The sequence below is a fragment of the Myotis yumanensis genome, unplaced genomic scaffold (genome assembly GCF_028538775.1).
Source record: "Myotis yumanensis isolate MYYU_CA2020_CCGP unplaced genomic scaffold, mMyoYum1.0.hap1 SCAF_3, whole genome shotgun sequence".
NCBI classification, from domain to species: Eukaryota; Metazoa; Chordata; class Mammalia; order Chiroptera; family Vespertilionidae; genus Myotis; species Myotis yumanensis.
The window spans coordinates 148021460-148165638 of NW_027223754.1; the positions used below are offsets into that span (position 1 = coordinate 148021460).

General features: G+C 41.1%; 2 protein-coding genes, 1 non-coding gene and 1 pseudogene across 6 annotated transcripts; 1 reads left to right on the forward strand and 3 right to left on the reverse strand.

The window, feature by feature from the left end:
* Window positions 1–9593: 9593 nt before the first annotated feature.
* Window positions 9594–9998, forward strand: LOC139006363 (signal recognition particle 19 kDa protein pseudogene; annotated as a pseudogene).
* A 17836-nt stretch (window positions 9999–27834) lies between these two features.
* Window positions 27835–66059, reverse strand: CPSF6 (cleavage and polyadenylation specific factor 6). 4 transcript variants are annotated; one of them, XM_070409761.1, is made up of 11 exons: window positions 65943–66059; window positions 54632–54841; window positions 51640–51743; window positions 47579–47724; window positions 46497–46670; window positions 46257–46367; window positions 45301–45805; window positions 44067–44182; window positions 43420–43573; window positions 39925–40114; window positions 27835–32651 (listed from the first exon to the last, which is right to left on the reverse strand). In XM_070409761.1, exons 1-10 carry the CDS (start codon window positions 66000–66002, stop codon window positions 39928–39930), a joined length of 1767 nt encoding a protein of 588 aa, XP_070265862.1. In that variant the 5' UTR covers window positions 66003–66059; the 3' UTR covers window positions 27835–32651; window positions 39925–39927. The 4 variants fall into 4 exon arrangements, with proteins under 4 accessions (XP_070265862.1, XP_070265861.1, XP_070265864.1 ...); XM_070409760.1 differs by having other exon boundaries at window positions 39925–40117; XM_070409763.1 differs by lacking the exon at window positions 46257–46367.
* A 43404-nt stretch (window positions 66060–109463) lies between these two features.
* LOC139007934 (small nucleolar RNA SNORA11) lies at window positions 109464–109591 on the reverse strand. The gene has a single exon (XR_011471059.1). It is a non-coding gene; the product is annotated as a small nucleolar RNA SNORA11 (small nucleolar RNA).
* A 6229-nt stretch (window positions 109592–115820) lies between these two features.
* LOC139006925 (KRR1 small subunit processome component homolog) lies at window positions 115821–132907 on the reverse strand. The gene is made up of 10 exons (XM_070409764.1): window positions 132657–132907; window positions 128056–128228; window positions 126378–126512; window positions 126026–126151; window positions 125847–125930; window positions 124522–124578; window positions 122025–122195; window positions 119503–119580; window positions 119303–119396; window positions 115821–118296 (listed from the first exon to the last, which is right to left on the reverse strand). The coding sequence occupies exons 1-10, from the start codon at window positions 132739–132741 to the stop codon at window positions 118154–118156; spliced, it is 1146 nt and encodes a 381-aa protein (XP_070265865.1). The 5' UTR covers window positions 132742–132907; the 3' UTR covers window positions 115821–118153.
* Window positions 132908–144179: the final 11272 nt, after the last annotated feature.

Consider the following 144179-nt stretch of genomic DNA (forward strand, 5'->3'; position numbering starts at 1 on the left):
AGATTAAACATAAAGCTAATGAAGTTTAAGCTTTGGAGCCCCTCACTTACATGGGCCTTTCATATGGCCCGAGGAGGGGCCCTAAGGATGTTTACATGGTCATATGTTTTTGTAAAAACTGCAAAAATGAGATATGTTAACTTCAAACCGCTAATCTTGCTGTTCCTTTGCATTCCAAATTCCCCTCCATTCGCTTCTCCTTTTGTGTGATGTGTGGGGGAGGCAGAAGGGGAACCTGGTTGTCAGCATTTTGGGGGGGATGGTTAAGGGAAAGCAGACTCCACAGAGTTATGTGGATGGCAATCCTTCCATGCAATTAAATGACTGCTAGTCAACCTGGTGCTAGAAATGAATTCCAGAGATACCCTTATTACCCACGGTGCCATGCATCAGGCATTGTAGTAAGAAGGTGCAGGGATGGAAGTTCTATTGCACAACATGTCCTACCACACTCAGCACCATAAGTACATGGGCATGGGAAGAAAAACGAGGTTTGAAGTGTAGAGTCACAAGACCTTTGGGGGAATTCTGTCCAGTTGTCGGGGGAATAAAACTGGAAGTAGAAGATTAGGTTCTCATCAATGCATAGTCAAAACAGAAGCTCTTTCCTGTTAGAAATTTACTTAATGCTGCAGATATCATTTGTTACTTATAAAACATTTTTTAAAAAGTGGTTTCTGGCCCTGGCGTCAAAGTTTCTAGTTGCTTCTCATCTGTAAAAGTTGAAGAAACATTTGCCTGTTTTCCTGTCAGTTTCATAAGTTTTCCATTTAATTATGTTTTGTCATTTTAAAGTAATACAGTATACAAAAAAAGCCATTTTGATTCCATTTCTGAGCCTCTCATCAGTACTGGTCCTCACGCCATCCTTCACTGCTCCCATTCCCCAAAGTAGCACACATCAGAGATATTTGTTGTATTAAATGTTTGGTAACAAAAACTGTTTTAATATCGTGGCACAAGCACGTCAATGGAAGCAGCACAATGTAAAGACATGACGACTTTAAACAGTTGAATTCTTTTCATAAAATGCAAGCAGTTTCCATGGACAAACTATGAATGCAAAGCGGGCACAGCCAGAGAAAACACTGGAAGTGTAGGAGGGTGAGATGATGAAGGGTTGAGCTAAGGAGTTTCAATTTTGTTGTTCTTTATAAAATAGCTATACTAATAAAAGGGTAATATGGTAATTAGGCCAGACATCTTCTGGATGTCCTTCGGACAAAGCCACTGTGGCGGGGCCGAGGCAGACGCGGTTAGGGGCAATTAGGCCGGCAAGGGAGAGCAGTTAGGGTGATCAAACCAGCAGGTGAGAGCAGTTAGGGGGATCAAACCAGCAGGCAGATGAGCAATTAGGAGCCAGGGGTCCCGGATTGAGAGAGGGTGCAGGCCGGGCTGAGGGACCGCCCCCCTCCCCCCAAACGGATTTCGTGCACCGGGCCTCTAGTGTGTGTGTGTGTGTGTGTGTGTATGTGTGTGCGTGTGTGTGTATTATTGATTTCAGAGAATAAGGGAGAGGGAAAGAGAGATAGAAACATCAATGATGAAAATCACTGATCCACTGTGTCCTGCATGTCCCCCACCAGGGACGGAGCTCGCAACCTGGGGATGTGTCCTGGCTAGGAACCAAACCATGACTTCCTGGTTCATAGGTCGCCGCTCAACCACTGAACCACACCAGCTAGGCCAATTTTGTTGTTCTTAATTATGTATGAGCATCAGGAGTTCCACGAACCACTTTGAAACTCTATACAAAATATTGTATATACATAATGTAATTTTTTCTAGGGAGAGAATCCATAATTTTCACTGATTATCTATGATTCCCAAAAGATTGGTATGGCCCCTGCTGCCACACATAACCATTGAAGAGGAAGTTACATTCACTCAAACACTTTTGTGTGGATTTACAATATGCCAGGTACTGTGCTTCTAAAGCATGGATGGGGGTTTGGAAAAGAGGTAGGGCTGGGAGGTAATCACAGGAGGGCGATTTATAGCCTGGTAATCAAGACAAGTGATAATAAGATGAAATAAGATCATAACAATGGGAATGCAAAGAGATACAGAAACTCTTGTATCTGGATTCAAGATCTATCCCTCCCTGTTCCTGAAATGCATTCATAGTTCATTATTTTTTATTGCTAAGCAATAATCCATCGTATGGATATACTATAATGTATCCATTCCCCTCTTGATGGACATTTGGATAGTTTCCATTTTTGAGTTATTGTGAATAAATCTGCTATGAAAATTCATGTTCAAGCCTGTGTATGTTTCCACCAGGATCATTGCTCGGTCATGTGGGAGTGTATATAACGGAGACAGAGTGCTAAACTGCTTATCAAAGTGGTAGCACCATGTTACACACCCAATGCCAGTTCCAGCTCCACAGTGCAGTATTGTCAGATGTTACAATGTTAGCCATTCTAGTCTGTATATTATTACTCTGTGGTTTTAATTTGCATTGCCCCAGTAACTAATGATGTTAAACATCTTTTCATATGCTTATGTGCCATTCATATATATTCTTTTGGGAAGCGCAAACTGTAAAATTTTGCCTACTGTAAAATTGGGGAAGTTACTACTGAATCCAGTCTTATAAAAAACTAGAGGCCCATTGCAGGAAGATTCCTGCAAGAATAGCGCTTCCTCGGGCCTATTCCTGCAAGAATAGGGCTTCCTGCGGGCTTCGCTCCCTCCTCCGCTGCCTCGTTCCCTCCCTTGTCCGCTGCCTCGGCTCCCTCCCTTCTCGACTGCTTCGCTCCCTTCTACGCCAGTGGTTCTCAACCTATGGGTCGCGACCCCTTTGGCAGTCGAACGACCCTTTCACAGGGGTCGCCTAAGACCATCCTGCATATCAGATATTTACATTACGATTCATAACAGTAGCAACATTACAGTTATGAAGTAGCAATGAAAATAATTTTATGGTTGGGTCACAACATGAGGAACTGTATTTAAAGGGCTAGAAGGTTGAGAACCACTGCTCTAAGGAGCCCTGATTCCTTTTAGTGAATATGACATGCAGAAGCCAAGATCTAGATGCTAGGTATCCCTCTTGATATTCAAGTGTCACTGTTCCCAGGCCTCTCAGTGGACAAACATAGGAAATATATTCATGCACATAAAACTCCAATCCAAAACCACAGGGCTCATTCGAGTCTTCACCCTTTCTGTATTTGGAACTGTCTTCTCAGACAATGAGAAACCCACCTATTTTCAGTCTCCCATATGTAATTAACCTCTCATCTCCATTGCTCCCCTCTTACCCACCCAGGTATCGCCTCTCCCTGCTTGGGCTCTGCCACCCCACACAAGGCCACCCCCCCACTCCCCGACCCCCCCCACTCCCGCATGGATGCCCTCCTCACCCAGGCTGTCACAACCCACAGCTGGCTTTCTTCACCTTTCTCAGGCTCTGATTCCCGTGCCAGCATGCAGCCATTAGAACCCCTTCCCTCATTCACCTGGGGTTCTAATACTCTACAAGGCTGTCCCTCCACATGGACACTGGGGTGTCTCTCTCTCTCTCTCTCTTTCTTTATCTCTGGGTTCTGACAGCCTATGTAAGGCTGCCCCCATGTGGGCAGCCTCATCACCTCCCGTGGGCTCTTTGCCACACACTGGGTCGGGACTGGCATGGATTCCCACCTCACCCTGCTCAGGTGAGGCCAGATTACCCTTTTTTATTTTCTAAAAAGTTTTTGTAATTGGTGTTACTTCTTCCTTGAACTTTAGAATGAATTCACCTCTTGTTTTCTTTGTGGAATTATGAAATCCAATTTCTTTAATAGACAGAGGACTACTCACTTTTCTTTCTCTTTTTAAATATACTGTTATTGATTTCAGAGAGGAAGGGAGAAGGGAGAGATAGAAACATCAATGATGAGAGAGAATCATTGATCGGCTGCTTCCTGCATGTCCCCTACTGGGGATCCAGCCCATAACCCAGGCATGTGCCCTTGACTGGAATCAAACCCGGAACCCTTCAGTCCACAGGTTGATGCTCTATCCACTGAGCCAAACCAGCTAGGGTTTGTCACTTTTGGTAAGTTGGTGTTTGCCCTAAAGAATTTTTCCAATGAGTGGTCTGGAGAGGGCCAGGGCCAATGGGGGAGAAACCAGGGACATCTATAAGACTTTTAACAGCAAAGATAAATAGTTTTTCAATGAACATAAATTTTTAAGTTTATTAGCATAATTTGTTTGTTAAATGCTCTTTATTTTTTCATTTATGCAGAATTTATGTTAATGTCCCCCTTCAACTCCTCAGACTGGTTAGTTGTACCTTCGCCTCAGTCCCTGTCCCTCTCTTCATGAGCCTCATTAGCGTTTATCTGTTTTATTATCTTTCCCAATTGTTGGCTATATTGATCCTCTGTTTACTATTCCACTATTATTGAAGTAGCTGCTTAGATTGGGGGGGTAATAAACTTTTTCTGTAAAGGGCCAGACAGTAAATACTTCAGGCTTTTGAGCTCAGGGTTCTTTTCCATCTTCCACAAATCTGTATATGGTCACTTTCCTAGCAATTTTTAACATTTTATTTTATTGATTAGGTATTAGCTTAAAGAAGGACTTTAGATAGAAGCATGAATAGATAGGACTTATCTGATTATAATAGATAATACTTATTTAGCCTATTTTGTTACTATGTTGTTAACAGTACAAAAGCAGCCACACACACACACACAAGGATGAGTGTGGCTGTGACTCCATGAGCCTTGATTTACAAAAACAGGTGGAGGGCTGGATTTGGCCTGTGGGCCATGTTTTGCTGACCCCTGGCTGAGAGCATCAGATCCCATACAGACCTGTTTCCATGGTCATTTCTCTTGACTTTTGTCCAGATCTTGTCTCCTGGCAAGTCCAGTTATTTTGAACTGAGCCGCAGAATCACCCTTGACGAACTGTAGACAGTTCAAAGCTCTGGACGATGTTGTTCTCCTAGATAACTTACTTTTGCTTCTGCCAGGCAGGTAGACATTAGTCACTTGTAGTCCCTTTAATCCAAACAGGATTGAGATCATTGGAATCTGGATGAACTGTTTCCCATTTCAAATTAAAACCTGAGGTGTATAATTTTTCCTTGCATCCTTCAACTCTAATTTTTGTCCCTTCAGCCCCATGCGTCTGTTAAAAACTGTGTTTAGCGTCTAGACCTCTTGGCCTCTAATTTCAGAATTGGCAGAGGCAGTCTCCAATGCCAAACTCATCTCTCCTTTCCTATGGACTCTTGGGACTCACACCCTTCCTCCCCCTGAGTGCTCTCTAATAGGCTCTGACAGCCTGTGTAAGGCTGCCCCCATGTGGCCAGCCTCATCACAGATTTTAACCCCATAAATCCTTACGCATTGCTTGCTATCTTATGCTTTCAAACAGATATACAGGGGTGGGCAAAAGTAGGTTAATAATAATAAATAATACAATAATAAATAGGTAAACAATACAGTAAAACATTTCACATACTCACAACTGTAAACCTACTTTTGCCCACTCCTGTGTAATTTCTCCAGCTTTTTTGGTTGTTTTCAATGAGAGAGCAGGCCCAAGTCATCTGCTCTGCCATTGCTGCAAACAGAGCTCTGTTTGTTCTCATCATTCTGGGTCAATATTTCCTAGTCCAAATGTGCCTTTTCAATGTATAGATTTGAGTCTTCAGTTCAGGAAATTGTTGATTTTCTACTTCAAACTTCAATTATGAATGTTAGCTTTTTTGCCCACCTTTCTCTTATTTCCGTAATTATTAATCCTGCTCCCCAATGAGGAAAAGAAACATAAGTATAAATAAAATGGCAATAACCATGTACCTATCAATAACCACTTTAAATGTAAATAGATTAAATGGTCCTCCAATCAAAAGACATAGGGTAGCTGAATGGATAAGGAAACAAGACCCATATGTATGCTGCCTACAAGAGACCCACCTCAAAATGAAAGACACACAGATTGAAAGGATGGGAAAGGATATGGCATGCAAATGGAAAGAAACAAATAACAAGAACAACAATACAAAACGAAAATGGAGGAGCAATACTTACCTCAGACAAAACAGACTTCAAAAGAGAGATTACTTAGGTGAACCTGACCTAATCCTCTTTACCAGCGGATTTAGAGGCTGACTATGGAAGAAGTCAGAGATTCTCTTGCTGGCCCCACAGAAACAAACTACAAGAGGAACTACCTATACAGAGAGTCGTGTGTCAGGCTACTGCAGGTGTCCTATTGCGGCTGAGGCTCAGTCCTATAACCACAAAGAATGAACTAATCAGCATAAAGATTCACTGAACTCTAGGAAATTGCCATTATTTTGCATGTCAAAGAGAGTCAAACATCAAAAGTTTCCTATGGCACAACCTCTATATACAATGTATTCTAAATAACACGGTTGGTGGTCTGTTATTAGTCCTTTGTTGCTGTATAGTAAGATATAACGTTCTTAGTGGCTTAATCTAGTACCCATGGATTATTTTGTTTCTGTAGGTCAGAAGTTGAGGCACATCCTAGATGGGTTTTCCACTCAGGGTCTCACAGGCTGAAATCAAGGTATTGAGGGGGCCCGAGTTCCTCACCTGGAGCTCAGGGTTCTCTTCCATCACCCATGAATTTGTAGATGATTACTATCCCAATGATTTTTTAAAATATATTTTTATTGATTTCAGAGAGAAAGGGAGAGGGAGAGAGAGATAGGAACATCAATGAAGAGAGAATCACTGATCAGCTGTCTTTTGCAGCCCTACATTGGGGATTAAGACCACAACCCAGGCATATGCCCTGACCAGAAATCGAACTGTGACCTCCTGATTCATAGCTCAACGCTCAACCACTGAGCCCCACTGGCTGGGCTATTCCAACTATTTTTAACATTTTTTCATTACGTATTAACTTAAAGGTCTTCATATGATTATAATAGATAATATCTTATTTAGTCTACATAGGCCAGATAAATAGCATTCAGTAATGAAAGATACCTTAAGATGTATTCCAGGAGAAACAAATTTTATTTGTCACTTAATAACATTGGATATGTAATAAAAATATTAGGGAAACTAAAATTAAAATAAAATTAAAATATTAAAAATCCCCAACCATTGGCATTGTCATGGTTCAATGATCCTCCTTCTGATGATCATCAGAAGGTCAATAGTAGCCTAACACTAAGTCACATGCCTGTCATTCACCTCCCTTCCTCTTATCATGTAGGCATTTTATCATCCCACATCATCACAAAAGGGTGAGTGCAGTGTAGGATTTGAGACCACATTCACATAACTTTTATTACAGGATATTGTTATAACTGTTCTATTTTATCATTGTTATTGTTAATCCCTTATTGTGCCTAATGTATAAATCAAACTTTATCATAGATATGTGTGTATAGGAAAAAACATAGTACATGGTTCGGTACCATCTGAGGTTTCAGGTGTCAACTGGGAGTCTTGGAATGTATCCCCCATGGATAAGGAGAGACAACTATAATTGCTGCTTTGTCTGTTGATTTTTAACTCATGTCAAATGTTTGGCAGGCCAACTCCTTACATATGCAGGGCCTTCCCTGCACCTAGACTTCTAGGCCCCAGAACTGTGAGTCAATACATTTGTTGTGTTTGTGGTTCTTTGTTACTGCAGCACTAGGAAACATACAGAGGGTGTGCCCCCCTCACCCCCGCACCCTCCGCCCCGTGCCCTCCCGCTTCCCATTGCTCTGGTTGGTTTCTAGGAAAAGATGGAAGGAACTTTGCATCTAAGTTGTTGCCAAGTTCACTGGGCACTATTCTCCACTTGTACAAAAGAACTCAGTCACTAGAATTGCCTACGTGGTGATCCCCCAAAAAGAATGGGTTCCTATTCCATATGCTAACCACAAATGATTCAGAATGAAAGGAGTATCTTCATACATGGAGATGAATGAACTTTCCCACAGTGTAAGTGTGACTACAATATGTCAGGCCTTCGAGTTATTGATTGTGTCCTTGCTAAGTACTCACAGTTACAAACGCTCTCTGGAAGTAGTTACACACCAAGTTCTGGTAAAAGTCCATTAAGCCCTCCAAGCCCCTATGAGAACACAGCCTTACTATGTGAGAAAAATTGGGAGTTCTACTGTCAGGGCTGTGGAAACCTCAATGAGGTCACTATCTCCTTGCCCTGGCCTATGTAGTTCAGCACTGTTGGAGCACTGTTTCCTACAGCAACGGGGAGCACATCCCTGGGTGTGGGTTTGATCCCTTGTCAGGGCCCATGTGGGAGGCAATCATTCGATATTATTCTCTCTCTCTCTCTCTCTCTCTCTCTCTCTCTCTCTCTTTCAAATCAGTAAAAATAAAATTTTTAAATTAAAAAATATTCTTCTTTCCTTCCATTCCATCCTGAACTCATTCCAATCATCCTTTATCCTCATTCCATTAAAATCATACTACTCAAACTCACCAATGAATTCCAGATTGTCAAGTCCAGTGGTCAATTCAGTCATCTTGACTCCCTTTTGTGAACCTTGGCTTCTGAGACACCCTCCTTCCTCCCCTTCCTTTCTTTCCTTCTCTGCTGCTGTCCCTCTCTTTCCTTCCTCCCTTCCTTTTCTCTTTCTCTCTTACCTAACAGGCTTCCTCCTCTTAGTCTTCCTTGTTGCATCATTCTATTTTCCTTATTTCTAGGCAGAGGAGCACTCTATGATTCAGTCTGCTGACCATTTCTCTTTATCCACCATCACTCTCTCTGGAATCTCACCTGGTCCCACTGCTTTAAATACTATTTAGACAGTGATTTCTCCCACAGTTATATCTCTGGCATTGACACTGTCCCTGAATTCTAGGTAAGTATATCCAAAGGATGACTTGATATCTCCACTTGGTCTACTAGTTTTCCAAAACTCAACATACCCAGTATAAAACTTTTGATTTCCACTCCCACCAAAAAATGTTTTCACCCCTCTCTCCTGTCTTCATTTGTCTCAGTAAAAGACAACTCCATTTGTTTGTTTCTTACGTCAAAAACTTTAGAAATACCCTTGACTTCTTTCTCTCATATTCACCTCTTGTTCCTCAACAAATGACGTTGGCTCGATCTTAAAAATACACTCAAAATGTTACTGCTTCTTCACAGCTATTTAATAATTTAATTTAAACCACTATAATTTCTTACCTACACTAATGCAAAATCATTCTAATGGGTCTGCCTGCTTCCACAATTGCTCCCTAACAGCCTATTCTTCGGATAGCAATCAGATGAAATGTAAAATGATGCTACTTCTTGGCTTATACCCTTCCAAGTTTCCTGTCACACCATGAGTAAAAGCTAATTGTTACCATTTGCTATAAAGCCCTACGTAATCATGCCCCCAAATGCCTTCCTAAATCCATTTCTGACCCTTCTCTTTCCTCATTCTGCCAGCCTTTGCTGCTACACTTACCCTTTAGGGCATTTGCACTTGACTATTCCCTCTACTAGAATGGTCTTCTTAATATCAACATAGCTGACTCCCTCACTGTCTTTAGATCTGTCTAAACTGCCCATTACAAAGGCCTTTCCTGATCAACTTAATAGAAAAATACCCTTCCCGGCGGGTCTCACCCCAGTGGGCACAGGCGGAGATGGCCGACCAGGACAGGTTTATTTGTATATACCCTGCTTATTTAAATAACAAGAAGACCACCGCGGAGGGCAGGCGAATCCCCATAAGTAAGGCTGTTGAAAATCCTACAGCTACAGAGATTCAAGATGTGTGCTCAGCATTTGGACTTAACGCATTTCTTGAGAAAAACAAAATGTACTCCAGAGAATGGAATCCTGATGCTCAGTACAGGAGCAGAGTCGGGGTTCAACTAAAACAGGAAGATGGCAGCCTCTGTCTTGTACAATTCCCATCACATAAGTCAGTAATGTTGTATGCAGCGGAAATGATTCCTAAACTAAAAACAAGGACACAAAAAACAGGAGGCAGTGACCAAACTCTTCAGCAAGGAGAGGGAGGTAAAAAAGGGAAAGGAAAGAAGTGACCTAGCAAGACAATCAAGTCTGACATACTACTGTAAGAGACGTGGATGGAGGTTTCTGATTTGCATCTGAGAGAAACTGAAGCTTTTTGTTTGTATCACTTAACTGAACTATGAACATTTGTGCCTCCCAGCTTTAGCATGAGAGTTGACAATGAAATAAATTTACATCAAAAGTTTGCATCTGCTGAAACCGGTTTAGCTCAGTGGATAGAGCATAGGCCTTCGAACTGAAAGGTCCCAGGTTCGATTCTGGTCAAGGGCATGTACCTGGGTTGCGGGCACATCCCCAGTGGGAGATTTGCAGAGGTAGCTGATTGATGTTTCTCTCTCATCGATGTTTCTAACTCTCTATCTCTCTCCCTTCCTCTCTGTAAAAAAAATCAATAAAATATATTTTTTTTTAAAAAGTTTGCATCTAACTCTTACGCAGTATAAAAGAAATTTTTTTTTTTTTTTTGCCTTTCAATGCAGTTTTTGTGGAAGAAAGAAGCTTATTTTTAAATGGACAATGGCCTCTACCATAAGTTACTTGAAATCCTGTATCTGTGCTCTATGTAAACATATTCAGATAAATGAATTTAATAAGATTTGAAACTCATATTGTTCACCTTTTAAGCTAATGAAATAAAATTCAAAACTGACTGTGTAGCTTTTGCTTATGAACTAATCAATGCCAGAGGAAGAGATCATTTAAAAGAATAAAATGGGAAGCCTGACTGGTGTGGCTCAGTGGTTGAGTGTCAACCTCTGAACCAGGAGGCCACAGTTTGATTCCTGGTCAGAACACATACCTGGATTTCGGGCTTGATCCCCAGTGTGGGTCATGCAGGAGGCAGTCAATCAATTATTCTTTCTCATCAATGATGTTTCTATCTCCCTCTCCCTTCCTCTCTAAAATCAATAAAAATACATTTTAGGAATAAAAAAAAAAGAATAAAATGGGTAGTGGATGTTTAGTATGACCCTGAAAGTAGAAGAAAGTAGTTAAATCCTCTTGGAGGTCTATGAACAGCCAGTCTAGATCATATTCTTTTTTTTCTTTTTTTTAACTGATTTTCTTTTTAGAGAGGAGGGAGGGAAAGAGAAATATTGAGGTGAGGAACATCAATCTGCCGCCTCCCATATGCACCCCAATTGGGGATCTAACCCGCAACCTAGGTATGTGCCCTGACCAGGAATCAATCACACAACCTTTTGGTGTATGAGATGATGCTCCAACGAACTGAGCCACCCAGCCAGGGCTAGATCATATTCTTTTAATTAGTTATTGTAATTGAGTAGTTCAATTACTAGTTTTTGACATGGAAAGTCCTGGAGTTTAAGCTTTAGATTTGCTTATTTTGTAGGCTTAAGGACACTATTTCATTGGAGTTCTAAAATTACCTCTGCGTTAGCACCTTGAGATACAACTTTTTCTTTTTCTTTTGTTTCTTTTTTAAAAATTCTTTATTAGTTAAGGTATTACAAATGTGTCCTCATCCCGCCCATTAAATCCCCATCCTCCCCTCATGCTCTCATCCCCCTGTTGTCCATGTCCATTGGTTTGGCTTATATGCATGCATACAAGTCCTTTGGTTGATCTCTTCCCCTTGCCCCCTCCCTCCCCTACTTTCCCTCTGGGGATTAATAGTCTGATCGCTGTTTCTCTGTCTTTGGATCTGTCGAGATACAACTTTTTCAATAAATTAAATTGGATTGCTGATTCTACCTTTATTACAAAGCAGTTTCTGAAAGTGGGAATTTTTTGTAAAATTGAAGAGAATCCCTATCTAGCCATATGTTTTTGTCCACTGAGAGTCTCTTGGGCAACTGCCTTCTCTGACTCCCTATGCTTCTGGAAGGGCTGTTGGTCATGCGCTGCGTAACAGTTTCAGTCAGTGATGGCCACATATACAACTGTGATCCCATAAGATTATAATGGAGCTAAAAAATTCCTATCCCCTAGTAACGTCGTAGCTGTTGTAAATTCGGAGCACAACATGCATTACTTGTGTTTATGTTGATGCTGATGTAAACAAACTTGCACTGACAGTCACATAAAAGTATTGCACACACAATTATATACAGTACATAATACTTGATGATAACAAATGACTGTTACTGGTTTATGTATTTACTATACTAAACTTTATTACTATTTTAGAATGTACTTTCTACTTATAAAAAAAAATTGCTATAAAACCATTGCCATGTTATATCATCAAAAAAAAAAAAAATACCCTGCTCACCCTAGCTGGTTTGGCTCAGTGAATAGAGTGTCGGCCTGCTGACTGAAGGGTCTCGTGTTCAATTTCAGTCAAAGGCACATGCCTGGGATGCAGGCTCCATCCCCAGTAGGTGGCGTGAAGGAGGCAGCGGATCAATGATCCTCTCTCATCACTGATGTTTCTATCCCTCTCTCCCTCTCCCTTCCTCTATGAAATCAATAAAAGTATATCTTTTTAAAAACATTGAAAAATAAAAATACTCTGCTCCATTTCACTGGATAACTTCAACACCAACTGGTGTATTTGACTATTGCATTTCCTCACTACAGCAAGCGCTGAAGGAGGGATGCTGTCTGTCACAGCCAGTGCTGCATTTCTAGCACCTACGTTAGTGGCATGTTTATTAAATGAATGAATGAATCCTACCTGATGCTAGCCAGGGTATCTGACCTCACATAAACCCCTGTTCTGAGACTTCCTGAATACTGCAGCGCCCTCTTTGGAGGCTAACCCTGGAATGTACATGTGCAAAAACACTCAAATAGCAAAATTTCTGAGCTACATCTTCAACGAATAATCTTCATAATATCCAACAAGAACTCATTCATAGATTAGGAGCCTTCCAAAGAGATGAAAATATATCCACTACTTCAAGGAAAAATTAACTTCTCATTTCTTCACTAATCACAAGATGAAGGAATTGTTTTTGTTTGTTTGGCACCAGAACAGTGCTTGGTATCTATTGGGCAACTCAGCAATTCCTGAAAGAGTGAATGCAGAGAACCCATTGGTAACTGGGGCCTTTCAAGTATTGGAAGACACTATTCACTGCCACCCCATTCTAACTTCTCTAACCAGCTTGGCCTGCCATCTAATGGTAGTTGCTTCCAACACTGTGCTAGGGTCCAATCTATCCCAATACAACTCAGGTTCTAGTGACCTCCATCTGAACCACTTTCTTCAGGACACAGGCTCCAACTGAGGTCATAATTCCAAGATTTGGAAAAGAGGCACACACCACCAAAAAAAGGGCATAAATGGTTTGGCACAGGTAGGTTACTACCTAAGTACAAAGGTGTTGGGCAGAATATTCCTGAATGGTCCATCCAGTGAGGGAGGGTGGCTGTTCAGTCTACATCCAAGCATTACTTGTAATGATCACTGCATCCCATCCAAGACAATAAATACTGGCACTTTTGAGTAGCCTCACATGCAGCTCAAAGTTTCGGGATGTTGATCCTGTCACTGACCATGGTTGGCAACGGCACTCCTCCCAACATCACTACCCAGTACTTTCCCAGAGAAGGAAGTATCATGAGCTCACTTCTAGTAAATATAAACCTTATGATCTCCTTTGGTGTTATTTAAAATTTTGAAATAAAATGTAACAATGGTAGCTTTAAAATATGCCTTTTCAAAACACACACACACCTTTCTTCCATGTTGAGAATCTGCTAAAGCAGGAGACTGTTTATAACATTACCTATTTGCTATCTCCATGCCCCAAAATGTGATCTCCCACTTCAAGTGAACTGTACTCAAAGAAAAATCTACACTAATATAAAATAGAAAGATGCAAATTGGCCTTACCTTTGCACCGCCCACAAGCCAATCAGGAGTAAGTATGCAAATTAGCCCAACAAAGATGGCAATGATGCAGGTGTTCTGCACCGCCCCAGCTGCTCCAGACTTCTGGGCAGCGTGGGAAGGCAGAAAGGCAGCTCCGGGCCAAAAAGAAGGCAGAAAGGTGGCTCCGGCTGGAGCAAAGGCGATGCCAGCAGCCAGGGGAAGGAAGGCCCATTCTTGCACAAATCTTTGTGCATCAGGCCTCTAGTTAAAATAAATAGAAGACTGGTGTATTTTTTTTAAGTAGCATTTATAATGTTTTGTAAGAAATGCCTTAAGTATTATTTTAAATACTTGTATCATTTTCTAGGTATGATGGAGCTTAAATGGTCTAGAATTCAGTTAGACATACAATAACAACCTACTCCTAGGCTTTTATTTTTTAAAGTGTATTAAAATGTATATTAATTTAAAGAGTAACAGCACATGGGTACCAAACATTCTGATAAACAAATACACTAGGACACGTTAGGAGCCCCCTGTGGAACGCTGCCTTGGCTGTATTCCTCTCCCTCCTGGCCTGCAGAACTACGACATTGGACTTTGTTAATGATTTCCTTGTATTTTCTCGTTTCCCCAACAAAGGAATTTCTCACACACATTCACAATTTTTCCTGTTTTGGAACTTTGTAAAAATGGAATAAAACTGTCTGAATTCTTCTATGACTTGCTTTTTCCAGTCAGCATACGTTTAACATTTATGTTGCTGTGTGCAGCTAGAATTCTTGTATTTTCAGACTATATATTTCATTGTACAAATGTTCCATTTATGTACTCTATGGTTGGTTGACATTAGAACTGTTTCCAGATTTTTGCTTTAGAAATTTTGCTATATTCTTTTAAATGCATCCTAGTGCAGAGATAGTTTCTCTAGTATATATATATATATACTTAATTTTGGCTGTACCAATATATATACCTTTCAGCAGTATTTTTCATTGTACCATATTCTAGCCAATACTTAGAACTGACTAATCAAACCTTTTTGTGTGTGCCAATTTTGTAGATGTGAAATGTCACTGGTGATTTTATAATGTTCTTTTTTTAAAAAATATATATATTCTTGCCCTAACTGGGTTGGCTCAGTGGATAGAGCATCGGCCTGCGGACTGAAAGGTCCCAGGTTCGATACCAGTCAAGGGCATGTACCTTGGTTGCAGGCACATCCCCAGTAGGGGGTGTGCAGGAGGCAGCTGGTCGATATTTCTCTCTCATCGATGTTTCTAACTCTCTATCCCTCTCCCTTCCTCTCTGTAAAATATCAATAAAATATATTTTAAAATATATATATATATTCTATTGATGAGAGAGAAACATCGATCAGCTGCCTCTTGCACACCTCCCACTGGGGATGTGCCTGCAACCAAGGTACATGCCCTTGACCGGAATCGAACCCGGGACCCTTCAGTCCACAGGCCGACGCTCCATTCACTGAGCCAAACCAGCCAGGGCTTGCTGGTGATTTTAATATGCAAGTCTTAGAGGTTATTAATGAAATTAAATATAATCTCATATATTTACTATTATTTTTTTGTGAAATGGCAGTTCATGTCTGTTGCCCATTTTTCTAATGGGATTCTGTCATTCTCTGTAGATTATTACATATTTTTGACATTCATCCCTTTTCAGTTTTTGTTGTGTTTTTTTTTTTTTTTTAAAGAGAGGAAGGGAGAAACACCAGATGTGAGAGAAACATCAATCAGTTGCCTCCCGACCATGATCAAACCTGCAACCTAGGTATGTGCCCTAACTGGGAACCAAACCCACAATCTCTTTGGTGTGTGGGACAACATTCCAACCAACTGAGCCACCCGACTAAAGCTCTTTTGATGTCTTTTAATGAACAGTTCTTAATTTAATGTATTCACATTTAGTGATATTTCCTTTTGTGTGTACTTTTAAGAAATCCTTCTGTAATCCAAGGTTATAAAATTAGTTCCTATAGTTCCTTCTTAAATCAGTCTACATTTGCCTTTCCCATTTAGTCCACATTTAATCCACCTGGAAATGATGCTCATGTGCAGCATTAGATAAAGATCCTGTTTCTATTCTAGCACAAATCTAGTTTTCTTATATGTAGATTTGCTCTCTCGATATTGTTCCAAGGTCTGTTTATCTATTTCTGCACCAAACCTGCCCTTGGTATCTGACAGGGCAAGTTTCCTCATCTCCTTCTTGGTTATCATTTGCCTTTAACTTTCACATAAAGTTTAGAACCAGACCATCAAGTTCAATAACAAAGAAACAAATCTCTTGGGACTTTAATTGGATTTGCATTAATGCTGCATCAAATTGTGTGGAACTGACATTTACAATACTGACTCTTATTTTCATGAGCATGATAGGTCCCTTGATTTGGAGATTATCTATATATATATACACACACACACTAGAGGCCTGGTGCACAAAAATTTGTGCACTTGGGGGAGAGGGGGGGTCCCTCAGCCCGGCCTGTGCCCTCTCACAGTCTGGGACCCCTCAGGGGATGACCACCTGCTGGCTTAGGCCCGCTCCCCGGGGTATTGGGCCTAAGATGGCAATCAGACATCTCTCTGGCAGCCCGGCAGCCCTCGGGGGATGTCCACTTGCCAGTGGGGAACAGGCCTAAGCTGCAATCGGACATCCTTAGCGCTGCTGAGGCAGGAGAGGCTCCCACCACCACCGCTGTACTGGCAGCTGTCAGCCTGGCTTGTGGCTGAGCAGAGCTCCTCCCATGTGAGAGCGCACTGACCACCAGGGGGCAGCTCCTGCATTGAGCATCTACCCCCTGGTGGTCAGTGTGTGTCATAGTGACCAGTCATTCCCAGTCCTTCTGCTGTTAGAGTCAGTTTGCATATTACCCTGTTACTATATAGGATAGAGGCCTGGTGCACGGGTGGGGGCCAGCTGGTTTGCTCTGAAGGGTGTCCCGGATCAGGGTGGGGGTCCCGCTTGGGTGCCTGGCCAGCCTGGATGAGGGGATGATGGCTGTTTGCAGCTGGTCACACCCCCTTCAGGGTAGGGGTCCCCACTGGGGTGCCTGGCCAGTCTGGCTGAGGGGCTGAGAGCTGTTTTCAGGCTGGCGGGTGACTGAAGCTCCCAACCTCTCCTTTTTTTCTTTTTTTTATTCTGGGATTTATTTACCTTCTATGGCTGTCACTGGAACTGAGAGCCGGCTTTAGCTCTGAGGCTCAGCTCCAGCTCTTGAGATCTCGGCTGCTGAAAGCAGGTATCTGGGTTTGTTTGACTTCTATAATTGAAACACTGTTGCAGCTCCAGCTCTGAGGCCGGGCTGGCTGAAAGCAGGTTTCTGGGGTTTGTTTAGCTTCTATAATTGCAACATTGTTTCTTAGAGTGCAGCTCAGAGGCCGGCAGCGGCAGGCGGGGAACCTTGGCTTCCTCCATCACTGGAGCAAGCAAGCCTCCTGTTCGCTTCAGCTGCCTGGCTGCCGGCCGCCATCTTGGTTGGCAGTTAATTTGCATATCGCCCTGATTAGCCAATGGGAAGCGTGTTGGAGGTATGGTTAATTACCATGTTTGTCTATTATAAGATAGGATATATACATATACATATATATATACACATATATATATATAATTGGTTTCATAGAGGATGGGAGAGGGAGAGATAGAAACATCAATGATGAGAATCATTGATGGGCTGCCTCTTACATGCCCCTCTCTGGGGACTGGGCCCACAACCCAGGCGCATGCCCCAACTGGGAATCAAACCGTGACCTCCTGGTTCACAGGTTGATGTTCAACCACTGAGCCATGCCAGCCAGGTGATTTGGGTCTATATTAATGTCTCCCAATAAAGATTTAAAACTTTCTCCAAAGAGGGCTTGCACATCTTTTTACTCAATACTAGCTACATTATATCTGATTTCAGAGCTTGCTTTTAATCTGTAGTCTTTCATACCATCTAAAATCATCTGTAAATACTGACCACTAAGAAGTCCTGCTGTCACATTCTCTCGGTTGGCTTCTCTGACTCCAAGACTAATGCTTTGCTACTGAATCTAAATGTTTCCTCACCTATAAAATAAGGAACCCCAGTAGGACTGTTTTGACACTTACATGAAATAACATGTGGGGAAATGGCCAGCGTGGTCTCTTCAATCCCTTTCTTCCAGACAGCACATTGTTTTGTCTTTGTGTGATCAGACAGTGGGGAAAACAGGAACAACTCCTTAAGATGCCAAAAAAGAAGGCCTTAAGAGGAAAACCAGCAAAATGGGTAAACTTGGAGCAGAGGCTTAAGACTTGGATTATGGAGCAGCATCAGAGTGGCTTATGTGTGTCAACCAAGCTTATTCAATGTCAGGCAAGAATGTTGGCAAGCGAAATGAACACTGTTGATTTTACAGGAAAGGCAAAATAGTGCTTCAATTTCAGGAGGAGGGTTGGCCATGAGAACACGAACAAAGTTAACTCAGAAAATGCCACCGGTTTGTAAGGATGATCTCACATATATAGACAGCGACTCAGAAGACAGCAGTGATACAATAGAAGTTGAAGAAATTGATATGTCCGGAACCAGCAGTGATGAAGAAGAGAGCAGTGATGCAACAGAGGCTGAATAAAGTGATGCTGCATATCATAGTAGTTATGTAAACATTACCTGCGGTAATTACTAAATAAAAATGTGTTCTGCTTTATGTTTAAAATATTGATTTCTTAATTTTGGTTTGGAAAAATGGAGGGCATCTTATACATGGAAAAATACGGTACTTTGGACTGAATAAATTATGACCTACCCGTTTCTTACATAAAGCTACCACTAGATGGCAGTATATAACACTTGAAAACATTGGTAATATTTAATCCACTGTAAACATCATAAAAATACCAGTTTTCACTTTCAAAATTGGTATTTTAAAAAACACCCATTATTGAAAAGGATGTGAGTAAATATCCATTTTCATAAACAGCTGAGATGAAGGTAAATCAGAGGGCAACTTCTTGTGTCAAAAACCTTAAATGTTCATACTCATTAAATCAAGCACTCTAACAAACTTTTGGAATACAGAGATGCACATTTAGATTAACTTATAAGGATATTCATTGCAATATCCTTTACATTAGTCAAAAAAGTCTAGTGAAATAACCTGAATACCCAATGACAAGAACTGATTAAAATCAAGGTAGAAGTTGAAATACCAGGTAGCCATTAAAAGCAGCTTAAAAACACAACTTGTTACTTTTTTAACATGCATATAAATCACTTGGGGATCTCGACCAACTGCATATTCTAATTCCTGAGGTGGGGCCCCAGATTCAGTATTTGTAACAAGTTCCAGCCCAGGTGATGCTGACATTAATAGTCTGTAGACCACACGTTTATTTTATTTTAAAAAATATTTTATTGATTTTTTACAGAGAGAAAGGGAGAGGGATAGAGAGAAACATCCATGAGAGAGAAACATCAATCAGTTGCCTCTTGCACACCTCCTACTGGGGATGTGCCCGCAACCAAGGTACATGCCCTTGACCGGAATTAAACCTTGGACCCTTCGGTCCACAGGCCAACGCTCCATCCACTGAGCCAAACCAGTTAGGGCCACACTTTTATTTTTTAAATATATTTTTATTGATTGCAGAAAGGAAGAACAGGGAGAGAGAAATAGAAACATCAATGATGAGAAAGAATCATTGATCGGCTGCCTCCTACACACCTCCCACTGGGGATCGAGCCCAAAACCCGGGCATGTGTCCTGACCGGGAATCGAACCGTGACCTCCTGGTTCATAGGTTGATGCTCAACTACTGAGCCACGCCAGCTGGGCTATAGACCACATTTTTAGTAGCAAGCTTTTGGGTCACTTAATGACACAAAATGTTAATACTGTAAAAGCACTCAAGTGAGCCTCACATAAACAAATTATACATACACACTTTCTAGACAACTGACTTATTCACACAACATAGATGTCCAAGAACCTACTCAATTATTTTAATGTGTCAGTTTGTTCCTAAACTATGTCAATAGTATGCTTTCCATAGTTTAGAATTACGTAAACCAATGAAATGTGAGTGTAAGTAATTGGTTCAATAAAAACTAAGTTTATATTTTGACATACCACTTCACACTCTTTAGGAAAGTAAGTGTTGGTCAGGATGTGGAGAAACTGAAACTCTCATGCATTGCTGGTAGGGATACAAAATGGTGCAACTGCTGTGGACAAGAACTGGGGCTCCTCAAAGTCTAAACAATTACCATATGATTCAGCAACTCCTAGGTATATACCCAAAGCATCACAAGTAGGAACTCATATGCTTACACACCAATGTTTATAGCAACATTACTCACCATAGCCAAAAGGTGAAAACCCAAATGTCCACTGGTAGATGGTGAAAACTTGATAATATACATACAATAGATTATTCTTCAGCCACAAAAAGGAATGAAATTGATACATGTTACATAGATGACCCTTGAAAACATGATGCTAAGTGAAATAAGCTGGTCATATAGGAACACATTGTATGCTTCTACTTATATGAGATACCTAGAATAGGCAAATTCAGATATAAAGTATAGTAAAGGTTGCCAGTAGTGGAGGGGAAAGGCAAGAATAGGGAAGTTACTGCTTAATGAGAACTTGAAAAACCCCTGGATATGGACAGTGGTGATGGCTGCACTCTGAATATACTTAATGCCACTGAAATACTAGTATACATTTAAAATAGTTAAAACAGCAATTTTTATTATATAATGTGAAAGATGCTGAATTCGTTCTTACAACTATAAACTTAAGCTAACAAGATAATGTGGTAGACCTACACTTATTTAAGTATTTATTTAACATCTATGTGCCACATGCTGATGTGGGCACTTGGGGCTTAACAGAAAACAAGATGTTTATATTCTAATGGATTACAAATGTAACATATTGTTAGTAATAAATACTTGGAAGAAGAATAAGGAAGAGAGTGGGTCCCATTCTTCAATATAAAGGTGAAAACAGCCCTAGCCAGGTGATCTGTTGAAGCATCGTCCCATAGACCTGTTGGAGATTGTATGGGAGACAACCAATTGGTTTCCCTCTTATGTCTATGTTTCTCTCTCCCTCTAAAATAAAAACATATCCTCGAGTGAGGACTAAAACAAATTTTAAAACTTTAATGTTTTTATTGATTTCAGAGAGGAAGGGAAAGGGATAGAAATATCAATGATAAGAATTATTGATCCGCTGCCTCCTGCATGTTCCCCACTGGGGATTGAGCCCACAACCTGGCCATGTGCCCTGACAGGGAATTGAACCATGACCTCCTGGTTCATAGGTCAATGCTCAACCATTGAGCCACACTGTCCAGGCTATCTACACACACACACACACACATAAACTTATTAGCAGTCATGCAGACATCCAAAGCATTCTAGGCAGAGTAACAGCCTATGCGAAGGCTAAGACAGCAGCAGGCCTGATCTGTTTGAAAAACAGAGGCCAGAGTGGCTGGAATGCAGTGAGCATGGAGGTACTGGGAGATCTCCTCAGAGAATTAGGGCCAAATCATGGAAGAACCTTTTAAGGACTGGAGCTTTAATCTTGACAGAAATGGGGAGCCACTGCAGGTTTCTGAACAGAGAATAAAAACTCTTGAAACATGTACTAAGAATGTAGGGGTATAAAAGCAGAAAAACCTATTAGGAATTACTGCAGTAATATAGGTAAAGAATGAAAGCAGTGGTCAGATTCTAGGTATTTTCTGATGGCAGACAAGAATATTTCCTGATGTATTGAATATGGAATCTAAAAAAGTCAAAAATGATTTCAACGTTTTGAGCCTAAGCAACAGAAATGATGGTGTTGATGTGTGCTGTTAGGGAAGCCTGGGCTGAACAGGTGGTGAGGAATGGTTGAGGGTGAAGTGTTGAGATACCTATTAAATATTCAAGTAGAGCCCAAGCCTGTTTGGTTCAGTGGATAGAGCATCGCCTGCAGACTGAAAAGTCTCGGGTTCGATTCTGATCAAGGGCACATATCCAGGGTTGCAGGCTCAGTCTCTAGTACGGGGCGTGCCAGAGGCAGCCGATCAATGATTCTTTCATCATTGATATTTCTCCCTCTCCCTTCCTCTCTGAAATGAATAAAAATATGTATTAAAAAAATTTTAAAAATGTATTTAAGTAGAGGTGTCCAGTAGGTACTTAAGTCTCCAGTTTGGGAAAAGGTCTGAATTGAAAATACTATCAACTTAGAAACTGGCAGAATATCCTATCTTATAAAGAGGGGATATGCTAACTGACCCTCACACCACTGAAAAAGATGGCGGCGACCACAGCCAATAAGGAGGGAATACACTAATTGACCACCACGCCCGCAAAGATGGTGGTGCCCAGTCCCCTCAGCCCCGCCATGGAAGCAGGCGTGCGGCAAGGCTGGGCCCATGGGCCCAGCAGTTCCGCGCACCTGCCTCTGGAGCCCCCCAGCCGCCCAGCGCCAGCCTGAAGCACAGGTAAGCCTTGGATGTTGGCTGCCCAGCCACCCAGGGCTGGCCTGAGGCACAGGCAAGCTTTGGATGGTGGCTGCCCAAACGCCCAGGGCTGCCCGAGGCTCAGGTAACCAGGGCCGGCTGAGGCTTGTGCTGCTGGCAGTGGCAGCAGCAGAGGTGTGATGGGCCATTGCCTTCTCCTGATCACTGGGTCGCCACCCGCCCCTGAGGGCTTCCGCACTGTGAGAGGAGGCAGGCCGGGCTGAGGGACCGCCCCCTCCAATCATGAATTTTCATGCACCAGCCTCTAGTCGATACATAAAGCTGTGGACAGGATAAGTGCCAGGAAATTCAGGAGACTAAACTTAAAAGGTTAGAGACGAGACACAGAAGAGGAGATTAAGGATGCATGAAATAATGAAAATTTAAACCTTCACTATTACTCCTAACTTTACCTGCCTATTTATGCTGATCAACTTCTGATAAGAGCGCATGTTCTATCCACAATATTCATGTAAGCAGGGGTTGAGGTAACAATTGGTGGAAGGTAACTTTAGGTAGATTACTGCCAGGTACTCTCAATAGGAATGAGACAAGTATTCACAACAGATACATTATTAACTGTAAAAACAGCCATCAGTGAATCACATTCTGCAAATCACTTTCTAATTAATTGAGCATATTCTTAGATGCTTAAAAATTGTTTATGTTTTCATCTAAGGTGATTTCTCCCCCTACTTGGGGAAAGCTGAAGATAGAGGTAATAATGTAAAATGACTTACCAGTTTTTTTGTTTTTGTTTTTGTTTGGGGGGGGGGAGGCGGGGGGAGTAGGGAGGGCAGAGAACTAAAGTGATACACAGTGGTATTCAAGTTTCTAAACCGTACGTGAGTGGGGCCCAATTCCTGAGTCAATGACAAATTTTTTTTTCACAAAGTTAAATACATCTTATAGGATAGCTATTATGTAAGTAGAACCTGTGCAAGTATCTATGAGACATTTTAAAAAGTAAAGCCCAACCCTAGCTGGTTTGACTCAATGGATATTGTGTCAGCCTGCAACTGAAGGGTCCGGGTTTGATTTCGGGAATATGCCCAGGTTGCAGGCTCAATCCCCAGTAGGGGGCATGCAGGAGGCAGCTGATCAATGATTCTCATCATTGATCTCTCATCTCTCTCCCTTCTTCCCGAAAATCAATAAAAGTATATTTCAAAAATAAAAATATAAAATAAAGACCAGCCACTGTGGCTCAGAGGTTGAGCATTATGAACAGATCACAGTTAGATTCCTGGTCAGGGCACATGCCCAGATTGCAGGCTCCATCCCCAACAGGGGGTGTGCAGTAGGCAGCAGATATATGGTTCTCTCATCAATGTTTCTGACTCTCCCTCTCATCTCTTCTCTGAAATCAATAAAAATATATTTTTAAAAGTAAAAAAAAATTAACAAGGTACCACTAAGTTGCAATGGCCTGTCTTATCTAGCACAGGATCTTGTACAGAAATAAACATTTTTATCATATTCTGAAATGCTTACAGTTCAGGAACCAATAAAGCCTTTAAAGTTAGCAGTGGGGGCCTAGTTTGCTAAAACACAGCCAAGTAACTGAAAAAAGCTGATTTGGAATCAAACACATTCTAACTTCAACTCACCTTTCTTCTAATCAGAACCTCTCAGATACCACTGGCTCACTTGTAAAAGAATACTATCTCTAAAATTATTACTTAAACTCTACTAAGTATGTATAAGAGCAATTTGAAAAATACTGATGGCAACACCCCCCTCCCCAAATGAGTCTTAGCTGGTTTGGCTCAGTGGATAGAGCATCGGACTGCAGACTGAAGGGTCTCAGGTTCAATTCCAGTCAATGGTATCTACCTCGGTTGTAGGCTCCTTCCCATCCCGGGCCCTGGTCAGGGTTCGTGCAGGAGGCAACCAATTGACATTTCTCTCACATTGGTATTTCTCTGTCTTCTCCTCTCCAAAAATCAATGGATAAATATCCTTGAGTGAGGAATAAAAAAACAAAATACAAACAAGGGCATGGGTGATTCTATTCTGCAACTTGGTTAACAACCACTGAATTGAACAGTGATGGAGACAATTTTCTTCCCCACCCATAGCTTGATCCAACTACCTACCTTCTCCGTGACTGAGTGTATTACCAAGTGGATTGCTGCCATAAACATGAGGCCCACTTTCAGCTAAGGCAATGACATCCCCACTATGCTTCTACAGATCAGCATCAGTTCATTCTCCCACACCTAAGCAATAACCCTTTGTACAATGCCCTCGAGCTTAGTCACTAGATATGTCTTAAACTTCTACCACCTACCTTCAGGCCACAAACTCCTGAAGGATATTATGTATCCTGAGGAGGGGGTTCCTTTCAATCCAAAGCTACTTGCTTCATATTACTGATCTCAATATCAGCTTGAAAGTTGTACCAGACTTCTCACTTTCCCTTTTTCCCAACTATTACCAAGTTATGACTTTAATCCATGTAAAACCATACGGCTACACAACTACTTGCTATTTCTTGGATTTCAAAGTACTAAATTCATACTGTCTCCACATCTTTTTCCAGTTTCCCTTTTCAGTTGATGACATACCATTATAAACTCTAAGTCATCCTTTGTGCCTTGTTGTATCCAAACTTCCACTAAGTGTTATCAATTGTGCTTAAGTTGTTCACTAAGTCAATTTTTCTATTATCCCCCTGAGGCCCAGTGCACCAATTTCGTGCACGGGTGGGGGAGGGGGGTGTCCCCCTCAGCCCAGCCTGCATGCTCTCCAATCCGGGACCCCTCAGGGGATGTCTGACTTGCCTCTTGCAATCTAGGACCGCTGGCTCCTAACCACTCACCTGCCTGCCTGATTGCCCCTAACTGTTCCCCTACCAGCCTGATCTCCTCTGCCTCTGCCTCGCCCTGCACCCGGGACCCAGGATTCCCTCCTTCTGGCCAGCTGCAGGCACCCAGGACACAGGTCATCTTTGCCCGGTCCACAGCTGCAGGTGCCCAGGATCACGGGGCAGGCGGCTTGTCCCTCCCCCGGGCTGCAGCCTTAGCTGGACCCCATTCCTCTCTCCCCAGTGTGTCTGAGCCATTAGTGTGTTGGTGTGAGGACCATTTGCATATTAGCTCTTTATTATATAAGATTGCCTGTAATTGGAGACTTAAGTTTTACTGGTTTACCTCATTTATTCTTTCCTTGCTTAAATATACAGTCAAGATTTCTGAAATGTTATTAAGACAATCTTTTTCTAAAAAATGTTATTGATTTCAGAGAGGATGAGAATGATGAATCATTAATTGGCTGCCTGCAAGCCCCCAACTGGGGATCGAGCCTGCAACCCAGGCATGTGCCCTTTACCAGCATCGAACCCGGGACCCTTCAGTCCATAGGCCAACACTCTGTCCACTGAGCCAAACCAGCTACAGTGAGACCATCTTGAAAGTGATTTACAAGCCCTGAAGAGTCCTGACTCTTGCCTTTTTCTTGAGCCCCATCACAGGCTAGGACAGTCACTCCCTACATCAGCCAAACTGGCATTCTTCTAATTCCAACTAATATACTAGTCCCTCCTATCAAGACTTCGACTTCTATTCAAACTTCTTGGTGAGGTAATTCGCTTCCATATGCACCAAGTCTTACTTTTCCTTTAGGTCTAAGTATAACATTAAGGACATAAACTCTAATTTCTGAATGTAGCTTTTTGAAAGCCAAAAAATGTCTATATCCTTTACCTGACACTGACAACTGATTAGAACGGATGTAACATGAAAATCTAAAAACTGTTAGTAATAGAAGACACTTGTCCTGTGTCCGTCTCTCTACATTTGGTAAACCATCTCTAGTACTATTTGTTTCATGATAATGGTTAGGAAAGAAAACTAGGAGACTGGAAAAAATTGTGTATAAATCCTTTATTCAAAAAAAAAAAACTTTCACTAAATCAGGCCTTGACTGACTCTTATGAAGTTTTGCATGTGGCATCTGGTTTGAAAGATGTTAGTAATAATCTTCTTTTTTATTAATCCCATTTTTAAGAGAGTGGAAGGGGGTGGGTGAGTGGCAGAAAAACATCAATGTAAGAGAGACACATCTATTTGGCTGCCTCCTGCACGGGCCCCCACCAGAGCCAGGATGGAGCCTGCAACTGAGGTACGTGTCCTTGACCAGAATCAAACTGGGGACCCTTCATGAAGTCTGCGGGCTTATGCTCTGAGCCAAACAGGCTAGGGCCCTAATCATCTTTTCTTTCAAATAGTCTTTGCAAGAGTTGCAATTAATTCAATTGCAAGTGAACATCAACGAATGGAATCTTCTTGAAAATGTAAACATATAACAAAAAGTATTAGAGAAACTAACAAAACCTGAACCATAATTTGAATTGGAATATGGAAAAGAATCCCTATAATGGTAACTTGTTGTTTCTCATATGGCCATTTCAACTGTTTGGAAATTACCTTGAACATAATTTGAAGCATACAGGTTCAAGAAATTTGGGTCCTGTATTATAATACACAGCACTGAAAAAAACCTCATTTAAATCTCAAATTTTCTAATCTTTGTTGTTCAAAGTATTACATATGCCCCCTTTTTTCCCCAGACTCTTTCCTCTTTCTAGCCTGCCCTGCCCTTTGCCCCGGGCCTTTACCACGCTATTGTCTGAATCCATGGGTGATGCACACTGAAATAAACATTTGTTAGTTTTTTAAAATATATTTTATTGATTTTTCAGAGAGGAAGGGAGAGGGATAGAGAAACATCGATGAGAGAGAAACATCAATCAACTGCCTCCTGCACACTCCCTACTGGGGATGTGCCCGCAACCAAGGTACATGCTCTTGGCTGGAATTGAACCTGGGACCTTTCAGTCCGCAGGCTGACGCTCTATCCACCAAGCCAAACCGGTTAGGGCAAATTTGTTAGTTTTAAAAGTATTCTATATTACTTTCAAGCTAGCTGGTGAAATATTTTTGCTGTGTTCTACATTTTTATTTGATTAGAATCTAGTAAGATTCATAATCACTTAAAACTAGACAAATGTTTTCTGAATCATATTTAACAATAAAAGAGCCCAGAAATCTTTTAGGTTTCTAAATCTTCATTTCAGTCTAATACCATCTGCTTTAAGGACCACCAAATGCCATTACAGATGAAAATAACCACTATCTAGGAGGCTGGCTTAAAGACAAAATACAGACACAGTCCAACTTTTGTTATATTGCACTAGAGGCCCGGTGCACGAAATTCGTGTACTCAGGGGGTGGGGTCCCTCAGCCCAGCCTAAGCCCTTGGGGGATGTCCGACTGCCTTGGAGGCAGGAGAGGGTCCTGCCACCGCTGCTGCCCGGCTTCTGGCTGAGTGGCACACCCCATGGGAGCGCAATGACCACCAGGGGGTGGCTTCTGCACTGAGCTTCTGCCCCCTGGTGGTCAGTGTGCGTCATTAGTGACGGATCATTCTGCCATTCAATCAATTTTCATATTAGCCTCTTATTATATAGGATGGCCAATAGATACCATTATTTAATGGTTAACAAATTATAAATCAAGCAAAAAGAACAAACTGCAAAGTATTATCAAAACTGGTTTATTTTCAATACAAGATAAATACCATGCTTGTTACTAGTGCAGTTTAAGGCCAACAATGGCCATATAGCAAACTGCTGAACAATCACCTAAATGCTAAAGAAAGAAAGTAAACATTAAACATAAAATTGCAATTACAAACATCTTAATAAAATGGAATGAGCTTTCTAGTAGAAGCAAATATGGAAGTCTAGTTATCATGGACACCAAAAATATGTCATTTGATTACCTTACCTTTTGCACAGAAATCTTATTGTGTGAAGTCACCATAGAGTCTCAATAGCTAAAATTTCAAGACTTTCTTTGGCCTTCTGGTATTAGACAAATTATTTACAAACCATGATTCAGTAATTCATGGATACTGGAATATGATACAATTTTTTTAAGGTCTTTCCATCAAAATTGTAAAACAACTCTGTAAGGCTGTACAAGGCTGTAAACTACTTTGCTAATATACCAATGAATGAAGAGGAAGAAGGAATAATAGACCTTTTTTTTAAGGCTAAAGTCATCAATGTTATAGATGCATTCCTTAGAATACACTATTACCCCAAAGATTCCTTTCCCATTAAATACCACCTGAGTACTTCAATTTTCAACATAAAAAAATAAACATGAATCCACCATTGTATTTTAAAATAACTTACAAAATGCTGAGAAGTGTTACGTAGTAACAATGTAACAAGAAAGAAAAATCTTCAAAATGAAATGTTTAATTTCATTTATGAGTCTAATTATGAAATTAATGTAAAACATTTACACCCATGGCAGAGTTTTAGAATACTCACACACGGAATGGAAAACTCTCTGTAGTATATACTATGCGCAGATAACATTTTAAGATTTGTGTGATTTCAATGAAATTCTACCTAATATTTTAAAAGACTCCCATTACAATTTTCATATAGCCGGAAGTCTTTAAAACATTAAAAACCATACTAGCTGCATACTCAGAGCGAATGCCAAAAACCTGAAATTTTAAAGAAACATTGGTTAAGACAAATCTAAATTCATCTGAACAGGATACAATTGCCTGAATATTTTGAATATTCATAAAAATTCACATTGCTTCTTTCTAATGCCAAGAAAGAAGAGTATATTAAGAACTTCCTCCCAGAAGCCTAGACATTTTAGCACATTTTCTATTTCAACTTAATGAAACTTTAATCCTGAATCTTCTGATTTCTCTAAATTAAAACTTTCACATTACTAACACAAGGAATGCTATATGTAAGGCCACATCTTAATAAATTTATAATTTTTGGTTGAATATTTATTTAAAAATTAGTCTAAGGCTTCTAAGAGTCAAGTTGCTAAAAAAAATACACCAGTGTTTAAACTGAAGATTAATGTAAAAAAATAAAATAAAACAACAACATACACACTTTAAGAACAGAAAAACAGAATGCTTTGCTACAAAATCCCCACTTAATGTATTTTAGCACAAAAATGTCAGATATGTACAATGGATAAGCGTGCATTTAAGTACATACAACTGTGGGAAACATTTACAGACGGCTATGGGATGCAAATGAACTTAATGAATTAAAATTTGAAGGGCAGGTATCTGCAAAGCGCCAAGAATTTCAATACTATATTCTTGGTAAAGATTCAGAACATAAACTTTCTCTAAAAATAAGACTGAACATTAAAACACAAAATTGGGGCCATCTTATAAGATACAGAAAATGCAATGATCATTCAGGTAATAAAAACCAAAATGTCGAGAGCACTCCAACAGAAAGTCTTGTAGTAGCATCTCATTGTATAAAATAATTATGTATTTATTTAATTATTGGCACATTTAAATATGTAAGGGAAAGTCTTTACCCTTCCAACAATTTTCCCCTGTCACTATAAAATGTTATACAACATTCATTAAAACCTGTGTTTAAGAACTGACCTTAAACTAAAAAAAAACAAAAACAAACAAACAAACCAAAAAAAACAGCAATGTTCTCCACGGGAGAATTAAATTAAAAAAAAAAATACTTTAAGCTACAATCCATAAGTTATTTGTGAACTCCAAATTGTAGTTAACTGCTTAAGAATATGTGAGGTAAAGGGAACATTAAATGGACTAAACTATGATCACCAGCCACCTCAACTTAGTCCAAATCTTGCTTATGAAAACTGACCAAATAAACACTTCCAAATTTACACTGGAATATCCTTTCTACAACAAATGTCCTTTAACTAAAAGCAGCACACTTCAATTCAAAGTGTTGCTTCAGGAAGCAATATCATTCAGGTGCTGTATCACTCACATAACTTTACTGACGAAAAGGAATGTGACTGCATAGCACTAATAAATGCTATGGTTTAAAATAAAACTCATGTTTGTTTTCATATCCACTGTAACTAAGAAAAAATTGAAAGGTCTCCGGACTCTCTCTCTCTCTCTCTCTCTCTCTTTTTGGTGTCTATGTAAATATTTATCTCTTTGGATTGTTTTTATACATAAAAAAAATTTTCTTTAAAATCACATCAGCCCATAAACAACAGAAGGGATATAAATAAAACAAGGATTGCAATTTTCACCTTTACAGCTGTACATTCATGTGTTATCAGATAGAACAAGACTGTGAAATTTAATTAGTCAAACCAAAAAGTTATTTCCTTCTGATGACACTTAAAAAATAATGAACTAGTAGCAAGCAATTCTAGTACACTCACACTGTCTGCAATAAGTCACATAATGAGATAAGCCATGTAGGGAGAAGAGTGACACAGAATGAGCAATTAAAGGGTTCCACTGATAAAAAGTGAGAAAGTAAATGAAGGATTTAATTAGCATAAAATTTCCAGTTTCATTTCAAGTTCAAACAGTTAGATTTCTATGATTCCATTTTAACATTGTTCAGAGAAATGTTTATTCACATGGATACTTACTTACCTTTTAAGATTACTATTAACTAATTTCCTTTGTAATAGATTTATGTCCGTATTTTGCATTAGGGCATTATAATTAAAATATAAAAAACTAGGAAATGACAAAAATGAAAAAACACCTATATACAAAACAAGAAAATCGATTTTGATACAACTCTCAAATAATGTTTAAAAGGCAAGTGCATTTCAACAAGATAAAACACTTTAAAAATTTGAGAGCAAAGAGTTCTGATAAACACCAATGATCCCATGCATGAAAACTCAACAAAATGTTTTAAAATAAAACTGGCAGTAATATGAATTTGAAACAGTTAATTTTGAAAGAACTAGTGTGATAGCACACAGATTAAGTGAAGAACTGAGTGCAAATCTCAGGAGGGTTCTAAAGTTGCACATGACATAATATCTAGGGTACCTAAACTTTAAGCATTGTCCTAAAATTTGGCGATACTTTTTAAAAACCAATGTGTATTATCAGAAGACCTCTCAAAGATAATCAGATCTTAAAAATAATTTATAACCTGCTTAAGGATTTTCAGTCAAATTTCTGTAGTGATTCAGAATAACCTTCCTGTAAAATAGCTAATCAAGGTGACACTGCCTATGCTAATGTTGCAATTAAGAACATATGCTAGGCAAGTGCTTATACTGTGGGCCTTTATGCAAGGCAGGTTTGAAAATAAAATCTTTGATTAACCAAGTAACTCTAGCATGAATCAATAGGTTGCATAAAAATACACAGAATTCTTTAACTATGGAGATAGATAGGGTATACCTATAATCTCCCATTACACATTTGGGAGAATACAACCTGATGTTAATAAACATCACACCCTTCAGAAATCTATATAGTAACCAGAAAATAAAACTAAGGCTCTCTTTACTCAAATATGTCTGCTGCATGACTGTATTTACATTGCCCATGGCTTCAAAAATTAACCATAAGCACTATCAATATAAAACCGCAAGTAATTGCCGCATCAAATAGAAATTGTCAAAATATTTCTTCAATACCAGAAGTTTACAATTAAGCATTTCAGTACATTTGTGTTGTGACTTAAGCTGCATTACTGTAGCAAATAATGCATGGATTTTAACTAAATTGTTAAAACCACAAAATTGTTTCGACCCCAACACATTGCCTGAATTGCTGTCTGTGAAATTTCAGTTTTTATGGGTTTACATACCATTCAGCAAAACCACAAGCTAACTAGGTAAAAAGAGCTAGAAAAGCAGAATATAGAAATATTAAATATCCGTGTAATAACCTATCCTTATATCAAACCAAGGGCAACAGACACTTAATTAGTATGTTTAATTGACTGAATGCAAGATTAGATTGATGCATATCCAAAAATGCTATTGCAACGCCTTTTTAGAGGACAGTATAAATGTCATAGTAACATTATCTTTAGATATTGCTAAACACAAGACTTTCCCTGAGGTGTAAACATCAAATAACTTGAACAGCTTTACACATCAGCCCCATTAAACAGTTTATTACAACACTACATCTATTGTAATCAAAGTGGTGCTGTTTACAGACATTATCATATGAACATTTTTAACAAGAACAAACTACTATAAAAACAAGCATTTACTTGACATTTGTTTCAATTGCTTGCACATTATAATGGCCAAAAAGTATATAACCAGTAATAAAGTTGCAAAAGCTTTAACTTTTAAATCACACAGGTTTTCCTCAAATAAAAACAGTTAAGCAACATAAAAAAGAAAAGGAGCTACTGGTTACCATTTATGCAGATTTGCTTTATTCAGATCTATTCCTGTTCATTTTATCCATGAATCCTTACACGTTCAGTTCAATCACAAGAAGCAAACTGCTGGACAAGCGTCATGTTTCCCTCATGAAGACTGTTTTGTCTTGGAAGGTGTTCCTCTTCCTTCAGCTGTAATGTGTCAAAATTTGTGATGTAGATTTTGCTATTCCCCATAATACACAGAAAAACGCTGGCTTAACTATACAAACACAAGTCGTGCATCTATTTCACTGTTAAGTATTCTAACACAAAGTAAGAATTGAAACAGTAGCTGCCTTTGTGGTGGAGAAATGTTCCCAATTTATGTGATGATTAAAACTTGAGACATTCTGATTTCAATCTTTTTGGACCTTAATGTCTTATACATTTAATGACTGAAACAGAAAAGAAAAAAAATATAGCAGCTACTGTTTCTGTGACGATGGAAACATAAGTCATTTTCTAAAATATGCATACTACAAAATAATTTTTAAATGCTTGATTTTAATGTAAATATTTTCATTCAAAGACATATCAATTCTATAGAATGCATTAACAATTAAATGCGAAGTGAATATAAAATGCAATAAATTATTTTACAAATTAGTTGTATTTATTTGACAGCATACAGGAACTTCTGCAAATGTTATCAATCAAAGGGTCCTCCATGTTACAAAATTTATGAATATATAGCTTAGTATGCACATTTAAATAAATATAATAACATCCATGTACAAATTTTCAGACGTAATACAAATTTAAAACATTTACTTTACTTTCAGTCTCATCCTCCTATATTTAAATATCTAATGTAATAAACTAACCAAAAACAAGCTAAATAGGAATCTACAATAAATTTCATTGAAAACTCACATAAAGGGGAAAAAAAACAATGAATTTGATAAACTAAAATTTTAAGAATACATAAATGTGCAAACTTCAAGTAGAGGTTCACAAAAAAAGCCATTCAATTTACTTGGATAAGTGATCACTGAAACATCAAGTATTTAAAATATAAACCCCAAGAGAGCACTTCAATAAGAGGCAAAAGAGCACAATATTTAGTGATATTTTGCCATAAGTTAAGAAATATTTTTGCTCTGTAATTATGAGTACTTAATATTCTATCAAACTATACATTTTATCTTTTATGTCCTTTCCTCTCCACTAGGCTCTAAGAATCTTAAGAGCATCAGTACACATATCACATTCACACTGCCTAGCAGTAAAAACCTACATTGTGTAACTGCAAAAGGAAAAAGCAATGTTATAATCTTGGACTTTCTCTTTTAAATAGTTTCTATTTTCCCATGTTTTTCAAAGAGATAATTACGCCATTTCTAATGTTACCTGTTACAGTACCCTTATCTTATTGTTGATGAACCTTTTGATGGAATTATTTCATGAAAAAAAAATCTAGAAAGGCAGCTTTAATGTTTTATTTTTATTATTTGCAATGCACTTTTAAAAACTAGTATCACAGTATTAAAGAGACAAGGAATATGAAAAAACGATTACTGAAAAAGTAATAAATCTTATTGCAAAAAATTGCTATCACCCTATATTTTTGTTATGCTGGGAGAGATGAATCACTAAGAGGGAAAAATTATTTAAGGTCACAGTGAACAAAATAAAAACACCCAACCCTTCCAAAAATCACGACATACACTGCAACTTTATATCATTCATCACTCCAATGCAGAATTTGACTGCTCTTAATGTAGAAAATCCTGTTTGTGAAATTATACCATACATCTTTATCTAGGACAAATGCACTCGTCTTTTGCATAATTCTACTTTATAGTTAGATCTTTACTATTAATAAGTTTCTCAATTTTACCATACAGACATAAAATCCAGTTTTTATTTCTATTTCTAAACACTTTACAGTTATCCATTTGGATATACAAAATACATAATCCCAAATGAAAGCAAATTTGAAGGCAATACAATCCATTTCCAATAATCCGATTCCATATTATAGTCTCAAATTTCTAAGTAAACATCTACATAAACAAAGATATCAAAAAGAAGCTTAAAAGTGACAAATACAATCAATGCTTTTGTTTTGAGAGTAACATTTGGTCAAATCTTTTTATGTCAAAGCAAAACAATTACTTGCTTTATTAGCTAACAGTTATAAAATTTCAATAGAGAAGCATCTGCATTTTGAGATTAATGTAAAATTAAGTCAATAGTAAAAACTCAAATTATGAGTGTTTCTGTTAGAAACTAAGCAAATTTCTTAGCATCAGTATCTTAAACCCATGGCAAATTCATCTGTCAGGTAAAAGATTCAAGTGTGTATTTGATATGGCTCTTTTATACGTTTTTACATTAATATATTTAATTTAAAGAATGCTAATGTAATTTTAGAGATGTACTTTTAATTAACCCAGTGAAATTAAATTCACTTTTACCTCAAAATTTCTCCTTACGGAGAGGAATGGAGGGAAAAAAAAGAAGTCTCTAAATATAAGTTAAATCCTTTTAAAAATCAAAATTCCTTCCTGCATCGACATAGATATATCATACAAAATTCTGTCTACTGTAGATGTTTTCAGAAAGTTCCCTTACTACCAAAACATTTCATGTTTTTGGCTTTCTACCTTTAGAGTTAGTACTTACCTCATTTAAACTAAAGCCTTTTATTACACTATAAAACCGTTACATGATGTTACTCTAGGCAGTTCACTAAATAGTAGAAATGAACTTAACCACAAACATAACTCAGCTTTGTCCTCAAAAGTTCACAAAATGGACATTTCAAAATAAGCTTATGTGATTTAGAATTCACTGTGAGAGTTAAAACATGCTACCACAGAAAGCAAATTAGTAAATTTGGATAGCATATATGGCAAACTTAGCCCTTTGTTGGTTATTAAGTTCTTGTTAAACAATGCTAACTAAATATTCATTCAAAACAATCTAATTTACAAACTAGAACAATGATAATAAGTTTCACATTAAGATGGAGAGAGAGCAAAGTGACTCACATTGGCATGGATTTTTTTTTTTAAAGAGGGACACTATTTGTAAACAACCATATTCTTAAACCACAATGAGCAAAAACACACTATATATCCAAGGGATCACTTCCTACCCTCTTGCACTTTAGACAGCTGGTAGTCAGACAGGTTTTACAAATAATACTAAAAGCAAAGAAAATCAGAGTGAAAGAAGTGAGAACTAGCATATCCAAAAGAAGCAGTAAGGATATACAGGAAACCACAAAGAAAACACAGGGCTGCACAACACAAGGCAGACCTTAGATGACTTAAGAGTTGCAGAAATAATTTTTAAATTTCATTACCACCAGGATCATTCATCAGATAATTAAGAGAATTTTAATTTCCACATATGCCTTAAAGTAACACTAACTCTTAAGATGAAACATCTTGCCCTAGCTGGTTTGGCTCAGTGGATAGAGCAGGGGTCCTCAAACTTGTTAAACAGGGCGACAGTTCACTGTCCCTAAGACCGTTGGAGGGCCGGACTATAGTTTTAAAAAAAAACTATGAACAAATTCCTATGCACACTGCACATATCTTATTTTCAAGTAAAAAAACAAAACGGGAACAAATACAATATTTGTATTTGCATGTGGCCGGTGGGCCGTAGTTTGAGTACCCCTGGGATAGAGCATCAACCTGTGGACTGAAGGGTCCTGGGTTTGATTCCAGTTAAGGGCATAAGCCCGGGGTTGTGGGCTCAATCCCCAGTGGGAGGCGTGCAGGAGGCAGCCGATCAATGATTCTCATCATTGATGTTTCATTTTCTTTTTAAAAAAAATATATTTTATTGATTTTTTAAAATATATTTTATTGATTTTTTTACAGAGAGGAAGGGAGAGGGATAGAGAGTTAGAAACATTGATGAGAGAGAAACATCGAACAGCTGCCTCCTGCACACCCCTACTGGGGATGTGCCCGCAACCAAGGAACATGCCCTTGACCTGAATCGAACCTGGGACCCTTCAGTCCCCAGGGAGACACTCTATCCACTGAGCCAAACCGGTTAGGGCTCATCATTGATGTTTCTCTCTCTCTCTCCCTCTCCTTTCCTCTCTGAAATCAATAAAAATTATTAGAAGAAAAAAAAGATGAAACATCTTAATGTAAGAAACTTTTGTTTTCCCCAAATTAATGAAAAGCTATAAACTGAGTAAGAGATGCAAAGTGCCCTAAATTTTATGCAGTAACGTTTAAGATCATGATATTTATGGCAGAAGTAATCACTCAACAAAAAGTGTAGTTATTTAACCCATATTCTATTCATGATGCTTAAATTTTTATCAAAGAAATGGGTGATGATTTGAGAATATGTGAAATTCATTTATCAGGGAAAGATGAATAAAGAGTATTTAAAAAAACAAAATTGGGGCCCGATCTGTGTGGTTTAGTGGTTAAACATCGACCTATGAACCAGGAGGTCATGGTTCCATTCCAATCAGGGCACATGCCTGGGTTACAGGCTCAATCCCCAGTAGGGGGCATTTGGGAGGCAGCCCATCAATGATACTCTCTCATCACTGATATTTCTATCTCTCCCTCTTCCTTCCCCTCTGAAATCAGTAAAAATATATTTTTAAAAAAATAATAATTTGGTTTCAACTCCTCAATACACAAAGAGAAACTGAATTCTTAACAGAAATAATAAGTGGAATGCAACCTAAAGAAAATAACTATGAAAGTAAAATTATTTCTGTAAGTGTACAATCTTACAACACTGATATACTTTTATTTTGCTCAGAGTGGTCTGAGAATAGGCAGAAATTACAGCGTATAAAGCACAATGTATTTACATACCAAAAATTTACAATACTGATATTCTCATTGAAATATTATCTATTTGAACCTAGATATTGTATGCTTTTAGAAAAACTAATACATTTTTTAAAATGAGAGAATGCAATTAACATTACCAACAGTTCAAACACAAAAAATTAAAATAGGACAGACATTAACAGCTTGCCAACATCATAATGTTTCCAGTTAAATTAAGAACTTGCCCTTTTAGCCATTCATCATTTTAATAATAGATTACATTGTTTTATTTGTATACAGACTTTCTGACATTCACTTCAGCTTCCAAGGTACTCTTATTCCGTTTAGTCAATTTTAAGATTTACCTGAAAGCTCAAAAGGACTCATATTTAAAAACTTCTAAAAAGGTCAACAGACCTTAAAGGTGATTAAATATGCAGATATTGCTTATTTTTAAAAGTTTTTCACTTGATTATATTTAATCCCACTCCCCCATCCCTACATCAACAATAAGTTTGGTATATAGCAAAGATATAATATTCCAGAATAACAGAAATTTTTGCACTGGAAATGCTTATGTAAAAATATTGCTTGGATGAAGGCACATAACAATATTGCAACTCAATTCTGATTAATGTACAAACAAAACATGAAGATTCTGGTATGGTTACACATCAGTGATTAAGAAAAATGTCAACAATAGTTTTCAAGTTAGCAATTCATAGTTAATGTCTGAATCTAACAAAACTCAAGGCATGATATAGTTAGATGTACCCATTACTGTAATGTAATATTAGTTAATTCAAAGTATTTAAAATCAACACTGAACTTTTCAAGGAGTTTACTTGGCCGACTATGCTAGTTTTAAATAGAACCAGTAAGAAAACTCATTAAAAATAACTTGTAGGACCTGTACCTAACTATAAAATGAAATGGCTGATAAGCATTCAAGTAATAAGTTGGCCACAATTCATCTTAAGCAATTGATGGACACTGAGAATTTTTTCATAAGATGAAATAAGATCTGTTCAACCAACGGGTATCAAAACCTGTATCTTTTAAAATTTAATGTTTAAATTTACATGATACAAGTATTCAATTGTTACTCATCCGAAAAACAGTACCTATTTCAATAAGCCCAATTTTAAAAGTGAAAGATGTTTTGCATCACATTAAAGAAATGTTTTGAGAAGTATTTATATTAAGTTCTATAATACAAATACATGGAGGAATATTTTAAAATTGAAATTTTGATAAATATACTACATATTTGGAATGCCCTAAGACCCCTGAGTCATTAACTGTCAGGGTTAGGATATTGAAATGCAAGGAAAAGTATTAAAACTGGCCTTTTCACTTCAAAGAGCTCTTAAAACTACAAATAATGGAATAGATTATTAGGTACCATAAAAATAAGACTGACATGCTTATTTACTAAATTATCAAAAAAATTATCAGTTGCTAAAACATATCTATTAGCTAAATAAACTGCTCTTCTATCACAACATTATACATTGATAGTCTTTGATTTTGTCCATAACAGTTTAAATACTAACAATTACCATCACTTAATTTTCAATGTTCCCCATGGTTATGGGAAATAACTGTGTAAAGAGTAGTTACACAGTTATAGTCTAATCTGAGTATGCCAACAACATATAAAGAAAAAATTTGTTTACAGAATAACCTTTGTGTCACATGCACAAGCATTTATAGTGCCCTCCTCCCACTTTTCACATGAATAAATGCTGTTCACAATATAAAAATAAAATTACACGTGAAAATGAAGTAGAAACAGACAACTCTTACTGCTTTATGAAAAATGTACACAAGAAAGTTTTAAAATACAGAAAAAAAGACAATGATTATGGTTATGAATGAAACATCAAAGAAAATTATTCCATGGTTATTCTAACCTGGGATGAATAATTTGATACAATTAAAAATTCTTAGATATGAAGTATCCCGAACCCATTTTAATTGAAGTTCATATCTTCTTTCCAAATTAAAGAATACTGTGTTTTGTTTTTTTTCTTTTAAAAACAAAAACCAGGTGCTAGAAAAAGTGTCTTTACTAAAAATTGGGTTTTTTGTTTTTTTAAGTAGAAAAGCTCTTTCAATGTTGAGAAACCATCCTGCATTTTTAAGTTTTAGGGATGAATGAATGAAGTTAGTTCCAGAAGAGAAACTTTAAAATTTACTTTTTAAAGTCCAAGCACTATATATATATATATATATATATATATATATACATACATATATATATATGTATATATATATATGTAATGAGAGAAATAATTCCTTGTATTTTATATTTTAAGTCATATGCAAATTATATGATTAAGAGAATTCCAATTTTTGGATTTTAGAAGTAGACAATGAGTCCTCTTGATTATTTTCTGGCTTTCTTAAGACCCTTAACAATCTGAAAACTAAAAGTTATAACTCAGCAATACAATATTCAAAGATAAGAGGTCAAATTTTTTACCTGCCATTACTCACCTGTCATCTGTCTCAGATGGTTCCAGAAGATTAAACTCAGAACAAGTAGTTGGACCATTTAAAATGTAGGTATATACTGTATAAACAATAGCCTCGGAGTTATAATTACTGTTAATAATGCATAGACTAAATACAATAGGACAAGGAATACCCACCTTCTAACGATGACGATACTCGCGCTCTCGGTCACGCTCTCGGTCTCGATCCCGATCTCGGTCACGGTGTCTCTCTCTTTCTCTGCTTCTCTCTCTATAATAATCATCATGACGATCTCTACTGCGGGATTTATGGCGCCGACTCTTTTCTCGTGATCTACTATGGTCCCTCTCTCTTGATCGTTCACGTCTTCTAAAAGAAATTACTGGATTAATGCTCTCCATATTGGATAACTTAAAAAGATTTTCAATATTTAGTGTTTGGGGACTCTTTCCCCTTCCCCACGTGGGAGTCTGTACTGTGAGATTCTTTCCCCTTCCCCGTGTGGGAATCTGTACTTGTTCTTCAATAAATTTCCACCTTTGCTATAATAAAAAAAAATTCTGGTTCTTAAAAACCTCTAAGGCAAAAATAAATTTTATAGGCCTATTTCAGACTTATGATATCTTGAACATCAATGATTTACCAACACACCTATAATCATGAACTAGAATTCCCATTTTTAAAAATACTCACCCAAATATTGGGAACATGGCACACATCACGTTTTATCTATTACTAGACGCCCGGTGCACAAATTCAGGCACAGGTGGGGTCTGGCCAGGAGGGTGTTGGGGCTGATCAGGGCCTGGATCAAGCTGGTTGGCTGCCACAGTGTGCGTCAAAGCCACCGCCATTCTGGTCGCTGGGTTTTTATATACATAGATAATTTGTAGTCTAAAATAGACATGTATTGTTCACCGAATAATAAACAGGAAGATAAGCCCTAGCCAGTTTGGCTCAGCAAATAGCGTGTCGGCCCAAAGACTGAAGGGTCCCGGGGTTTGATTTAGGTTAAGGGCAAACATCTTGATTGCAGGCTCGATCCCCAGCCCTGTCAGGGCTCGTGTGGGGGGCAACCAATCGATGTGCCTCTCTCCCCCTCCCTTCCACTCTCTCTAAAAATCAAAGGGAAAATAGCCTTGGGTGAGAATTAACACAAGTAAACAAACAAACAAACAGAAAGGTGAAAGAGAAAAGTTCAAAGGACTTCTATTTCAAGCTAAAGAACATACAGAAGGTAGTTTTGTAGATATAAAATTCATGAAATCACTCAATATACAATGGGACTTAAATATAAGAAATTACCACCTATTACCTGGCTGGTGTGGCTCAGTGGATTGAGTGTCATCCCATGCACCAAGAGACCACCAGTTGCATTACCGGTCAGGCACATGCCTTGGTTGCAGGTATGATCCCCAGTACATGGATATGCGGGAGGCAGCCGATCAATGTTTCTCATTGATATTTCTATCTCTTTCTCCCTCTCCCTTCCTCTGTCTCTAAAATCAATAAAAACATCTTTTTTTAAAAAAAAGTTAAAAAAAATTACCACCTATTAACACAGGTTACCTAAACCCATACATAAATATCAATTTTACCTTTATAACTAACTAAAAAATGTCACTCCTCTAAGAAACTTTCTAATAATATATACATGCTTGTTGGGAAGGCTGAGAAGAGTGGTGGGAAGCAAAGAAGAAAACCCACTAATTACGACCACTAGTAAAGACTGGGATATTATTCACATTGTTACTTAATGAAGAGAAATGTTTCATGAACCACTTAAAAAACAAACCACAGGTAATTTAACAAAGTATGCTGCCTAAAATACTTTTAAAAATTTGAAATTCATTATTAGGTGCTTACTTTGGACTTAAAATGTTTAAAAGAAGACCGTATGAGATATGGTTTTTAGCTATGACTAATTTGTTCAGATACAAAAGTCCTTACAATGGGTCAAAATGTAATAATTATAAAGTAGGGGACCATGACTATGACAATCTCTTTTTCCTTAACTTTACGAAAAAGATTCTACCACCAGATAAATTATACAAAAGACAGATCTCAGAGTATCATGTGAAGATTAAAGATCTACCATTAAAAAGTATGAAAAATTTCAAGGTAAGCAGTAACGCTAAAATATGGAATTACCTAATTAAAAAACTAAGAATAGATAATCCATTCATTAACTCCCTTGTTCAAGAAAGGGAGTTAACACCCATTCTGTATATTCTGTATATTCATTAGAAATATTGTAGTGACAGCCACTATGGAAAATAAATATGAAGGTTCCTCAAAAAATTAAGAATAGAGCTACCATATGACCCAGGAATGAATCTCTCTCTTCTGGGTACACCAAAAAAAAGTTAGAAAACATTTATTTGTAAAGATATATGTACCCCTATGTTCATCGCAGCATCATACATGGTAACCAAGACATGGAAAAAACCAAGTGTCCATGGATGGATGACTAGATAAAGATATGGTTCATAGATACAACAGAATACTACTCAGCCATAAGAAAGGATGAAACACTATTCACAACAATATGGATGGATCTTGAGAGTATCATAGTAAGCAAAATAAGCCAAACAGAAAGGACAAGAACCATATAATTTCACTCATACATGGGATATAAAACAGAAAGCAACAAAGGAATAAACAAAAAACTCATACATAAACAACAGTATTGTGGTTACCAAAGGGTAGGGGGTGAGGGTATTTTGAAGGTAAAGGGGTTCAAATAAATAGCGGTAAAGCGAGACTAGCCCTAACCAGTTTGGCTCAGTGGATAGAGCATCAGCCTGCGGACTGCAGGGTCCCAGGTTTGATTCTGGTCAAGGGCATGTACCTTTGTTGCGGGCACATCCCCAGTAGGGGGTGTACAAGAGGCAGCTAATAGATGTTTCTTTCTCATCGATGTTTCTGACTCTCTATCCCTCTCCCTTTCTCTCTGTAAAAAATCAGTAAAATATATTTAAGAGCAAAAAAAAAAAAAAAACCCAAAAATAGGCGACTAGACTTTTGGTGGTGAACACACAATGCAATATGCAGATGATGTTTTATACAAGTGCACACTTGAATCTATGTCACCCCAAGAAATTTATTTTAAAAAAAGAATATTGTAGTGAATAGGATGGGTAAGGCCCCTTCCAACTTTCAACATGTATAGTGAAAATAAATGTGAATTAATAATAAACAGGAATAGATTATAGTAGTACTATGGAAGCAATAACAAAACCTGACAAAATGTCCTGGGAGAACACTCCTGCTATAAGTTAGACTGAGTTGAGGCATGAAAAATATAAGCCATGCCCTGGCCAGTATGGCTCATCTAGTTGAGCAGTGTCCGATATGATGCCTGATCAGGGCATATGCCCAGGTTGCAGGCTCAATCCCCAGTAGGTGGCGTGCAGGAGGCAGGCAGCCCACGGCTCTCGTGTGTGTGTGTGTGTGTGTGTGTGTGTGTGTGTGTGTGCGCGCGCGCCCCCCCCCCCCCCCGCCCCTCATCAATAAAAACATTTTTTCAGGAAAAGGGCTCCTAACAGAAAGAATACCAAGTACAAAAACAGTGAAATGATCAAGTGTAGTCCTATTTTAAAGTCCCAAACATATTTTTTCCATATGTAAAAGTAGCAGGTTTAAATAGAAATGAGACAGGAAAGTTTTACCTTGATCCAGAACCATAAGACTTGGATTCAATTCCATGAAGGCAATCTTGCAAAGAGCTAATAAGAACTTTGCAACGATCATCAGCAGATACTTTGGATTGTTTAATTAAAGAAATTGCAGTTACCAATGTCTCAATTGCACTCCCATAATCACCTGTGAGGGGAAGAAGAGGGGTTGAGGTCAAATAAATTTTATTTTCAAAATACCACCAAATCACCTCTGCAGTAAGAGTATAAATATAAAGCAGTTTACACAAGGAGTGAACTTTAAAATGATCACAGAAGATTTCTTTTTTTTTTTTTTTTTTAGTATTTTACCATTTGCAAAAGGCTTTTCTGTGCATAAAATTAGCAGTTTTTTGTTATTAGTATAGCTATATGAAGCACGTTACCATTTTGTAAATATGATAATAAATGAGTGGTCCTAAGGCGCCTCAGTCATTAAATGTCAGGGTTGAGATTTAAATCTACATATAAAAATTTTAAATTAGGGGCTTTTCCATTACACTGTGATACACAGCTTTCTTCAATACCTTTTAAATAAAGGAGAGAAATTGACTTGGGAATATATAAATAACTACTATATAGAAACAATCATTCATAATAACATAATTAAGAAGTATTAATACAGAAAGAAATACACAAACCAGCGCTGGCATCAGACACGGCTCTTGAAATAGCACTGCTTGAGATTGCTCTATTTCTATTCATGATTTCTTCAAACTCAGCTTCACTCAGTGGAGTTCTTGCCGTATCCATTTCCCTATAAAAATCAGAATAAACTTTAACTCATACACAACAGATTTCTAACTTAGTCTTAACAGTACATAAAGCAATTTATATTGGTTGTTTTGACAAGTGCCTTAGAGCAAGTATTTACTTTTCCAAATTGAAGCATGCTATTTTCTCCTAGTAAGAAAGCAAATCTAATAAGCAAAATTCTCTAATATCACGATCTTACAGATAAAATGAAGTAGCAGCTTAGAAATCTTCTTTGTGGAGGCCAGAAATGATATAGTTACATATCTACAATACAACATTTTTAATTCTCACAGAAAACAGGTAAGAAATTTTTTGATGAATACACACACAAAATGTTGACTGCAAAAAATATAGCCTACACAATCAAGGACAGCAATTTGGTTTCATTACGTTTAGATACTCCAGACAGAGGGCCCAACTCACAAATGAAGGATAATAAATGTCTGATTAATAGAATTTCAGGCAAGACAAGACTGTAGACTATCCTGTTTCCCCCTAAATCCTAGAAAAGTATCTGGAAAATAAAAGGTGCTCAGTAAGTGCAAATATTGGTTAAAAAAATGAGTAAAATGCCAACAAGATTTTCTAAAGCTGCTTGACAACATTGAAAATTGTACATGTAGCCCTAGCCAGCGTGGCTGTTAGTTGAGCATTGTCCTATGCACTGAGAGGTCACTGATTCAATTCTGGTCGGGGCACATGCCCGAGTTTTGGGCTCTATCCCCTCTAGGGGGTGTGCAGGAGGCAGCCCATTGATGTGAGTGATGTTTCTCTTTCATCGATGTTTCTATCGCTCGCTCACTCTCCCCACTTCTCTCTAAAAAAAAAATCAAAAACATATTTTTTAAAAAAATATATGAAGGAAATGAATCCCCAGGGATTTAGTGACCTGCACAAACATCACATAGCTATGCAAGTAGCAGAGCTGGATTATTCCCAACCCTGTTCTGTGTATCTTTTTACCATACCATACTGCCTTTTATAATAAGAAGAGAAAATAACACAGAAAATTAAGTATCTGGGGAAAGACCATAACGTTATAAAAACTTCAATGATGGAACGTAGAATATCTTCTACAAAATATACCAAGTCTACATTCAAAGAAACATACTAACTTACCTTCCAGGAGGCCCATAGTCACCCCTATCATATGGCGGAGGTCGGCCATATGGATCTGTTGGTGGTGGACCCCGACTATCTGATGTAGGCATGCCGCTGTTAGTTGGTGGAGGAAAGAAAGCTGGGTTCACATGTGGAGCTGGAGGTGGGGCACCTGGAGGTGGTCCAGGAAGATGCGGAGGAGGAGCAAGTGTAAGGGGTGGCCCAAGAGGACCAGGTGGACGAGGTGGAAAGGGGCCTGGAGGTGGAGGTGGTCCCTGTTGTGGAGGTGGTGGACCAGGAGGGGGGCCGTAGCCTGGAACTGGAGGTGGAGGACCAGGAGGAAGCGGACCCAAAGGAGGCTGCCCAAAAGGTTGTCCAGGAAAAAGAACTGGCGGTGGAGGGCGATCTCCTCGATTAGGAGGCCCAGCTAAAGGAGGTGGCAGAACCTGACCAGGTGGAGGTGGACCTGGTGGACCAGGTGGGCCTGGAGGACCTAAGGGTGGACGTGGTGGAGTCTGTCCAGCTATAGAATAAAGGGGAGGAAAAAAACAAAAACAAAAAAAAAACACACTTCAATAAAGTATTTTAACCTTCATGCCAAGATTATACTTTTAAAGCATAACTCATAGACCAATATTCTTTCTTGTTAAATAAAACCCATATGGTAAATGCTACACTAACAATTACAAAGATAAAGTATATCCTTACAAATTTAACTTCCTCAATTTATGCTTAAGAAAAATTATTGAAACAAAAACTTTACTAAAGACAATTATACTTAGCGATAGTTTCCATCTTTCAGCATACACACATTTCTTACAGTGAAATCACCCACCTTATATTCTACTCTGATGCCAAGCTAGAAAGTGAAATAAGGAAAAATTGTCTTGAAAGAATTTTTTAAGAGGTAAGAAAATAAGACGGATGTAAATATTCTATATATAAGTCAAGCAAGTTTGGAGAAAAATAAAGACCTTTTAGGCCAAAAATGGGTATTTCCTCTATGCTGTGCCCCATATGCCATGGAATCCTAGTTTCCAGGAACAAAGGCCGAGTTCCTTTAACAAGATGCTTGATCAAATTTCCTGGATTCCAAAAATAGCATAACAAGGAGAGTAAGTCACATCAATAATGCATTACTTGAAAAGAGAGAAAAGGAAAAGAGGTATTAGATAGACACATTTTATCCATAGTAATTTTAAGAAAAAATTTACCTGGAAAAGGTGGGGGTGGCCCTCCTGGTCCTGCTGGCCCAGGAAATCTGTCCCCACCGGGAACAGCCCCTGGAAAACGGCCCCGTCCTCTACCACCTTGTGGAAATGCTGCACGTGAACTGCCTCCTGGAGGACCAGCTTTACCTTCCCCAGACATTTGTCCTGATTGTGTAGCTGCAAATATCCAAATACTCATAAATAGCATTTATTAAAATAGTTCTCTGAAATGTAACCATTATTATTAGAAACAACCACATTTCAAAGAACATTTATACTATACACTAACTTGCAGATGCCTTGGCCCTTTCCAAACTACTTGAGAAGTATTGATTAGGAAAACATTCACATTTATTTGCGTTCTTTTGAAGTTTCAAAATATCCAGGCACATATGTATTTCCAATGAATAAGTATGAGTTACTTTCAAAATACAGTACTCTCTGCAGCAGCCAAGACCAAATTCTCCAACAGAAATCCAAATTTCACTAAGCATAAATCATTTAAATTTTGTAACATATTCTTGTTAATTAAGCCTTAAGTGCTAAAACATTAAAAAAATACCAACCACTTGAATTTCTGTTTAATACATGATCATCCATCTTATCTCTTTAAGTGATAGCATTCATAAGTGGGCAATGGCAAATCTTTTCTATAGTCACTTTACCAAGTGGTGAAAGGTCTTGGTGCCAAGCAGAAATCAACGAATATTTTCTGGTTATCAGTGGTTTCTCCACCACCATAACACACATCCACATAAGTTTCCTTCAATCTAAGGATTAGAATGTAGTTTCTTCCTTTCTCTAGGAGGGGAATGACAGGACAAGAATGGCAGGGCTACAGAACTTGCACACTGTTGAATAATAATGGGTTTGTGACACCTAGAGAAAAATGGGAGTAGGTTTCCAGCATACAGGATCACAGTCATAACCAGTAATTAAATCAAATGCAAAGCATGGACTTCCTAAAATGGATTCTCCAACAAACTAAATATTAAGGTGACTTTTCTAGTATAATATCTAATAAATGCTAGCAAAATTGATTAAAATACACATCTTTCAATAAAAGCCTCAGAGGAATTGCTTACTTTTCCTGGACTGCATTTCAAACTGACTCAGGAACTGTTTATTGCATGGAGTTACAACAGGATTCTGACCATGAAGTTCTCTTTTAGGCAACAGATCCATTAACTTTTTTGAGGATGCTTCAGATCCAACACCAACAAGGGCAAACCTAAAAGATGTTTAAGGGGATGGGAATAGAAAGCGAGTAGAGATTAATAATGTTACTATTATTAAAAAGAAAATAGCCTGAATTCAATTTTATCTAAGAAAACAAAACACTTAAATTAAAACTATACAAGTTCATACTTTCATCTTTAACTTTTTAAATAACATGTACAATTCACTCATTTAATGTACAGTTCAGTTCAGTGATTTTTAGTACATTCCCAGTTTTTCAACCATCACCACAATCAGTTTTAAAACATTTCACCACACCAACATAAAGCCTCATTCCCATTTCCTCTCATCCCCCAACCCTAAGCAACCACTAATCCACTTTGACTTTATGGATTTGCCTATTTTGGACATTTCATATAAATGGAACCATACAATATGTAGTCCTTTGTGACTGGCTTCCTTCACTTAGCATGCTTTCAAGGTTTATGCATGCTATAAGTATGTTTCTGTACTTAATTTCTTTTTATGGCTGAATAATATTCCATTATATGAATACTACACATTTTAAAAATCCATTCATTGATGGACATTTGAGTTGTTTCCAATTTTTGGTTATTATGAATAATGCCAGTACGAAAAGATGTTCAACATCATTAACTATCAGGGAAATGTAAATCAAAACTACAATAAGATACCATTTCACATCCACTAGGGTAGCTTCTTTTTTAAGAATATATTTTTATTGATTTCAGAAAGGAGAGGGAAAGAGAGCTAGAAACATCAATGATGAGAGAGAATCATTGATTGGCAGCCTCCTGTACGCCCCACACTGGATCAAGCCCCGCAACCCAGGCATGTTCCCTGATTGAGATCGAACCACGACCTTCTGGTTCATAGGTTGACGCTCAATCACTGAGCCATACCAGCTGGGCCACACTAGAGTACCTTTAATAAAAAAAGACAAGTCTTGGTGAGGATGAGAAACTGAAACCTTCATACACTGCTGATGGTAATGTAATATGGCACAGCCACTTTGACAATCAGGCAGTTTCTCAAAAAATTAGATACAGAGTTAACAAATAAAAGGCTAATATGCAAGTAGACCGAACAGCAGAACAAACCAAACAACCTAACAACCGGTTGCTATGGCATGCGCTGCCTACCCGGAGCACGCGGGGAACATGGCGGATGTCGGCCCAGCGGGATGGTGAAGCAGGTGAGCAGGGATGCCAGACCAAGGCAGGGCGCTGGTCGCTGTCATTGGGGCGAGCCTCTAGTGGTTACTGAAAATTCTTTGCTCCCACACACTGTGGTCCTGCCTGGCGCTTGCACCCACTGCTGGCACCAGAACCACTGCTTACACCCACTGCCAGTGCCTGGCGCCAGTTCCGATCACTCAGTGCTATCAGCAGGTGTGAGCGGTGGCTACCGGCCCCTATCACACCTGAGGGCTTCTCCACCTCCCCCTGCTCCTGAGGGGGGATTGGAGCAGCAGCCGCCACTTGCACCCACTGACAGTGTCAGCCTTGCTTGCACCCACTGCTGGCGCTGACCCCAATCGCTCTGCGCTGTCAGCGGGTGTGAGTGGGGCCGGCACTGTCAGTGTGTGGGAGTGCGGGAGCGGGGCTGCTGGCAGACACGGGACCAGGGTCCTCGGCGGGAGGGGCTGGGCTGACACCTGCCCCTGTGTCCAACACAGCCTCGCGGCCCACAGTTCCTTTCAAGGTGCATGAATTCATGCACTGGGCCCCTGGTATATGTATATGTTGAAGAATTGAAAATCTATGTTCACACAAAGCTGGCACATGAATAGTCATAGGGGCATTATTCACAATTAGCAAAAGCAGAAACAACCCCAATGTCCATCGAGTAAATAAAGAGGGTACATCCATATAATGAAATACGTAGCCACGAAAATAATTAAGTACAGATACATGCTACACCATGAATGAACCTTGAAAGCCTCTGCTAAGTGAAAGAAGTCAGTCACATGGGACCACTTATTGTATGATTCCATTTATATGGAATGTTCAGAATAAGCCAATCCATAAAGATAGATTGCTAATGGGTATGAGATTCCTTTCTGGGGTGATGAAATGTTCTGGAATAAAACAGTGGTAATAGTTGAACAACTTTGTAAATATACTAAAAAACCACTGAAGATTTTAAAAGTGAATTTTTGGTATGTGAATTACACCGCGATTAAAAAAAAATACATTTAAAACAAAAAAAGATTAACAGTTTTGCACAGCTATAGGATATTTTAAATTATCAGGACTCTCAGGAGCTTGGAACCCTTTTCTCCCTAATGTTCAAAATGGTTGTTAACTAGAACCCCTATTCCAGTTGTTTTTGTTGTTGTTGTCAAAAATTCTGCTGTTGTGAGTCAGGATTAAATTTAGCAACAATTTAATGAATTCATTAATTTAACATGTATTTAGTGAGCAATACACCAACTCCTACATGCCAGGCACCATACTAAGGCTAAGGATACAATAGTTGACCAAAACAAAGTCTCTGCTTGCATGAATCTTATACTGTGGTGGGAGACAGGGTAATAAACAAGTAAAAATACAATAGTAACATAAAATATAAAGACAGGAAACAGTGATGGAAATAGAAGGTGCTATTCTGCACCAAAATGGTTGGGAAGGGAACTCTTTTAAAAGAGAGTTCTGAAGGAAATGAGATCCATATGAACATTGCAGGAAAAAGTAAACCAGAAGAGGAATCACATGTATAAGGTCCTACGTAGGAATGTATTTGAGGAACAACAGACTACTATGGCTGAAACAGCATAAGGAAGCAAAGAATGGTTAAGAGAGAATGTCAGAGAGGTTGTGGGAAAGCAGATCACAGAGCATTTGTAGGCCATAGTAAAGATTCTGGCTTTCACTGTGAGATAGAAGCTATTAGAAGATTCTGAGTAGACTAATATTGGTGCCACTTTTTTCCAACTATGTGCATACACTTTAGGAGATTAGGGTGAAAGCAGGAACACCTAATAGGCGGCTACTGCAAAAGTTCAGAAGGTAGTTTTACATAAAACGATTCCTACTATAATATAGGCATAATAGGCAAAAACTGGAAACAACCGAAATAACCAAAAATAACAATGGCAAAATAAATTACAGAAGCATACAAGGTATGGAAAGAATTAGACATTAGAAGAGAATATGTACTTATTGATAATGCTTGTTTTACTCCTTGTATCAAACACATGAATTGTAATCTAGGTGTTTTTTTTTGCAATAAAAGCATGAAGTGCTATGACGAAACCTGAAACTATATTCACTAAAATATTAAGAGTGATAATCTATGGATGGTTAGATTATGGCTTTCTTTAGATTTTGAATATGTGTTGTATAATGTTCCTATCTCATGTGTATAATTTAACAGTTTAAAAAAATAAAGCAAAACATCCAAGTTACACTTACTCTCATGTTGCCCATCTTCCCCGACCCTTTAATCCAGGGGTCCTCAAACTTGTTAAACAGGGGGCCAGTTCACTGTCCCTCAGACCGTTGGAGGGCCAGACTATAGTTTAAAAAAAAAACTATGAACAAATTCCTATACACACTGCACATATCTTATTTTGAAGTAAAAATAACAAAACGGGAACAAATACAATATTTGTATTTGCATGTGGCCCGCGGGCCATAGTTTGAGGACCCCTGCTTTAATCCCAGGGATAATAACGTTTCTTGAAACTATCATCTCAATAATAATTTCAATCACTGATGAAGAAAACTCAGGAAAATTAAAGAATAGACACAATCTGTCCACACTTGCAGCTCCACTAGTTTTAGTGAGCTATTATCACAGGACAAATGGAGTACAAATCTTTGCCAAGAACCTCCTGCCAATGTGGATAACACAGCATCCTACACATGTGAATAGAAAGCATTAACTTGAAGAAAATTTAACACCAAAAATACTAACTTATTTTAGGGGAAAAACATCTTACCCCTTTGATTGGCCATTTGCCCGGTTTTCAAAAAACTTTATCTCCAAAATATCATTTACTCCCAAAGAATGCACTGCTTCAGTTAAGTCTTCATCTGTTGTCCACTGCAAGACATTTCCCCCTCGTTAACCATTAAAACATATCCAAGATTTTTATTGCTTCAATTTTTTAAGGGTAAACTCACAATAAAGAAAATTAATGCTCAGTTCAAATCTAAGTGCAGTTGTTGCAAATTAGTCTTCAATTTTTAAATAGCACAAAAGTACCTGAGGCAAATGCATTCCTTGATAATTTTCAGAAATTAGAAGATACATATCTTTAGAGATAGGATAGCAGGGGTTGTTTTATCTTAAAAAGTTTCTGGTCTCTTCCAACATTAAACTGCAAAGATTTAATATTTTTAAATAAAACTAGTATCACTTGTCACTTCCTCTCCTAAAGGCAACCATTTGGGGAAATAAATTCCGTTTAAAAATATAGCCCTAACTGGTTTGGCTCAGTGGATAGAGCGTCGGCCTGTGGACTGAAAGGTCCCAGCTTCGATTCTGGTCAAGGGCATGTACACCTTGGTTGCGGGCACATCCCCAGTGGGGGGTGTGCAGGAGGCAGCTGATCGATGTTTCTCTCTCATCAATGTTTCTAACTCTCTATCCCTCTCCCTTTCTCTCTGTAAAAAGTCAATAAAAAAAAGAAATATATATATATATACATATATATGTGTATATGATAAAAAGAAAAAAGTGACATGTACTGAGTACCTACCATGTACTTTATATCAAATATTTAACTCTTAAACAGTCTTATAAGTCCTATTATTATTCCCATTTCACACACGATGAAAGAGAAGTTAACGAGCTTGCCTAATATCACAAAACTAATAAATGGAGGAGTCCAGATTCAAAGATGTAATTATCAACCACTCTCCATTACTGTACTGTTACTGTCTCCAATATTATAAAACTTCTCAGATTGGGTGGTAGAAGATTAATCAATTCGTGTGTGTTTTAATATAAATATTTTAAAAGAAAATGCTATTAAGGAAGTTGAAGAGTGACAAGTATTTTTTTAAAATTGAATTTATTGAGGTGATATTGGTTAATAAAATTATACAGGTTTCAAGTGTACAATTCTGTAATACATCATCTGTATATTGCCGTGATTTTCAACCTTTTTCATCTCATAAACTACCAGAATTCAATAGCATACCAAAATATATGCTTTTTTGCTGATCTGACAAAAAAAAAGGGTATTTTTTTGTTCATTCACACCAGATGGCTATTGTTGTGTTGGCTGTTGTCATTTTTTTCCTTTGACAATCTAAGGGAAAAGAGGTCAGTGCATCTGACTAAATAATCAAGTACTGTATGTTTCAATATTCTTGTTGAAAATTTCTGGTATATTGTATTATGTGTTCACTACCCAAAGTCAAGTCTTCTTCTGAGGAGTGACAAGTTTTGATTTCTAGACAATTTTTTAAACTTTCCAATATGTATAATACACATTTCAAAGTAGAGATAAAAATTCTATAGACTTGCTCTAGTGCAGTGATGGTGAACCATTTGAGCTCGGCGTGTCAGCATTTTGAAAAACCCTAACTTAACTCTGGTGCCGTGTCACATATAGAAATTTTTTGATATTTGCAACCATAGTAAAACAAAGACTTACATTTCTGATATTTATTTTATATATTTAAATGCCATTTAACAAAGAAAAATCAACCAAAAAAATGAGTGTGTGTGTCACCTCTGACACGTGTGTCACAGGATCGCCATCACTGCTCTAGTGAGTATTTAATGCTAATAAAATTATAAATAGCTACATTAAACATCCAGTTTATGAAACTCCCAACCACTAATTTTAAAGTCCCATAAATGCAAATTAAGATAGAATGTACAGATAGCAGTATTTCAATAAATAAGATTAAAAATTTAAGAGCAGCCCTGGCCAATTTGGCTCAGTGGATAGAGCATCAGCCTGCAGACCGAAGGGTCCTGGGTTAAATTCCAGTCAAGGGCATGTACCTTGATTGCAGGGCCCTCCCAGGCTGGGGCCTGGTCAGGGCTTGTACAGGAGGCAACCGATCGATGTGTTTCTCTCACATCAATATTTCTCTCTGTCTTTCCCTCTTTCTCTAAAAAATAAAAATAAAAATAAATCAATGGAAAAATATCCCTGGGTGAGGATTAAAAAAAATTGTAATAAAATAAAATAAATTGTACTTCTGTATACTAGCAACCAGCAATTAGAAATTAAACATTTAAAAAAAATTTAAGATCAGAATTTAGCATGTTCTCCCTTCCGTGAGTATTCCAGCATCTTCCCCTTCCCTCTCCTTTCCCCACACGCTACTAAACTCTACAGGACCTAAACTCTAAGAGATCCTCCCCAAGATCTGCAACCAGAAGAGCAAAGGGCAGCAGCAGCTCGTCCAGGAGTAGCTCCTGAACATGTCCCCAAAGCCCCTTTTCTCTGACTTCTCAATGAACCAAAGCAGCCCAGCCTAGGTTCTCTCCTGTTGCTTCTTCTATCCTAAGCCCCTCCTTGATTCACTGTCCCCAGCTTTAATAAATGTACTCAAAATAAAAAGAGCAGAAATTAAAACTCTGCAAGTTTGTAACAGGAATTAGATAATGAAAACTTTAAAACCAGGAGTCATACTGTGTTTCTTTCTCTCTTACAGTTCTGAATCCTGGTTTGAGACCTTCTGCAGACATTTTTCCTTTGTAAAATTGAGATAGCCGACATTTAGGAATAGGTAAAAATAACTGATTTGAAGACAAAATAATTGAACTATATTTAATTGGAATGTCTACCAAAATAAGTAGAACTACCAAATTAAAAACTAGAAGATCTGAAATTTGTTCTAAAGGTACTATTATTGTCCTCCTAATTGCATAAGCAAGCACATAGAAAAAATCAATTTAGTAACTTCAAAGTTAACTGCTAGAATAGCTCAAAATCAATTACCAATTCATATGGTAAATTTACTTACCCATGTTAGATTTCCAATGTATAATGCAATTCTCTTTCCCGTATATGTATAGACAACATTTGGTGCTGCTCCTTTACCCACATCATCACCAACAGTTGGTGGGAGAGTATCCATGTAATCCCGGTCTTCTGGGGCATCTCCATTATTTGCAGATGGAGAGATGACATCATCATATAAATCTATCTGATCATGCCCACCATATTCAGCTTCCTGGATACAAAAATAATGTTTTTAAGTCATATAATAGTCAGACTACTACACTAAAGGGATTTGAATATAAATTCATTCAACTATTAATTTAAAAAAACACACAATTTAATTCAACTATTTGTTTTTAAAGTCTTGTAGATTAAAAAAAAAAGGCCAAAAACTTTATGCCACACGTTTGTTTTTTAATTTGATTATAGAAATGTTGATTTCCACTTATTTATACATTCATTGATTGCTCCTAGTACGTTTCCTGACTGGGGATTGAACACACAACCTTGGACAGTGAACTAAAGCTACCCAGCCAGGGCCAAACTTGTATTCTTAAACAGTACCTATAAAGTAAATGTCTATACAGAGAAAGCTATTTTTCCACTATTTATTATAACATAGAAAATAATGTTCCTCTGGGAAAAGAATGACATGGACTCATAATAAAGTACTAATGTAAAACTTTCCTTGGAAGTAAAATACTCTTAAAGTGAAAGTAATAATACATGAATTAATACAAATAGATGAGCTTTTTAAAAAAAATTGACACACACAAAAAAAAACAGAAAAAAAGAAAAGATCGACACAAAAATATCACCAACAAAAATCATAGCCATTACAAATATTTAACTGAAGAAAAACACAACTATTATTTTTGATGGTATTCAAGATCTTTTTTCCTAGCCCTGCGAAATCTATTAGTTTTGGGGGAAAAGTTTAGTGAGTTAAGCCATAGGGAAGGAATGATGAAACGTGAGTATGTAAATAATTCTGAAAGTTGTAACAAATGAACAAGGGAAAGATAATACCTAAAACTATACAAATTAGTGTCTAGCAATCGTTTTATTATTCTCAGTCAACAAAGAGTTAATGCTTACCTGACTTAGATTAGTCAATTAGCAAGAGAAAAACGGACCTAGGAAAGCTGTGTCACTAACAGAATTAAAGCAATGCTAGTGGATGCCACTTACATGCCTAAATAAGCAAGGAAGAGGAAAACAAAAAAGAAACATATATAAAGAAGAGAAAAACGAAAAGGGAGGGTTCAATTTTAAATAAGCCCCCTGCACCCCCAATTAAGTGCAGCTATTGGCAGAACACTCAACACCATTTAAAATTGCCTTTGGTTCCCTAGCTGGTTTGGCTCAGTGGATGAGTGTCGGCCTGCGGACTGAAGGGTCCCAGGTTCGATTCCCGTCAAGGGCACATGCCTGGATCCCCAGTAGGGGACGTGCAAGAAGCAGCTGATCATTGATTCTCTCTCATCATTGATGTTTCTATCTCTCTCCCTCTCCCTTCCTCTCTGAAATCAATAAAAATATATTTAAAAAATAAAATAAAATTGCCTTTGGTAACCATCTTTGGGCCACAGGCTTAACTAGCCTGTATCAGAGGAAAACCTATTTCCATTTTTCTGCCTTTCCACCAAGTACCTAAAATCAATGTGAACTATTTTATTCTTATGATGTAGAATGGTGTAAAAGTAGGTTTACAGGTGTTGTATGAAAAATACAGTAATTAATCAATACCATAAAACCTTTCACATACTCACAACTGTAAACCTATTTTTGCCACACCCCGTATTTGTGATAATAGAGGCAATCAGTTATAAAACAACAAACTCAGACATAATAACTCATATCCTCTCCCATTAATACAATTTATTAAGGATGAACTGTTACACAAACGGCACATTAAGAGGAGCAAAGTTTAGGGACTATTACATGGATAGAGAATGACCTAGAGAGCATTCATAAAATGACTGTAAACAGATTAACAAAGTACTGTTATTATAGGCCCCATAGGAACATAGCTATTACTTTGTTGTTCAGAGGAAGCTAGAGCAAAATTTTAAGAAGAGAAAAAGAAAACCTAGACAGGGAAATACCATTTATACCCATGGCCAAAGGGACCTGAAATTTGTCAAGTCGTCTTCAGGTAATCTTCTGCATGACAAAGTTAACCAATTTACCAATTCTGTAACAGAATCTTTACATAGCAATTTTGTTATGAGGTAGAATGTAAGACATTTAATAAGGGGGCCAAAATCTTAAGGTAGGTCAACGAACAAAGCCATCTTTAGCAATAGGCAGAAACTAAGACAAGTCAGGGAATAATGCCATAAATTTGTTTGTACAGCAACACCAAAATAATCTTTCAGAACTGAGTTTTTGTTAAAATACATGTTCAAATTGCAGTAACAGAAAAAAGGAGGGTGAATTTTGTAATGAAGTTTCAGTGTAGCTGAAGCTTCAGGTGACATGGTTGCAGCAGTGGTTCCATACACCTGAGATACTAAAAAGCTTCCCACAAAAGGTTGTGGGCACTGTAAACTCTTTTGCAATCCAGTTCTGTACCTCAAATATAATAATAGCAACAACATTAGTAGTATTATTATACAAAGGGAGTTGTGTTTGCTCAGCGGAGACTATAATCACAATATAAGGCCTGAGAGAGAATAAGTTTATACTTTCACCAAACATGTTAACACATTACTTGATTTTTCATTGGTTGTAAATCCAGGAAAATGTTAACATAAACAAACAATTCCTTACAAGCATAATTGCAGCTACACTAATCTGGTGAATCACAACCACTTACTATTTTTGTCCTTCCATGAATTCCTACGTTGACACCAACCAATTTTCCATATTGATATGACTTCCAGTATTTTAGGACCTGCCACTTTGTCTGGTTGGACTGCTTCCAATTGGTTGAAGTATAACGCTAATTGAGACCACGGTCCTGGGGTTCGATTTCCACGTGGACTAGTTAACTTTGCTCTATTTCAAGGCCACAGCCTGACCTTCTAGCCCCAAAGGTACACATTTGGATATGGCGAAAAAAATACTAATGAATCTAAATACATTTGTCGCTCTTACCAAAATTCAGTTCAAAGCACATACTCTTTTGTAGTATTAGTAATCTTCCTTTTCAGCTTAAGTATCACACATTTAAAAAAATATATAGAACATATCCTACTTTTAAAAATATATTTCTTTATTGATTTCAGAGAGGAAGCGGGAGAGATAGAAACATCAATGATAAGAGAGAATCGACTGGCTGCCTCCTGAACGCCCCCTACTGGGGATCGAGTCCGCAACCCGGGCATGTGCCCTTGGCCGGAATCGAACCCGGCCGAAGCTCTATCCAAAGAGCCAAACCGGCTAGGGCACATATGCTACTTTTTGTTCCTACTTTAAAAAGAGGGGAGAAAAATAAAACCAAGATGGCGGCATAGGTAAACACCGGAGTTTGCTGCCTCGAACAACCACTTCAAAAATATAACTAAAAAACAAAACAGACATCATCCAGAACCACAGGAAGGCTGGCTGAGTAGAAATTCTACAACTAGAAGGAAAGAGAAAAGCACACCGAGACTCAGAGGAGGTGCAGAAGTAAAGTGCAGAGGTACGGAGGTGCATGTGGAAAGGACTGGCAACTGAGGACATGGTTGTCTTTTTCAATAGGGAGGGAGTCTCAAGCTCCCGACTGCTCTGAACTCCAGTTCCGGGCGAGTCTCTGGGGACCCAGACTCATATGGGGAGAAACTGGACTATCTGGCATCGGTCAGAACTTGAGGGCGGCTTTCTCTCAGAGGTGCTTGCAGCGATTACCAGGACACTGAGATTCGGGGCCTCTTAGGGTAGGACTGAGGAGCAGCCATAGCTGCTTACTCCGCCCTGTTGATCCCCTGAGACCCTGCCCCACGTGCACAGAGGCTTTTCCATATGAAAGGCCTGGCCCTTTGCAATCTGATAATTACCTAAGAAACTGCAGCTGGGTCAGAGAGACCCAGAACTTCCAAAAGGAGGCCCAAGGGCCCACAGCAGCTTGCATTGCTTCACAGCTGGGCATCATCTGGGCACCTCCAAACCTCAAACAAAGAAGAGAAATCTGCAGATCTCTCCATAGCTCCTGCTGGATAGCCTCAGGCAGAGGCTAAATTAGCACCTCCTTAGAGATCCAAGAGCCAGTGTACCCAGTGGTCAGACTCAGTGAGCACCAAAGCCCCACTGAAGCAAGCCTTGCCCCAGAAGGGTGTCTCCAGCACAGAAGTTCTCCCACTGCAGAAACAGCTGATTCTCACTGCCAATTGGCCTGAAGGTCAATTCCTCCCAGTGATACCTATAACAATCAAGGCTTAACTACAACAAGACTGTGCACAAAGCCCACAAAGGGGTGCACCAAGAGTGTCCACCTCAGGTAATTGGGGAGGCTGAGCCATTGGGCCCTATGGGACACCTAGCACAGAAAGCCACTCTATCAACACAGGGAAGCATAAAATTGCAGAGACAAAGAAAAAGGTCACAAATGACAGAAATGGAGGAAAGCAAACTACTGGATATAGAGTTCAAAACCACACATAAGGTTTTTCAATAATTTTCTAGAAACCGTCGATAAATTTAGTGAGACCCTCAAGAAATCTAGTGAGACCCTGGAGGTTATGGAAAAGGACCAACTAGAAATTAAGCATACACTGACTGAAATAAAGGATATTATACAGAGTTCCAACAGCAGACTAGAGGATCGCAAGAATCAAGTCAAAGATTTGAAATATGAAGAAGCAAAAAACACCCAACCGGAAAAACAAAAAGAAAAAAGAATCCAAAACTATGAAGATAGCGTAAGGAGCCTCTGGGACAACTTCAAGCGTACCAACATCCGAATTATGGGGGTGCCAGAAGAAGAGAGAGAGCAAGATACTGAAAACCTATTTGAAGAAATAATGACAGAAAACTTCCCCTACCTGGTCAAAGAAATAGACTTACAAGTCCGGGAAGCACAGAGAACCCCAAACAAAAGGAATCCAAAGAGGACCACACCAAGACACATCATAATTAAAATGCCAAGAGCAAAAGACAAAGAGAGAATCTTAAAAGCAGCAAGAGAAAAACAGTAAGTTACCTACCTACAAGGGCGTACCCATACGAATGTCAGCTGATTTCTCAACAGAAACTATGCAGGCCAGAAGGGAGTGGCAAGAAATATTCAAAGTGATGAACACCAAGAACCTACAACCAAGATTACTTTACCCAGCAAAGCTATCATTCAGAATTGAAGGTCAGATAAAGAGCTTCACTGATAAGGAAAAGCTAAAGGGGTTCATCACCACCAAACCAGTATTATATGAAATGCTGAAAGGTATCCTTTAAGAAGAGGAAGAAGAAGAAAAAGGTAAAGATACAAATTATGAACAACAAATACACATGTATCAACAAGTGAATCTAAAAATCAAGTGAATAAATAATCTGATGAACAGAATAGACTGGTGAATATAATAGAATCAGGGGCACAGAAAGGGAGTGGACTGACTATTCGGGGTGGGGGGTGTGGGGGCTGCGGGAAGAGACTGGACAAAAATCGTACACCTATGGATGAGGACAGTGGGGGGGGGGGGGGGGGGGGTAAGGGCAGAGGGTGGGGTGGGAACCAGGTGGAGGGGAGCTATGGGGGGAAAAAGAGGAACAACTGTAATAATCTGAACAATAAAGATTTAATTTTAAAAAAGAAAGAAAAATAATTTAGTAACGCCATACAATTTAATGTGATATATAAGATATAACATAGAATGTTTCCAATAAATTTTTCATAAACCTTGTCCTCAAAAAAAAAAAAAAAAAAAAAGGAGGGGAAACAAGCATATCCTGAAATTATGCAAAATGTTTATCATACATTAAAGAAAGTTCTGAAAGTCTACTTGAACAAAAAGTGCCTTCTACTTTGTCAAAGAGAAATAGTCAACAATATCAGGTGCTACTATGCAAAATCTTTTCAATCATCTTTAGGAAATTTTAATAACATTCAAAAACAAGAAAATATCAACATTACCCCCCTGATTGTTTGATACCAAATGCTGCCCAATCTTAACTTTCCATAGTAGCTAATCACCAATAGAGCTGTGCATTACATATAACTTTCAAAAATTAACAGCCCTTAGGATTTATTTTTAAAATGCACTAATTTTTTTTTTCATTCCCTGCATTCTAAATCACTACAATCATTCTACAGGCTAGGTATCTCCTAGAGGTTTTACACTTCAAGATTATGTTCTACATGATATACAAGTAGTTGTTGCCAAGTCAGAGAAAACACTTAAAAATTAACTTAGTAAAGTAACCAAAATTTCATCAGTTCCTTTTTAAATTAATGTTTCGTGATCATTTTTCATTAGCACCACCCCCTCCCTCCAAAGTCATTTTTAGAGATAGTTTCCCTAATCACCTCCCATAAAATCTTAATATCAGATATATTGTATATACTGAATACCATTATTTGGATGACCATTGTATAGCTGTACTACAGTAATTAGTACAGCTATACTCTTCATTCTTCCTGATAGGACCAAGACTGCTGCTTCTGGTCCTAAAATTGTAGTAATATCATTCCTGCATATGATACTACCAGTAACGGCACAGCAAAGGCCATTTGTTTCAAAGTTCCTGTATTTAAAAATAAATAAATAAATAAAAGGAATTTAATAGTCATTTCCACTTAGAGAAATCTAAGCAGGGAAAATTTATATTTTGCATTTAAAAAATGTATTCTATACCAAGGAAGAAAACTGCTGGAACAAAATCCAATCAGATAAATCCAATATGTATTTATCTTTTTAGAAAATACATCATATTCTGACCTTGTCAAATTATGTTCCGAGTATATATTAAAACTAGCTCGTAATTCCTTTAAAAAGCTTGACTAATAGTAAGGAAGCCAGCTTGTTACTAAAAACATGCCACATAAACCACAAAGTGGACAATTTATAGGCAGTTGAATGGATCACACTCATAAATAATAAAATTGAGTGAGAAGAATTCTAGCTCCCCTAAACATTTCTACCCAAGTTATCCTTATCTTAGAGGGTTTTCTATTACATACAAATTTATCAGAAATAAGGTTTCACTGATATTTGTCTAATAAACTCATTTTCCAAAACTGGCTAAAGTAAATACACATTATGATTAAACTAGAGGCCTGGTGCACGGATTCGTGCACTAGTGGGGTCCCTCGGCATGGCCTGCAGGGATCAGGCCGAAATCGGCTCTCTGACATCCCCCAAAGGGTCCCGGATTGTGAGGGCGCAGGCCAGGCAGGGGGACCCCATGGGTGCACGATCTGGGCTGGGGAGGGACTGCAAGAGGGCTCCAGGGCATGTCCGGCTATCTTGCCCAGTCCCGATCAGCCAGACCCCAACAGCAAGCTAACCTACTGGTCAGAGCATCTTCCCCCTGGTGGTCAGTGCACATCATAGCAACTGGTTGAACGGTAAGACACTTAGCATATTAGGCTTTTTTTTATTATATAGGATATAAAGTATAATAACTCATGAAATAAAACTGACTTTCATGGATGTCTAGGTCCATAACTTCTAAATGAATTTTTTTCCTGGCCACTACCTATGCACATTTTCATTTTAAAGTTCAGTAGTCAGATCAATAACTTAATTCTACATTAGGAGCTTTTGACCCCAAACAAGCAAAATACACACCACTTCAATGCATACAGTATCAGCTTTCCTAAAGTTCAGAGTATTGTTGACTTTCCTCTTCCTTACCAACAATAATTCTACAGATGAAGGAGTGGATGCTACAATACACAACCTATCAGTGTTACAATTATGTGTGTGGGTTCCTCTCACCAAACACTAGTGCACTATATCTAAACTTTGTATCCCTCCTTGTTGGCATATAACAAAAACTCAGGAAATGCATTTTGAGCAATTGGATTTTTAAAAATTCAATTATTTCAGTCAAAATAGAAGTCTATAACTATTAAATATTAGGTTAGTAACACTATATTTGAGTACAAATCCCAGTTTAAATTCAACTGATACACAGTACAGGCTAAAACAAAACCGCTTTCTTCTCAACTCCAAAATCAAGTAATGTAGAGGTTTGGAAGTAGTTCAAATTCTCCTTCCATTGGAGCAACTGTTCTCAATTTGGTTACATCCAAAGACCTTCAACTTAAGTATGCATAGAGAATAGCCCAGTCCCTTGTGCTTCTCCCATTCAACTTTATTCTCTATTCTAAAATTCTTCTGATGAAGAAAGGGACTCTACTATAGATTCATTAATTTATTCTTACCCTACGTCCAAATTGAAGTTTCTCCTAACAGTTAACATTTCATACTTAAAAAGTGCTTCATAAAAGTAGGACTATTTAAAATGGAAGAAATAGGAAATACATAGACCATGGAGAATTTTAAAGTACACAAATTCAATGAAAACTGCAGCTCCCATTAAAGAACAAAGATTTGTAAATGCTTACAGCAGTTTAAAAGCTAAAACAGTCAAGACTGTTTATACTTAGTAAAACATTTTCCTCAACTACAACAAAATAAATCATAGTTTATTACAGCAACCAATACAAATAATGGCACTAGCTAATAACATAGTGGCAAAGTAAATAAATCAGTAGTGATTTTGTAGTTGCCTCTAATTCTGGTAAAATTTCAGGAAAAGAAAGTCAATAATACTAACATTTTAAAAAACAGAATGAATGTTGCAAACCAACTATCCTTCGTGGCTTCGATTTAATCCCATTAATTGATTCAAAAGTATAGCTACTTTACTGATAAAATTATACAACTATGTGTGAGATAAAATGCTGTAGGTACAAGTCAAAAGTTACACTTTAATCTCTTCTTACCTCCTGCTCAGCCAACACTAGATATAGCAGAGTTAAACAAGTATCACTTCATCCAGCTATATGAATTAGAGAAATGTCCATAACCAAAGTCTGCGAATGTCTAAAATATGTTTCTCAAAGAGATCCTGAAGAAAAGCTCAATTTCTAAAATTGCACACCAATTCTTTATTGGGTGTAGAAAAACAAAGCAAATGTATACTTTTTTAAAAATTTATTTCAGAGAGAGGAAGGGAGAGGGAAACAGAGAGATAGAAACATCAATGGTGAGAATCACTAATCGGCTGCCTCTTGCACGCCCCCAGCTGGGGATCCAACCCCAAACCCAGGCATGTGCCCTGACAGGGAATCCAAGTGGCGACCTGTTGGTTCATAGATCAATGCTCAACCGCTAAGTCAAACCAGGCGGGACAAATGTATACTCTTGTAAGAAAAGCGAATAAAGACAGTTTTGAACACTTAATTGTTCCTTACTTGTAGGTATGACCCGCTTTTGGATTAAATGATAAATGGGGGAAAAAATTCCTGCAGGTCTTTAATGACCTTAAAAGCATTAGATCTGCCTGTGTAGCACTCAAGATAATAGTCACTGACAACTAAGGCATCATATATTCAAAATATAAGCACAACAAAAAGAACAATTTTAAAACTTAACGTTTGATTACAATGGTTTACATTTAAGCATATTGTTTTAACATAGGAAACATTTAAAGCTAACTAAAATTTATTTTCCCTAATATTGAAACCAGGGGCACATAGTCATTCCTGAAAAAAAACACACACACACACACAAAAAAAAACAGAATGATACGGATTTCTAGCTTTCCCAATTTTAAAAAAAAAAAAAAAAAATCTTGAGCCCTTACACGTAAGATCCCTAATGGAGGGAGGAAAAAAAATCAAACACATTAACCAGTAGAATTTTATTAAGTTTCTCATACCGCCTTGGAAAAACATAAAAATAAAGCTTTTAGATACACTGCAGTTAGACACAACTTGATTTTTTAAATGTGTTACTCCAGCGTGCTCCCCCTCCCTTTGCCCCCCTTCTTCCCTCGCAGGCCTGCCTCTCCTAAATTCTCAGGGAACCCCCCCCCCCCAAGACTCGCAACTCGGGGGCAGTGCAGCTCGCCCAGGGCGAAGAACCCCCTGACCCTGTCTCCAAGGCCCCCTTTTCTCCGACTTCTCAGTGAGGCCAAGCAGCCCGGCCCGCCCAGGCTCTCTCCTGTTGCTTCTTCTACCCTAAACCCTTGTTTCACTGTCCCCAGCTCTAATAAAGTACTCCCCAAAACCAATAAAAAACAAAAATGTGTTACTACCTAAGAGGCAGTGGAGACGTGAACCGCAGGCCTACGGCTTACACGGCACGACTCCCGTAACAAACGAGACCTTTTGCAAGGATGCCCGGCATCAGGCATCCTAAGTCCGCCGCCAGCTCCAGGCCAGCGTGATCCCCCCCTTTCTCCAACCCTGCAAAACACAAAGCAGGCCTCTCGGAGGACATTCCGCACGTTGCTTTGTTTGGAAAAAAACGGGTCCTAACAACCCGCTATCTTTAATATCTTCAGGATTTCAGGGGAACGTTTTTTAACCCCTCCTCTGATCTCTTGGTGAGCTACCATCTTTTTTTGTTCCATCCAACCATCCCGCTTCCAAGTCTTCCTGTTGGTCCGGACCGCGTTATCTTTCCAGATATTTTCACCGAAAAGACCACGAACGGCCGGGCCGCCAGCCCTCGACCACCACGGGCGCCGCCAGCGCACCGACTTTGAACACGACCCACGGGTCCAAAAGTCAGAGGACTTGTTGCAAACGCGCCCACACCGAAGCCGCCGCCGCCAAGGGGGTGGGAAGGGGGAGGCCGGCGCCCCGCCGAAACCCGCCGCCAACGCGAGGGGAGCCCGGGAAGCCCGGCGCGCGGGATACAAAGGGCGGTGAACGCGGCCTTCCATGAGGCGACCGTCCGCGGCCAGGAGACAAAATGGAGCGAAGAGAGAAATCGGAGCCCGAGCGGCGCGGCCGGGGAGGGGGCGGCGGGCGGCGCGCGCCTCGCCGGGCTTCCTCCTCGGCCCGCGACAGGGGAGGGGGCGCGGCGGCGGCCCGCTCTTCCCCGCCGCACACACGCGGTGCCCCCGTCCGGGCCTAGCGCGGCGGGAAGCGCCCGCCGGCCGCCGCCAACAATGGGGAGCGAGGCGGCGGCGAGGGAGGAGCCAGGGGCGGCAGCCTTGCGGCCCGCGGCCGCGCTCCGGGCCCCGCGGCGGGTCGCACGGCCCCGCGGCCCGCGAAACGACGCGGTAGAACGAGGGGCGAGGGGGGCGCCGCGCCGGGGTCGGGGGCACGGCCCACGGCGGCAAAAGCGCACGGTCTGCAGCGGCGCCGGCTCGCAGCCCGCGGCGGGCCCAGGGCCTGCGTCTGGGCCGCAGCGCCGCCCGCTTCGGCGGCGGGGGCCCGGGCCCTCACGTACCTGGTTGAACTCTTCGCCTACATCCGCGTAAATGTCTATGTGGTCCACACCGTCCGCCATCTTCCCTCGGCCTCGGCCGCCGCCGCCGCCGCCGCCTCCTGCAGGTCCACCCGCAGCGGCAGCAGCAGCCGAACTAGCGGCGGGGGCGGGGCGCGCTGCGTCACTTCCGCGGCGGGCGGGGGGCGGGGCCCGGGCCGCGGGCGGCGGGAGCGAAACGCCGTGTCCCGGAGGCCCGAGGCGGTTTCTTTTGTGTGTTTGTGTGTCTGCTTGGGGCTCGGGGGATGGAGGGCGCCCGGGCTGTTTCCGGAGGCGGCGTGTCCTCGCTGCCCCGCACACGCCGACGTTTTGCGGCACTTGGGCTGCACCGTGTTCCTAAACGTGGTTCACAGCCGGGGCTCCCAGAAAGGCGGGAGTTGTCCGTCCGCGGTTCAGTGCAGAGCGTAGCCCAGGGGTGTTAGCGCCGGGGCGCGGGAACAGTGTCCTCCCCTTGCTCCCTCGCTCACACCAACAGCGTTTCGTTTGCCGTGTCCACCCTGGGGGGTCCCCAGGGACGGTTGTCATCTTTAACTATTTGCGTGCTGCTGCGGTGATGTGCACTGTGTTTATTTATGTTCCCAGCTCCAGCTCCTGCCGCCGCCGTCTTTCACCTCCTCTTGCCCCGTGCATTGCCCGCTGTCCTTTTTCCTGGCTAGGTCTGCGGTGGGTTTTCCTCGGAGGAGGGCGGATGCCTCTGACTTGCATGCAGTCGTCCGGGAGCCCGCCCGCCGAGGGGAAGGCATCCCGGGGCCGGGGCGTCTCCCTGGAACCCTAGAATGCCCCTTCCCCTCGGGGGCGGCGTGGGGGGAGGGACGGGGAATAGCACGGAGAAGGGTGTTCTTAGGTCCTACGGATGGGGGAGAGGAGGCCTCATAAAAGAGAAGAGGTTTGGCATCGTGGTCCATAAAGGAAGCTGTTGTAACCAATACTTGATTCAAAGATGTTGTCGCAGTTTGAAACCTTCCCCCATTCTTTCTTTCTTTCCTTCCCACCAAATTAAAGTGTGTTTCCCTAGGATCCCGACTGGCCAGAAATCATAGAGTTGATAATGGCGGGGAAAGCGTGGTTGGCGTCCCAGACAGTAATGACCTCAGTCGACTAAGTCACCTCATTTCCCTCAGGTTCAATCTCAGAACCCTTAAAATCGGGGTGATCACATTTACCTCACCAAGGTCAAAGTTGATGGTAGTTTTGAATGAGGTAGTATGCAAAATGCCCTGCCTATCCTTTCCTGCTTCTTGGCAATGCTGTGCTGATTTTCTTTTTTCCTGGGGCTTTATGATGAAGGGTGGTAATGTGGTAGGCACGAAGATGGCCCATTATAGATGGCCATAGGCCAATCATCAGAACCTGTGCATATGCTACCTTCAGATGAAAAAGGGATTTTTCGGATCTGATTGGAGAAAAGATTATCCTTGATTTCCTGGTGGCTTCATGGTAGTCACAAGTGAAAGAAGCCTGAAAGATTCTGACTTCTGTTGTTGGCTTTGAAAAATCAGCTGTTAGTGTGGCTGTTTCTTTGAAGGTCATCAGGTGTTTTTTTTCCCCTCTAGCTGCTTTTGAGATTTTTTTTTTTACTCTTAGAACTTGGTTTTCTGCTCTTCTATGTTTTTTTAATTGATTTTTAAAAATTGATTTTTTAGAGAAGGAGGGAGGGAGGGAAGGAGGGAGGGAGGGAGAGAGAGAGAGAGAAACATTGATGTGAGAGCAGAACATCAATCCACTGCCTCCTGTACTCCTCTCCCTCTCATCTCCCCAACTAGGGATCAAGCCCAAAACCAGCATATGCCCTGACCTGCAATTGAACTGGCAACAGGACTGTAACTGGACAATCAATGGGTCTGTGCTACCTGTCACTACTTGAGCCAATTAAGCAGAGACAGGGTTGAATCATATATGAGCATTTATTCTAATACTGCTGGCTGTATGGGAGAGCAGCAGGTCACCCACAAAAATCTGCTCTGCAGCCCTCCATAAACCAGCTGCTTATATAGGGTAGGACAAGGATTACATGGGGAAGTCAGGATTACAGGCATGGGGAAGTTCCAAGGTTGATTCCCAGGCCCAAGGTTGACTCCCAGGTCCTGGTGACATACAACTACCAGCCAGGTCAGAATGTCCTTTCTTTAACCAACACAAGGCAATCATGGTTAACAGAGCATGATTAATATTTTCCACAACCATAGCTAGTCCCCAATATTCTATTTTTGCCCCTAACAGTATGACGCCCAACTAACTGAGCTACACCGGCCAGGGCTTTATTGATTTTATATAGAGAGAAGCATTGATTTGTTCCACTTATTATGTATTCATTGGTTGAGTCTTCTATGTGTCCTGACCGGGGATTGAATCTGCAATCTTGGTGTATCAGGATGATGCTTCCACCAACTGAGCTAACCCACCAAGGCTTTCACTATGTATGTTTAGAAGTGTATTGCTTTTTATTTTTTAAAAAATATATTTTATTGATTGTTTACAAAGAGGAAGGGAGAAGGATAGAGAGTTAGAAACATCGGTGAGAGAGAAACATCGATCAGCTGCCTCCTGCACACCCCCTACTGAGGATGTGCCTGCAACCAAGGTACATGCCCTTGACCAGAATCAAACCTGGGACCCTTCAGTCTGCAGGCCGACGCTCTATCCACTGAGCCAAACCCGTTAGGGCTGCTATTTATTTTTAATGTTTGGGTCTATTGTTAGTTTTTTGTTCTAGTTATTTGTTGTTTATGCTGATTCTCACTCATGTTGTCTTGTCACCTGACTGTGTGCTTGACATTATAATTGAAACACTTGAAAAAATAAGAAGACATTTTTTAAAATATATATACAGAATTTTCAGTTTCTTCTGGCAGGATCTTGGGGTACCAACAAACAGGATCACCCTAATCTAGATGATTGGGAACCCTGGACGTGGTTGATTTAGCTTTGTTCACCCTTACCTCCCAGGGTGTTGTTCTTCTGAGGACCAGCCCAAAGCATGGTTTACCAAAGTCACCACCCTTGATAGGTCCCAGACTCCATATCTCGTTTCCCTAGAAGTCAAAAGTGCGGCTCAACCTCTCAACCATATTGCTTGAATCTGAAAATGCCCCCGAGGGCAAAAGCACTCTGAATGTGGTAACAGGCCCCAAATGGAGTCACTTGTAGTCCTACCAAGATTGGATACCTAACCTAATTGCAGTTTCAGCCTCTTCCAGGAGTGGAATTTTAAGTCAGTCTGGAATTTCTCGGTTAGCACTAATGAGGTAATCTACCTGATAGATCCTCTTACTTCTTTCTGCTAAGGAGAGGTGACCTTGCCTGAAATAATTCACTCTAACTTTTTTTTGTCTCACCCCATTTCTGCCTGTCCAAGCCACCCATTTTATACGGCTCCTCAGAACACCTTTCTCTTTACTAGATGAGATGCTGCCCAATTCATGAATCGTTCAATAAAGCCAATTAGGTCTTTAAATTTACTCAGTTGAATTTTTGGTTCTTTAACACATGGTACCTCCTTACTTGGCAATGTTTTAAAAATGAAATATAGATTACAAAAAAATGTATAATCATAATGATGACAACAAAAACTCTACCACTTATTGAATACCTTCTACATACTAGCCTTTTTGTTATAGTCATCTTATAGTCAGTAAAGTACATAGATGAAAGATTGGAGGCTTGGGTTCTTGTCCTGGCTTTACTACTGACTAGCAGGTAACCTTAGACAAGTTCTTTACCTCAAGTCCTCCATGAAGGTCCCTTTCAATTCTGAAATTCTGTTATTCAAATCTACCTAGAATTGGAAGTCCAAAGTGCCTTGGGAGGAATTCAACAGTTGCAGAGAAATTTCCTTCTAGCCCACTTGCATTAGTTTCCTATTGCTGCTGTAACAAATTACCACAAATTTAGTGGCTTGAAACAACATAAATTTATTATCTTAGAGTTCCAGAAATCAGAAGTCGAAAACAGATCGAATTGGGCTAAAATTAAGGTGCTGGCAGGGCTGCATTGCTTCTGGAGGCTCTAGAGGGGAGTCCATTTTCTTGCCTTTTCCAGCTTCTAGAGCAGTGGTTCTCAACCTTCCTAATGCCGCAACCCTTTAACACAGTTCCTCATGTTGTGGTGACCCCCAACCATAAAATTATTTTCGTTGCTACTTCATAACTGTTATTTTGCCACTGTTATGAATCGTAAATATCTGATAAGCAGGATGTATTTTCCTTGTTACAAATTGAACATAATTAGAGCATAGTGATTAATCACAAAAACAATATTTATATATATATTTGTTTTCCGATGGTCTTAGGTGACCCCTGTGAAAGGGTCGTTCGACCCCCAAAGGGGTCACGACTCACAGTTTTGAGAAGCGCTGTTCTAGAGGAAGAGGTGGTTCACATTCTTTGGCTGTGGCCCCCTTCCCACAATTGCATCACTTCAACAATGTAAACAATATAAAATCAAAATATTTAAAAAGAGGAGTAAAAGAGTTGGAAAGGAGGTAAATAATGTCCGAAAGTTCTCTGTACATCTACTTCTCTGTATAGAGGAACTATCTCTCCTTTTCATGAACATGGCTATGCTCCAGAGTTTAAATTGCCACCATACAAGAAAATGGCCATCTGTCTTAGTTTAAATTACAAAATCTAAAGAGAAAGCAACTCAGTTTTAAAAAACAACAACTTTTCATTGCTTTTCAGAGAGGAAGGGAGGGGGGGTAAGAGTGAGAGAAACATCAATGTGAGAGTGAAACATTGGCTACCTACCACCTGCCCCTCCCCCCCTGAAAATTGAGCCGCAAACCCAGTCATGTGCCCTATCCAAGATTCAAATAGGCAGCCTTTTGGTGCACAGGACAATGCTCAATCAACTGAGCCACACCAGCCAGGGCAGCAACTTAGTCTTTATAGAAGCCTATTCTTAGTCCAATCAAGATTGTCTAAGGCAGTGATTCTCAACCTTGGCTGCACATTAGAATCACCTGGGAATCTTTTTAAAATCCTGATTTCTGGGACTCAGCCTCCGGAAATTCTGTTTCTTTGTTACTAATGTTGTAGCCCCACCCCATAACAAAGAAACAGAATTTCTGAAGGATGAGGCCCAGAAGTCAGGATTTTAAAAAGATTCCCAGGTGATTCTAATGTACAGCCAAGGTTGAGAACCACTGGTCTAAGGGGACAGGGTCACAGAGCAAAAACATGGTTTACAAATTCTATTCTGAATTTGAAAAGAGTAGAAAATTGTCAGTGAAAGATAGTTACTTTGAGCTAAGCAGACACCCCAAAGGTTGTCTAACACATTTCACCTATTGGATGACAACACATAGACAAAGGCCTGATGGTTGGAGAATATTTATAATCCACAAATATTTAACACATGCTATCATTCTAACTACTCCAAATAAATAAATGCCATAATCTCTGTAGGAACATGACTTTGGTTCTAACCCACTACAGGCTAACAGGCTATAGTTTAGCCATGTGGTCCCCAGACATTTACTTATTTATGTATTTATTTATTTATCTATTTTTGGTTAATGCTCACTTGAGAATATTTTTCCATTGATTTTTTTTAATAGAGAGTGGAAGGAGGGGGAGAGACACAGAGAGAGAAACATCTATGTGAGAGAGACACATCAATTTGTTGCCTCTCGCATGCGCCCATGTAGGGCAAGATTTTTAAATATACTCACCTCCATTAGTATAATATTTATAAACATGTAGTCATATGTAAATGTAGACATTACTTTATTGAAGTATTTTTATTAACATTTTCATACCATGAATACACATACAAATATAAAATTTTAGAGAATGAAATAAACAAGATTTTTAAATGTCTTGCCAATCATAACCTCATGTCATCTTTAGTAGATATAAATGCGTATTTTCAAATAGACCTCTTGAAATTTTGGGACCAGCGCTTGTCAGGTCTGATTACATCATTATTATTTTCATCTTATGTGGCTAACAAGAATTCATACTACTAGAAGTAGACAAGTGTTGGCTCTGCTGTTTTCTTATCTTTCACTTGTACTCACATTATTACTAGTAGCTATGAACCAGGGTTTCTTAGGATTCTTTTTAAGACACTTGGGCATTTTGTGTTGGTTAGCTTAGTTAGAGCTAGAAAATAGATCTGTAAGCCTATGTAACGGGGCTCGCATAAACTGCAAGTGAAGTATGTTAAGTGCCTGTGTGAGGTACTCCCTTTAGAATCCTCTCCATTGGGGAAGAAATCCCCCTCTTTTCTCTGGGTTGCCCCAACGAGGGGGATTATGTGGGAAGCAAAAACAGTTAATGATTCATAGCCGCCCTCCCCACCCCTTCATGGGCTCCTTACACAACTTGTTTGAGACCACTATTCCTTTCCACCACTTTCCTTTCCATCATCTACCCCTGCCTCATGTCAGATGGGGGTTGGAGTATACTGGCCATCTTTTTGGATCTAAGTGGAAGTTGAATGAAGGGGTATATTTAGTTTGTGTGTAATGGAAAATACTTATGTGTAAGTTATTGTTAGCCAACCTAGTATAGGAATGCTTTTCAGGAATATTTTATTGCTGCTGTTATGACTTACTTAGCTTCTGATACAAACATGCAAGGCCAGAGTTCATATCATGATCTAAGTGAGTCCAACCATGTTAGGCACCAGAGGTACGTGGGTAGTGGAAGAGAAACAGCGTTTGAAATCTACGAAATCAGATGCTGTTCTTTAGGAAATTAGTCTAAGAGCCAGGCAAAATTATAAGTGGAAGATTTGGTTCTCATTGATGGCTAGATAAAATGGAAGACTCTACTGGCAGGAAAACACTAAATAATGAGGCATATAAAATTATCAACTCACTATATACCTTTTTTCTCTTTATGAGAAAATCACAGGAAATTTAAATTCCTGTTTCTTTTCATCTTCCAAATAACAATTTGCCTTCATACATTATTTTGTATTCATAAATTTTTGTTCCTTTAAGAAAGCTCCCAAAATATAGATATATCAGGCCTCAGAAAACCTACAGTCATGCCTGCCACAAACCTTAGTGACATAAAACCATTTGACATATGAACTGAGTGAGGACACTAATGTCAATTCCTATATTAAATATTAGATAAGGTTGTGCCCAACCAGTGTTGCTCAGTGGTTGAGCATTGACCCATGAACCAAGAGGTCTCTGGTTCAATTCCCAATCAGGGCACATGCCCAGGTTTCAGGCTCCATCCCCAGTCAGAGTGCATACTGGAGACAACCAATCAATGTTTCTCTTTCACATCGATGTTTCTTCCCCACTCGCTCTCTCCCTTTCCCTTCCTTTCTCTCTTAAAAAAAAATAAATAAATTGGGTCAATACCATCTACCTCAAATGGAATATTTTTGTGAGAGAAATGGAAAGGAGCCAGCATATAGTAATATGTGCCATCCCTGAGATAAATGCTTTATGAGCATCAGATTGAATTAGAAAGTGTACGTACAGTGTGGGAGATGGTAGTTCTTAGAAGCACAGATATTACTTTGGCATTCTCCGGAAAGATGTGTCTCCATCAGAATCTGGCAGGAAGGAAATGGCACACTCGACAGGGAAAATGAAGTAGAAGTTAGTGGAGTAACCGTTATGAAGGTGTGAGCAGGGTTAAGAGAAACTAATAAAGAAAGGATGCTGAAGCACTGTAGGGTAAGCCTGAGGGGACAACGGGAGCAATCAGTTATTAAAGCTCAGAGAGAAAGCTGTAACTGTAAGACAGGCCACCTGACTCAGCGGCAGCCTCAGGAGAGGCAGGCAGTGGACAAAGCCTAGAAAACGAATATAGTAGTCCCCGTTCTCTTTGGTTTTGCTTCCCGCTGTTTCAGTTACCTGCAGTCAACTGCAGTATGAAAATATTAAATTTAAAATTCCAGAAATAAACAATTCATGAGTTTTATATTGCACACCGTGGTAAGTAGTGTGATGAAATCGCACAGTCTTGCTCTGTCCAGCCCACCATGTGAATCATCCGTTCGCCCAGTGTATCCACGCTGTACCTACTCCCCACCCTTTAGTCATGTAGTAGTTATCTCAGCAAATTGACCGTCATGGTATAACAGTGCTTGTGTTTCAGCAACCCTTATTTTACTTAACAATGACCCCAAAAGTGCAAGAGTATTGATGCTGGCAATTTATGCCAAAGAAAAGTCATCAAGTGCTTCTTTTAAGTGAAAAGGTGAATACAGCGTAATAAGATATTTTAAGAGAGACCACAGTCACATGACTTTTACTATAGTATATTGTTAAATTGTTTAATTTTATTATTGTTTATCTCTTACTTGCCTAATTTATAAATTAAACTTTATCATGCAGATTGAACCTGCAACCTTGGTATATGCCTGGATCAGGAATTGAACCTGCCACTTTTTGGTGTATGGGAACGCCACTCCAACCAACTAAGCCACACTAGCCAGAGTTGATATTACTACTTTTTAAAAATATATTTTTATTGATTTCAGAGAGGAAGGGAGAGGGAGAGAGATGGAAACATCAATGATGAGAGAGAATCATTGATTGGCTGCTTCCTGCACACCCTCTCCTGGGGATCAAGCCCGAAACCCGGGCATGTGTCCTTGATCAGAATTGAACCCGAGACCCTTCAGTCTGCAGGCCGACACTCTATCCACTGAGCCAAACCAGCTAGGACTATTGATCTTAGATCTCTTAGGAGGGCCTCTCATTGGTTGAACTCAAATGGAATTCAGAGGGGAAGATTTGGTCCTCCCACTAGGCTGAGAGCAGAGTGGAGATGGTGGAAAGAATATGGAGGGGCAAAGATTATTTAGCACAGAAAGTGTAGAAATGAGCAAATGTTACTTCCTCTGTATGTTCATTTGTGGCATCAAAAAGCTTTAATACACCTTTTTGGAGACCAGGGGCTCCAGAGAAGGGATCTTCCAGGCTAGGCTTACTTCAGAACCTGCCTTGTTCTTAATTCTAGCTCAAGAATAAAGAGACTAAAGTGTATGTATTAATGAACTCTATCAAGCCTCTACATGGCCAATTCAATAATTAAATTGTTCAATCGTGAGCACATAAAGATTTTATTTCTTTTTTTTTGGCAGTTATGTTTTGTTTCGTTTTTTTATATGTATTTTATTGATTTTTTTTTTTAGAGAGAGAAAGGGATGGGGAGAGATAGAAACATCAATCGGCTGCATCCTGCATGCCTCCTGTTGGGGATAGAGCCCACAATCCTGGCATGTGCCCTGTCTGGAAATAGAACCAGCTACGCCTTGGTGCATGGGACAGTGCTCAACCAACTGAGCCACACTGGCCAGGGTGGCTATGGTTTTGTTGTTGTTTTTTTTACATTTTTTGAATGATTTTATTTTTGAGAGAGATAAACATCAATTTGTTGTTCTACTTATTTATGCATTCATGGGTTGAGTTTTGTATGTGACCTGACCAGAGATTGAACCTGCGTCCTTGTGTATCAGGATGATGTTCTAACCAACTGAGCTACCTGGCCAGGGTCACATACAAATTTTAAAAAAATGTCTCCTCATCACTCAAAGTGAAGAAGAAATGTTTCATCTCAAGAGCTAGGTAAGCTATTATGGGACATGGGATCTGACTAGCAAGTTACTGAACCCCCAATTCCACTTGATTTTCACAGATTCTCCCAAAATGAAGCTAATGCTCCCACTCACTCATTTTTCTATATGCTGCCTCCCTTCTCTAAGGGAATACTTGGAGCCAGGAATGGAAATACCTAGTGTGAAAATACAAACTATCTCTTAACTAGGCTCCAACTATGTTAAGATTAACCTTGGAGGCAAGCAGGCCTGAACAAAAAGAATATAGGTGATGATGATGATGATGAACCCTTGTATTACACTATTATACTGTGAATCCCTTGAGGCAAGTAAACACATTTTCTCATCTTTATGTTCTCATAGCATCTGTAAGGATGCCTTAGTTGTATAAAGTATTTAATGAATGCTGGCTGAATGAAATTGTTAAAAACCAATAAACTTCAGACCCAAAGGACCAATAAATCCTAATCTCCCCCCCCCCCTTTTTTTTTTTACACAAGAAAAAAATGAATCCTAAACAGGCTGGTTGTAGAGTAATGCTGGTCGTACTGCACAAATCTTTGAATAAAAGCAATTGGAACTGAAACATAGGTATTTACTAGGAAGCGTTGAAAAAAAAAAAGAAAAATGCTAATTATTGAAAAGCCTGGGCTCATTTAGTCTCAAACCTGTTGCATTTTCCTTTAAATATTTCTCAAATAGTTTCTACTCTATTATTATCCTAACCCAGGCCTTCACCACCACACATCATCAACAAAGATAATCTAATCCAATATGTTAATTTTACAGTGGAGGAAAGTGACTTGCTCCAGATCATAGTTAGAAGGGATGTATTTTGTTCCCTCTTTCTGAGCCATTTTCAAATGTTGCCAGAAGTGCGAAGGAATCCTCATCTACTGGTAAACACTTTGTTGCCTTAGTTTTCCTAGCTTCTGTTGTGGCTAGGATAACATTGTAATTTGGTTCTGGTCAATGCAATCTAGTTGGAATTCTGCTAGTAGAATAAGGGACAATTTTTACTTTCTTAATCAATAGAATAGCTATAACCTTTCTCCCCACCCCATTCCGTTTTTTCTGCCTAAAATATAAATATGATAGCTAATGAGGTTTATTGCAATTATATTGCAACCATGAGGCAATAAATGTGATGTCAAAAGCCAGCATAATAAAGATCGTAGAATAGATAGAAATAGCCTGAGCTGCCCTTGTTGGTGTGGCTCACTTGGTTGGGCATCATCTCATGCATGGAAAGGCTGCCGGTTCGATTCCAGGTCAGGGCACATGCCTGCATTGTGGGCTTGATCTTTGGCAGGGGGCTGGCAGGGGGAGTGCAGGAGGCAGCCAACTGATGTTTACTCTGACATTGATGTTTCTATCTTTCGCCCTTCCTCTCTCTCTAAAAATCAACAAAAATATTTTTTAAAAGAAAGTAGCCTGTGATAGAACTATTGAATAACTTCAGACATTGTTAGAAAGAAAACATATGTTAAGTTGTTATGTATGTTAAATATGTTACTTGAAAAATTAAAGGTAACCTCCAAAGTCAGAGAGACATAATACATAGCCTTCACACCTGGGAGAAAAAAGGTGGGAGATACAAATTTTTTGTTAATCTAACAGGAACTAGGAAAACAGAAAAGAAAGAACAAAAGTATAAATAGACGCCGAAACCGGTTTGGCTCAGTGGATAGAGCATTGGCCTGTAGACTGAAAGGTCTCAGGTTCGATTCCGGTCAAGGGCATGTACCTTGGTTGCGGGCACATCCCCAGTGGGAGATGTGCAGGAGGTGGCCGATCGATGTTTCTCTCTCATCGATGTTTCTAACTCTCTATCTCTCTCCCTTCCTCTCTGTAAAAAATCAATAAAATATATATTTTTTAAAAAGTATAAATAGAAAACACAAAATAAGAGGGTAGTTTATGTCCAAAACTTCAGGACATACCCAATGCATATCAAATTAAAGTCACCAATTAAAAGACTTCAATTGTCAGAGTAGAGTTAATATGATCTTGAAATTGTACTCTAGAAAACATACCTAAACAAGACTCAGAGAAGGGTTAAAAATAAAAGGATACAAAAAGGTGTAAAAAGTAAGTACAGGCCAAAATAAAGCTGGCTTAGCTATATTAATATCAGACAAAAGATAATTTAACCATAAAAAAATTAAAGATAGTGCCTGGCTGGTGTGGCTCAGTAGTTGAGCATCGACCCACAGGCTGAAGTTTAAGAATAATGTTGAAAAACAAACAAACAAATAATAGAGTAATTTTTTAAAAAAAGAATGATGTTTAAAAAAATTTTTAAAGAATGATGTTGAGGCCCTGACCGGTTTGGCTCAGTGGATAGAGCATCGGCCTGCAGACTCAAGGGTCCCAGGTTCAATTCCCGTCAAGGGCATGTACCTTGGTTGCAGGCACATCCCCAGTGGGGAGTGTGCAGGAGGCAGCTGATCGATGTTTCTCTCTCATTGACGTTTCTAACTCTCTATCCTTCTCCCTTCCTCTCTGTAAAAAATCAATAAAATATATATTTAAAAAAAAAAAGAATGATGTTGAGGCATATTCTCATCTTCCTTCTTCCCTTACTTACTCCCCATGTTACCCTCTCACCTAAACTTGGAGTTAATAAAAATGTATCTAAATTCTAAGATCTAGTAGCAATAGAAAAACTGACTTACTTTTCCACGTCTGAAAGCCTAACATTTATCTTTTGATCCATGGTAGCACATCTGTTCTAAGACAGACTCTCTCCATGATTTATTCATACAATTTAAGGATTTATGAGAATTTCCATTACTGAGTAGTCAGTGAGGAGTTCATTTTTTTTTTCAATCTGAAAAATTCCATAGTGGAATATTTAATCAGAATGAAGAAGAGTTTCACTAAAGAAGAACGCTCTGAGGTAGATTTTAGGTGATGTCATCTGTTTAGTGAGTAACATGAATCAGCAGAAGAATCAATTTGGACATAGTACGGAGAACAAGAAAATGAGCTCTTTTCCTCATATAGGAACACCTTACCAACAGGACAATAATTTCCTCATGATACCTGATGGTTGAGTAGTGTGTCCAAATATGTAGCTTAGTTATTTCTAAATTAGTATGGGATTTGTATTATTTTATGATGTTTCAAGAAATCTGCTGAATGTTTTTTCAAGTTTCTTAAAAACATATTTTTATTGATTTCAGAGAGGGAGAGAGAGCTAGAACACCAATGAGAGAGAATAATTGATCAGCTGCCTCCTGCACGCCCTCTAATGGGGATCAAGCCCACAACCTGGGCATGTGCCCTGACCAGGAATTGAACTGTAATCTCCTGGTTCATAGGTGAACACTCAACCACTGAGCTAAGCTGGTTCAAGTTGTTTTTGATGGAGCTATCCTTTGGGAAAGATGATTTTTATATACTTCTGGGCTTCTGGCCAACACTTTGATAGGCTGGCAACAATTCAAATTTGACTTTGGCTTGGTTTCTAAGAAAGACTTACCCTTGCTCTAAAAGCAAACCAACTCTGTGTCTCTTACTGCCCTCTATTGGTTGGAGCAAAAGGTGCTGGCTCAAGTGGAATGGTTTTTCTCTAGCCCAGTGGTTATCAACCTTCCTAATGCCGCGACCCTTTAATATAGTTCCTCATGTTGTGGTGACCTCCAATTTCATTGTTACAAATTGAACATAATTAAAGCATAGTGATTCATCACAAAAACAATATGTAATTATATATGTGTTTTCCGATGGTCTTAGGCAACCCCTGTGAAAGGGTTGTTCGACCCCCAAAGGGGCCGCGACCCACAGGTTGAGAAACGCTGCTCTAGCCCAATATCTATCTAATAATAGATGTCCCAGGCACTTAGCTCCATACAGGTTACCTCCAGAATAGTTTGATTTATAAGATTTGACAGTAAGATTAATTGGCATCCACCATGCAGTGTGGTGTTGTGTGAAGACCCCCACAGATATTTCTGGAAATGAACCCATAGCAAAACACCTGTAGAGCCCTGGATGGACAGCTCAGTTGGTTAGAGCATCGTCCCCATATGCCAAGATTGCAGGTTCAATCCCCTAGTCAGGGCACATACAAGAATCAACAATGAATGTATAAATAAGTGGAACAACAAATTGATGTTTCTCTCTCTTTTCCTGTCTCTCTAAAATCAATAAATAATAATAATAATAAACAATTCTTGCAGTGGCATTATTTCCTCTTGCAATAGCATCCTAAAAGATTAATAAGCACTATACTGGAAAGCTGAACTCCACACAAATTTGATTTCAAATTTTGTGTTTGCCTCACATTGCTTCTTCTTCCTATAATTAAAGCAGGTGTGCAGTCCTTTTTACCACCACATGATTTCTTCTGCCTAGTACTTTTTTCACTTTCCTAGGTTAAAAAATCTTTAGTAACTACTCATTTTTCATAGTCAGATGCCACTAAATGTTTTTTTTAGTATTGATAAAACAGAAGAGATTATATAGAGGTAGCAGTCAGAAAAATAAAGGCAGAAATAGTTTAAAAGTGGTTACCAAATGGGAGTGAAGCTAGAAATTGGGTGAGAAGGCAGACAGGAGACTTACTTTGATTAGACTCTTTAATTATTTTTATTTTTATATTTTTATTGATATCAGAGAGGAAGGGAGAGGGAGAGAGAGCTAGAAACATCAATGATGAGAGAGAATCACTGACTGGCTGCCTCCTACACATCCCACACTGGAGATCAAGCCCACAACCCAGGCACATGCCCTGACTGGGAATCGAACCATGACCTCCTGGTTCCTAGGTTGATGCTCAACCACTGAGCCACACTGGCTGGGCTAGACTCTTTAATTTTTTACATGTCCATATATTAATTTTATAATTGTCTTCCTAAACTTCAGAGACACCTGGAAAATAATCTCTGTGTCTGGGCAATGGTAAGGTGTTGTGGTGGGTAAATTAGTTAGGGTAGGCTAGCTCCTGTAATAACATAACCCCCAAATGTATAATGGCCCAAACACCATAGATAAAGTTTATTTGTCTCTCTCAGAGCAGGGTAGTTTCAGGGGTGAGGGGAGACTGGGGGAATGAGAGAAGAGGGAGTAAGAGAGGCTTTGTTTGAACAGTCATTCAAGGACCCAGCTGGTGTAAATCTCTCTATATTCACCTGTTTACCTTGGGAGAGAGTGACTCACTGGACCATGGCTGAAAACCCCACATAGTCCAAACCTTGGTGATCTGTTTGGTTTATTCTCTCAATGGACCTCTTCTCTATAGCCACACACACCCTCTGTCCATTCCTTGTACTGTTTATAGTACCTCCCATCACAGGGTCTGTGCATTTATGTATTTCCCGCATTCAATCATCCTAGCCCAGTGGTTGGCAAACTCATTAGTCAACAGAGCCAAATATCAACAGTACAACGACTGAAATTTCTTTTGCAAGCCAAATTTTTTAAACTTAAACTATATAGGTAGGTACATTGTTATTAACTTAATTAGGGTACTCCTAAGCTGGCCTTTGCTAAAAACGTCCTCAATCTGATTGCGGTACGTTCGCTGAGGTCAACCCCTTCCAACTCTCCCATCCACACTCATCTTGTATACTTGTTTCGTCTATCTCCTTTCGTTCATCCTCTCTATATGTCCAAACCATCTCAACATACCTTTCTCAATCCTCGACACTACATCTTCTTTCACTCCACAACGTTCCCTAAAATTAACTTAATAAACTTTACTTAAAGTTTTAAGTCTTAGTTAAACTATAGGTACGTTGGATAAAACTTGATATCATACTTAATAACGATATTATTTATTGATAAAATTAAATTCCTTACAATTTACCTTACAATATCCATAAAATTAAATCATGACAATGACTGACAAACACTAATGTGAACAATGGCCTTGCATCTCCTTGGAAAGTTTGGGTAAGTCAGGTTTGTATGTTGTTTTTAATTTTAGACACAATTCCAGGTTCTCATCAATAAGACAACTTCTCAATTTACTCTTGATAAGGTTCATGCTTGAAAATAATTGTTCATGTAAATATGTAGACCCGAATAAGGAAAGAACAGCAAATGCTAGTTTTTTTAAAAATATATTTTATTGATTTTTTACAGAGAGGAAGGGGGAGGGATAGAGAGTTAGAAACATCGATCAGCTGCCTCTTGCACACTCCCTACTGGGTATGTGCCCACAACCAAGGTACATGCCCTTGACCAGAATCGAACCTGGGACCCTTAAGTCCGCAGGCCGACACTCTATCTACTGAGCCAAACTGGTTAGGGCAAGTTTTTTCAGTTGATTATATGAGTCAGGAATACTATTCCAGGTGTTAAAAATCAACAAATCTTCCTTCTCTAGGTCTTTCAAAGCAGACCACTTGTGCTGTGAACTAAGTTCACATTTGTTTTTCTCCAGTATTTCTATATCAGCACAAAGACGTTAAAATTTCGAGCTCCACAGTTCTTTGTTTTTTAAATCCAGCAATTGCATTTCAAAGTTGCCAATGTCAATATTAAAGGGAGAAAAATTTAATTCTGTTACAGTAGCATTGAGAGGTTTTTTAACAAAGGCTAATGTCGCTTTGCTGTTTCTGAATTCCTGAAACCTGTTGAGAAAAGCTTCCCTCATATTTAAAAGTGTTGTTTTGAAATAGCAAATGTCAATATCAGAATTATTTTATTGGCGATGTTTCAACAGGCTCGGAAAGTGAATTAAAGTTTCTCTTTCAAAATCTTGAGCAAAAAGAGATAATTTGTTTTTGAATGAAATAACTTCTTCTAACATCGAAAAAATTGTGTTTCCTTTCCCCTGTAGTTTACGATTAAGCTGATTTAGATGAGACGTAATGTCTACCATGAAATAAAATATTTGGATACACTGATCATTCGTTAGTTCTGGATAGTGAACACCCTTCTCAAGGAGAAATGCTTTAATTTCTGTTAATAAGGAAGCGAAACGTTTCAAAACTTTCCTCTTGATAACCAACGTACCTTGTTATGCAGCAGAAGATCTGCGTACTCATTCTCCATTTCAACTAAAAATTCTTCAAATTGGCGATGATTAAGAGCTTTAGCTATAATGGAGTTGATAATCTTAATCACCAATTCCATAAATTTGCAAATTTCTTCTGGAAATGTCTGCGCACAAAGCGCTTCTTGATGAATGATGCAATGGTAAGTTAGTATCTCGTGATTACTTTTTCCTTTCAAAATAGCCACAAACCCGTTTCTTATGCTGGTCATACTTTTCAACCTGTCTGTTGAAATTGAGACAATTTTATCGAGTGGAATATGATGTTTTTCAATGCCCTCATTACAGCATTTGCTATATCCTCTCCACGTATTTGACCTTTGAGTGGCAATAATCCTAAAAGTTCTTCTTTAGGACCTGTAGATGAAATAAATAGTACAAAAAGTGAAACTTGCGCTGTATCATTTAGGTCACAAGACTCGTCAACTGCTATTGATAAAGCTGAAACCAATTTAAGATCATCAACTTGCTGGTTGGTTATATTCGAAGACATTTTGACTGTTCTATCACTGTTTTAGCAGACAATGGTAACTCTTTAATTTTTTTTTTAGAATATCTGTTTTGTTCTTAAAATCCCGAAATAGCTCTTCAGATGCATTTATAAAACAACTTTTTATGTATTCGCCGTCTGTATATGGTTTTCCTCTCTTAGCAATCTCTTGACTAACCATAAAACTTGCAATATTAACATTGTTGGAAGATTGCATCCAGTAATTAAATACAGACTTGATTTTTCTTGACTCTTCTGAAGTTCCTCAATTGCTTTCTTCCTTGCATCACCAACAGGACATTTAGTACTAAATGACACGTGTTTAGTTGTAAAGTGTCTCTCCAAATTTGATTTCTTGTTATGCGCCAATTTTTCCTGACAAATAAGACAGGTCGGAAGGCCATTTAAGTTTTGAATAAACGCGAAAGTCTTGATCCATTCAACTTTAAATTCACGGTTTTCGTCTTCCGTTTTTCTTTGCTTCTTCTTTGTAGCCATGTCAAACAGGGCACCTAAAAAATGTTTCATTTTATAATAATAAAGCCACCAACACAAAATAATTACAATTCTTAAATTGATGACAAAAATACCTGTAGGATTTGCAGCTGGTTGGAAAAATACAGGTAACTTTATGCTTCGAGTAGGTACTTTTGTCACCCACACACGATTTGCGGACGCGACTAGCACTAACCACTGAACAATGAGACTGCTGACTGACTGGCTCACTCAACTCGTGCATGAATCGCGCACGCGTATCCCGCGGCCCGCCTGCGCTGCATCTCCCGGGCCCGACTGCCCAACCGACCGACTGACACCCCCCACTTCTTCTAATGCCACTTCTTCAAAATAGACTCGCCCAGGCCGAAAACCGACTTCTGTGCATGGGCCATGAGGTTTCAATCACACTGTATGTGCACGCCCCCACGTGGTATTTTGTGGAAGAGCCACACTCAAGGGGCCAAAGAGCCGCATGTGGCTCGAGAGCCGCGGTTTGCCGACCACTGTCCTAGATAATTGAGCTAGGTCTGATTCAATCAGTGGAGGGAAGGCCTTAAGAGCAAAGCTGAGGCTTTCCTGATGAAGAAATTTTGCCTGCATATAGCAGGTTCAACCCATGCCAAGACTTCTATCATGCCCTTTCTGACAGCCTGTGCTACAGATCTCGAACTCGTCTAGCAGGTCCCCCGCAATCACATAAGACATTTCCTTTCAATAAAGCTCTTAATACAATTATATATTATCTAGTTGTTGTGCTTCTCTGGTTAAAACCCACTTGACTGGTACCATGACATTGGGATAGGCAACAATTTTTTTACCCAGGACTCAGAAATCATTACTATAAAAGAAAAACCTTGATAAGTTGGTCTTCAATAACTTTATTTCACTACAAGATACCATTAATAGAATAAAAAGGCAAATTACACATTGGGAGAACATACTCCCAATACATATTTCTGACAAAGGATATGTTCAGAATACATAAATAACTTCTAAAAATCTGTAAGAAAAAAATGAGCCCTGGCTGGTTTGGTTCAGTGGATAGAGTGTTGGCCTGGGACTGAAAGGTCCTGGGTTTGACTCCAGTCAAGGGCCTGTACCTTGGTTGCAGGCTCAATCCCCGGCCCTGGTCAGGGCTCATATGGGAGGCAACCAATTGATGTGTCTCTCTCTCACATCGATGTTTCTCTCTGTCTCTACCTCTCCCTTCCACTCTCTCTAAAAATCAATGGAAAAATACCCTCTGGTGAGGATTAACAATAGCAACAACAACAATAACAAAAAGAACAACTCAGCTAAAAGTGGGCATAAGGCTTGAACAGGCATTTCACAAAACAAGGTATCCAAACATCCAATAAGCATGTGAAAAGGTGTTCTGCATCATTACTCATTAGGTAAATGCAAATTAAACCACAACAAAATATCACTACAACTGAGATTCTTATACATTGCTGATGGGAGTTTAAAATGGTATGTAACCACTTTGTATATCAATTTAGCATTTTTGCTAAATCTAAAGACAGCAGGCGCCATGATAGCAATTCAAGTTCTGGAAATTTATGCAAGAAAAATGAGTATATATGTCCACAAAGAATGTGCATAAATAAGAATGTTCATCATAGCTTTATTCATATTAGCCAAAGTGGAAATGACTCAATGCCCATCAATAGAAGAATAAATAAACAGTGGTGTATGCATAAAATAGAGCCTGGCCAGTGTGGCTCAGTAATTGAGCATCGACCCATGAACCAGGAGGTCATGGGTCGGTCCCAGTAGGGGGCCTGCAGGAGGCAACTGATCAGTGATTTTCTTTCATCATTGATGTTTCTATCTCTCTGTCTTCCTCTCCCTTCCTCTCTCTGAAATCAATAAAAACATACTTAAAAAATAGAATGCTACACAGCAATAAAAAAGAACAAACGACTGGAACATACGACAACATGATGAATCTTATAGATATTAAGTTGAATGAAAGAAGCCAGATTTAAAAGAATGCATACTGTATGATTTCACTTATACAAAATTTAAGAACAGGCAAAACTAGTCAATGATGTTAGAAGTGAGAATAGTGGTGTTGGGATGCCGAGCGGGAAGAATCAATAGGGAATCTTTAGAGGTACTGGAAATTTTCCATACTTTGATCTATGTGGCGATGACACAAGTGTATACATGTACAATAATTCATCAAGCCATGTACTTAGGTTCATAGTATTTTGTAAAATGTTAAAGTTTGTGAAATAATTGATTCTTAAAATAAAAACTGGAGTGGATTCAAGTTTCCCTATGAAAATTTGCCTCACTCAAATGCTAACAGGAGAGAGAGAGAGAGAGAGAGAGAGAGAGAGAGAGAAAGAGAGAGAAATGTGTTTTGGTGTATGTGTTTTATCCCCCTATAAAAGGTTTGTTTGTTTGTTTTTTAAAGGACCACTAGGGGGTTCTGTTCTCTTTTTTTAATTTTAATTTTTTTATTAAATCTTTATTGTTCAGATTATTACAGTTGTTCCTCTTTTTCCCCCCATATCTCCCCTCCACCCAGTTCCCACCCCTCCCTCCGCCCTCACTCCCCACCCACTGTCCTCACCCATAGGTGTACGATTTTTGTCCAGTCTCTTCCCGAAGCCCCCACACCCCTTTCTCCTCCGAGAATAGTCAGTCCACTCCCTTTCTATGCCCCTGATTCTATTATATTCACCAGTTTATTCTGTACATCAGATTATTTATTCACTTGATTTTTAGATTCACTTGTTGATAGATGTGTATTTGTTGTTCATAATTTGTATCTTTACCTTTTTCTTCTTCTTCCTCTTCTTAAAGGATACCTTTTAGCATTTCATATAATACTGGTTTGGTGGTGATGAACTCCTTTAGCTTTTTCTTATCAGTGAAGCTCTTTCTCTGACCTTCAATTCTGAATGATAGCTTTTCTGGGTAAAGTAATATTCGTTGTAGGTTCTTGCTATTCATCACTTTGAATATTTCTTGCCACTCCCTTCTGGCCTGTAAAGTTTCTGTTGAGAAAGGGGGTTCTGTTCTCAAGAAACTGTTGGGTAAGCAATAAATAAGCAGTGTCTGCCACACCCACTCCAGAAGGTCTGAGCGCAGAGTTCCTGGTCTTCCCACCCTAACTGAAGTGCATTTCCCTCTGAGCCTCTGAAAAAGGAGGCTCTAAGGAGCACCCACTCTCTCAGTGCCTCCACCTGGGAGGCTGGAATCCTGGGAGCTCAAAATTCTAGTCAGTTTTCCCCGGATCATTCCTTGGGTTGGTGCAGTGGTGTGTAAAAAGAATGCAGAAGGATTAGACGGGATCTCCTCAAATTTAAGCCCACTGCCTAAAATTCAATTTCATGAGCAGTGTAGGAAATGGGTATCTACTGCCAGATTCAATAAAGAAGAGAGATCTGGAGTCATAATTGTTTATGCTAAGAACAGAAATGCACAAATCTCAGTTGACAACTGGGAGGCCTCCCTCTGTTCCTGCTGGCATCATCCTAAGATTACATTGAAATTTGTAGTTCCTAAAGTCTTCATTCGTTGTTACTCAGGAATATCCCCTCATGTATTTTAACTGGTTAGAAGGTTTAATTTAAATAAAGCAGCAGGTAAAGACTTTCTGCTATAAAAAATATTCAAAGCCTGTTCTAAATTACTTCCTCCAAAATGTAGATCCCTCTGTTTGTTAAACATTTCATTTAAATTTTACATCTAGTTCTTCCTTAAAATACTAGTATGTCAGACTGAGGATTTCTGTATCGATTATTTTGTACAAGCTTCAGTGGAGATTCAAGCACAGATACTCTACTATTATCTAATGAAAACAATTACCAAGAATAATATAATAGACCAGTGCCCCGTTGCATGGATTTGTGCACACTGAAAGGAAATTAATTAGAAGGTGGCTGGGTGGGGTGGGACTGGGCGAGATGGGCTGGACACATCCTGGAGCCAACCTCCTGAGGTCTCTCCCCAGCTGTCCGCACCTGGGGCGCAGTGGCTTGATGGGTGTCTACGGAGTGAGCGGGGTCCCTTGGCCTGGCCTGCAGGATCAGGCCGAAACCAGCTCTCTGACATCCCCTGAGGGGTCCTGGATTGGGAGAGGGCGGTTCTCCAGTGATGCACCCTGGAATCGGGCTCCCTCCTCTCTGGTTCCAGGTGTACCACCCGAGAACCACCACTGCCAAGTCACCACAGCTCAGCAGCTCCCTGGTGGTCACTGCATGTCATAGCTACCGGTTGGAGCATCTGCCCCCTGGTGGTCACTGCATGTCATAGCTACTGGTTGGATGGTCAGACAGTCGCTTAGCCTTTTATATATATAGACTAGAGGCCTGTTGCACGAAGAGATTCGTGCAATAGGCCTTCCTTTCCCCTGGCTGCTGGCACCGGTTTGCCTCCGGCACCCGGGGCCCAGGCCTTCGCTCTGGCTGAGTTCTGGCTGGAGCTGGCCCCAGAAACATCAGGCCTCACTGCTCCGCCGGCCCCGGAAACATCAGGCCTCACTGCTCCACCAGCCCCAGGCCGTCAGGCTTCACTCCACCGCTTGGAGCCTATGTATGCAAATTAACCGCCATCTTTGTTGGTGGCTAATTTGCATATCATGCTGATTAGCCAATGGGAGGTGTAGCGAAGGTATGGTCAATTACCATGTTTGTCTATTATTAGATAGGAAGGAGGATTGCTAGTGACCTCACATTCTTGGAATTAAATAGGCATTACTTAAAAACTTAAATAAATGAATATAGAGCTGTTTTCTTTTTTTTCAAACAACATACTTCTTCTATGCCTTTACCCCTAAACAAGAATGACTCTAGATTAAGCTTCCTGAGCACAGTATTAACTCCTAGTTATTGGTTCTTAAACCAAAACTACATTTTAGCGTCTCAGCAAGAGTTGGTATCAGTCTTCTGACAGATCTGTCTCCTGGCAAACCAGATATCTATATTAAGGGGTCTAAAGCAGCACTATGTTCTTCCTCCTTCCCACACTTTCTTTTTAACTGCTCTCTGACTGGCAGGAAACTATTAGATGATCTGGCTGCATTCCCCCCTGATGGAGGCATGAACTAGGAATGACTTCAATGTTGCTCAAAACTGGACTTTTCTTGGGAACTTTATGCAGCTTTTTCTACATCTGTAGTGAGTGATTGATAAAAGCTTCTTTGAAAATCTTCCACCCTAAGTCATCTTGTCTATGCTCTATGATAAAAGTGTGGGGGGACTTTAATTTGTTCACTTACTGAAGGCTCAGAAAAGTCTTTAAGAATGATCTTGTCTTGCCCTAGCCGGTTTGGCTCAGTGGATAGAGTGTCAGCCTGCAGACTGAAGGATCCCAGGTTCGATTCTGGTCAAGGGCACATCGCCAGTGTGGGGCATGCAGGAGGCAGCCAATCAATGATTCTCTCTCATCATTGATGTTTCTCTCTCTACCTTTCCTTTCTTCTCTGAAATCAATAAAAATATATTAAAAAGAACAAAACAAATGATCCTGTCTAGCCTATTTGGCTCAGAATGAAGTGTCGTTGTTTCGATTCCGGTGAAGGGCATGTACCTCAATTTCAGGCTCCATCCCTGGCCCCCGGTGTATGTGGGAGGTAAACAATCAACGTGTCTCTCTCACATCAATATTTCTCTCTCTCTGTCTCTCCTTCTCCATTCCACTCTCTCTAAAAATCAATGGAAAAATATCCTCATGTAGGATGAACAAAACAAACAAACAAAAAGAATGATCCAGTCTTGAGATAGACAAATACCATATGATTTCACTTATATATGGAATCTAAAGAACAAAATAAATGAGAAGCAAAATAGAAACAGACTCATAGATATAGAGAACATTTTGATAGTCGCTAGAGGAGTGGAGGGTTGGGAGACTGGTTGAGATAGGTGAAGGGATTAAGAGGTACATATTGGTAGTTACAAAACAGTACAGCATAGGGAATATAGTCAATAATCTATACTAATAAAAGGGTAATATGCTAATTCAACCGGATGTCTTCTGGACATCCTTCTGGACAAAGCCATGGTGGCGGGGGCCAAGGCAGAGCCAGTTAGAGGTGATCAGGCCAGCAGGCAGAGGCAGTTAGGGGCGATCAGGCCAGCAGGCAGAGGCAGTTAGGGGCGATCAGGCAGGCAGGCGAGTGGTTAGGAGCCAGTGGTCCCAGATTGCGAGAGGGATGTCCCAGATTGGAGAGGGTGCAGGCTGGGCTGAGGGACCCCCCTTCCCTGCATGAATTTTGTGCACCAGGCCTCTAGTATTGTAATAACTATGTATGATGTCAGGTGTGTACCTGAATTATCAGGGGGGGTCACTTTGTAAGGTATATGATTGTCTAACCACTATGTTATACACCTGAAACTAATGCAAAATAATATTGAATGTAAACTGCAATTGAAAAATAAAATAAAAAAGAAACATAGCTGAAAAGTGCATTGAAACAATAAAGACATACTGTTCTTTTGGTTTGTTTTAAACATGCTGTTCTTAAAAAAACAAAATAAAACAAAAACATGTTCCTGTCTTGGTTTTAGGTACTTTCTCGAGTAGTGTTAGAATGAGGAGGGTGTGGCAGATTTTATTTTATTTTATTTTATTTATTTTATTTTATAAAAATGGCTGCAACAGTGTTTCTGGTCTCACATGCTCTTTCAAACCCTCACACCTCCTGGGGTCTGTATCTCCTTCTCTCAAACCTGGACAAACCTTTGTGCTTGCCTCAATCAATAGAATGTGTTAGAAATGACAGTGCATGACTTCCAAGGCTAGGTCATAACAGGTAACATGACTGCCACCTGTTTTTTTGTATTTTTCTCTCTTTTCCTGAGCCACCGTGGAAGAAGTCCAGCTGTCCTGAAACCGTGCTGCGGAAGAGACCACTTGCAGAGGCTACATAGAGATAGAGTTACCCAAGGAGCTCAGCTGCTCCAGCCCCCAGCTGATGGGTCTTCTCAACCTGGTACCAGATTAGCGAGTGAGCAGCTCTTCACATAACTCTAGCCCCAGGCACTGTGACTGCATGAGGGAAGCTGAGCAAGGACAGCCCAGTTGAACACAGTCAACCCTAGAACCATGGGAGATAATAACAGTGGCCATTGTTGTTTTAAGTTGCTAAGTCTTAAGGTAGTTTGCTAGGCCTTGTGAAAATTAAAAAACAGAAACCTCACTTAAAATGGAGTCGGGAGGCTAGAAGGGAAGAACTCTCACAGGGCACTCAACACACACTACTGACACCAACAGGAAGTGACTGTACCTTGCATCTCCCATGGAAATGATACTATTTTACTACCTTACCAGGAGGAATAAAGATCCCTCCTTGCCCAGTAACAGCTCAGCCATAATTCAGCCAATGGAAAGTCACTATAATTTGACTTTCAGTTTCCTCCAATGGACTCTTCATTTATAACAGTCCCACCCAAGTCCATAAAAGAGTGGTCTTCACCTTTGTTTTTCTGGACTTGGCATGGTTTGTCATTAGACTGAAGGTGACCCATTGCAATTATTTGTTGTTCCCAAATAAACCCATTTTGCTGGAGAAATATCTGGCTGTCTACTTGTTTCAGGTCAACAGCAGCAATAGATCATCAGAACAGAGGGCTGGCTAGTCATCCAACCTGAAGAAGGTTTTGGTTAAATACCTCAATTTTTATAACAGCTTTTTAAAAACCTCACTTGAGCCCTAGCTTGTTTGGCTCGGTGGATAGAGGGTCAGCCCTCAGACTGAAGGGTCCCGGGTTCGATTCTGATCAAGGGCACATACCTCATTTGCAGGCTCCTCCCTGGCTGGGGCCCTGGTCAGGGCATGTACAGGAGGCAACCAATCGATGTGTTTCTCTCACATTGATATTTCTCTCTGTCTTTCCCTCTCCCACTCTCTCTGAAAATCAATGGGAAAATATCCTTGGGTGAGGATATAAAAAATAATAACAATAAATATGGGTGATGGAGGTGGCAGGGAGAGGTCAATGGGGGGAAAAAGGAGATATATGCAATACTATATGTAATACTTTAAACAATAAAGAAATTTAAATAAATAAATAAATAAATAAATAAATAAAAATCTCATTTGAGCCCTGGCCAGTGTGGCTCCGTTGGTTGGAGGGTCATCCTGTGCACCAAGAGGTGGTGGGTTCGATTCCCCATCAGGGCACATGTCTAGGTTTCAGGTTTGATCCCTGGTGGGGGCATGTGCGGGAGGCAACTGACTGATGTTTCTCTCTCACATTGATGTTTCTCCTTCTCCCTCTCTCTCCCTTCTTCTCTTAAAAAAATCAATAAAAAATTTAAAAAACAAAAATAAAAATCTCATTTGATAACTATAATATATGTTGCCACTCAAAATGAATAAAGAACAATCACCCTTGAGAGAAGACATAAACTCCAATGACCCTTATGAAAGGTTGGGTTCAGAGAGGTGATCTTAACGGAGAATTGTATGACTGCCTTGAACTCTGGATTTACTAGATGTATGCTATAATTTAGCTAAAATTTTAGAAAGTTTCAGTCTTAAATCATATATTTTTGGTCTCTCATAAAATTGCTTTCAATGGTTGCACTATGGGACATGCCTCAGGTTTCATGGTATAAGACACACCTTTAGAAAAGCCCTATTGAATTAGTTGTAACAATATCATTGAGGACATTACCACATCACTCAATGTCCCAGATATAAAGCTCTGCATCAGCTCAGCTGGTGTGGCTCGGTGGTTGAGCATCGACCCATGAACCAAGAGGTCATTGGTTCAATTCCTGATCATGGCACATGCCCGGGTTTTGGGCTTGATCCCCAGTAGGGGGCATGAATGAGACAGCCAATTGAGGCTTCTATCTTTCTCTCCTTTCTCCCTTCCTCTCTCTCCAAAAATCAATAAAAAATATTTTAAAAATATGAAGGTGATAATGCTGTATGAATGAGTCCATAAAAAAAAGTGAGTCCATAAACAAAAATGTGGAAAAAAAGTAAATAATGACACAGTCAGCTTTATCTTAAGGACAGATTCTGACCCAGTGTGTGGTGGGCAATGTGACTGAGGGCAGAGAAGGCAGTCAGATTGAGAGCTGCTCTCCTTATTGACTCCCGGAGTACACTGCAGAGGCAGGCTCTGTGAACAGCTGCTGTAATCACAGACCAAAGGACGGTACTTCAATGAGACCTAATATAGAAAACCATTGGTCGCGCACCAGTTGTTTCAGCAACACCTGCACCTCGATGGCCTTTGAGCACAAATTTTAATTCAGACATCAATGTGATTTACATAAGCTGCTCTACAATCGTGAGAAGATCAGAGGGAGATGCAGAAGTTATAGTTTATGATCCCCACGTATCTTTTGTTATTTTCTTGAAGAAATCAGAAGAGGGACCATCGTGTGTGTGTGTGTGTGTGTGTGTGTGTGTGTGTGTGTGTGTAGGGAGAAAGGGATCCTATCTCTGTATAAGAATTTCTTTTAAATTATGTTATAAAGATAACTCATTGTATAAACCTTAGTTCTTGAAAACCTGTCTTTTCTTTAAAAAAAAAAAGAGACAGAGTCGATACCCCACACCCCACATCACTGATGCAGTTCAACCCAGAAGTAAACAGTCTGATTGCATCGCTGCTGCCATCCAGCTAGCTTCTCAACTGAGATCTGCCAAGGTGTTAATTGCAGTTGTGAATTAATCATTATTCTAACTGAGCCAGACTCTTAATTTCCTCTTGAAGTTTCTCATTATTAAGTTTTCTTGAAGTGGTTAATGTGAGGACATTACTAATGCAAATTATCATTTAGCAATACACTATAAACTTGCAGGATTGTTTTTATTATGCACTTTATAGTGTGGAATTTTATATGTGGAAAAGTCATAATCAACCACTTATTCTAAAATTCTGTTTTCATTTTTTACTCTAGTTCATTTTTGTGAGTTCAGGATTTTTATCAGGATCCCCTTTCCCTTTTACACCCTGAAACCTGAAATGAAAGCCACAGTGGTCGCCTATTTCAGAAAAGAATATAAATAAATATTTTGTACAAGTGCTTTTCAGAAGTAATTCTCTCCTCTGTCTTCATGTACATTAATAAAGCTATTTTAACAGTCTCATTATGGTAAAAACAATTCAGCAAAACTGGTCATTAGTCTGTCAAGAGGAGGATGTATAATTCCTCTATTTTCCAGGATTGGAACCAATATGCTTAGCAGGTACCCACTTTTTCAAAGAGGTAAAATCCAAAAAGAGTCAGAAATCTGAGCAGGATGTCAGCATCTAGCTGATTTATGAATGAGCCACCAACCTGGGATACAAGGGTCAGGGCTCAGTCTTGAAAGGCCAGGTTCCAGGCCCAGGAGGGCTTAGAGCACCAGCAGGGAATTCTAGAACCTCTGCTCGGTACACTTACACTCAAAGGACTCCACGCCGCCTATTGTACTCGCCCCAGCTGTGAATGCAAGCTTTGTGTCTTCCCTGTAAGCTCCACGAAGGTAGAGACTCAGCCCGTCATGTTCAGCTCTGTCATCCTCTGTCACATTCAGCACTGGGTTGTGCACTGTCACCACCCCAGTCCAAGCTATTATCAGCTCTTGCTTGGATCATGGCAATAGCCCCCAGACTAGTCTCCCCACTTCTACTCTTTCCAGACTCTGCCACCTCCTCGCCATCCTCCCCTTTCTCTAGCTAATTCCTTCTCACCCTTCAGCTCTCTCCTTAACTGTCATTTTCTTGGGAAATCCTTCCTTGAAACACTGGTGTTCCTGGTATTCACACCAATAGCACCTTGTGCTTCTTTATCGTAGCACTTTTACTAGCCTGTTATTTGTCCATTATTATCATTATTTGGTTAATGTTGGCTTCTCTAATATGACTTGTAAATCCCATGAATACAGGGAATGCACACATTTTGCTCAGTGCCTGGAACATACTGGGAACTCTAAATATATATTGAATTAGCTCATAAATACTTGATGAATCCTTAATTCGAAGAGAATTAGAGCTAGGAGCGGACTTAGAAGTGGAGGGCCTTGGGGTAGTGAACAGGGAAGAGAGTAGTTATCAGAATTGGGGGAGGATGGAATTAGAGCAGCTGGACATGAAGCCACCGAGAAGTGGCCTGGAAGAGTGCAAACAACTCCTGCCTCAGCTCTGGAGGGGTCTCACTGAACTCTCCCAGCAACCCTGATAGTACAGACTGTCAACTGAAGGTCCTTGGTATCAATTCAACAAACAGGAATCCCCAACATGGGGTGCAGTGAAGAAGGAAACATCAGTGCAAACAGCTCAGATGTGAAAAAAAAGCACTGCTGTTAGGAAGCCCTGGGGCTAGGCCCCTCTCTGGCTAGACAGCTCTGCTCTGCTCTTTGCTGGTCTGCTCTGCACCAGTCTGCTCTGCCCTGCACTGCGCTGCTCCAGTGAGACATCTTCAGGCCGGGAACACTCTTCAGTCTTTGGTGGAAAGGTAAAGTGAGCTCACAGGGCTGGAGGGAGCTGATATGAAGACAGACATCCTCACCTCCGGTCCCTGATTGGTTTATTCTCATGCAAATGAGGACTATAAATCCTCAAAGTTTGATTGGTCCAAAAGGCACTGTCCTGATTGGTCAGAATGCTCCTGTGGGTTGGAGCTGCACAGCTCCAGTTAGATGGGGAAAGCCTCAGTCCTACTAGTTGAAACAGGGTTCCAAGAACTCCTTTATAAAAGGGCTGGCTCAGATGGCAGGAATAGTGCAGGCAGGCAGTTCAGTGCAGGCTTCTCCCTGAAGTGCAATTTGCATAAGAGGGCCCTGTATAGAAATGGCCTCTAGGCTCTGTTTTTAAAATTTGAGCCAAGTTAGTCACCAGGATCTCTTCTTAGTAGGTGTCTTCTTTTTCAGCATCCACAAGATGAATAAATTACACCTTGACCAAGATCACGTAGTTGGCCAATGGAAGACCCAATATTCAAAAGAGCTCTAAGTTTAGGTGACCCCTTTTACACCAAAGAGCTACTTTTCTTTTGTGTAAGAACGAGCAGGTAGCAGATATATAATTACTAAAGTGTTTGCCTGGGAGTTCTCCTGTCTTGCTTCTGCCTGTTTCACGCCTGGTAACAGCAGCATTTGTGTTACTCGTTTATTCTTCAGTCACATCCACTTTGGGGACCAAATTATGATGGATATTACCTAGAGGTTTGTGCAGAACATCTGTATTCCAGGCTTTGCTGGTTCCTGTGGGCTCTGTCATGGCCAGAAAGCTGATGGAGCTGCTCAGAGCCAGACGGAAGCTTGGTCACACTGTGGAGCTGCCAGTGGCAGACATGGCAGAACAAGATAACAAGCAAGCTGGAGTATGTATGTTCCTGTCTTGGGAAAGGCTTCGGATAGGAGCAAAGAAGCAGGCTCAGATGACATCCTTCTTGTTGTTAGACAGCATAGCATTGGTTGCCTATCGCACATGCCCCAATGGGGGTCAGGGATTGATCCTGCAACCCAGATATGTACCCTTGACAGGAAAATTGAACGCTTGACCTGTCAGTACATGGGTGATGGTCTAACCACTGGGTACACTGGATAGGGCTTATTTTATTTTTTAAAATTGAATTTATTGGGTTGACACTGGTTAATAAAATTATATAGATTTCGGGTGTACAATTCTATAATACATCAACTATATATTGCATTGTGTGTTCAACACCCCAAGTTGATAACATTTATTATCTTTTAAAAATTTACCTAGAATTGGAGAAAAAAGATGGCGGCGTAGGTAAACACCGGAGACCGCTGCCGCAAACAACCATTTCAAAAATACAACTAAAAGACTGAACGGACATCACCCAGAACCACAGGAAGGCTGGCTGAAGAGAGACTCTACAACTAGAAGGAAAGAGAACAGCAAATCGAGGCTCAGAGGCGGCGCAGTATGGAAAATACAAAGGTACCGAGGTGCGCGCGCAAAGCGAGCTGGTGGCTGAGGGCGCGGTTGTCGTTTTCGGTCGGGAGTGAGTCTCAGACTCTGGGCTCCAGATCCGGGCCAGTCTCTAGGGACCCAGACTCAAACGGGAGAAGCGGGATTATCCGGCATCAGTTGGAACCTGAGGGCAGCTTTCTCTCCGAGGTTTGCAGCGGCTGCCGGGGTTCTGAGAAGCAGAGCCTCTGGGAACGGGACTGAGCGTGGCCATAACTGCTCCCTACGCCCGCCCTGTTGATCCCGCCCCGCCCAAAGCCTGCGCACAGCCATTTGCCGATCGCCTCAGGCAAAGGCGGGATTAGTGCCTCCCCAGAAGGCAGACATTTTCCACACAGCTGATTCCTATAGCCAGACGGCCTGGGGGTCAAATCCCTCTAGTGTTAACTACAACAATTAAGGCTTGGCTAGAACAAGACTGCGCACAGAGACCACAAGGGGGTGCACCAAGAAAGCATAAAAAGATGCGGAGACAAAAAAACATGACAGAAATGGAGGATATGGAGCTAAGAATCGCAATTTTGAGGGCTTGCCATAAATTTGTGCAGAGGCTCACGAAAACTAATGAGACCCTTGATGCTACGATAAGGAAATTAGAAAGTAAGCATACACGGACTGAAATAAAGAATATTATACCAAATAGCAGACCAGAGGAGTACAATAATCAAACCAAAGATTCGACAAAAAACATCCAATTGGAAAAGCAAAATGAAAAAAGAATCCGAAAGTGTGAAGATAGTGTAAGGAGCCTCTGGGACAGCTTTAAGCGGTCTAATATCAGAGTCATTGGAGTGCCAGAAGATGAGAGACAGCAAGATACTGAAAACCTATTTCAAGAAATAATGGCAGAAAACTTCCCCCACCTGGTGAAAGAAATGGACTTACAGGTCCAAGAAGCGCAGAGAACCCCAAACAAAAGGAATCCAAAGAGGACCACACCAAGACACATCATCATTAAAATGCCAAGAGCAAAAGACAAAGAGAAAATCTTAAAAGCAGCAAGAGAAAGAGGCTCAATTACCTACAAGGGAATACCCATACGACTGTCAGCTGATTTCTCAACAGAAACTTTGCAGGCCAGAAGGGAATGGCAAGAAATATTCAAAGTGCTGAATGCCAAGAACCTACAACCAAGATTACTTTATCCAGCAAAGCTATCATTCAGAATTGAAGGTCAGATAAAGAGCTTCACAGATAAGGAAAAGCTAAAGGAGTTCATCACCGCCAAACCAGTATTATATGAAATGCTGAAAGGTATCCTTTAAGAAGAGGAAGAAGAAGAAAAAGGTAAAGATACAAATTATGAACAACAAACATGCATCTATCAACAAATGAATCCAAGAATCAAGTGAATAAATAACCCGATGTACAGAATGAACTGGTGATTATAATAGAATCAGGGACATAGAAAGGGAATAGACTGACTATTCTTGGGGGAAAAAGGGGTGTGGGAGATGCGGGTAGTGACTGGACAAAAATCATGCACCTATGGATGAACACAGTGGGTGGGGAGTGAGGGTGGAGGGTGGGGTGGGAGCTGGAAGGAGGGGAGTTATGGGGGGAAAAAAGAGGAACAAATGTAATAATCTGAACAATAAAGATTTAATTAAAAAAAAAAAAAAAAATTTACCTAGAATTATTTCTGTTTATGCAAAAATGAGTTTCTGCACTTTTGTTCCTCTCAAACAATTCTAAAAACTTTATTTCAAATATCTTTGCTAAATTTTTCTTTTATTTATGAGGTTTTGTACTAAATGACCCACTCAGACAAATGCCTTAAATGAAAAATGTAAATGACTATAGGAAGATAAAGATAAATTATCTCTTAATTTATAGGCTGTAGAATATTCTTCATGTGTCCTTGGTATGCTTTTTGTTATTTGTTAATCCTCACCTAAGGATATTTTTTCCATGGAATCTTAGAGAGAGTGGAAGGGAGGGGGAGAGACAGAGAGGAACATTGATGTGTGAAAGAGACACATGGATTGGTTGCCTCCTGAACGTGCCCTGACTGGGGCCGGGGATCGAGCCCGCCACTGAAGTACATGCCCTTGACCATAATGGAACCAGAGGCCCTTCAGTCTGTGGGCCGTTGCTCTAACCACTGAGCAACTGGCTAGGGCTTTGATATTCTTTAGTGACTTTTGTCTTTATATCTATGTAGGCAACATCTGAAATGATATATGAATGTGTTTGGAATCAACTTTTAAAATTTTGAACCATTGACTTTTATTTATTTTTAAAATATATTTTTATTGATTTCAGAGAAGAAGGGAGAGAGATAGAAACATCAATGATGAGAGAGAATCACTGATCAGCTGCTTTCTGCACACCCCTTACTGAGGATCAAGCCCTCAACCCAGGCATGTGCCCTAGACTGGAATCGAACCTGGGACCCTTCAATCCACAGGCTCACACTCTATCTACTCAGCCAAACTAGCTAGGGCAAATCACTGACTATTTTAAATACTAAATCAATCACATATTTGAGCTATTTTAGAAATGAGGGTTATATAACAAACAAATTCCTACCTACTATGTTTTTGGAAGCTATTACAGACTTAAAATGTTCTTTGCATAAGGCATTATATTTACCATTCATCTCGACATTTTTCCCCTTAGCTGTGCACATTCTTGAAGCATGAAATCTGCAAACATAACATCGGTTCACTGATTTGGGGTTTTATTCCTGAAATGAAAGCTTGTACTTTCTCAGTCTTTCCAATTTTTTGAACTGATAGTTGCTATTTAAATATGTGTTATAGAATCTCAGAGTACAAAGGGCCCTTTTGGAAGTTGCCTGGACAGCATACAAGCCCTTAACACCCTCCCTGCTCAGGAACTTGGCCTTGGGCATCAGTGAAAGGCTCTCAGTTCTGGGAATGGAAACTCTTTAAGCCTCCCTCTGAACTTGCTTCTTGTATTTGTCTTGCAAACCAGGACTTCTGTTGTTCTCTCTCTGGTCTCTAGGATTTGAAGCTTTAGACCTCTCTTTGGCTTCCCAGCAGGCCTCTCCAAATGTGTTTCAAAGGTGGGACCCTGGCTGCACCAGACCTTCCCAGGTGGCTGTGGAGAGAGGAGTGTTGGTGACCTTTGTGTAAAGATACAGTCTTGCATGGACAAGGGGGCTTAGAGCTCAGGAGTTGGGAGGACTATTTGGATACCTGTGATTGGAGGATCAGGCTCAAGAAAGGAACTTCAGGAAGTGAAGTCACTTCCTTGGTGACTGACCCCAACAGAACTTGGAACCCCTGTTACCAGACAACCCACATTCTAGTAACAGCCTCATAGCCAGCTTGCTTGGCAAGAGACACTAGGTAGTGAAAGATGTTGTCTTGCTGTTTTCAGAATTCCCAGGGCTCTGGCTTTTGGAAACTCCAACATTAGAGCCTTCCCAGATGCTGAAGAATTGGCTGGACTCTTGTCCTCAAAATCTCTGGCCATTTTCCAGGAGGTCCCTAAAGTATCACCAGGTAACCAAGGAGTGGAACCCACAAGTTTTGTGGACAGGGACTGAACCCACAGCCCATAACCTGGGCATGTTCCCTGACTGGGTACCAAACTGAGCCACACTGGCCAGGGATTGGCCAATTTTGTGGATTTTAAATCACTATTTATTGTCTCAGCAGATATATGGGGGAAGGGAGAAGAAAATACACTAAAATTCTCCCACTGCTTAAAGTAGGATAGTGAGTTTATGGATGCGTCTTCCTTTTTCTTCTTCCTTTTATTTCTCCTTCAAATGTTTAATAATATGCTCATATTACTTTCAAGGGGAAAATGTTTTAAAGATAACAAAGGTATAGCTTGCAAGGGAGGCAATCAGTCAATATTTCTCTTCCTCTCCCTCTAAAATTAATAAACATATTACAAATAAAATCTACAAAATGTTCTTTATACAAATTATATATATTGTGTAATATATATCACATAAATTATATATTTTTTGGATTGAGAAAATATTCTTGAATCCTGTGACCACCTCATGCTCCATCTCCCTCTAGCCAGTTCAACACAGATTCCTATCCTAGCACTTGGTCAAGCATTGCTCTCTGGCTTGAAGCCATAAAACTCGGCTTGGTCAAGGTCATGATGACCTCCTGCCAAACTCATGCTCTTCAGTCCCCATTTAACTGCTCCCTGCAGCATTTGGCACAGTTGAACACTATCCCCTACTTGAAGCCATTATCTCTTGAGTTCTGGAACACCATTTCCTACCCTATTTTTTCCTCTTTCTTGGAAAACGGGGATTTGGTGGCTGAAGAAAGATGGCAGCAGGAACCGTAGAAGCAGGTCACTTGTATAAGATTATAATGGATACTATGCAGCTATAAAACATTTATATGAGAACTCAATAGGAATGGGATAATTGCTTATATGAAGTGAAAAAATGACTGGGGATGTAGGGTAATCCCATTTAAAAAAACAACTCTGAATTTAGATGTTATTATAGAGATATGTTGAGTTGTAATCTTCCAATTAAAAGTATTTTCTTGTTGATATGATTGGGAAGATTTCATAAATATGCTTTGGTTGTTATACTAATACTAGAGGCCCGGTGCACAAAAATTTGTGCACTCGGGGGGCGGGGGGAGGGGGGTTCCCCATCCCCGCCTGTGCCCTCTCGCAGTCTGGGACCCCTCGGGAGATAACGACCTGCTGGCTTAGGCCTGCTCCCAGGTGGCAGAAGGCACGCCCAATCCCTAAGTGCAGCCCCTGGTCAGGCTCAGAGCAGGGCCGATTGGGGAGTTGGGGCACAGCCCCCTGTCATGCACAGAGCAGGGCGGATCGGGAGGTTGCGATGCCACCCTCAGTCACACTCAGGGTAGGGCCGATTGGGGGGATGGGGCACCGCCCCCTGTCACACTCAAGGCAGGGTCGATGGGGAGGTTGCGGCGCCACCCCCTGTCACGCACAGAGCAGGGCCGATCAGGGGGTTGGGGCGCTTCCCCCTGTCACTCACAGAACAGGGCCAATCAGGGGATTGGGGCGCTGCCCCCTGTCACTCACAGAACAGGGCCAATCAGGGGATTGGGGTGCTGCCCCCTGTCACTCACAGAGCAGGGCCCATCAGGGGGGTTGGGGCTCTGTACCCTGTCACACATAGAGCAGGGTCAATCAGGGGGTTGGGGATCTCCCCCCTGTCATGCACAGAGCAGGGCCGATCAGGGGGTTGAGGAGCTCCCCCCTGTCATTCACAGAGTAGGGCAGATAGGGGAGTTGGGGCACCGCCCCCTGTCACACACAAAGCAGGGCGGATCAGGGGTTTGGGGCGCTGCACCCTGTCACACTCAGGGCAGGGCCAAAGGGGAGGTTATGGCTCTACCCTGTCACACACAGAGCAAGGCCCATGGAGGGGGGTTGGGCGCCACCCTCTATCACCCACAGAGCAGGGCAGATCAGGGGGTTGGGGCACCACCACTGTCACACTCGGGGCAGGGCCGATGGAGAGGTTATGGCTCTACCCTGTCACACACAGAGCAGGGCCCGTGGGGGGGGGGGGGGGGGGTTGGGGCGCCGCACCCTGTCACACACAGAGCAGGGCCGATCAGGGGGTTGGGGAGCTCCCCCCTGTCAGGCACAGAGCAGGGCTGATAAGGGGGTTGGGGTGCCTTCCCCTGTCACGAACAGAGCAGGGTGGATAGGGAGGTGTGGCCCCGCCCCCTGTCACACACAGAGCCACAGGGCGATCAGGGGGTTTGGGCGCTGCCCCCTGTCACGCTGATCCCAGTGCCAGGAGCCTCGCTGCTCCGCTGATCCCGGTGCTGGGAGGCATATTACCCTTTTACTATATAGAATAGAGGCCTGGTGCACGGGTAGGGGCTGGCTGGTTTGCCCTGAAGGGTGTCCTGGATCAGGGTGGGGGTCCCCACTGGGGTGCCTGGCCAGTCTGGGTGAGGGGCTGAGGGCTCTTTTCCGGCTGGCGAGTGACTAAAGCTTCCAACCGCTCCTTGTTTTCTCTCTTTTTTTTTTTAATTCTGGGCCAGCTTTAGCTCTGAGGCCTCGCTGCTGAAAACATGGATACAATGTTTCTGTCGGCCTGGCTTTCAGTCCGGCTGATTTCTGGGGTTTTGTTTAGCTTTTTATTTGCAACATAGTATATAGTTGCTTAGAGTTGCAGCTGAGAGGCCCCCAAGTGAGGTGGGGAACCGTTGGAGTCCGCAGCAAGCAAGCCTCATGCTCGCTTCAGTGCCTGGCTGCCGGCCGCCATCTTGGCTGACAGTTTATTTGCATACACTCACTGATTAGCCAATGAAAAGGGTAGCGGTCGTACGCCAATTACCATGTTTCTCTTTTATTAGTGTAGATACTTTTAAAATCAAGCACATTGTGTGGTATGGTAGATAAGTCATTTCCAACACTTTTTCTATTTGCTGTGGTGGGACTCTGGGTATGACTCAGGTGCCCAATGAACACTCGCAAAAATATTGCACTTGAGAAATGGCCTCTGTGTTTTATAGAGAGAAATGTTAAGACAATGAGTTGCACTGGAATTCAGTAAACACTGAGTCTTACAGAATGTAATTCGGTCTAAAGGCAAGCCTGGAAAGATGTCTCAGTTCGGGGATGGCTTCTATTGCTGGCAGAACCACGAGCCCTGCAGCACTCCATTCTCACTGGGCCACCAGGGAGCAGTGCGTGTCTGCTTGGGACAATGACGCTGCTGTGGCTGAAGGTACTTTTATTAGCTAACCCTTATCGGAATGTGATTTTGGACAACAGAGAATTTCTCAAAGGAATATTTATGTGCTTTTCTTCGCCAATTTCACTTGGAAGCTCATGGAAATCCACTACCAGTAACACGTATAGGTTGGGGCACTTGAGAGGAAAACGTCCCTTGTGACAAAAACAGATACAAAGTGCAATGCCCAGCCCCTGTCTATGTCCACCTCCATCCTTTTCACTATCTCTGGTCATGTGTAAACCTCTGGGCAAAATAAAATTCACCCTCTGCGTAAACTATTCGAGATAACTGTCTATTATGTGACCACTTCTTTGTGATACGAATCTTTGAGTGGCAAGAGGCCCACTCATCAGACTGTGGAAATGTTGCTGAAATTTGAAGAGAAACAATGAATGTGTTGGCAGGAAATCTCAGCAGAAGTCTGTCCAAGTGGGAGGTCTTTTCAGCACAGTCAAGGGTGGGTCCATACTATCTACTCTCCCAGCGCTGAGTCTGCTTTGCCCTGGGGAACATGGATTAAGTCCTTGATATCCTCAAACAGCATCAGGGTGAGAAGAGTAAAAAAATGGTTATAATTGTGCAAGAGAGAGAAGGTTATTGTTTAATAACCAGGCATCCTGCCTACAGCAGGTCTCCACACTATACAATATTTTCATCACTGCTCAGCCATTTGTGAGTCCACACCTTGGTTCTGGAATATTTCAGGCCCTAGCCCAACACCTGAGAGTGAAGACGTGGCACACACCTTACAGTGAGTCAACTGGGGACGCAGGGTCACAGGTTGAGAATGTGTATGGAATTTAGACACTCTGGAGTTGTTCAGATGTGAGGTGATAAAGACGAGGCTCTTTATAGACTATCCTTCCCAGTGCACCTCAGGCCAGGACAGACCTGGGCCCAGGGGTTTCCCAGAGTCACCATTCTGCTTTGCCTTCTCTTGCTTATTCTGGCCTCCCTGATTGTCCTGATCCTCCTTAGCTCTACGGGTGCACCTCTGATTCTGTGGAGAACCCTCTGTGTCTGTCACCTCTGGTTGACCTACTGTCACCATGTTTGTGGTTCTGGTGCTGTTGTGATTGCTGAGTCACCCACAACTCCAGGAAAGACACAGGCCCTGCGCTCTGACAGTAAACACACACACACACACACACACACACACACACACACTCAAAGTGTTGGCTCAGACGTCCACTAAAGTGGGAAGAGATAGGACAGATTCAGGGCCTTGCAAGTGCATTGGTACAGACAAGAGGCCCATCAGCAATCCCCATTTCCACTCCCCAAGCCCTGTCCTGGGATGTAATTCGGACAGGACCACCAGGTTATGTACCTGTTCTTGCTCAAGGCAGGCCCTGTCTTTATGTCCCTCTTTGTGGCACATAGAAGGGATTCTATGGGAGCTGCCCAGAAAGGACTCACAAAGGCAGCATGGTCTGAATTGGCCTGTTCATGGTCACCCAGTGCTACCTTAGGACCTCCTGGGAAATGGGCAGATATTTTGAGAGGATCCAGCCAGTCTGCAGTATCAGGGAAGGCTCTCACTCTGGGGTTTCCAAAAGCCAGGGCCTTGGGAATTCTGAAACCAGCAAAACAACATCTTTCACTATCTAGTGACTCTTTCCAAGTGAGCTGGCTGTTACTGGAATGTAGGTGCCTGGTGACAGGGGTTCCAAGTTCTGTTGTGGTCAGTTACTAAATACCAAGGAAGTGACTTCACTTCCTCAAGTTCCTTTCTTGAGTCTGATTCTCAAATCATAGGTATCCAAATAGTCTTCTCAACTCCTCACTTCTAAGCCACTTGTCCATGCAAAACCATCTCTCTACTGAGTATCACCAACACTCCTCTGTCCACAGCCGCCTGGGAAGGTCTAGCAGCCAGGTCCAGTTTTAAAACAGACTTGTGTTCAGATTCAACCCTGAATTCTTACCTCTTTGGATTCTGGATAAGCCATTGTGTATCTCATGGCCTGTCTGTCTCCTGTCTGCACAATGGAGATTATTCTAGATGTACTCTTTAGGGTCATATGTGAAGTAATACCTATAAAATTGAAGGAGAGCTGTCACATGTATGTAGTTCTTCCAACCTTTCATTTCTTCTTCTTCTTAACTCAGGTGTATGCTCCTCTTCGTGTGTGTGTGTGTGTGTGTGTGTGTGTGTGTGTGTGTGTATGTTTTGAGGCCAATGGTCTGGATGCCCAAGGAAAACACCCCACCTAAGGAGGAATAGGCAATGACTTCCTCAAACATTCAGATTTCTGATTTTTAATGCCAAACCTATGGTAGGGTACAGAGCCTGAACTTGGCAGGTTGGAGCACACTCTTCTCTGGAGCCTGCATGTCATATACCCTGTCCAGTCCCAAACTCTATGTGGGACTCGATTACTTAAGTATGGAATAAGGAATAAGATTCAGAACTGCGTAAGTGTGAGCTCAGCGTAAAGGTGTCACGGCTGGATTTACACTGGTGAGGTGCTGGCAGGGGTCATGACCTCTCCATGTCTGTACCTGGTTACAGCAGCACAGCCTTATCCTGAGCCCCTGAGAAGGCCCCAGGTGCCAACGGGACTCCACTTCGAGAACACAGGGCAGGATTCATACCTGGGCTGCACTCTGACCAGTCTGTGATCCTGGGCATGGCATGATACTGAGTATCACCAACACTCCAGTCCACAGCTGCCTGGGAAGGTCTGGTGCAGCCAAGTCCAGTTTTGAAAAAGACCTCCCTTTGAGTGCAGTGATTTAAGTGATTCTAGAGAAACAGAAAAATTACCCAATGTTATTTCTAAAATGTGGTTGTAAAAAGTCAATGCTGAGCCAGTTGGTCACGCAGACCTGTTTTCTCCCTAGAACTCTCTCTCAGACCCGTCAACCCGGGAAATGAGCTTCTGTGCTATGAGTTGCTGTCAGGTGAGAACCAGGCGGCCTCAATCTGAGTCAGACCAGAAGACAGAGCGAGGTCAGGTCTCCAATCCACACTGAAGCCCACTAGTTCCCTGAGTGAGCTGAGGCCCTGAGTGAAGCACAGTTGAGACCAGTGCTTCAGAAGCAGAGACACTGGCAGCAGCCTCCACTGAGCCGCGCTGGGTTTCTCGTCCAAAGAAACGGTGAGAGAATAGGTGTTTGTAGGTGAAGACACTAAGTGTGGGGTAATGTTTCCACACAGCAATAGATTAGTATGTGGCTGTACCCACTCTGGGCTTTAACCTTGCTCACCTCTGTCTACCTGCTTTCTCTTTCCAAGCTCCCTGCATCCACAGTGGCCTGTTTTCTGATTTTCTGTCCAAATATATTTTTTCTTCCCAGTCTTTGCTCAGTGTGGCTTCTTTTCAGGTTAAATATTCTCAGTCTTGTGTAGCACTGGCTCTTTTCTCTCATGTGGCTGAAAATATAGATCTTATCTTGGAGTTTTTTCAGACTCCCTCACCTGAGGGAACCCAGCACCCCTGGTGGCTCCCTGCTGCATTCCTAAGTGGCACTGGCTCTGTGTTATTTGATTTTGTTCATGGATCTGTCCATCTTGCCTGCCAGACTGTGGTGGGCAAGGACATTCATTTAGGCCAGAGGTCCTCAAACTGTGGCCTGCGGGCCACATGCAAATACAAACATTGTATTTGTTCCCGTTTTATTTTTTTACTTCAAAATAAGATATGTGCAGTGTGCATAGGAATTTGTTCATAGTTTTTTTTTAAACTATAGTCCGGCCCTCCAACGGTCTGAGGGATAGTGAACTGGTCCCTTTTAAAAAGTTTGAGGACCCCTGCTTTAGGCAGTGGTTCTCAACTTTCCTAATTCCGCGACCCTTTAATACAGTTCCTCATGTTGTGGTGACCCCCAACCATAAAATTATTTTCGTTGCTACTTCAGAACTGTAATTTTGCTACTGTTATGAATCGTTATGTAAATATCTGATATGCAGGATGTATTTTCATTGTTACAAATTGAACATAATTAAAGCATAGTGATTAATCACAAAAAAATATGTAATTATAATGTGTTTTCAGATGGTCTTAGGCGACCCCTGTGAAAGGGTTGTTCGACCCCCAAAGGGGTCGCGACCCACAGGTTGGCGACCCACAGGTTGAGAACCGCTGCTTTAGGGTGAGCCACTGTTTATTTACTTCAGCACAAGCACATTTCGTATGTTCTGGGCATGGTTGCTGAAACAAGAAAGATGATACACTCCACCACTAACCAGATCATATATTAGGAAGGGATGCTAATATTAAGAACCACTCAGCTGGTGTGGCTCAGCAGTTGAGCGTCAATCCATGAACCAAGAGGTCATAGGTTCAATTCCTGGTCAGGGCACATGCCGGATTTCTGGCTCGATCCCCAGTAGCGGGTGTGCAGGAGGCAGTTAGCAGATCGCTGTTTCTCTCATCCATGTTTCTATCTCTCTATCCCTCTCTGTTCCTCTCTCTAAAATCAATAAAAACATTAAAATAAAAAAAAAGGAGCCATATGTCGTGCAGGAACAGGAAGAGGAAAACAAGGGGCCAGGTGACACTCCTGCTCCATTTACTCCAGCTGTACCCACTGGACTCAAGACGCCCCTGGTGGTCAGCGCTAGTACTGCACCCTGAGCTGGGGGACAAAACAGCAGGACCTACATTATCTGGGAGGTTTTAAGTGGTATCTTAGAAGCTTCCCGTTTTCCTTATGTCCACATTGCTCTGGGATAACTAGATCACTCATGAAGCCTTCTCATCAGGTCTGGGGCAGTGATTCAGGCCCAATTTTCTGCATCCTTGCCCTCCAACTCAGAAGGACCACCAGAGTAGAGAACATATTCCATCTCTTTGGGAGTCTATGACGGAAAACAGACAGTAACATTCCTGAGCCTATGGAACTCTCGGGTTTTAACTGCAAGCTCTCAAATTTTTATGGGAGGAACTGCTAAAACTTGAATCCTGAGAAAGGCGGTCCAGCTCCTTGTGATTGCCTTTGTGGAGGCGCCAGGAGCACCCTGACCTTCCTCAAAGCGTAGAGGTGCTCCAATGGCTCTGCAGATTTTGCATCCAGTGAAGGATTACTTGACTCACTTGTAGATGGAGGAGCAAGTGCAGTTCCCCAAAGAGAAACTGGCTTGATGACTACTAAAGAATGGCACAGATGTGAAGTGGGTCATAGCTCAGGGTCTTCAGAATCCTATTGGCAATATCACCCCTGCAGATAGGAAAATGTGTCCCAGGAATGGGAAGTGACTTGTCCAGATTGACACAGGTTTTCAAGGTGGAGCTACTTCTTCCTTTAATATTGAATTTCCCTATACAGCGCAGGAATCAGGATACCAGCACAGACAAGAGGACGATTCTTGTCATTATCATGGAAGTGACCTATGGACATGGACAGTCCCTGCTGAGCATCGACTGCCCACCCTAACAGGAGGCCATCATCTGTTTTCTGCCCCAACACTTACTAGCTGGTGTTTGTCCTCAAGGCTGTATCTTGGCACCAGATGGCTGCTGGAGGAGCAGCTGAACCATGTCACCATTCCAGGTTACGCTGCATGACCACGTAACTCCTATAACTTGACACATCATTACATGATTGCAAATGCCATTCTAGGTGGGTGTTGAGCTTGGAGAGACATGCTGATTCAGAATTTTTCCACCCTGTGGCTTCTCCATTCCTAGGACACCCATGCCTTCTGCATCTATCAGACCATGAAGAAATGTATGAGAGCATTTCTTTTTTTAAGTTGAACTTATTGGGGTGACACTGGTTAATAAAATTATAGGTTTCAGGTGCACAATTCTATAATGCACCATCTGTATATTATATTGTGTGCTCACCACACTAATTTATGAGAGCATTTCATAAGCTAGGTTTTCACTGGCACCAATTTTCTTTTTCATCGGCAGCAAACGACACTGGCTTGTGGCCACAAGGAAGGCCAAGAGAGGCAGTTCAGCTGTGCTTCCTCAAAAGAGAAATGGATTTCGGTGGAGAGCTCAAATTCTCTGCCACAGTGAGTAACTCATTGAGATTCATAATATTTTCCAAATCAGTAATGAGTATTTACCATATGCCAAGAACAGTACCAAGGGCTGAAATGCAATTTGACTGAGCATTTTTCCTTAGAGAAGCTCCACATCAAATGAAAACAATAAAACATGGTGTGAAGTGCCTGACATCCTGGGAGAAAATGATCGGATGGCTGTTGGTTAAGTCCATGTTCAAAGAAAAAAGGAGATCTGGGCTTGGCTGGCGTGACTCAGTGGTTGAGCATTGACCTATGAACCAGGAGGTCAGGGTTAGATTCCTGGTCAGGGCACATGCCCGGGTTGTGGGCTTGATCCCCAGTGTAGGGCATGGAGGCAGCCAATCAATGATTCTCTCTTATTTTTTTTTTTTTTTTTTTTTTATGTATAGGGCGTAATGTCACAGGAAGGCCATAGTATTCTGCCACTGTGAGGAGTAAGCCCAAGTTGCTGTTGGATGTGTTGTACACAGAGAAGCCATTCTTCAGGCGCTCTGCTCTCTCCACACCCAAGATTCTCTCTTATTATTGATGTTTCTCTCTCCCTGTCTCCCTTCCTCTCTGAAATCAAAAAAAAAAAAATATATATTTAAAACAATTAAAAAAAAGAAAAAGTGAATCTGGTGGCTGAGGGAAGATGGCAGCAGGAAACATAGAAGCAGGTCACTCAGGTACAAGATTTTAGAATAAATACTATGCAGCAATGAAACATATATTTTGGAAAAAATAATAGGGATGGCATAATTGCTAATGTAAAGTGAAAAACAGACTAGAAATATAGGGTAATCCCATTTTTAAAAAAACTATGAATTTAGATGGCATTAGAGGTATGTTGAGTTGTAATCTTCCAATTAAAAATATTGTCCTGTTGGTATGATCAGGAGGATTTTGTAATTATGTTTTGGTTATACTAATACTAGAGGCCCGGTGCATGGATTCATGCACCCGTGGGGTCCCTCTGCCTGGCCTGTGCCCTCTTGCAATCCAGGACCTCTCAGAGGATGTTGGATAGCTGGTTTTGGCCTGATCCCTGCAGGCCCTATCCAGACAGGAGGGAGCCTGATCCTGTGCGTTGAGCATCTGTCCCCTGGTGGTCAGTGTGCATCACAGTGACCAGTAGACCGGTCATTTGGTCACAATATATATATATATATTATTTTTTTTTTCAAAGCAAGCACACAGTGTGGTGAGGTAGACAAGTTATTTCTAACACTTTCTTTTCCTATTTGTTGTGGTGGGACCCTGGGCATGACTCAGGTGCCCATAAAATAATCCCTGAAATACTGCACTCAACAACTGTCTAATGCTTTCTATGGTGAGAAATGCCAAGAAAATAACTTGCATTGGAATGTACCCCCATAAACATTAAATCTTACAGAACGTAATTTGATCTAAAAGCAAGCCTGAAAAGATGTGTCAGTTTTGTGTTAGCCTCTATTATTAACAGAACCATGAGTGAGCCCTGCATCACTCATGCCATTTCTCACTAAGCCACCAGGGGTCAGTGCGTGTCTGCTTGGAACAATTACACTGCATGGCCTCAAAGGTTTCTTTACTAGGTGGCTTTCTTTTTTTTTTTTTTTAAATATATTTTATTGATTTTTTACAGAGAGGAAGGGAGAGGGATAGAGAGTTAGAAACATCGATGAGAGAGAAGCATCCATCAGCTGCCTCCTGCATACCCTCTCCTGGGGATGTGCCCACAACGAAGGTACATGCCCTTGACCAGAATCGAACCGGGGACCCTTCAGTCCGCAGGCTGGCGCTCTATCCACTGAGCCAAACCGGTTAGGGCTAGGTGGCTTTCTCTATAACGTTTTCTGACATCATAAGATTTATTTTTTATATTTTTAATTTTTATTTATTGATTTGAGAGGGGGAGAGAGAAACATCAGTTTGTTGTTCCACTTATTGATGCTTGATTTTTATATATAACCTGATCCAGGATCAGACAGACCCCCAACCTTGGAGAACTGGGACGACTCTAACCAACTGAGCTATCCGGCAAGGGCAATGTAAGATTTCTTGAGGAAATATTTACTTGCTTTTCTTCATTTATTTCATTTGGAAGCTAATGAGAATCTACCACCAGTACCAAATATAGGTTGAACCAAAAATGTCCCCTGTGAGTAAAACAGACATGAAAAATAATGTGTTCAACCCTTGTCCTTGTCCATCTGTCTTTTTCACTATCTCTTCAGTCATGAATAATCTTCTGGGCAAAATAATATTGACCCTCTGTGTAACGAATTAGAGATAACTGTCCATCATGTGTCCACATCTTTGTGACAGCAATCTTTGAGTAGCAAGTGACCCACTCATAAGATTGTGAAAATGTCACTTGAAACTTGAAGAGACACAATGAATGACATGATGACCAGATCTTTGTGGAAGTCTGTCCAAGTGGGAGATCTTTTTTTAATATATTTTTATTGATTTCAGAGAGGAAGGGAGAGGAAGAGAGAGATAGAAACATCAATGAGAGAGAATTATTGATCGGCTGCCTCCTGCACGTCCTCTACTGGGGATCAAGCCCACAACCCGGGCATATGCCCCTGACTGGAATCAAACCTGGGACCCTTCAGTCTGCAGGCTGACGCTCTATCCACTGAGCCAAACAAGCCAGGGCAAGTTGGAGATCTTTTCAGCACAGCCAAGGTTGGGTCCATACTGTCTACTCTCTAAGCACTGAGTTTGCTTTGCCCTGGGAAATGTGAATTAATCCTTGATATCCTCAAAAAGCATGAGGGTCAGAAAAGGGAAAAGAGGTTATAATTGTTGTGGAAGAGAGATAAGGCTATGATTTTAATTACTTGGGACCCTGCCTATAGCAGGTCTCCTCTCTGTACGATAATTTCATCACCGCTCAGCCATCTGAGAGCAGAGTCCACACCTTGGTTCTGGAATATTTTAGGCCCCTAGAGCACCACCTGAGAGTGAAGACGTGACACATACCCCACAGGACACCTACTACATAAGGACACACTACCATGACTGGGAGATATAGCAGCTCTACCCAATACATAGACACAAACACAGGGAGGCTGTCAAAATAAGGAGAGAGAAACATGTCCCAAATGACTACCTACAATAATAAAAGAGAAACATGCAAATTAACCATCACTCCATCACTCCGCTACACCCACCAGCCAATCAGGATCGAATATGCAAATTAACCCAACTAAGATGGTGGCGGCCACCAAGCTGGAGTGAGCAGGAGGCTTGGATTGACCCTGGTGATGGAGGAAGCCAAGCTTCCTGCTTGCCCTGGCCGGACCTGGGCTCCGCTCAAGGCTACAAAGTTTCAATTATAGAAGATAAATAAATCCCAGATACCTGCTTCCGGCTGGCTGTGGCCTCCGCTCAAGGAGGGGCTGGGAGCCTGGGTTGCCAGGGATCCGCTCAAGGCTACAAAGTTTCAATTGGGTCGCTGGGGGGCGTGGCCAACCTGAAAACGGCCATCAGCCCCTCACCCAGGCTGGCCAGGCACCCCAGCAGGACCCCCACCCCCCGAAGGGGCTATGGGTAGCCTGAAAATGGCCCTCAGCCCCTCACCCAGACTGACCACACCCCCATGGGGTGAGGATCCCTGCTGGGGGGCTTGGCCAGCCTGAAAACAGCCATCAGCCCCTCACCCAGGCTGGCCAGGCACCCCAGTGGGACCCCCACCATGATCCAGGACACCCTTCAGGGCAAACCAGCTGGCCCCCACCCGTGCACCAGACCTCTATCCTATATAATGAAAGGGTAATATGCAAATTTACCCTAACAGCAGAACGACTGGGAATGACTGGTCACCATGACACACACTGACCACCAGGGGGCAGACGCTCAATGCAAAAGCTGCCCCCTGGTGGTCAGTACGCTCCCACAGGGGGAGCTCTGTTCAGCCACAAGGCAGGCTGCCAGTACAGAGGTGGCAGTGGGAGCCTCTCCCGCCTCCTCAGCAGCGCTAAGGATGTCCAACTGCAGCTTAGGCCTGCTCCCCACTGGCAAGTGGACATCCCCTAAGGGCTCCCAGGCTGCCAGAGGGATGTCTGACTGCCAGCTTAGGCCTGATCCCCAAGGAGTGGGCCTAAGCCAGCAGGTGGACATCCCCTGAGGGGTCCCAGACTGTGAGAGGGCACAGGCTGGGCTGAGGGACCCCCCGAGGGCACAAATTTTTGTGCGCCAGGCCTCTAGTCCTATATAATAAAAAGGTAATATGCAAATAGACCAAACGGCAGAACCACCGAACAACCAATCAAAGTGTAATATACTAATGATATGCTAAGGCTGCTCAACTGCTTGCTATGACGTGCACTGATCACCAGGGGGCAGATGCTCCAACTGGTAGGTTAGGTTGCTGCTGGGGTCTGGCCAATCGGGACTGAGAGAGATGGGCCAGACATGCCCTGAAGTCCTCCCGTGGTCCCTCCATGGCCCGATCGTACACTGGTGGGGTCCTTCAGCCTGGCCTGTGCCCTCTCACAATCTGGGACCCCTCAGATGATGTCAGAGAGCCTGTTTCAGCCCCATCCCGCAGGCCAATCCCCTTGGGAGGGCGCCAGACGCAGGGCTCATGGATGGTGAGTGCTGGTGTGGCAGCGCGAGCCTCTCCTGATTGGGACTGATTGGGTGCAAGCCCGCGGCAGGCACAGTGGGGCCGGGATGAGCAAGAATGGCAGGTAGGAGCTGCAAATGGCGTTGGACTGTGGGTTTTGGCCCTATCCCTGCAGGCCACCCAGAGGTACCCTACCCATGCATGAATTCGTGCACTAGGCCTCTAGTTTCCTCAATAATAAAATATAGATGAGAGGCCTCTTCACACATTTGGTGAAACAATTTAAAGAAAAACAAAAACAAAATATATGTATACTAGAGGCCCAGTGCACAAAAATTTGTGCACTGGAGGGGGTGGGTCCCTCAGCCCAGCTTGCCCCCTATCACATACTGGGAACCCTCAGGGGATGTCCTACTCCCTGCTCCCTGCTCCCCTTGGGGAGCGGGCCTAAGCCACAGTCTGGCCTCCCTTTTTGGGAGGCGACCAGGCTGGTCAGGGGAAGGCACCAGCCCCATCACCCCGCTGTTGCAGCTACTGCCAGTCACCGCAGCCACCAAGGTGTTTTCATCAACATGGACTCCAGTCCCTTTACCGTGAAAAAATGACAACTTTCTTTAGGCATTTTCAAGATGTGTCTTTCATAGGATATGACATTTATTATATTTTTTATCCTCACCTGAGGATATGTTTCCATTGATTTTTAGAGAATGTGGAAGAGAAAGTGAAAGACAGAGAGTAACATCAAACTGAGAGGAACACTTTGATTGGTTGCCTCCTGCATGAGCCCTGACCTGGGCCCAGGCCAGGGAGGAGCCTGCAACCTAGGTACATGCCCTTAGTCAGAATTGAACCCAGACCCAGCAGTGGGCAGGCCGAGGCATTATCCACTGAGCAAAACCAGCTAGGACAGGATATGACATTTCTTAACCCTCCAGCAGCGGACCTTCCTTTTTTTCTCCAGGAGTGTGGTAAAAAACCCTAGATCACCTATTTGGATTCTTATTACCCAAGTTACTAAGAATATTACCAGTGGCATACAGGGAGCTAAGCCAATAAGCAGTCAGAAAAGGTGTTTCCTCTGTAGTTCACACCAATTGCCGGCTTGGCCCCTGCCCAGGCCTAACGCCTCTGGCTGAGTCATTAGACCTGGGCAGGGGACCTCCAGCTCCCTCAATCGTTGGCTCAGCCCCTGCTCCCCATGATCGCTGGCTCTGCCCCTCTCCCCGCCATTGCCAGCTCCCTCCCTGCTCCCTGCAATCGGTGGCTCCACCCCTGCACAGGCCTAATGCCTCTGGCCAAGGCCTTAGGCCTGGGCAGGGGACCCCCAGCTCCCCACGATCTCCTGCTCCGCCCCTGCCTAGGCCTAACGCCTCTGGCGGAAGCATTAGGCATGGACAGGGGGCCCCCAGCTCCCCCCGATCACTGACTCTGCCCCTGCTCCCAGCGATGGCCAGTTCCACCCCTGCCCCGGCCTAATGCCTCTGGCCAAGGCATTAGGCCTGGGCAGGGGACCCCCAGCTGCCCACAATCGCTGACTCCACCCCTGCTCCCCGCGATTGCCGGCTCCGCACCTGCCCAGGCCTAATGCCTCTGACCAAGGCATTAGGCCTGGGCAGAGGACCCCCAGCTCCAACCATCGCCAGCTCTGCCCCTACCCAGACCTAATACCTCTGGCCAAGGTGTTAGGCCTGGGCAGGGGACCCCCAGCTCCCTAGGATCGCCAACTTCACCCCTGCTCTCGATGGCTGGCTCCACCCATGCCCAGGCCTAAAACCTCTGGCCAAGGCATTAGGCCTGGGCAGGGGACCCCCGGCCCCGCCTCGATCTCCCGCTCTGCCCCTGCCTAGGCCTAATGCCTCTGACCTAGGCGTTAGGCCTGGGCAGGGGAACCCCAGCTCCCATTGCCGGCTCCGCCCCTGCTTCCTGCGATCACTGGCCGGGGGCGGGCAAAGGCACCCGGTTCTCCGATCACCGGCCCTGCCTCCTGGCTCTTGGCTGCCTCCTCGGTTTCCGATCACTGGCAGCGGCAGGCGGCTTCTTCTGTCCTTCCCCTTTTACCTCCCAGCATTGCGCCTACAATTTAACTGCCATCTTTGTTGGCCTGGGCAGGTGCGGAGCCGGCAATCGCGGGGAGCAGGGGTGGAGTCAGCGATTGTGGGCAGCTGGGGGTCCCCTGCCCAGGCCTAACGCCTTGGCCAGAGGCATTAGGCCGATGGCAATTTAACTGCCATCTTTGTTGGCGATTAACTGCCATCTTAGTTGGCAGTTAATTTGCATATCGCCCTGATTAGCCAATGGGAAGGGTAGTGAAGTTACGGTTAATTATCATGTTTGTCTATTATTAGATAGGATATTTAGAATATGGACCTGGCATACAGTAGCACTCAATAAATATTTTCTACCATCCCCAAACTTGTCCTCCCAAATCTTGAGTTTATTCTTGGTGCTTTGGTAGGTTTTTTAATTGTTGCCATTGGTTAGTGTCTGTCTTTCCCACTAGACTCTAAATTCCAAGCAAGTAGAAATTATGCCTATTTAATTCACCTTTTAGCCAAGGTGCCTATTCTGGCTGGCAAATAAACATTAATAGAGTGCATGTTTCCTAAAAACCAAAATCAAAATAATAATAAAAAATCCCCTTCCTTTTAGTAACAATACAATAACAACAAGAAACTTGCTGGAGTTTTAGCTTTTGATACGGATCCAACTTCAAATGGTCTCTAATCTTATGGAATAAAGTTCAGAAAACTGAGGCTTGCAGTCCAATAATAGAAAACCCTGGGCTCTTAAGAGAGATAAAAGGAAAATACATGCTAACTTACATGGGGCATAAAGGTTAGAAGGAAAGATTTTATTCAACAGATTCTATTTATGAACAAATTATGGCAAATACTGGAGGAAAAAATTCCTTTGTGGTTTTCTAGATACTGTTGGTAGGCTCAATAAATACTGATGGGGGCCATTTCAGGACAGTTTTGCAAAATGTGCTTGGCATACTGGATGATTTTACCTAGTGCATGGATACACTTGTTTCAATATTCAAGTTGAGTATTTAAAAAATATATATGCAGAAAAAAATATAAGTAGCACATCATATTCTTTTTATAAAAAATTGATTCTGGAGAGAGAGTAAGGGAAAGGGAAAGAAAAACATTGATGTAAGAAAGAAACATCGATTGGTTGCTTCCTGCATGCACCTCAACTGGGGACCAAACCCACAACCTAGATATGTGCCCTGACCTGGAATCAAACCTGAGACCTTTCAGTGCATGGGATGATGCTCAAACAACCGAGCCACAGCGGCCAGGGTGCACATCACATTCTTAATTTCGCAGATATAATTGTCAAGAAAAGTTAAAAAGCTCAGATGGTGCAGCTCAGTGGTTGAGTGTTGACTTATGAACCAGGAGGTCACGGTTCGACTCCCTGTCAGGGCACACATGCCTGGGTTGCAGGCTCTATCCCCATAGGGGGCATGCAGGAGGCATGATTCTCTCTCATCATTGATGTTTCTATCTCTCTCTCCCTCTCCCTTCTTCTCTGAAATCAATAAAAATATATTAAAAAAACAACAACTGTGTTTTGTGTACTCACAACTGTAACCTATTTTTGCCCAACCCTGTATATAAAAACTAACCAATGGTGTCAAGATATTCGATTTGATGAATAATTACAATAGTCACATTCCCAAAATCTATATAAACAACCTAAAGAATTACTCTTAAAATCATGCTAGACCAAAACTGCCTGGAACAGATTAGGTGCAATGTATACTAAGACATATATACAACTCTCTAGTATAAAAATTTTCAAAAACCCATGGATAATATAATCTATACATAGAAAAGCCTAGTCCGTCTGACCAGTAGCTATGATGTGCACTGACCACCAGGGGGCAGATGCTCAATGCAGGAGCTGCCACCTGGTGGTCAGTGCACTCCCACAGCAGGAGCGCTGCTCAGCTGACTGATGGGCACCAGATGGTGAGCTCACGCGAGTCTCTCCCACGGACACTCCCCCTGCACCCTCTCTCCCATCCAGACTGGGACCAGGATTGGGAATGACTGGGTGAGAGCCTGTGGCCGCTTCTCCATCATGGGCATGCCGGTATCGCCCTAGGACGGGCGCGTGGAGACCACAGTGGAGCAGCAGTGAGCCTACTGAACAGCAGGGCTGGGATGAGCAGGAGCGATGTGGCTCCCGACCTGGGCTCAGGCTCCTCCCCAGCCGCCTGCCACTTCATGCACTACTACATCCCTTGGGGGATGTTGGACTGCCGGTTTCAGCCTGATCCCTGCAGGCCAGGCTGAGGGACCCCACCGGTACATGAATCCATGCACTGGGCCTCTAGTAATTTATATTTATAAAGAATAGCCATATATATAAACATTGTTATAAAGAACAAAACAAACTCAGAAAAAAGTAATCAGAGTATTACTTCCTACACATAAGGCAACTAATGCCCCAGTACTTCAAAGTCCTTTATAAAAGGAGATAGCTTAATAAGTTCTAGGTTCAGGGTTTTTCTGTATTACTTTTTTTTCTTCTTTTTCTTTTCATCTACTTCCATTTTAAGCTTAACTTCTTCAGCTGTGAGAGCTCCCAGTTTCTTATTCTTTGCTTTCTTAACCTTTTCCTTGATGGCAGCCACGTCAATTTTAGTTTCAGTAGAAGCTAGACAAATAAAAACACAATATGTTTAATTCTTTAGATTTTACCAAATAAAATATAAAGAATATGTATTTAGTACAATAATTTCAGAATATTTTTATAATTGGAAGGTCATGTTATAAAATATAAAACACCTGTCATATGCCTAAAGGAAAATTAGAAATTTCTTTAAGAGAGAAAAAAACAACAACTTTAAAAACACATTAGTGAAAGTATACGTGAAAATGGCATTATAGTTTAGCTATGTGAACCAATTACTGGATTCAACTACATTCCTCGCCTCCCCCCGCCCCCCAATCATACTTCAAGTTAGATTATTTTTACTTATATTCTTTTCCACATTTTGGAACTTTACAGCATTCATTAATATGCAACTTTTCCATCTTACTTGTTAAAATAATTTAGAATTATATTTCATGAAGAATATTATGTCATCCTTCCAACTTCCATAATTTTAATTAATTAATCATGAAGTTATAAGTCAAAATCATCTCTAATACCACATAAAAACAAAGCTTTCCCAATGTTAGTTCAATGAATGACTAGTATTATTTTGTTGGTGTCCTTTGGCTGAAGATAATGAAAAATCCATGGTAACAATAGAATCAAACGTAAGCTACAGATCACATGAGAGAAGAAAATCACAACCTCTGCTGAGCTGTTTTTGAAAGGCGTGACAGCAAAGCTCAGGGATCTCGAGGCTTTTATTTGTACAGAAGAGTCACTCTCTGGTTTATATCTTTCAAACAAAAGGTCCTTCCCAAGCACATCCAGAGCCAGGAGAGGACTATCAGTGTGGGTACTTACACAGGGAATAGCTGTTACCAAAGTACAATTGCCCCAGTCGTTTCCTGTCCCTGGGATTAGTGATTAATGACATGCTAAGTGAATTAACAGCAGATATGGTTATTTCCTTACTTAACACTCACATTTAGGTAAATTCACTAAGGGTTTACTTTTCAGATAACAGACTTTTACAACATACCAAGAATTGGAAAACAAGCTTTACCTTCCTTAGGTTTCAAAACTGGCTTTTCTTTAGGTGGAATGAAAGCTTTGTTTCTTTCCTCTTGTCTCTTACTGAGAGCTTCTGCTTGTTTAGCCTATGTTAGTAATAAAACATACATTAGTGAAACACAATTTATAGCTAATTAAGAATTCAAGTTTCTATGAACTTTGTTATTAATGTTGTGAGCTAAACAGTCTTACCTTTATTGCTTCCATTTTCTGTCGCTTCTTTTGACTAGCCTTCAGAAAGTATTCACCACTAGCCAATTCTTTATCAATCTGTTGAAATCAGTATTTACAATTACTTCAGAAATAATGTAGATGAAAGTCATTTTCTAAGGAAGAAATGTCACGAGGTAAAGACAGAGGCTCAAAAATCTATGATTAATTCATAAAGGGAATGACAAAAAAGAAGGAAACGTACTCTAAATTGAAGGAAATATGTCCACAAAAGCATGGAGGTAGGAAAGCAGGTGATGTGTTCAAGGAATACACAAGAGACTGCTTTAAGGAGGGTGGGAGGTCAATAATTCAGAAAAGTGTAATAGGAAACTGGAAAAATAGTTTGAGGAAGGTTGAAGAAACTTGAATGTCAGGTGAAGGAGGTGGGACATGTTTCCCTCTCAATCCTCACCAGATGACATGCAAATAGAGAGGAAAGTAATGGTAGGGGAGAGAGAGAGAGAGAGAGAGAGAGAGAGAGAGAGAGAGAGAGAGAGAGAGAGAGAGAGAGAAGAAATACGCTCCCCAACTGGAGATCAAACTCACAACTTGGGTATCGGCCCTGAGTGAGAATCGAACTGGCAACCTTTCTGTGCAGGGGACCACACTCAACCAACTCAAACACTCAGGCCAGGCCCGAGCAGCATTTTTTAAAGTACAGAAGAATAGAGAAGAGATAGAAACCTGGAATAAAGGGTAGTGGCATGCAAAATAAAAAGCAAGATTGTCAGAATTTGGTGACTAAAACACTAAGTAGAGAAAGCCACGGCTCATTCATTTACTATATAGTCAACATTGATAATTTATCTGCCTTGCATGTACACAGCATTATTATATCTAAGGCAATATTCTAAATTCTTTACAGATAAAAGTGCTTTACAACTACTAATTCATTTAATCCTCGTTAACAATTTTTTGAGATAGGTGTTATCATTATCTCCATTTAAGTAAATTTTTAGCAAATAAGTGGCAGAATAAATCAATTGAGACTGTTGAATCACTGTTTACAGGTGTAGGGGAAAAAGATACGACAATTACTAACTATAGGACAGGGCTATAAGAAGTACAGCAGGTGGCCCGGCTAGCGTGGCCAAGTGGTTGAGTGTTGACCTATGAATCAAGAGGTCATGGTTCGATTCCTGGTCAGGGCACATGCCCAGGTTGTGGGCGCAATTCCCAGTAGGGGACCTGCAGGAGGCAGCCAATGATTCTCTCATCACTGATGTTTCTATCTCTCTCTCTCCCTCTCCCTTTGTCTCTGAAATAAATAAAAATATTTTTTAAAAAGTTAAAAGAAAAAGAAAGAAGTACAGCAGGTGTTATGGAACATGGTTTAGTATCTGGATCACTCCACTTTCCCCCAACTATCAGTTTCTTTCTGGCTTCCCTTTCTTCCTTTCCCTGAGGAAACCTCATGATCCAGCACTTCCACTGGTTTTTCACCATGATGACCATCATCCTTTCTTCCCTCTGACCTTTCATTAAACCTTACCTGAAAAACTTCAAACACAAGGCTGTGGAGGAGGAAGACAGTACCCAGAAAGGGATAGGTTTACATGCTGAGCCTAAAGAACTAGCAGAAAGGGAAGAGTTTCCAAGCGAGGGAATAATGAAGCAAGAACCCTCAAGAGATAGGTGAAAAGAGAATTAAAAGAGCAGGTAAAGAAAGAATTGATACACATGGGAAAATGTAGGTGAGAAAAAAGGAAGTTGAGAGAGTTCTTGCCTAGTGGTCTCAAATATTTCAGTAAAATAAAATTAAATGACATCTACTAGGAGTGGGAGAGTGCCTAGAAAATTAAGAGGATTCACAGAACTACCAGACAATACTGAGGACCTATCTGAGGTTGGAAACATGCATTTAGAGTGGATATAATCCGAAGTTATGACTTCTTCCACCTATGTGTAGTAGCCACATTATGAAAAAGAAGTCATTTTAGGACTGGTCCAAGTTTAAGAGTTTTGCTGGGCAGGTGTGATGGAAGGAAAAAGGAGCATGAAAGAAAACAATGGGCAAAATGGAAAAGGACATTTCAGAAAGGATACCAGAAGACAGTTGACAAAATGAGAGTTACTCTAACTTAGAAAAAGGAGAGCTATTAGAGTAGAATTTAAGATTTCAAAACTGGAGCAGTCATATATCTTATGGTCATAGGAATGATGCTGAAGTAGAGTAGAGAGCATTTTGAGCTAAATTGTTGAATTTATTATCCATGGAACATTTACAGCGGCTCCAGAAACATGGGTAACACCAACCACCTTGATATAGTTTACACTCACAGTATGAAGCCCCCCACCCTATGAACTTTGCTCAAAATAAACCTATTTACACTTACCTTCAGTTTCTTATATCTCTACATAACTCAAACACAAACACATATTAACACAGCAATTCCACCTAAAATACCCTCAATAAAGTTTCTTACAAAATTGATAACAGTTTCTCCATCATGTAAAGAAATTCATGTTGCATGTAATGAAATTCAACACTTAATACTTACCTGACTTTCTGGTTGTGGTGGTGGGAATGGTGTATATTCTTTCTTAACAGTTTTTTTCTTTGGTTCCTTGCGTTTATTCACATTTTTGTGCTTGAACTGTGGCAAAAATCTTTCCCAACTTTGTGATCTTAATTCAGAATCTTTTGCCAATTCTCGTTTAATCATTAAGGTCTTTAGTCATGCAATATACAAACAAGGTAAAAATGTTAATTTCAGATGTCGTACATTTGTTAAATTAAGGCATCATAAATATTGTTCTTATACATAGATCTTAGACTCTTAGGTAGGATTAAACTAATTCCATAAAGAAAAGAATATGTAATCTTGATTTTTAACCAAGCATAAGAAAATTAGATTAAGAAATTTCAAAATTATTAAAATAAATTGAGATGAGACTAATTCAGCTTTTCAACCATTATTTCTTTAAACCTTAAAATGTAACTTAATAGCAGGGAGAATCCTTAATAATGTTCCCTGAAAGCAGGAAGCTTTCAGTAGCACATGAAATATCACAGGGGGAAAAGCAGACCTTCTCATGATCGGACAAAACCAATATTCTCACATTTCCACCACTCCATTTGAGTTTTATAGACACTGGAACACAGGAGGATGCAAACCAGGCATCAGATGCATAACTAGCTCTCTTTATCTTTAATGTCCCAATGTAACTGAAAACTGTTCTTTCATGTCAATCTAAAAAGAGACTTTTTTAAAAAATATATATATTTTATTGATTTTTACAGAGAGGAAGGGAGAGGGATAGAGAGCCAGAAACATCGATGAGAGAGAAACATCGATCAGTTGCCTCCTGCACACCTCCTACTGGGGATGTGCCCGCAACCAAGGTACATGCCCTTGACCGGAATCGAACCTGGGACCCTTCAGTCCGCAGGCTGACGCTCTATCCACTGAGCCAAACCGGTTAGGGCTAAAAAGAGACTTTTAAACTTAACTTCACCAAATTTAACTGGACTGCTCAACAAATACTCATCATAAATAAAATAGCTCATTATAGCATGGTTACATTTCCAAGAACTGTCTTGAACTTTGTGCACACAGGGATATAACATCTCTCTCAAAAGGCTAACATACAAAACAGATAAAGCAGAGCTATTTTGGGTAAGCTAAATAATTTGAGTATTAAGTCCTCTTCTCCCCCAAAGATTTTATTGCAATCTAAAATATCCGAGGCATTATTTAATAGAAAAAGGCAGAATTCTGAGAGCACTTCTTTAAATATAAAGATGGGCTCACAACCTAAGAAATAGGATTGATATAATATATGACAAATTCTGTGAAGCCTTTCTTGATTTAGATCTCTATAATACACAAGGGGCCTAGTGCATGAATTCATGCATCTTGAAGGGAACTGTGGACTGTGAGGCTGCCGTGGGCATAGGGGTGGGTCTCGGCCCCTCCTGCCACGGCCCCCAGTCCCCTGCCTGCAACCCTGCTCCCGCAGCCACCGCTGCTCCCACGGGCTGACGGCGCTGGCCCCACTTGCACTGGCTGACAGCATGGAGCGATTGGAGCCGGTGCCAGCAGCGGGTGCAAGCGGGGCCGGCGCCGTCAGTGGGTGCGTGCAGCGGGCTGCTGCCTCAATCGCCCCTCAGGAGCAGGGGGAGGTGGAGAAACCCTCAGGGGCAACTGGGGCCGGCAGCCGCTGCTTGCACCCGCTGACGGCACCGAGTGATTGGGACAGGCGCCGGGTGCTGGCAGCAGGTGTGAGCGGTGGCTCTGGCTGTGGGTGCGAGCGGGGGCCATTGCTGGCAGTGAGTGTGAACGGGGCCGACAGTGGGTGTGAGTGGCAGCTGCTGGCCCTAATCGCCCCTCAGGAGCAAGGGGAGGTGAAGCCCTAGGGGCGATCAGGGCTGGCAGCTGCTGCTCACATGTGGGTCAGCGCTGGGTGCCGGCAGTGGGTGCGAATGGTGGCTCCGGTGTTGGCAGTGGATGTGAGTGGGGCCAGCGTCAGTAGCAGGTGCGAGTGCCCTGCGGGACCACGGCATGTGGGAGCAAAGTATTTTCAGTAACCACCAGAGGCTCGCCCCAAAGATAGCAACAGGCACCCCACCTTGGTCTGGTGCCCCTGCTCACCTGCTCCACCATCCCACTGTGGCCAACGCCCGCCATGTTCCGTGCTCTGCCGCCTGCTGCCGACTCTTGCCATGTTCTGTGTGCCCCCTGGTGGTTAGCGCACGTCATAGCGACCGGTTGTTCTGCTGTTTAGTCTATTTGCATATTAGGGTTTTATATATATATATATATATATATATTAGTGTCCCTGTCAATACTGGACTCTACAGAGACCCAAGCTTTTAAGGAAGTAACTTGAGGATGGGGTAGAGTTGAGTGGGTTGAATTCCACCTCTAATTTACCCAAAATATCTCTACTTTATCTGTTTCGTCTATTCAACTTTTATAAAAATTTATTTCAAGAAAGTTTTCTGTAGCTAAAAGAAGTCTGGCAATCACTGTTACAGGAATATATAACACTCACTTTAATATTATAAATTGGATGAATATTCTTCATAGTATCTAGGACTACTTTTCGAACCTGAAATTTGCAAAGAAAAATGTATTAGTCATTTATAAATATCTTAATGAACCAGGTAGAAAGGAATTACTATATTGCAAAATATCCTACAAACCAGACAATGGCTGCCAAATTGAATAGTTCCTTCAATTGTTCTTAGTGGCTGCTAGATCTTTCATAATAGTTACCCCTGGGTACAGTGACATTACTCATTTGTACTGTGAAAACGTGACATATTGAACACGTGTAACACTCTGCAACTGTGATTTAGGGGGGGAGATGGATTCAGAGTCAGAAAATGTGGGCTCAAATAATGGGACTGCCACTTTATTTGGGAAAGACACTTAATTTTCCTGTTCCAGCTTTCTCATTTGCCATGTGGAAATGAAGATACCTCAAGGGTCTGTGGTAAGAACTGAATACCATATTTACACTTTATAGAATTACAAAGTATTCAATATATTTTAGTTATTATTTCCCCATGAGAAAAAGGTAGATCATTTCTAAGAATGAGGTCCAAGAAAGTTCTATTAAAGGCCCTGGAAGGGAAGAAGCAAGACTTCACAGCCAGATCCAGATAACAGTATAAAAGGGAGTCAATTGGAACAGTATCTGCTCAACAGATTTCCTCATAACAAGTTAAAATAAATGTTCATGAAAACATTATAATAAATCCAAACAAAAGAAATGTATCATAAAGGAAAATTTGAGTTTTATCTCGACTGACTATATGTTTCTGCAAATAACAACATCTGTTCAATTCCCTAATATCTGAGCACATGTAACTACATCATGTTTCTCATATGTGCTACAGACTAAGAGCTTAAATATCCATTTAAAATTTGGTTTCAGAGAGGAAGGGAGAGGGAGAGAGAAATAAACATCAATGATAAGAATCATTGATTGGCTGCCTCCTGCACACCCCCCATTGAGGGGGATCGAGCCCGCAACCTGGGCATGTGCCCCCGGCCGGAATCGAACCTGGGACCCTTTGGTCCGCAGGCCGACGCTCTATCCACTGAGTCAAACCGGCCGGGACCCATTTAAAATTTGTAGTGGAAGGAGCGATGGTGTGAAGACCTAATTGAGATGTGTGTAACTGTCAAAGGACACTAATATGTTAGTGTCCAGGAGCGATGACTCCCTCAAAATTCCATGAAGTACAAAGTATTTACTAATGGAAAATCAAACAAAGCACACCCTAAAACAATACAATAATCATAAAACAATATATTATAACCACATTATTTAATTTGTTCTCTGTTGAAAATTAAGATTTTAAGTCTCACCTCTTTTAAGCCACTAAAAGGTCCAATGGCTGAAACCGTGTTTCCCTGAACCATAATGTAACAGTTTGTTAAGAGTTCCAATGCCTACATCAAAGAACAGTAAGTTGAAATTCAGTTGAAATACACTGAAAAACTAATGACAAAAACAGATACTCAAGTTTTCTACTGGTAAAAAGTACCTTTAATGTAGATCCTTTGGGACCAATAAGCCGTTGTCTTCTTTTTACAAACCTTTCTTTATTTCTTACTAAAGAACCTATTTTAATGATGTCGCATGCAATATCATCCTGAAGAATTCGTACTGCCTTTTTAAAACATAAAGAAAATATTCTTTACAAATACATTTCTTTTCAAAGTCTACACTGATATCTAAGCAGAATAATGAAAACTCTACAGAGGGAGGGTGGGAGAGAGTAAGGGACACAGAGAGGGAGGGAGGGAAGGAAAGAGGGAAGAACGGGTGGGTATATACAGTGCTGTGTTATCTCTAATGGCACAAATAAAGCAGAATCTCTGTAACTGTAAGTTTACCTGTTCAAATGAAACACTTCTTGCTAGTAGTTTTATTAGGTCTCTGGCCCTAATGATGATGTATGGATCAAAAGTCTTCTTTGTTGTACAAACAGTCATGCTGCCCTCGATCAGGTCCAGGGTTGCATTAACATGCTACAAAAAGGAAAGAGCAAACAAGCAGCTGCCTAAAAATGAGTTCAGTTTTAGATACTTACATAACCTATCCTAATCTAACCATTAATTACTATGAATTAATCTCTCTCTAAAATTCTATCAACTCTCTCCTTGAAGAAGCTGGGTAGTTAATATAAAGAATGCTTGATTACTTTCATACTTCAAAGAATATAGAAACTCAGGCAATTGAAACCATTTATACATACTGGGGTTTAGAATACTTTGTACTTACTGGAATAAAGATAATCCCTAGTTTAAAAAATATGTATCAATCCAAATGAGGCCATACTTATACTCACATGCTATTTTCTAACATATGAGCATATTTTGAAGAATATGTAAACATAGCGAGTGATGAACTATTCAACATAAGGCTGGGTCTGTATGAGTTTATGAGAGAGAGAGAGACAGACAGACAGACAGACAGACACACCAATCTCAGATGTAGACAGCTATGAAACATTGCTTGCAGTTTGCCGAGTCACTCTCATACTAAATGGGCACAAATGAGTCCAGAGCAGTCCGTCAGTTTGAGAAATATATTTCATGTCACAACCTAGTACACATACATATCCTATACAATAAAAGCCTAATATGCTAAGTGTCTGGTTGACTGATCAACCAATCAAAGTGTAATATGCTAGTGATATGCTAAGGTTGCTCAACTGCTCGCTATGATGTGCACTGACCATCAAGGGGCAGACACTCCAACTGGTAGGTTAGCTTGCTGCTGGGGTCTGGCCAATCAGGACTGAGCAAGATGGGCCAGACACGCCCTGGAGCCCTCCCGCGGTCCCTCCCTGGCTGGCCAACCTCCTGTGTCCCTCAGCCTGGCCTGTGCCCTCTTGCAATCTGGGACCCCTCGGGGGATGTTGGAGAGCCAGTTTCTGCCCGATCCTGCAGGCCAGGCTGAGGGACCCTACTGGTGCACAAATTCGTGCACTGGGCCTCTAGTATACACATAAAATGAATCAAAAGCTTCATAAAATCATCCTTACCACATGTGACACATTCATATTTTAAAGACTCCTTATATCCACTAAATTGACTTCTGGATCTACTAATGGATTTCAACCCATGTTTGAAAAACAAAAACAAATACACCACTCTAGGGGCATGGCAGCAGCAACAAATAGGCAAAAGATGGCACAACCACATCTCTCATTTAAAACGAAAATTAAGCAATTAGACAGAAACATGCCCAGCTCAAACTGTGCAGGTTTGTTACAACCACCACAGTACAGAACAGGCATTCTGAAACTTGGAGTTCACAGATGAGTTTCAGATAGGCCATCAAATCCTTACAATTTTAAAGGAATGTGTATTTTTCAGTAATCTATTATTCATAAAATTAAAAACACATGTATTACAAGAATAAAGCTTACGTAGGCTGTTTAAAATACCAAAGGAACCAAATTAGTCAATTATGCTGGCACCTTAAAAAAATTCACCAGCACACATACATTTACTTAAAAGTCAAGGTATAAGCAAAATCTCAAAGAAATATATAAAATATGCATACATGTTCATTCAAGGCTTTTTGAACCAACGGCCAGCACTCTTTCAAGTAAGCTTCTCTATATTTTGGGAACAAAGTTGCAAAACTGCTTTCCTCCAGGAGTCCTCTGGGATTGTCCTCTTTGGAAAAAGCTGGTTCCTTCCAACCGTCAGGAACAGTGAGGAGTTCTGATTCATCTACAGGAAAAAAAACAAAACAAAACACACATCAGATTTTAGCCCACTTTTGGACATTTATATGCATAGTAGGGTCCCTAGGTGTGCCCGGCAATCAAAGCCGATGGGGGCCATCCTTTGTTCCATGCCGTCCCCTGGTGGTCAGCACACATCATAGTGAGCGATCGAACTCCCGAGGGGACACTTTGCATTTTAGCCTTTTATATATATAGATAAGCAACCTTTCAAATTTTACTGAAGTGAAGTCTAAGTATGTGTATATATGTATATACTATATTTGCATATGTGTGTATGTACATAAAATTTTTAAAAGTTGATACTCTGATGTACACTTTCAGTTAATAATTACTGGTATAGGGTTTCCAAAGAGTTTTCATGAGCCTTATTTCTGTATACCCTTCATGATAACCATGAAAGGCAGGAAGAACCAGCATAATTTTTCCCATTTCATAAAAGACATTCAGACCAAAAAGATTAGTGACTTGCTTAAGGGGACATAAAGGTCTCCTTTCTTCAAAACAAAATGCCTCTGAAGGGCCATAAATTATCTCCCATAGCATTTATTTAAAACTCTTGGTCCTGGATTTTAGTAACTTATTAAATCCAACAGCTATAACTTATATTAGTACTATTCAAAGGTATGATACATAGGCCTGCAGCAGGAGCATAAGCTGCAAGTGTGTTAGAAATGTAATTCTTGCCCTAGCCGGTTTGGCTCGGTGGATAGAGTGTTGGGCTGTGGACTGAAGGGTCCCAGGTTCGATTCCGGCCAAGGGAACATATCCAGGTTGCGGGCTCAATCCCCAGTGGGGGGCGTGCAAAAGGCAGCCAATCAATGATTCTCTCTCATCATTGATGTTTCTATCTCTCCCTCTTCCTTCCTCTCTGAAATCAATAAAAATATATTTAAAAAAAGAGAAAGAAATGTAATTCTTGGCCTCCACCCCAAACCTACTGAATCTGAAGATCTGGGCTGAGGCACAAGAATCTTTGTTTTAACAATCTTATCAGGAGATTCTTCTGCAGAAGCAGGTCTTGATAAACCATGTTATCCACCCCAGTGAGGTACACCTGCTTTCTGCTTCTTATACTTTGCTGTTTCTGGATGAAATCGCAGAGAACTAGCTAATCTTCATATATTGTTCACTTCCCAATATCCTTAATAAAAGCTTGAAATGAACAATTGTCATTATTTAAAATGCACATCTGACCAAGTCCTTCCCAATTTAAACACTTCAATGGCAATGAATTTAAAAAATGGCAAAAAAAATAACATAGAAGTTTCACAACAGAGGAAGTAAATACAAATAGCCTTGAAACACGTGAAAAGATGTGCAACCTCATTAGTAATAAGACAAGTTCAAAATAAAAACCAATTGATACCATTTCATACTTACAAGATGACAGAAATTCATAATTCAGATAATACCAAAGTGTTAGTTACTGTGGATATAGAGCTAAGAGAACTCTCATCCTCTGCTAGAAGTATAAACTGGCACAAACCCTTTGGGAAAGAATTAGCATTGTTACAGGATTCCAGGAGAGGAGGAATGGGGAAACTGAGACAGAGAGTCTCAGTTTTACAAGACCAAATAGTATGGGCAATTTGCAGCCAGCTTTTATTTTTTTTTAATATATTTTATTGATTTTTTGCAGAGAGGAAGGGAGAGGGATAGAGAGCCAGAAACATTGATGAGAGAGAAACATCGATCAGCTGCCTCCTGCACACTCCCTACTGGGGATGTGCCCGCAACCAAGGTACATGCCCTTGACCGGAATCGAACCTGGGACCCTTGAGTCCGTAGGCCAATGCTCTATCCACTGAGCCAAACCAGGTAGGGCTGCAGCCAGCTTTTAAATAACAAGCCATTATCTTCTCTAGCCAAGGACACTTGAAAGCAAATGGTTAAAAACCTCCCTAATGGGAATGCAGAAAGGGAGGGGAAAAGGGACAGGAAAAGGGGGCAATGTTACTCCCTAGGCAGAAAAGCCAGCAGTCTCTAGGTCAGGGGTCCTCAAACTACGGCCCGCGGGCCACATGCAAATACAAATATTGTATTTTTTCCCGTTTTGTTTTTTTACTTCAAAATAAGATATGTGCAGTGTGCATAGGAATTTGTTCATAGGTTTTTTTTTTAAACTATAGTCCGGCCCTCCAACGGTCTGAGGGACAGTGAACTGGCCCTCTGTTTAAAAAGTTTGAGGACCCCTGGTCTAGGTTATAAAATTGCCAGGGGCTTCTCATGAATTCTGGGAAGGCCACAACAAAGTAAAAAGGGACCTTGAAAATTAATCTGTACCAACAGATTCAGCAAAGGAGTTTTGAGCCCTAGCCGGTTTGGCTCAGTGGATAGAGCAATCGGCCCGCAGACTGCAGGCTACCAGGCCCCATTCAGGTCAAGGGCACACACTTCAGTTGCAGGCTCAATCCCCAGCCCTGGTCAGGGTGCACGCGGGAGGCAATCAATCGATGTGTCTCTCTCTACTTCTCTTCCACTCTCTCTAAATATCAATGGGAAAATATCCTTGCATGAGGATTAAAAAAAAGAAGAAAGGCATCTTTAGCAACTACAAGTTGAAACTAGTACCAAATGACTGACTAGAAGAACCTATACAGTGAGGGAAAAAAAAAATTTTGAAACCTATAGACGGAAGGGTATATCAGCCTGAGACCCCCACCCAATTTGCTTTTCAGATTAGCTGCCCATCTGCACTTCTTAAGCCAGATGTATAGGTTTGCTTGCTTTGCTTCTTTATCAAAGGTGCATGTTTTAATAAGTTGGCTTTTCACAATGCAGTCAAGGTCCCTCGTACACATTCATTTATAAGAGAAGACAAGGATGGAGGCTGTTCCCAGTGGGAGCTGTCCGGGAACACCTCTCTGGTGCTGGTGAGATGTGCCTCTAACAGCACCACCTGCACAGACTCTACACTTCAGGGATTCCAATCCCGTGTACACAACCTAGAGAAACTCTTGGACATGTAAAGCTAGAGATGTGTACCAACATGTCTACAGCAGCACTGTTCATAACAGCACAAAATGGGAACAATGCAAATGTCTATCAATGGGAGAATGAAAATATAAATTATTATTATTTTAAAAAATATTTTCTTATTGATTTCAGAGAGGAAGGGAGAGGGAGGGATAGAAACATCAATCTATTGATAAGAGAGAATCACTGATAGGCTGCCTCCTGCAAAGCCCCCTACTGAGGATTGAGCCTGCAATCCAGGCATGTGCCCTTGACTAGAATCGAACCAGGGACCCTTCAGTCTATAGGTTGACGCTCTATCCACTGAGCAAACCAGCTAGGGCGAAATATAAATGAGCGTATATTCATACAAGTGAACATCATAGCAGGAGGGAAACATACAGCTTCAAGTATTGTCCTGATTAAATAACAAAAACAAAGTTAAGCCTAAGATGCAGGACACAGAACCATGCCCACAGTCCTCTCTCATTCACATAAAATTAAAATGTAGGCAACAGTACACCGCTTTGTGCATAGTTGGTAAAGACTATCAAGAAAAAGCACAGAATGATTAACACGATTTAGAACAGTTACTTCATGTCTCAAAGAAAAAGTATGTGTTCTGAGAGGAGCTTGCAGGGGGCTTTTCGGGTTTCACAACGTTTTGTTCTGCCCAATGGTCTGAGCGCTCCTTTCTCACGTGTTGGCTTTAAGCTGTACATGCACCATACTCCACTATGTACACTCATAATAAAAAAACAACAACACCGTTTATACCTTTCTATAATGCCTTCAGAATGAGAGTTCAAGGTTTTTAACACTTCCCATAAGAATGGCTTCTGAGTCCTGGTCTATTTCTCTAGCCTCTCTTCCTGGCATTCATACTGACGAAAATGGATAATACCAGAATAAAACAAGACGGCAATTTAAAAGCAGGGCAGCCTAAAGGAGAGGAGCCGTGTCGTCTAATATTTTAACAATCTGATAACAATAATAAATGATGCAAATAATAAATAATGCAAAATTTCTTGAGGAGCTCACACACTAGCATTCAGGCATGCCAGACATCTCCTCCTCATCACTGTCTCACCCCTTATTACCAGCGTCCACTCAAGTAAATAATAACCTCCTCCTCCTCCTGCATCCATCATTCTGTCAGCGACTTCCGCCCAGCGCCCCAAGTCAAGGGCTCTGCGACGCCCTCCAAAATGTCTTAATAATCATCACTTTACGGAAAACGAAGTCCGCAACACCTTCGCTCTGGGAGCCTTTAGCAGAAGCGATTATTAGGAACACGTGACCGACACCACATCTGCCAGACGGTTCCGCAGGCCCGGCCAATACCCCTAAAAAGCAGCTCTTACAGGGACTCAACTTCAGAGAACAGACCCGAGGCGGCGTCACACGATCGCAACTGAGCCTCCACACCCGGGCTTCGGTGCTCACACCACCTTACCTCGGTTCTCCTGCTTCTGCTTCTGGTTACGAAATTCACTCTTTCCAGCCGCCGGGGCTGGCCCGTTCGCTTGGGAGGTCGCCATGTTCGAAACGCTCCCGTTACTTCCGGAAATGGAACGGTTCTTTAATCCTTCCGACTAAGGTCCCTGTACTCAAAAGGGGTTCCGCAGAACCCAGACTAGGAGATCTGCGCAGTCTCTGTGCGCGCCTACGCTAGAACCCGCGGATTTGTGTCAACTACAGCGTTTTTTTCACGTAGTTCCGGGCTTCTTCCCAGGATGCAGTGCAACCACGGACTGCATGCTGGGAATTGTAGTTTAGTTCTGTAGGCAAGTTAGAGACGGGTCTTGTCTGTAATTTTCCCATGGCCTCAGAGTCTAACCTGGTCTGACCCACACTAGGGTTTGGCCGGAGAGTGCAACCTATCACTACAGTCACTCCTTTGGTAAATGTTTATGTGATAGTCAAATATGTGGTAGACGTTGGGAGAAGTAACTAACGTGAGAAATATGGTTCTCAATGGCAGGAGGTGACAGTAATAGCTACCATTTACTGTGAGATTCCTTTGTGCAAGGTACGTTGTGTGTATTGTTTCTAATCCTTAAACCCAAAGTTATACATTGAGAAAACCAAAGTTTAAAAAAACCCCACAAGATTTATGATTTTTTTGGAAGATTAGTTTGCAAAGTTCTTGTTTCGGATGGTGATTTCTAGGGTCTTGGTATTTCTCTTTCTAAGCCAGAAGGATAGCAATTAAGCATTACTTCTGAAGTATTTCACTTAGCCTAAGACTTCCCAAAATGACTAACTCCAGGCCATCCCAACACTGAATATTAGATGATTTCATGGTGTGAGGTTCACCACTACTACAAATCTTCACACTTCTAAGAATCTTAAAGTTCTTAGACTCGCTAAAGATAACTTGTTTTTATGATTGTTTTTATTTGCTTGCTATTTAAAAATTTTTTCTGCAGAATAGAAGAAGTTTGATAGGTTGAATTCCTCACATCATTGAAATGGGAAACAATTATCTGAAATCTACCCTTGTGTATCTTCTAGAAAGGATTCTGATGAGGTACACGTAGAAGAGAGACGGTTACTTAGGGATAGAAGATCCCAAAATTACATTAAGATTTTTGCTGTTAGCCTATGTGTCTTATAAATGACAGGCAATGATTTCATCCCTATATTCTTATAATCTGCTAAAAAAAATTGACAAATCCCTGTAACAGAACAAATAACAGGTGAAAGTTATAAAATGAGAAGCAATCCTTCAATATTCCCAGAAGACCTCGGAAGCAGGTTTTTATTACCCTTATTTAAGGAACTCAGTGGACTTAAATAATAGTGAGTTAGACTTCAAGTCTAGGCAGTCTGACCACTAGTAGCTCTGTGCAAGGAGGGCTGGGTTTTCAGCCTCATTGCTTTTGGACTTGAGCTGCATCAGCAACCCTTCTCTGTGTCTTCAGCCTGCTGGCCCACCCTAAAGATTTTGGACTTTCAGGCCTCCATAATCACATGACTATTATATAAATACTTTGGAGAACCCTGACTAATACAGCAATTTATAGTAGAGTAAATACAATGGCTAATAAACATATTACACTTAATTTTTTTTAAAAAATGTATTTTATTGATTTTTTTTACAGAGAGGAAGGGAGAGGGAGAGGGATAGAGAGTTAGAAACATCGATGAGAGAGAAACATCGATTCAGCTGCCTCTTGCACGCCCCCTACTGGGGATGTGCCCGCAACCGGGGTACATGCCCTTGACCGGAATCGAACCTGGGACCCTTCAGTCCACAGGCCGACGCTCTATCCGATGAGCCAAACCGGTTAGGGCTACACTTAATCTTATTACTGTCAGAAAAGCATATAGATATCACTTTTCAGCCACCAGATTGGCAAAAAAGAAATAAAAAATATTTTAAATAATATTCTGCTGGAGGAGAGAGCAGTCTTATACAGACTGATAGAAATGTAAACTGTTACTGCCTTCTTGCAAAGCAATCTATCAATATAAAGTATACACATATTCTTCCACAATAATTTCCCTCCGGAGAAATTGTCAACTAGAAATAAAGCACCACTTCATTAGGAAATATGTACAATTGTGCTGATTATTGTCTTGTATAGAAGTAGTTCAGTGAAAGGTACTTTGGAGCCACACTGACTAGTTTAGTGCCTACTGGCTGTATAGGCTTGGGCAAATTTCTTACTCACTCCTGTTCAGTTTCCTACAATGGAGAGAATAACCTTAACTCAGTGAGTTTATACATGTCAAGTGCTAAAAAAGTGCTTTGCATATGAAACACACTCAATAAGTATTAGCTATTATTTATTTAGAGTGGCAAAAAATAAAAAACAACTATCAATTAGAGATAAGTAAATTGATGTTACCTTCATAACCATGAGGTATTATGCAACCATTCATACGAATTAATTAAATTTATGTGGAGAACCCAGCTGGTGTGGCTCAGTGATTGAGTGTCGACCTATGAACCAGGAGGTCACAGTTTGATTCCTGGTCAGGGCATATGCCCGGTTGTGGGTTCAATCCCCAGTGTGGGGCATGCAGGAGGCAGCTGATCAATGGTTCTCTCCCACGATTGATGTTTTTCTCTCTCTTCCTCTCCAAAATCAATAAAAATATTAAAAATATAAATATATGTGTGGAGAGCTTACCCGGGGTCATTGAATGATAAAAGTTAGATACAAACAGATGGGATAATTATAATTATCCTATATAATAAACGCCTAATATGCTAAGTACCTGGTTATCTGGTCATCCATTCAACCAATCAAAGCATAATATGCTAATGATATGCTAAGGCCACTCAACCACTCACTGTGATGTGCATTGACCACCAGGGGACAGACACTCTGACCAGTAGGTTAGTTTGCTGCTGGGGTCTGGCAGATTAGGACTAAGTGAGACCGGGCCAGATAAGCCCTGGAGCCCTCCCATGGTCCCTCCCTGGCTGGCCAACCTCCTGCATCCCTCCCCAGCCCCGATCGTGCACCAGTGGGGTCCCTCAGCCTGGCCTGCACCCTCTTGTAATCCAGGACCCCTTGGGGGATGTTGGACTGCTGGTTTCAGCCCGATCCCACAGGCCAGGGAGAGGGACCCCCACTGATACATGGATTCATGCACTGGGCCTCTAGTATTAAAATAATTAGATTAGGAGGAACCAAGATGGCGGCATAGGTACACACTTGTACTTGCTGCCTCGAACAACCACATCAAAAATACAACTAAAAGATGAAATGGATATCATCCAGAACCACTGGAAGACTGGCTGAGTGGAAATTCTACAACTAGAAGGAAAGAGAAAAGTGCATTGAAGCGGGTAAGAGGTGCAGAGGTGCAGAAGTGCAGAGGTATGGAGGCACGCGCAGAAACGGGCTGGCAACTGGGTACACTGTTGTCTTTTTCAATCAGGAGGGAGATACAAGCTCCCAATTCCTCTGAACTCCAGTTCTGGGCGAGACTGTGGGGACCCAGACTCATATGGAGAGAAACTGGACTGTCTGGCATCGGGCTGTAACGTGAGGGCGGCTTTCTTGCAGAGGTGCTTGCAGTGATCATTGTTCCTGCACAGGGCTGTGGGACACAGAGACCCCGGAACTTCTCCAAAGTGGGGCTGATTGGCAGCCATTAAGGTTTGCTCCACCCTGATGATTCCCTGAGACTCCACCCCACCCAATTTACAACCCTACCCAAGCTGTGAGCAGAGGCTTTTGCATATGAATGGCCGGTTCTTTTGCAATCTAAAACCTAACAAACTGCAGCTGGGTCAAAGAGTGCCAACGTCTCCAAAAAAAGGCTTAGACAACAGCTTGCATTGCTTCACAGCTGGGCCTCATTTGGGCACTTCCAAACCCCAAACAAAGAGGAGAAATCTGCAGATCTCTCTGTAGCTCCTGCTATTTAAACATTTTTTCTGCAGAATAGAAGAAGTTTGATAGGTTGAATTCCTCACATCAGTGAAATGGGAAACAATTATCTGAAATCTACCCTTGTGTATCTTCTAGAAAGGATTCTGATGAGGTACACGTAGAAGAGAGACGGTTACTTAGGGATAGAAGATCCCAAAATTACATTAGGAGGAACCAAGGCGAGACTCTGGGGACCCAGACTCATATGTCCAGATCCAACAACAGACTAGAGGACCCCAAGAATCAAGTCAAAGATTTGAAATATGAAGAAGCAAAAAACACCCAACCAGAAAGGTAAAAAGGAAAAAGAATCCAAAAATATGAAGATAGTGTAAGGAGTCCCTGGGACAACTTCAAGCGAACCAACATCCGAATTATGAGGGTACCAGAAGAAGAGAGAGAGCAAGATATTGAAAACCTATTGAAGAAATAATGACAGAAAACTTCCCCTACCTGATGAAAGAAATAGACTTACACAGGAAGTGCAGAGAACCCCAAACAAAAGGAATCCAAAGAGGACCACACCAAGACACGTCATAATTAAAATGCCAAGGGCAAAAGACAAAGAGAGAATCTTAAAAGCAGCAAGAGAAAAACAGTTAGTTACCTACAAAAGAGTACCCATACAACTGTCAGCTGATTTCTCAACAGAAACCATGCAGGCCAGAAGGGAATGGCAAGAAATATTCAAAGTGATGAATAGCAAGAACCTACAACCAAGATTACGCTACCCAGCAAAGCTATCATTTAGAATTAAAGGTCAGATAAAGAGCTTCACAGATAAGGAAAAGCTAAAGGAGTTCATCACCACCAAACCAGGATTATATGAAATGGTGAAGGGTATTCTTTAAGAAGGGGAAGAAGAAGAAAAAGGTAAAGATAAAAATTATGAACAACAAAGTGACAACAAATACATATCTATCAACAAGTGAATCTAAAAATCAAGTGTATTAAAAATCTGATGAACAGAATAAACTGGTGAATCTAATAGAATCAGGGGCATAGAAAGGGAGTGGACTGACAATTCTCAGGGGGATGGGAGTGTGGGGGGTGCGGGAAGAGACTGGCCAAAAATCGTACACCTATGGATGAGGACAGTGGGAGGGGTAAGGGCAGAGGTGGGGTGGGAACCGTGTAGAAGGGAGCTATGGGGGAAAAAGAGGAACAACTGTAATAGTCTGAACAATAAAGATTTTTTAAAAATAATGATTAGATTAAAATTATGTATACATATACAATCCTATTTTTATAATGCAAATCAATAATTCATTCAACAACTATTTATTGAGCACCTGTAATGTTTCAAGTACTGTTCTAAATATTTGGTTCTGTTCTATGTGCTGGACATAATAATTTATTATTTTACCTTACACATTACTAATGTAATATATATATATATGAATATATGTGTATGGTTTTACAATAGAAAATTATTTGGAAGGATATATATTAAGCTTTCAAGGCTGCCTATCTTAGAGATGAAGGCAATTAGAAAAGAAAAAGAAAGTAGGGAAAAAGACTAAGCACATTAGGTATTCATGATAAAACATCAGGCTTATGACCCTGTTTATGTAAAACTGTGTGTGTGTGTGTGTGTGTGTGTGTGCACACGCACACAAGTTTCATGGCCAATAATCTGGATACCAAGCAATAAATAGCCCAACCTAAGAAGGAATAGACAAGAGCTTCTCAAAACACTCAGATTTCTGAATGTTAATGCCAAACCGATGGGAGCCGATAGAGTCTTAACCTCCCACTTCAGAACACACCCTTACCTCTGGAGTCTACTTGTCATGTACCCTGTCCATCCTTCATTTTTCAATTATAAAATAAAGAATATAATATAGAACTGCATAAGTGTGAGCTCAGCATAACGGTGTACCAACTGGGTGAGGTGTTGGCAGGGGTCATGCCATCTCCATGTCTGTACAGTTTTTTTCCAGAGCCACTGAGAAGGCCTGGGTGCCAAAGGGACTCCACTTTGAGAACACAGGGCAAGGTTCATATCTGGGCTGCACTCTGACCAGTATGTGATTCTGGGCATGGATGGCATGAATCTCTAGAGGCCTTCCCCTCTAATACTCACGGGCTCTCTCTGTCCCCAAGTTCTGGCTGGCACGTCCTCTTGCAATCCTCTCCCTTTGAGTGTAGACTGGTTTAAGTGATTCTAGAGAAACAGAAAAATTACCCAATGTTATTCATAAAATGTGGTTATAAAAAGTCAATGCTGAACCAGTTGGTCACGCAGACCTGTTTTCTCCCTAGAACTCTCTCTCTCAGACCCGTCAACCCGGGAAACAAGCTTCTATGCTATGAGTTGCTGTCAGGTGAGAACCAGGCAGCCTCAATCTGAGTCAGACCAGAAGACAGAGCGAGGTCAGGTCTCCAATCCACACTGAAGCCCACTAGTTCCCTGAGTGAAGCACAGTTGAGACCAGTGCTTCAGAAGCAGAGACACTGGCAGCAGCCTCCACTGAGCCGCGCTGGGTTTCTGGTCCAAAGAAACGGTGAGAGAATAGGTGTTTGTAGGTGAAGACACTAAGTGTGGGGTAATGTTTCCACACAGCACTAGATTAGTATGTGGCTGTACCCACTCTGGGCTCTAACCCTACTCACCTCTGTCTACCTGCTTTCTCTTTCCAAGCTCCCTGCATCCACAGTGGCCTGCTTTCTGATTTTCTTTCTGTCCAATCACATTGGAGATGTCACCTCTTCATCCACCATGCTCTATACAAAGATGTCTCCCAGAAGTGAGAAGTGACATATCTGGGTTTATTTTAAACATTGACTTCTTCCACACAGAGCAGAAAATCCAGAAGAATACAGGCACAGACAAGAGGGTGATTCTTGTCATTGTCATGAAAGAGAACTCTGAATGCGGACAGTCTTTGCTGAGCATTGACTCCCAATCCCAGCAGGAGGCCATCATCTGTTTTCTGCCTCAGCACTGGTGCGTGCCCATCAGCAAGGCTGTGTCTTGGCGCCGGGTGGCTGCTGGAGGAGCGGCTGAACCATGTCTACATTTCAGATTATGCTGCATGACCACATAACTCCCTAAAGTTTTTAGGACACCACTAGATATGATTGCAAATCCATTGCTGAGTGGGTGGTTGAGCTAGGAGAGACTGTACTTTTTTACGTTTTCATGTAGAAAGCAGTAGTTCTTCCACCACGTGGCGTCTCCATCTTCAGGACACCTATGAGTTCTGCATTTTTCCTCTGATGTGGGGAGACCATGGACGATGCCTGAGAAAGGATTTCCTGGGCCAGATCTGCAATGGCACACACGAGTGGCTTTTCTGTCGCATTGGAAACAAACGACACTGTCACGTGGCCACAAGTGAAGCTGGGAAAGGTAGTCCAGTTGTGGAGAAGAAGAAAGTGGGTTTTGATGAAGAGCTAAAATTTACTGCCACAGGGAGCAACTTATTCAGATTCTTATTTTTTTTTATTTTTTAATATGTTTTATTTTTAAAAAATATTCTTATTGATTTTATGAGAAAGAGAGGAATGGAGAAGAATAATGAGATAGAAACATTGATGAGAGAGAAACATCATCGTCTGCCTGCTGCACGCCTGGAACCCGGTCATGTGCCCTGCCCGGGAATAGAACCAGTGACCTCTTGGTTCATGGGTCGATGCTCAACCACTGAGCAACACTAGCTGGGCAGATTCTTAGCATTTTTTAGAATTAGGAATGAGTATTTTCTGTATGCCAAACACCATACCAAGGGCTGGAGTGCGATTTGACTGAGAAGCAGTTGGCCTGGGAGAAGCTCCATATGGAATGATGATGGTAAGACATGGTGTGAAAGGGCTGGCAACCTGGGAGGAAATGATTGAGTGGAAGGGCTCTGGGAGTTTAGTGAAAAATTATAGATTTAGAAAATAAGTCCACATTCAAAGAAAAGCAATATATGGTGGCTGAAGGAAGATGACATCAATAACAACAAAAGCAAATCACTCCTGTACAAGGTTTTAGAATGAACACTGTGCAGCACAGAAACATATATTTTGAAGAAATTAATAGGGATGAGATGACTGCTTATATAAATTAAAGAGCTCACCAGGCATATATGCTGATCATATTTAAAAAGTTTTTTTTTAAATGAATTTAGATGGCATTATACAGCTATACAGAAGATCTTATATCTTCCAATTAAAAATTTGTATTTTCCTGTTGGTATGATTGAGAGGATTTGTACATACGTTTTGGATGTTATACTAATACATTTTTTAATGCAAGCATATAGTGCATTGAGGCAGACAGGTTATTCTCAACACTTTCTCTACTGCTTTGGTGGGACCGTGGGTGTGACTAAGGGGCCTAATACTCCCTGAAATACTGCACTGGGAACTGGCCTCTGTTTTTTACAGTGAGAAACGTCAAGACAATGACTTGCACTGGCGCTCATGCTTACAGAACTTAACTCAGTCTAAAGGCAAGCCGGAAACATGGCTCAGTGGTGCTGACTTTCACTGCTGAGGAAGCCCTGAGCCATGCAGCACTCATGTCATTTTTCACTGGGCCACCAGGGGACAGTGTGTGTCTTCTTGAGACAGTGACACTGCTCTGGCTCCAAGTTTCCTATGTTAACTGGCCTTCAGAACGTGTTTTCTGACCTCAGAATATTTCTTGAAGGAATATCTACTTGCATTTCTTACTCCATTTCATTTGGAAGCTAATGAAAATCCACTACCAGTAGCAAATATGTGTTGAGCCACTGAAAGGAAAATGTCCCTTGTGACAAAAACAGACTTGAAAAATGACGTGCCCAACTCTTGTCTGTGTCCACCTCTGTCTTTGTTTTCATTCCTCTTGTCATGTGTAAACCTTTGGGAAAAATAAAATCGACCCTCTGTGTAAAGTATTAGAGGTAATTGTCCATCCTCTGGCCCTTTTCTGTGATATGAATCTTTCAGTAGCAAGTGGTTCACTCATAAGATTGTGGAAATGTCATTAAAACTCTTAGAGACACTACAAATTTGTTGGGTAGTGGATCTCAGGGGACGTTTGAGCAAGTTTCATCGTGGTTATGGTCGTTTCCATACTGTCTACTATGCTCCAAGCATTGAGTTGGTTCTGCCCTGGAGAATATGAATTGAGTCCTTGGTTTTCTAAAAATAGCATTAGGGCCAGAAGAGTGAAAAATGGTTATAATTGCGAAAGGAAGATAAAGCTATGACTCTAATAAACCAACATCCTGCCTATAGCAGGTCTCCATTATGTGCAATATTTTCACCACTCAGCCATCTGAGAGCAGACTGAACACCTTGGTTCTGGAATATTTCAGGCCCCAGCCCAGCACCTGAGTGAAGATGTGGCACACACCTTACAGTGAGTCAATTGGGGATGCAGGGTCACAGGAGGACAATGTATATGAAATTTAGACACCCCGGAGTTGTTCAGACGTGAGGTCATAAAGACGAGGCTCTTTGTCCTCTGCCAGGCTCTTTACAAACACTGTCCTTCCCAGTGCACCTGAGGCCAGGGCAGACCTGGGCCCAGGGGTTTCCCAGAATCACCATTCTGCTTTGCCTTCTCTTGCTTACTCGGCCTCCCTGATCATCCTGATATGTAGCTATTTTCTTTAGCTCTAAGGGTGCACCCTTGGTCCCTTTGAAAAGCCCACTGTGTCTGCCACCTCTGGTTGGCCTACGGTCACCATGCTCATGGTTCTGACGCTGTTGTGATTGTTGAGTCACCCACAACTCTAAGGAAGAGACAGGCCCTGTTCTCTAACAGTGAATTCTCTCTCTCTCTCTCTCTCTCTCTCTCTCTCTCTCTGTCGGCTCAGACGTTCACTAAAGTGGGAAGAGACAGGACAGATTCAGGGCCTTGAAAGTGCATTGGTACAGACAAGAGGCCCATCAGCAATCCCCATTTCCACTCCCCAAGCCCTGTCCTGGGATGTAATTCAGATAGGACCACCAGGTTTGTACCGTACAGCAACCTGATCAGGACGGGCCCTCTCTTCATGTCCCTCCTCCTGGCACATGAAGGGGATTCTAGGAGCTGCCCAAAAAGTGCTCACAGAAGTAGGGTGACCTGCATTGGCCTGATCTTGGTTGCCTATCATTTCCGTAGCGAACATCCTAAAAATTGTCCAGGTATTTTGAGGATGAGGATCCAGCCAAAGTCCATAGCATCTGAGAAGGCTTTCATGTTGGGCTTGTCAAAAGTCAGAGCCCTGATAATTTGTGAAAGAGCAAATTAAAAAAAATCTTTTGTTCTTTAGTGTCTCTTGCCAAGTGAGCTGTCTATGGGGAAGTTTCTAGAATGTGGGTTCCTGGTAACAAGAGTTCCAAGTTCTGTTGGGGCAAGTTACCAAGATCGTGACTTCACTTCCTGAAGTTTCTTTCTTCAATCATCTCTTCAAATCACAGGTTTCCAAATAGTTCTTTTGGCTCCTGGCTTCTAAACCTCCTTGTTTATGCAAAACCATATTTTTAAAGTGTTCCCAGTTCTTGCAGAGTGTTCCTCCTACTCCCATTCAGCTAATGAGAACATTCTGAGTCAGGGACTTAATGCTAAGCTGCCTTGATCCTAGAGCCGTGGTTGGCAAACCGCGGCTCACGAGCCACATGAGGCTCTTTGGCCCCTTGAGTGCGGCTCTTCCACAAAATACCATGTGCGGGCGCATACAGTGCGATTGAAACTTCATGGCCCATGCGCAGAAGTTGGTTTTCGGCCTGGGCGAGTCTATTTTGAAGAAGTACTATTGATATTTGGCTCTGTTGACTAATGAGTTTGCCGACCACTGTCTTGAGCTTTAACCTAAATGCACACTCCAAACACCTGCCATCTCACCAAGGTAAGGTGCACTCATCCTCCTGTGTTGACAATCACCCCAGATCCTCTTCATTGGCTCCTGAACTGCTTCCTCTCCACGTTCCTCCCTGTTCCGTTCTCGAATGTTCCTTGACCTCGGTGCTTGCTTTGGATCATTCTGATCCTGATGTTTGCCTCTCTCTCGAGGGCTCTGCCAGCCCTTTGGTCCCCACCAGCTTGACAGCCACTCTCCTGTCTGCTTGATCCTACCTGCTGGATGAGCGGGGCACACAGGGCCGCAGAATGCTGCATTCTGTACATCCATGGGGTTTTTAATTCTCTGAGAGAAATCTAAATGGAAAAGCACACAGGAATTAAAAATGAGAGTCGTGCAAATAAAAAGAGCCAGAAATCTGCCAAGAGACTCACAGAGTCATGGCTACCTGATGGGTTTCCATGGTGCAGGGGCTGACCTTGCAGGTGACTGTGTGCAACCTTGTCCGTTGGCTGTAGTTAAGATGTTGGCTTCACTATTGAAACTTCACAAGAGATTGAAAACTATAAATAACAATGACAATTTATTATTTTACAGAGGAAATGTAACCATGAAAGGAACTAGATACTTGGGCCTTCTTGCTAGCATATTCTCTCCTTTTTTGAAAACTTGCAAATTTTGCTCATTCTATAAGGTAATAAGGAAAAAGGCAACCAAACATGAAAATGATTTCAGTAGTCCTCAGAGCAGCAAGGTTGCCACCGGTGAACTAAGCCATTGGATGGCAGGCAGTGCCACCTTGTGGTAGCTCCAAGT

Excerpts from the sequence above, each read along its gene's own strand:
- CPSF6 (XM_070409760.1), bottom strand. The coding sequence starts at position 66,002 with ATGGCGGACGGTGTGGACCACATAGACATTTACGCGGATGTAGGCGAA. Across the intron at positions 54,842-65,942 it reads TAGGCGAAGAGTTCAACCAG|GAAGCTGAATATGGTGGGCA; the intron begins GTACGTGAGGGC and ends TTTTGTATCCAG. Across the intron at positions 40,118-43,419 it reads TCTTATGGTTCTGGATCAAG|AAGACGTGAACGATCAAGAG; the intron begins GTAAAACTTTCC and ends AATTTCTTTTAG.
- LOC139006925 (XM_070409764.1), bottom strand. The coding sequence starts at position 132,741 with ATGGCGACCTCCCAAGCGAACGGGCCAGCCCCGGCGGCTGGAAAGAGT. Across the intron at positions 126,152-126,377 it reads GAAGTGTTTCATTTGAACAG|GCAGTACGAATTCTTCAGGA; the intron begins GTAAACTTACAG and ends TGTTTTAAAAAG. Across the intron at positions 124,579-125,846 it reads CTTTTAGTGGCTTAAAAGAG|GTTCGAAAAGTAGTCCTAGA; the intron begins GTGAGACTTAAA and ends TGCAAATTTCAG.